The sequence below is a fragment of the Strix uralensis genome, chromosome 13 (genome assembly GCF_047716275.1).
Source record: "Strix uralensis isolate ZFMK-TIS-50842 chromosome 13, bStrUra1, whole genome shotgun sequence".
NCBI classification, from domain to species: Eukaryota; Metazoa; Chordata; class Aves; order Strigiformes; family Strigidae; genus Strix; species Strix uralensis.
This window is the reverse complement of record NC_133984.1, coordinates 3406562-3508561: the sequence shown is the minus strand read 5'-3', so window position 1 is coordinate 3508561 and position 102000 is coordinate 3406562. Positions and strand designations below refer to the sequence as shown.

At 35.1% G+C, this 102000-nt stretch overlaps 1 protein-coding gene across 4 annotated transcripts; it reads left to right on the top strand.

The window, feature by feature from the left end:
- The first annotated feature begins 17845 nt into the window (after nt 1–17845).
- On the top strand, nt 17846–101462 carry CHM (CHM Rab escort protein). Of its 4 annotated transcripts, none has more exons than XM_074882239.1 (16): nt 17846–17910; nt 30615–30681; nt 39575–39647; nt 40814–40935; nt 45197–45572; nt 47398–47514; nt 48161–48281; nt 50744–50969; nt 64630–64707; nt 70427–70531; nt 71418–71481; nt 72419–72515; nt 77045–77137; nt 80504–80670; nt 85952–86206; nt 101364–101462. In XM_074882239.1, exons 1-15 carry the CDS (start codon nt 17862–17864, stop codon nt 86156–86158), a joined length of 1962 nt encoding a protein of 653 aa, XP_074738340.1. In that variant the 5' UTR covers nt 17846–17861; the 3' UTR covers nt 86159–86206; nt 101364–101462. The 4 variants fall into 4 exon arrangements, with proteins under 4 accessions (XP_074738340.1, XP_074738341.1, XP_074738339.1 ...); XM_074882240.1 differs by lacking the exon at nt 101364–101462 and adding an exon at nt 90443–93698; XM_074882238.1 differs by lacking the exon at nt 101364–101462 and having other exon boundaries at nt 85952–88033.
- Nucleotides 101463–102000: the final 538 nt, after the last annotated feature.

Below are 102000 nucleotides of genomic sequence, written 5' to 3'. Positions count from 1 at the left end.
ATAATTGCTATTAGGAGATTTAATAAATCAGATTTAAACACTTCTCATTGACTTTGTCCTTTTTAAGACATTTTTTGCTTTGAGATTAATGTGACAATCAAATTCCACTGTGAGAATTCTTTTTCCTTTTTGACTTTAATGTCTTCCATAAGCTAAACATATTTCTAAATAAAACTGAATTTTTGCAAGGCCAGAGGAAGCCTTGCGCATCAACACCCAGCAAGTTGGAGTGGCATGAAGCAATATAAAATCATAAAGGCTGTAGTAAAAACAGTACCCTTGAGAGGTGACTATCCATGGAGAGAAGACCTGCTCTTAAACTAAGAAAATGCTCAAGGTTTGAGAATTAATACCCAGCAGCTGTCCAGTTCAACTAAGCATATACAAATCAACTATATTGATGAATATTATTATTTCTCTGTAATTTTATTTAAGACAAGGCAAAGTTACTAACGCCTAACAATCATACAGTAATATCTTGTCAGTTATAAAGTATCCAGATGGTTTATTTGAATGGAGTCCAGCAGTATGTAATTTGAATGTGTACAAACTAGTAAGCTTCCCTATAGCTGAAATAAGTATTTTAGAATATTTATTTAAAATTAAAGTTTCAATATTTTTGTTCCTTTTGGACTGGTATGCAAAATACTCTGTTTTCTTAACACTGTCAGCTACAGAAATCCTGGTGTATTGTATATTAGTCCTATAGCTGTGTTTGTGTGGCAAGATGTCAAGCAAAGGTTCTGTTATATTTGTTTGTGTTTGTTTTTATCATCGTTACATATGCCCCATTGGAGTGAAATGTGAAAGAGCTCTTTTCTGACACAGGAGAAGAGAGGAAAGCCCCAGTCATTCCTGATAGGGCCAGTCAATAGCGTTCTAGAAATTACTTATTGCCAGCTGGCATAAATGTGGCTACTGGCTCACAGGGATCCTCTAGAGAAAATGATGGGTGACACAATTGACTAGGAGGAGACAATGATAAAAAATAATGATGGCTTTTTAAGTGAAGCAGTAGGGAATTAATTTAAAATAATAATAATTTTGTTTCTAGAAGACTGGAAGGCTCAATAGTGATGTTTGTGTTTTATCTGTCTACTGTAGCCAAACATAAGGCAGGACAATAAAAAAAGCAATTCTATAGATATTGCAATGTGAAGATTCCCGGTGGGTTTTTTATTACTATTTTTTTAGTATTATGAAATTTTTCTATAGGCTTGATATAGGTATGTCCAATGTGAGTAGATTATAGGAGAAAATGCTAGTTTTTAGTGAAGAACTTGGATTTTCAACTTGGATTTTCACTAAAATAAATGGGAGGGATAAATGTGAACATAGATTTACAAGGGTCAGAGGTAACTGTGGGCCCAAAATGAAGGATGAAAAAATAACTGAAAGATGCATTTACAATGCACCCTAGTCATAACGAAATAAAATACCATTTTTTCTAAGTTCCAGCCTGACTGGAGTCCTAGTGACAACAATACTCTCCTAGTCCTTAACAAAAAAATTACTCAGGGCCCAGTCTAAAGCTCTTAACTTACCCTAGTGATCTTTGAGTTTACATCAGGAGCATGCAAAACACTCATACTGCTAGTTCTGGGTAAAGGCTTCAAAAGGAAGAAAACACATTACTAATTTTTTGCTAGCTTAGTGTTTAATGCCTTTGGTTTACTTGGGAAAGAGTAACCATGATCATATTAACAAATGTAGGCCACTGACGTGAGAAAAAGAAGAGGCTGAAATTAGTATGTCATTCTTATTGCCCACATTCTTCTAGACGCACTAGTACTTGACACTTGTATTCAATTTATTTCTGACATTTCAGTAGAGGGTTTTTTTGAGTTCTGGATTAAAACTTCCCACTTAAACATCAAGAATGTTAAATAAAACTGATGAATCTAAACGTCTGAGTATCAATAGAAAAATGATCCCTTCTCTTATGTAATTAAATGTATTGTATTAATGTGTGCATAATGCAGAATCAATAAATAATGAATTACCACTGATTGTAATTGAATGTTTTCATAATTTTATTGTCAGCCATGATAAATAATCAGTACATTTATACTGCATTAAATTAATTAGTGTGTCATTTCTATTACATACATCAGCAGTGAAGTAATGCAGTGACATCTGTTTCTAATGTTTTAAAGATGTGGTATTCCTTATTAAGTAAAAGGAAGAGTTATTAGAGGTATTTCCTGTGATTGGCAGTTAGACTGGTACAGTCAAAGAGATCAAATAAAGGAACTTGCACTCTTGGCAAATGCTGCATTTCAACCCCTAACGATAGTGAGTTACAATGATTGGAGTGAATTTTGCTGCTTTGGGCATTCAGAAAATCCTACCCACTTTTCTAGAGAAAGTAAGAGCAGATCTTCTCTCCCTCATCCAGTCAGGGAAGATTCTAACATGCAAAATAATTCACGCCGTACAGAAGAACCAAGCATCCACACCCATTTCTATATCCATTCTTCTGCTTCAGTCCTCTGCATATACAAAGGAATTCCCCTGCTAGGGGCTCATTAAAATGTTGCAGATTAAGCCTTTTTTGGCTGTGATGTTCTTAGGTGAAAGTATCTGGACTATTCGGTCTGTAATCTTTGCTTGGAACTCATACTAATTTGATTTATCTCAACACTTTGATGCTACTCAGACTGATGTACATTACTTGCAAAGGAAAGGAGAAATTGAGTAGATGTCGCAAACATGGAAACTGGAAAGTGCAAGAGTAGAACAGGAGGAATAGAGTAAATTGACAGGAATATAGAGCAAACTAACATCAATCAGACTGTGCCAGGAAGGGGGTTATTATTTAAATGACTCTAGGTATTGTAAATTGGGTGATCACCTGGGAGCAGGGTGATGTGAAGTAAAATACACTGAGCAACAATAATTTATGTTTTTTACATTTTGTTGAATTAATTTTTAAAATTTTAATTAATTAATGTAGTCCACTACAATAAAGGTCTGGGATTGTTGATTAATGCTATCTTTTCCAAGACACTTCTGGACATCTTTGACTTCTGTACCTTTACACCATCTTTAAAAAGAACAATTGGAAAGTCTGATGTTAGGGCTTATTGGAGTTCCTCATCCATAAAACAGCTTTTAATTTTAATCTTAAATTTTTCATACTATCAATGTACCTCATAAGATTTAAGCAAAATTAAAACAATTCAGAATGATTTTATTCTTTTCAGTGCAAGTCTCACAAATTGCTTTCAACTGATCACTGACTACCTTTGCTCAAATCTGAGAGCACGGTCTCTGGAGCAACCATGTACATTCTGCAGCTTGCCCACGTGGCTTCCCACACACCTGGGGAACTGCAGACTCACTTCGGACCACCTGGCTGGGCATGACTGATGGCTGGCGAGCTCCCTGGCAAGGGTTATACATTTAATTCTGTGTCTGCTCTAACATCATGTCCCAGCTCTGTGTGAGTCTGCATCTGGAGGATTCCTCCCTGCACAACAGTTGCATGTGATTTGAGCCTGCTCTTGGGACAGTCTTCAACAGACACGGCCTTTGAGACAAGCTCTCCAGTTCACAGCAGCTGTGCTGAACTCAACAGTTCAAGCTATACTTGAGGCATGAAGGATTTGACCATTTACTGTAGGAACCTGAGAAAATTAAAGCACAAAAATCTCTCTCAAAAAAGGTCCCATCTACTTTTACTATTCATTAAAATTTTGCTTGACTGTTAGAACTGAAGAGATGTACCCTTCAATGCTTAGACACTGTCACTTTTTGTCTAAATTATGTGTAAATACCTTACTCCTTATAGCAAGGAGTACGTGTGTTGCATAAAAATGTGAGTAGTACTTTTAAGATCGTTCCAGTGAAATATATGAACACAAGGTGCAGTTGTTGCTAATGATTCGCTACTTTAATATGGATTTTGATTTTGATTGAGGATAGAAGGCAGGAAAATTGCAAAGCCAGGACTTTAACATAATAAGGCTGTATTACATGAGATACAATCATCATTAAGGTTCAATATTGTTTACACCTTCTTTAGGTAGAAAAATTAATACTATTAGATGTGTATTGAAGTTAAAACACACTTGATAGCAAACTACTATGAACACAATACTATGTACTCAAATATATTCAGTAAGTCATTATACCTGAATGCTTGTTAAGATCCCCAGAGGAACAAGATTAACCTCATCTCTCACTCTCTATATTTGCAGGTCAGCTAAAGAAAGCAAAAGTTTTCCTGTACTGTCTGTTTGAGCATCTCGGCCCTAATCTGAAGGCACCACCATCTAGTGGGATAAGAAGGTATTTAATTTTCCTTTACATTTTTTGGTGTTTTTAAACATGGACATTACATTCTATTTCAAGCAACAATAAAAAAGTAATCTTTTTTTGTTTATTTAAACATATAAGGCTCATGTGGACCTCTCATTAATTCTTGTATCTTCTGTTTAACTGCAAAGCATTTTCCAATAAAAATCTTAAAGAGTCCTTTCCATGAAAACAGGTTTTCATAAACAGAATTTTATCAATGAGAAAACAATTTATAGCTATCCAGACTCAGTCAGAAGTGTAATTGATTTATTGAATAATTATTTTTAGTATTTTATTGAAACTACTTTGTGGAAATCCAATTGGCAGAATTATTAATATTGTGAAAGTAATTATCTTGAGCTCATCTGTAAAACCAATATGTCTTCTAGACAGTAAAGATATGTAGTTGCAGTTTTCCATACAGCCATTAAATAGACAGCATTTGGTTGTAAGTATACTCCGACCATTAAGTCCCATCAAAAACAAATTTCAAAACTGAATGCAAAGCATTCATTCTACCTTGGCTCTAAGAGTGACCATTTATTGTACTTTGCCCGTACTGATACATGGACTGCTACCTCTTCCTATTTGTTTTTCTTTTTATGCACTTAACAATTGGAAAGGATAATGGCAGGGAGTTTATATGGGGGAGGGAGAAACATAAGGGTGAGCCGTGTGTATTCATTTGTTTGGTTTTTTTCCCTGAGAATGCATGCATCTGCAGCTGTTATCCTAAGATGCCTCCTTGTGTTCAGGTCTCATTGATCTTGTTACAGCATTTCACACATACGGGGATAATTGATTTACATCATTCAGGAGTACATATCTTTTAGAAATGTGAGAGTAAATATTAAGGAATTACCATATTTTAAAATTCCATAGATATATTTTTATATCTAAACCAGTAATGAAATAATAAAGATTTAAATACTTAATGACACAGATAATATTTTAGTATTTGGAATTTGGTCCTGCTTCTGTTTCCATGGAAGTGAATTGAATGGTATTTTTGCCTCAGATGCTACTAGACATTTCAATGTTTTACTGTCTTCAAATTACAGAAATCTTATTGACAGAAATTGGCATCAATGGGTATTCTTCATTGTACATCAGTTTTAAGATACTGTCTTTTAAAATACTGCATTTCTTCTGAAAACCATACAGTAATATCAGTCTATGCTGCCATTTCTGATTGAAATCAGTCTGGAATTTTGAGTAAAAATCAGTGGAACTGGTCCAAACTGGTTGAGGTAGCACATGCCATTTTGATGCTTTGATCCCTAAACCACAAGCCTGACAAGGTTAGAGACATTTCATTTAGAATATAACTTAACAAATTTGTAAATACTTTCATTTGCAATACTGTTTGCAGTTGATAAAGTCCAAAATGTTCTACCTCCCACTCGCTTAGAAGAACAAAAATCCTAAATAACTTCTTAGAAGACAGTCTAGGATGTATAGGGAAGTTAAGGCTAGTAATCTGTACAACTACCGGCTCTTGATTTCACACACACTTTGCAAAACCCTTTCCCTCAGAATTCTCATCTATTTTTCAACTCCCAAAGGAGTAAGCCTGGTCCTGAAGCCTTACTGCCATTGTTTGCTAGCTCTTGCTCATACTTTTTCACAACTCTGAAGGAGGTTGAAAGAAAACACAATGAACCTAATGCTTTTTTGAATAAAAGTAACTATTTCATGAAACTATCTACAGTATATTCTATAGTTCTTTATAGGAAGCAGAGGAAAAGGCCTCATCAGGGACTCATTCTACTATTTTGCCACTGTTAAAGAAGCATGACCCAGAGGGACTGAATCCATTGTAGAAACGAGTCTCTCTGAATCTCAGTCAAAGGAGTATAGAGCGGGATCAGAATCAAATATTTAAGAGTAGGTTTTGGTTTTAACCTGACCAGTCTTCTGTGCCTCAAAATCATTCTCAGTACATTCTGTGAGTTTTTGGATGAAGTGAGAAACAGTCACATGAAAAATAACAATGTCTGGCTTCATTTTCAGGAGACATTATTGACTTTCTCTACTTTTTTCCCTCTTTTCTTACTTCCACGTCAAGACTGATGTGACATACACTGATAACCTACAAAGAAATATGTGATCTTACATAAAACTGGCTTTATATACTTGAACTTCATTGACTTTCTGATGGAATTACCGATGACTCGTGGAGGCATAAGGATGGTCAGGCCACGAGTTAAAAGTACAGGTTGAAACGCCTGTGATCATTTAACACATAACCCTCCTGTAGCTTGAGTTTTGAAAAATTATCCTTACCCATATTTATAATGCTGAAACCTTTCAGTACTCTATGAGACCACTACTGATATCTTTCATTAGTATTATGGCATGAATTTTAGGGTATTTTGCACTAAGGAAGACTGTAAAGCAAATAATTTTCTTCAGAATTTTTTTCTAGAGGAATGTGTTACCATTTGATTAAATTATACCCATCATTATTTTAAATATACTATGACAAGATCTTCCATATTTTTTTCACAAAGTCTTATGAATATAGAATAGAGCATAGCTTAACATAGACCTTGGAATTTAATTTTTTTTTTCTTAAAATGTAAATGTAGGATATAGTTTTAAGTACAAAAAATATTTCTGGACTGTGAGTTATTTTATATTTAGATATTGTTTAATCTCCAAGTAAGGATATAAGCAAAGGAATGAAAGAAAACTGAGAAACAAAAAAATGTTTTTCCTTAGAAGTGATAGAGCAAGAATGAGCTTCAGAAACCAACATTCTTTGCTATTTTAATAATTAATGTTGACTGAACATATTGTTGTCGCTTCAGTGCATGAAGTTAGCCAGGAATTCTGGGTTTGCTAGATATTTTCCATTAAGAGAAACTTATTTGAATTCAGTATCTTGGAGTTCAGTCCTTTTACATACAAAGTATATGTTAAAAATTCAAATTCCTGGACACAGTAAGGAAACAGAAGGCTCTCAAAACTTCAAAGACTGTCTTTTGGCCAGAGGTGCTCCAACTCATCAATTGTCAGTCTTTCTAACAGCAGGCAGTTCGGGGAGATCCTTAAAACAGGTTATCTCTTACTCAGTCCATATCTTGGACAGTGTCATCTATTCTGTGATTATATACAGCTCAAAGCATGTTTTTTAAAAGTTGCTAGTGCTTTCTGTGTAGTGGCATGAACATACTTCTCTTCATCCTAATAAGAAAAAAGACACCATAATTTAATTTAACAAAGACAAATAAGGCATCTGCTAGAATATATCTTCCTGATTCCTATTTAGGGAATTCCGTGTCATGCAGGAAACCATCTGAAACCATCTGATGTCATATCAGGAAACTGCCATCTGCAAGACTGCAGGGAGCAATTGTTTTCATAAGTCACAGTAACCCTGGTCAGAAATAAGATTTTAACACTTGACTTACTAGTCCTTATAGAAGAGGCTACCCATACTAGCCATTATTTAATTAGAAGACTGAAAAGCATTGTTTTGGAGCTTGGTTTTGCTGACTTAAATCTTTTCTTCTTCCTCTTCCACATAACAGTACTCTCTTGCCTTTAATGTACTCTTTAGCATTATTTAGCATTATTTAATAATGCATCCAATTTCATTGTTTACTTACAGCCTTTTAAGACCACCCGAGAAAGATGTGCACAGTACATAACAATTGTATAACAGAGGCTTAAATTCTTGATAATAAAGATGCATCTGCCACTCTACACTTCGTGCCTCATACCGGACAGCGTAAAGTAAAATGCTGGCTTTCCAGCTTGCACACTTTCACGGGGCTAACATGGCAGCACTGTAAGATCAGGGAGAATCACACTGCTGATTTACTTTTTGCTAGGGAGATTAAGTTTTAGTTCAGAAGAGGTTTCTTCTCTTCATGTTAGGAATAGTTTCCATTAAAAGTTTAGAGGGTAAAGGAACCAAATAAAATGAATAACACTTAAGATGAAGATCTGGGAAGACCAAGTCCTGCTTTTCAAAGATGCCAGGTATCAGGAACTGTAGCTATCAAACCAACTGTGATGATCTCTCTGTTGCAAATGCATGATTTTCATAGTAATTTCAGGGTTCTCAGGGAAATAGGAATTACAAAACTTCCATTAATTTTTCTATGCACAGTATAAGGCTTTTGTAGTCTTGATTGTTCATTCCTGTTTTGATGTGATACTCAGTAAAGAAGAAACTGCTTTCACCAACAGATTTTGTGGATCTGATCTCTTCAGAATTGTCAATACTGAGAAACACACAATATAGATTTACTAGTACAATGCACGCTTTTTACTGTAGCAACAATAACATAGAATACATAATTAAATATCAGCTGTATCAATATACATAGTATTGAAGTATAAACAACTATTAGTAACTTTGAAAATCTTTAGGAGCCCAATGTCTATGTGCAGTTCCAATTTATCATCAGACTTTCTGAATGATATCTTCATATGAATCACAACCACTTAAGTTAGTTCACCTACTACTTTATATGTAACTATCACTGTTTAACATCCCTTACCTGGTCACACAGTTCAGAGCCAGGTAGAACCTTACTATTCAGAATCTCTTTCTTAAGAACATTTTGAAGTGCCATCTCACAGTACCTATGTATCAGTTTTGCTGTACAATTTGATTATATTTATTGAAAAAATAAAATCTACATATGTAATACTTCTAGATTTGACTTCTTTTGAAACATTTTTCCACCTTTTAAAAAGATTACAATAGCTTCCATGAAAAGTTCAGACTGAAAAAAGCAAATGAAAAACCCCAAGCACTAAAGCAGAGAACAGAAAAGAATTGCACTGACATGTGAAATGTGTTAAAATTCTTCTTTGAATCAGTCATTTAGACATACAAAGATAATGATGATGATTATGATGACAATAATTATAATCAACTAAAATTTAAATTCATCCATTTTCTTCTATGCAAATACCAATTATATTTCTTTTCTTTAAAATGAATGTGACCATTTTAAGTAGTTATTCTTGCAAATCTTCCTAATAATCTGCCTCAACATTTACAACAGCATAGCATTCTTCTGAAGTGGGGAAAAAAATCCTGTCTCTTCTGGCTTAACTGAAGGGTCGATACAAGGGTCTATCTAAGCTATATAGATTAATGCTCATATAGCACCCTCAGAATGTGAGGAGCTATAGCCTATTCTTTCCTTTTATTTATTGAATCAAACAGAGGAGGTAGTGCCAGTCATAAGGCCCTAAGTAGATACAAAAAAGGGGAGTGAACATTGTGTTCCCATTAGTTCTGCTTTAGAGTTTCAGAGTCGTTTTAGGCACACAGCAGAAGCAAAGTATAATGGCTCAAAGTCTTCCTTCCTCCCTTAGGGAGTCTGTGATGCAAAACTGCCGAGAGATGGTTATAGTTCTAGGAATAATCAGATGTTGGGGAACAATAAGCAATTCTGCTTTTGGAAAAATTAACTTCTCAAAGAACTGTACTGTATGTATTGCATGGATCTATGATGTAAACATCTGCTAAGACTAACAACCACCAAGCCTAGACCTGACCCTAGAAAGATGATGCTAAGAATAAAACAAACAAACAAAAAGTCTTCTAATTAGTACTATGCATTATGAGTTGTTACAGTCAGACCTAATATTCTCACTTAGACTACAACCAGATTTGACCACCTATTGTCTTCATTTTATACTTTATCACTCTAAGAATGCACAGACTGGAGAACACCCAGTTATCAAGGCAATGGCATTGAAATTCAGGTTTCAGATATGCTAGAATGCTCAATTGCATCATCCCCTGAAAACACATTAAAATGCAAACATCTTATAAAAAACATTAAATACTTTAATATAGCTGACCCACATAGTGTTTACAGTAGGAACATTCTTTTCCTAGACATATACAGTTTAATTAAAGTTTAATAAGTACAATGTGGATGTCTTATTTTCTGCACGAGAAAAGCTAGCATTTAAATGGAGTGTACTATGTTTGGATTAATGAAAAATAGATGTTAAATCATAAGCGTCCTTTCTGAATTCTCAAAAGCATCACTGCATATAGTCTGGCACCGATTTACAACTTTTGAAGGAAAAATTAGACCTGTTCTCATTTCTGTGAGGCAAGCTGAGCATAATTTCTTTTTAAGTTTCTTAAAAATTTCAGTGAACCACTATTGCTAGTCTCTGGCTTTAAAATCCTAAACAGAATATTTTTAATACAAAACTTTATTTAACTGTAATCTTGTGAGGGAAATGCGTAATAAGGAAGTCTTTGCTCTATATGGCTTTAGTAAATTTACCGACTAAAAATAAGAGGTGATACACATATTCCTGTTTCTTACAAACAAGACTGATGGCTGTAGAAGCTGATGGCTTTCTTTTTGGTCACAGCCCTTTTACAACTAAAATTTCTCCCAAAATCACCCTCCTACAAGTGACATATATGCCTTTTCAAAGGGAAATAGAGTAAGAGGGTCTGACAGCTCCTCCACTGGCTGTACATACCCTCAGATAATGTTTTCACCACTGTAGCCTGAACTAAATCTCTGCTCTTAATGCAGAGCTCGAAGTGGAGCACTGACAGACCCAGCGCTTTGGAACTGAGGCAAATTCAACCTCAGACGCAGACTTTCTCAAAGTGAGAATAATGTTTGCTTTATCGTTTTCATTCACCTGCTTACATAATTTCAAATGTAGTTATACTTAATTTAATTTTTTTACCTTACTGTTACCACTGATAGCTTGCTTTACTTGAAAATCAGTCCCTCACTGTTACTCACTCCTAACTTTTAGATGTCTCTTGGATACAGTTTCATGCTTGAGACCTTGGTGATAAGTGTGCCTTCACAAGAATCCGAGCTTGCAGGAACTCATTTCATCTGAGGCCTTTATAGTCTTTTGTTTATGGTTTCTCTGGTGAAGTCTAGGTAAAAATACTGCATATGAGACACATCAATTCACTTAGCTTTATGGACTACTTTAAACCCTTTTAATTATATGATAATATTTATGGTGAGTTTCCTAAGGGAGCTTTATCAGTTTCAGAACTTAAAGTCTTGGTTTATCCTCTCTTTTCTTTTCAGCCATGCGTCATTTATGATTTTCAAGACTGGAGAATACTACTGTTTAAAAAAATACTCAAGAATCTTGCACTTGTCATTCTCCTCAAATAAGAAACTACAGCCTTCCACTCTGTGGTTGGTTGGGTTGGGTTTTTTTCCCTCATATGCTGTATTGTCCTTCTCCCAGACTGATTGCTGTTTTTCAGTATTTGTATGGGCACATTTTTAAATATGCATATACAGTGAAATGAGATAATTACTACTATCTCATGTTTAAAGCAATATATAGTTCACCTTTAACTGTAATTATTGTTTGTTAATCAATCAGAAAAGACCACGATGTAGAGGCTGAATTTTGCGTGGTAAAACTTCTGTTGATGGTAATGCAGTAGGAGTATGCCCTAATGGCTAAAGAATCCATATTCATAAATTGGCAACAAGTCAAAAGAGATGAATAAAAGAAATGCAATATATAAAAGAACGGGAGTATTTCCAGAGAAAAGAGATTAGTTTCTTACATAAGCTACAGTCTCCAGATGTGTTAGAAAAGGTACATTCTTCCTAAACCCTAAGAACACAAGTCTGAAAACCTCTTACTATGCAATAAAAACTGCTTCACGTAATATTGTAAATGAAATAAGGCAGTAACTGAATACCATTAGACACACTTGTCCATATTTACTAAACTTGATTTATTGCACAACTTTATATAGCAGTCCTGTATATCCAGTCAGTTTCTTTTGTCTGGCAATTTCTGAAATGTCGTAATTGACCGAGACTTTTAGATGCTGGAATATACAAATAACGGAATTCCTAGGACACAAAGCATTAAACTCTGCTTTGTAACATCCTGGTTTATAATGGCATAATTTCAGTAATTCTTCCCAATTTATATTGATGTTATCGATACCAAATTTTGTTCTAACAATGTCGTCTTTCAGCAAAAGACAGACATCGGTTATTAAAATAATATTCTTAAAATGCCAAGTTATCACTTAGAACACGTAATCAAGCTATACAAACATACTTTGATACATATACAAAATGCATCTATTCTATGAGAGTTTATATTTTAAATCCTTACTAGCACAGGTAAGGTTCAGCTGTGTATGTCCAAGCACATTTAAGTTCTGTTGCTTGCTTTCTCTTATAACTTACCCTGCATTAGTCCACAGTATTTCTAAATCACATTTTTGGCTTTGATAGCAGCCTCTTCATCGACACTAGGCAGGAACTGACTGCTGCCCTTGCCTATGTATCTGCAGTGTGGATAGTCCACACTTCAAAATTACCTGATGTCACCATAGGAAAGCATTTTCTCAGGTAACTGACTTTGCCATCTTATTAAGCAATCTTGAATTTGGGAGTTCTAATACTTTGAAGAACCATTTAAGTTTTCATTTACAGAATGATGACACAATGGTGATAAGCTGCATATTCTTTTATTCATATGAATAGGAAGAACTGGTAATCTATATACAGTGTAGGGTCTGAAACAGAAGTGTTAAAATGTGATATGCAAACTTCTGCCAGAAATACCACCAAGTGTTCTCAAGGACCTCTTAGATACAGTAAAGTACGCATTTCAATCCACCAGGGAAGTGAAGGAAACTTCTGAAAAGGAACACATTCCTTTCAAAATTTACAGTGTATAAACCCAAAACACAGTCAAAAACTCCTGATTATTTTTTTCTTAACATGTTTTAGTCCTTTGCTTAAGTATATTATTATTTCAGTTTCAAAAACAATTTACACCATTCTGTCTCTATCTCAGTAGTCCTAAAAAGTACACATTTTTATCAAGAAAAATAAGATGCAGAATGAAAATTAGGCAGGTAAACACGGCTGTTTTACAAACATGCCTAAATGCTTAAAAAAAACCACCCACTACAAAAGAAGATACAGCACTAATAATTCACGTGCTATATCAAATTATTTTAGTCACTGTTGCAGAGCATTGAGAGAGGCAATCTAACCAAATAAAAAACTGAACTGACACCATATATTGCATATAATGTACTAATAACATGGGTTTAGGTGAATGAAAATCAAGATTCTACTACCAGTAGTTCTCTGGGTCTCCAATTCCTAAAGTAAGTTTTCCTCCGTGTATCTCTAAGAGACAAGCAATAAAAACTGCTGCGTATTAGTCATCATCCTAGGTTCATCAGCTATTTTAAGCAATAAAGATTAGCCTGTAGTTTAAAAAATAACGGAACTTTTGGGCTACTGCAAAGATCATCTCCTTCATCCTGCACATCTCTAGTTTTAGGAAGCCTGTAAAACTCCCAGACAATCCTTAATGAAGCTGTAGTGGAGCCTTCTTCCCATATTCTGCCAGTTATGCTGGGCAGGGCAGCCTGATCAAAGTTATGAACCTGTTTTTTTCTCCTCTGTGCTCACTTTGTACAAGAAAGTTTTGACTGCAGTGAGAGACCTACAGAATTTTTGCAGAATGTCATTAATTAAAGGTTGGAAAAATAGACTTCTTGCCTTGCATGCTTACAGAAGTAGAGTGAAATGTAATTCTCTTTCCCCATCTTTCTAAACAATCCTATAATTCACTCACATCTTAGTAATCAAAAGGGCAACTTCAAAATTAGTTTCAGTGCTCCTTAGGTAGAGAATGTAGACTTAATTACTCAGGGTTCTTAAAATATGTTTAGTTCACTGATCTACCAAGGACAAGGTTATTGTATCAAAGGAATATTCATAGCATGCATGGGAATTAAGTGTCTACATACAACTGAGAATTTGCAGTTTAGGGTCTAATGCAACTAATAAGACACATGTAATGTGTTTTATGGGCATGATTGGGACTGGCCACTGCAAGCTGTGGCAGCAAGAAAGAAAAATTCAGATAGTCGTAACAAAGAAGTAGTTACCATAAAGGTGTATCAGAGTTTAGAATATATTTGGAAACAAATTATTTTTTCGCAAACATGCTTGAATGTAGAGTGGCTGTTTCTGTAGTTAATGAACAATTTAGTTTGTGCATGCTTGAGTGACTGACAGTTGCGTAACAGCAAACTCTATATGACAACCATGCATAACTTCAGCAACACACAAACATTTTCTTGCTGCCTGAACTAATGAGCCATTTAGTTGGGATAAATCAGGTTATTCAAGAGATGTTTCAAGCAGCTAATAGGCCCGATCCTGCTGCTGATCCTTATTCAAACTGGTACTCAAGTAGAATTAAGTTCTGTATCCATTGAGTGAATAATGGAATGAATAATGAGATTTCACACGTGAAGTCACTGCAGGATAAAGAGACTAAATAACTTAAAAAAATAAAATTAATCATAGTGAATAAGAAGTATTTGCTGTTTGGATTTGGAGGAAGAAATATTTGATCAAATGATCTGAGACTCGATCTTGAGATAACTAGAAACTCCATAATTCTAATGCTGATTCTTCCTGATTTTCTCTTGGACTTCAGTGTTTCTACCTGGGAAAATTAAAACACTTACATAGTTCATGGGGTTTTGCTAAGATTACTGTATTTTCAAAAAGTATTTTGATAAAGTCAGATATTAACTACACAGACTTTAAAGTAACAAAGGTAGTTCTAGGAATATGTGAAAATCCCAAATAAAAGATATAAAGCAAAATCCTATCTTTTTATGAGAGATGTTTTGCTTAAAATCAAAGTAGGAAAAGTTGCTCACAGAAAAAGTGTTTAGAACTGCTAGAAGTGGAATCTTAAAACTGATCTTTGCATGTGTCTTTCTGAACTGTTATTGCTAAAAATGCTCTATAAATCCTCTGCAATATATCGGATTGAGAATTATTTCATAAAACATAGAAAAATAAATGTATTTAATACAAATGTTTAAAAAAATTACCTGTAGTCTTGTCAGTAAGCATTTTTGAATGTGTTTTGGCAATTCTAATTGATGAGACCTAGTTTAACAAAATATAGGGAAATTCTGTAATCAGGCCACAGGATGTGCAGTTTAATTATGTTGGTGTGCATTTCTATTTGTTTCTAATGTAGAGGATCTATTGGTAAAATGAATGCCCATTTTGTGGTCTGTTATGCAGAAAATGTTTAATCCAGTGTTTGATTTACTCTGTTAAATCTTCTTTATTGAATGTGCTTATTCATCCATGCAGAATTGGGTATGCTGCTTTCTGTTACTATGACATTGCAATTAAATAGCTAAAGAGAAAAACATGGTAAGACATTTTCTCAAGGTCCATGAAATTCTCATAAAAATTATTCATACTTACATATTTTACTTCTACATTTGCTGATAATAAAACTGTAAAGTACAGAGAAATATTTTTGTGTTGTATGGGGCTGACCAGTTAAAGATCCTGAATAATCATTTTTGTCAAATAAATAGTACTAGGAAAAATTTCTGGTCCAGTGGATAATGACTGTCATCACGAAATAGGATTGCACTGATTGCATCTTGTGAATGAAGCTAACAGGAACTCACAGAACCAAACAACAGCATTTTGTGGTGCGATAAATACTTAAGCACTTGAGAAACAGTAAGACATTGACAGTGAAATAGCTCTGTTCTAGTGCAGTCCTAGAATTATACTAAACAATAACAAAAGGTTTTCACAATGAAATTATATTTTCATGAGTATGGCCTCCCTCAGCAAGAAAAGGATGTGCAACGAGAATTTGTCTTATCTGCTCTAGCCAATATAGTGATGCTTTGTTCCTCAACTCAAGACATTTAGGTCAGGGTGATCCAACATTGTGAGAATTCAGGAGCTAAATTTCTGTTGTTACATGTTAAAAAGTTGAAACGACAGCTTCATTAACAGAATTGCGCTATGGAAGCTGCAGAATGGATTTTTATTTTTAAATCTCTATGGGACAGTTGAAAGCATAAATATAAGGAACGTAAGATTTGATCTTGCTACTTTTATATCTGAAGCCATAACTACTAATTTTCTCTGTTATATATTTGTTAGCATGGTAATCAAGTACTAATGTTTAAAGCTATGTATTTTTTATTCTTGCGTTGATGTTTCCTGCTAGACTGTTTTCTGTGCTGTACTCTGTTCTAGCGTGTCTGGCAGTACCACAGGGGTAAGGTGGTCTCTGGTTTCCATTAGTCGCTTTATACTATTTTCACTATTCTCTTGCTATGTGAACAAGGAGCTTGTAATAAGGTGTTAACAGGCTGCTAGCTGGTTTATTGTTATTATTGATTTAAGGTGTTAAGACTTTAATATAATCATACACAATGAATAATATTAAGAGATTAGTTTTAAGCCATATAGGCCAATAAATGCTAAATAAAAAGCAAAACTTTCCAGAAATTTCCAGTGTGTTCTGGCACAGGTATTCAGTGCTAGGTTATTTTACCTACACTGCTGTATCTGCCTTTTTCAAATATATCTTTTTATTCTTGCAATTTTTTTTCACTCAGACTGGTAATACAGGGGGGGCTACCTGAAACAGCAGATTCAGTTTTTCACCCCTGATTCCTGTTTCATTTCTTTGTAAGGTGAGGGAAGAGGCAGAGCAAGACTGAAGTGTGACTTAAGGCTTCAGAGGAAAAGAAGGAGTTAATTGATGGGTTGAGAAAAATAGGTTTTTGAATGCAGAGAACAATCCAACATACAATATGGCTGTTAATTAACAAGGAAGGACATGAGATTAATGACTAGAAATAGGTGAACTAATACACTTTCTTTTAAAGTCTGTCTTCAATGTGGTGGATAAAGGAAAGAAATTATCACAATTGGGGAGTAAGGGAACTTTTTTAAAATAGTAGGGGAAATATTTTCTTGGATATATTAATAAAGTGATCAAGGAGATTGAACAAACAATATAAATCATTTTGGGAACACTGCAGCAGGAAATAAAAATGAACTCTATTGTGAGTTACAGAAGAACTGGTCATCCAGGAAACTTCAGTGGAATTGACACATAAATTGTACAAAAAAAATGTGTGTTTGCACTGAAGTATTTAGCATTTTAAGTAAGTAGGTGGAATGCAGCCATAATATTGTATCCTAAAAGTTTACTGATCGCTGTATGCATTCACCGCTGTTTCCCACAGCATTCCTGTATCCCCGGCAAGGGCTGGTTCTTTGGATCAGCAGAAAACTAGACGGGTAAGAAGCTAGACTGCGAGAATAGGGCCGGGGCAGCGGGCCCGCAGGGACCGGAGCGAGGGAAGAGGCCGAGCCTGGCCCCGGGGGTGCAGCAGCCGGGCAGTGCGCGGGGGTGAGACTCGAGGCAGGGGCCACCGTTTGTCACACGAAGAACGTTTTTTGAACGTGTTTTGTGAAGAGCCAGCCAGAACTGAACAGGCTGGGGCTTCCGCATGCTTTACAGAAGGTAGTAAGGAGAGAGCTCGGAGAGCCCGCGGGAAGAACGACCCCGCAGCAGAGCGCTGCCGGGAGACTGCTGGCGGGCCGGGCGGCCACCGGCCCCGCGCACAGAACCACCGCTCCCAGCAGCCCCCGCGCGCGGAGGCCGGAAGTCTCTGCCGGCGTCGCCGCCATTTCCGTCAGCGCCTGCCACGTGACGGTGTCCCTCCCAAGATGGCGGACAACCTCCCCACCGAGTTTGATGTGGTGGTGATAGGGACTGGTAGGAGACGGCGCGGTGGCGGGGGACAGGGGCTGGGCGGATAGTGTCAAGGTGCTGGTTCTCGAGAGGGGGCAACGGGGCAGAGTTGGTGGCTGAGGGCGGTGGGGCGGCAGCGGCGTCTGGGGAGGGCGGGCCGGCCGCGGAGGCCTGGGGCTGCGTGTGGCTGCTGAGGGTACCTGCCTGGACAGCGCTGCGCCAGTGATCCGAGGACTCCCAGGCAGCTCTAGGGTTGTTACTAAGATTTAAGTGTCAAGATTTGCTTAGAAATAGAGGTGGCACGAAGGTACGTGTGGTGCGGGGCTTTTAACTGGGAGGGGGTTCTCCATGAACCCCGTCCTTAGGAGCTGGTCAGGTGCGCCTCCTGCCCCTGTACACCCTGGTCAGCTGCTCCTTTAGTGCTTCAGAAAGCCTTGCCTGCCTCTGCAACTCTTGACAGACCTTATTCCTAAAATACTTTCTTGTTTGTCGAGTTTACTTTTATGCACTGAAAATAGTTCTGAAGAGCTAAATGCCGTGTTGTTGCAGTATATATGGTATATGTTGATAATCTCTCTTGGTTTTTTTGTATCCTATAATACAAGAATTTACAGAACTTTTTTCTAATCTCTATGCCTGTTTACAGATAGCCCCCATTTTTTTTTTTTTTTGAGTCCTCCTCACTAAAGTGTATTTCTCAGTATATGAACAAACATAAAGTTGAATGATTGCACGTATCAGAGACTTAACTCTGAACTTTCTGGAACTGCCTGCACTTTCTGTACAAGTTCATCCTGTTTCTTGTTAAGGTAAATAATGATGGAGGTTTTGAGTGTCTCACTGAAACACACCACAACACTGTAACTACAAGACCAATTCTAAAATATTCCTTCAGGAGTAAGATACTTGATGCTTGTGTATCATAATTATCTGTAAGTACTGCAATCGATTTCTGTTTTGTAGAACCCAGTGAGTAGCCTGGTTTGAACAGGTCTTGATAAACCCCTCACCTTAAATTGAGCTCTAGTTTTAAAATGTTCAAAATACATTACTGTTTATAGGTCCCAGATTTACACTCACACTTTGTTTGCATTTATGAAGAGCTTCAACAGTCAGCTCAGGATGTTGGTTGGAGCACAAAAGGGAAGACACTTCTAAATGTTACTAGTTTATGTGTGAAGTCAGGAAGTATGTTTTCGGAGTTCACTAATCTGTCAAATTTTGTCCTTCAGATTTAAGACTGCTTTTCTAGCAATTTGGAATAGAATGAGTGAGTTTCTCAATGTAATTGCTGGTTTCAATGTTTACCAGAAAAAAGTAATCCCCTTACAGTGTATGTATAATTGCTCAAAGGATTTCTGATGTAGTAGTGGACTTTCAGAGATTATAAATAAAAATGTATTGTCCTCATTGTTGACCATAACTCTACTAAAAATGCAAAATTAAGGTTCTTGAGCAAATTAAGAGATCCCTTCTGTGTTCTTAACCCTGTTGTATGGATTGGAAGCTGCAGTAATGAATCTGACATTTTCATATGTGTTCAGAGTTATGAATATTTTGAGTGTATGATCAGAATGGTAAATAATGAAAGGCTAAAGCACCAAACTAGAAGGGTGAAATATTAAAAATCATGTAACTTCTTTGATTGTTGAGGATGATTAATTTTTTACTGCGATGAGAAAAATAGTATTTATGTAGATGATGCAGTGATGTAGAAAATTAAAGGAAACTCTGAGGTTTATAAAATTAATATTAATGTTAGGCTGTTTAGCTATTCTAGGTACTAAGGAAGCTAGAAGGTGAAAATTGTAGTAGTAAGAGTAGCTATTCTAGCTACTATGGAAGCTAGTGAAGGTGTTACCTCTTTAAAGAGCTGACTATAACTTACATAAATAAGACAATCTTTTCATGATTCCAAAGGTAAAAACCTGCTGCCAAAATTTTCTTTTGGAGCTTTTGTAATTAAGTAATTGTGTTAAGTAATACCAGGCTGCTCACTGCGGAGGAGCGTGGTTGGTGGCAGGGTGACACCAACGGAAGAGGGTGTGCACGCCTAGGCACGCTATTAGAAGAATTCTCCTGAAACTGGCAGTTCACCAGCAAAGGCACTTTTGGCTGAACTGTCTGTGCTAGTGAGAGTTTGAAATGTGACACCCATCAAATACGATCTTCCCTGCTTTGGAATGATTGTGTAATGTTAGAGCTTTGATGTTGGGGGAAGGAAATTCTTTGAGCTAAATTATTGCACTGAAATATTGCTGTATTTTCGTGGTGGTGGTGGTGTGGATTTGTATTAAAGGATGTGTTTTTGCCCACCTGTAGAGAATACTGCTATAACTGATTTAAAGATTTTCAGAATTCCACGTTTTAGGAATTGTCTTTTCTTTGCATTCCTTTTTAATAAGAACATAGGTAAATGGTGACTAACACTGTTGACTGCTTTTTTAATCTGTATTATATTACTCAGTATGGAAGATTATTCAAACTTCATCTGTCTTCTCTTCTGGGAAATGACTCCTGAGGGAATATCTTAGCCTTGTCTTTAACTCTGTTTTCTAATCCTATAAGTGTACCTATGGATATTTAATTGTCGTAATAACTAGAATGTTTGTGTTAATGATCTTTTTAACTGCATAGTAGTAATTGCATTCTTTTCTGCATGTGTGGCCTTTTTCTGGTTTTATAATTTGTACATCTGTTAATTTTAGTAATTAGATTGAGTGGTAACATTAGATTTGAATTTGTTTTTATTTCAGGCTCATTTAACTGTTTCCCTGTAGTAAGCTTAATGAAAATGGAACCTCACACCAAGTTTTAGTCATCAGTGCTCCATTTAATGCTTAGGTTCAATTACTTCCTCAATATTTTTCTGGGAAAAGAAAATTCAGTTATTTAAGAAACTACTTTTCCTTAACCCAGTTTAAACATTTTCTTGCGCGGGCAAGTTTGGAGCAAGATGGATGTGTAGTACAAAAATACTAGTCCTGGTGGATTCAGCAGCAAAAGTTTCACTACTATCATGGAATTTATATCCATAGTTCTAAAGAAAACTAGATTAACGTATGACACAAAATCGGTGGGCATATCTTGAGGTTTTCAATGACAGCACAATATGAGAATTAAAGCTGTTACGATACCATTCTTTTGTTCTACCCCCTTTTTTGTTGCAGTGTTGAAGTCCTCCTTCTACCCCCACTCCAGGCCTCTTGTATCCCTACTTCCCTGGTTTTTGACTGTAGAACTATGGACAAGTTACCCACTAATCAAACAGGAATGGATTTATTGGATGATTCTCTGCCAAAGCAGGGCAGTATTGTCAATCCTCAGAGCAGTTGTATTTTGGAAGGTCTGTTGTTTGGAAAGTGATATTCAGTGATTTTTATTTGTCTAAAGGCCTGTAGGATCTGGGTTTTGGAGGGCCGATGTAAGTGCTTGCTTGAGGAATTCAAGGTGGGCATTAGGCATGTTCATTTAAATGAGTTCATTATTGATAAGCTTTTGTGGGGTCAACTTTTAAATTGGTGCAGACATTAAAATGGTAGTACATTTATAGCGAGAGGGAACATCATGCGTTCTTCATAAATATTTATCTCAAAAAGCAGGCACCTATTTGAGAATGACAGAGCTAGGAGTCAATGGCAGAGCTTTTGTCTTTAGGCAGTTGTCAAATAGGAAAATTCATAGGCAAAACATTCAGCAGTGTTGAATTTATGGCAGAAACTACTGTAAGTGCAAAGATTTGCAACATGGCTGTGCATGTTTCGCAGTGGTGTGGATGAGGATGCAGGATCATCCTTACTTTTGAATTTCTTCAGTTGGTTGGATTATATTCAATCTTAACTTCTTAAACTCGTCTCTCATACTACAGAAGACCTGTATTAACTGCTGGTGAGGTTGTAAAATAAAGGATATGGCTCTTTAAAAGGTGGTTGTATTCACAAGTTTGTCTGCTAGTAATTCTAATTTTTTTCTAAAAAGGAGTTATTCTTTATAAAAGCAGTCACAGTAAATTTCCTAGTTCTATGCAATTTTCTTTCCATTCTGGTTTTCAGTGGTTATAAATAACACATGAAATGACTTTCAAGGTAGAAAGCAGGAATCCATTTTGAAATATTCTATAAAATAAAGAGTGATTTATGGTTTCATATGATTTTGGCTGAAAGCACTCGGGCTTTGCCAGGTCATCAAAGTCCTGTCAAGAGAATCCATTATTTATTGTTCGATATGCTGGGAGTGGTATAAGTACTTTATGTTTATCTTATGTAAGTATAGTGTTAGAGTGTTAGGAAAAATCACTTCCAGATACTAATACAATTTTAAAAATATACCATGAAAAACTGACCTAAATATTATAGATGTGAATTATGAAGTTAAAACTGAAGATTCATTTAAAAAAAAACAAACCCAAAACAAAAAAACCAACTGAAAAATGAATAATTCCTGATGTTTTTATCATTGCAGGATATTTTTAGGATATGCCTAAAATATTTCCTGATACATCTTCTGGGCTGATATTTTGGTTACATTATCTTATATAAGTATACAGTCTTCAGTTTACACCAGCAGTTAGAGTTTTACAACAGAAGCTAGATGGAAAACCAGCTGAAGGTGGATATTTTTTGATGTCATTGGTCATTGTGGACTAATACAGTGGCACTGACTTGTATAATGTTGATGTCTGGAAGGAGGCAATAGACCCATATTATTATCATTTGTAAATAAGTCATTACCTGTCCATGTCAGACAAAATGAACACTGCGTCAGTTTTCTTCCTTCCCCCCCTTTTATTTTTTAGTATTCCCCAAGAGTAAACATACCTTTATCTTCTTACTGACTTTTTTTTAACCTGACTAAAATTGAGGGGTTGTTTTCTGGCATGTCTTCTATTCTGAATTTTTTTGCATAGCAGAGGTGCTGTGATAACCTTCTTGGAGGCTTGGACTCCCACTGGTACCTCAGATAGGATTCTTTCCCAGATACTGTGATATGTCCCTCGCTGCTCTTGTAAGAAAACTCATTATTTTGTGAATCTTTTGTTGTCCTTCTCAGCCTATTAATGTTCTTCAGGTTTTCCAGATTATATTTCTGATTCTAGAAAATAAGAGACTGTAGTACTCCTGTGATCCTACTGTGAAAAATACAGAGTAGGTCATCTGCACATCAAGGTGAAAAATGCCTCTACAAAAATTCTTAGCTAGATACTTTGAAATTCTAGTCTGAATCGAGGGTAGTCAAAAAGACACGTTTGTCTATGCCCAGTAGAAAACATCATTCCACTGTTCGGAGAGTGGTCGTAAAGCTGGTAATTCAGTCCTACAAGAAGTCACCCCTCCTGGTGTGCTGAGGTTGCTCTAGAGCCAACAAAAGCGTTTTGTAAGAGCCTCTGTGAGGACACAGATAACTATATGGAATTACTAATGTAGGAGTAGAAACTTTTTAGTTCTAAAAGCTGTTTTTATGAAATGTTTAAAAATGTGTAAGGAACAAGGAGAGCAAGCTGTCTTCCCGCAGGGAGTCAGAAAAGGAAGTGAAAGTATTAGCAGACTTGGGTAAAAATAAAAGTGTGTCTTACTATACAGATCTCTTAATTTATGTGCTTTGCTTTTTCTTTGTCTGCTGTTTGTTTGCGTTATCTGTAAACCAAAGATTAGACTCATAGCTGTAGTATGTGCTAGAGAAATCCACTTAAAACCTCTTTATTCAATACAATTTTTTTTTTTCAGACACCAAGGCTCTTCTGGATTTTACCTGTCATCTTACTTAATAGATGTGATTTAAGGGGATGTACTTGTAAAGATAATATTTGTTTATATAAAAGTATGCAAATTTGATTATTTCTGCAAAAATTACCCTTCTACAGGAAGGTAGCCCTCTCATTGTGAAAAGTAAAGCTGCTGTTCCTTTCCAGTAAACACAGTTCTTCACCTTGAAGTAATCTGCTTTCACCTATAGTTCAAAAAGTGGTCTGCCAAATTGGGTACTACTTTTTTAATCTGTTACCTTGATTCAGTGTCGTAGACATTCCATGAGTGAACTGTTTAGATGCAGTAGAACTTTACCACACAGAGACATGACTCATCCAGTTATACAATTTTTATATAAGTGTTTAATAAGCTAAAATTGTGTTGCATTCGTGCTGTTGTCTATATCTCATGTATGTTATTTTTTCTGATACCTTTGGTGTTCATTTTTCTGGGCTGTTGTGACTTGGAGCCAAATTCAGAAAGTGCATTCTCTTATTGATTTCTTTATTTAGTGAATTATTTATTTATTTTCCTCTTCAGGGAACACTGCTTGATTTGAGCTTGAATTTTAGTAACAAGTTAAATTTTTATTTGAAGCATAAGTGTCTGCTTGTGTTCCTTTTCTAAGTAACGTTTATTTGCACCGTGAGATTCGGTGTTTTTCGTTGCCATGTTCCTCTGATGTTACGCAGATAACTATATGGAATAACTAATGTAGGAGAAGAAACTTGTTACTTGTGGCTCCTTCCTTGACCAGTTAAGATCTCTTACTTGTCTTAGTGGATTGTCATTTCTATGCCACTACCATATTCTGTAATGCAGAAATATTTTCTGATATTATTCTGCAATATGAGCATATAATAAGATGAATCAAACCTACTATCAATTTTAATTAGCTAGCTTTAACCTAAAATATTATATACAATAAGTATTTCAACTTCATTTGCGATTAAATTATAAAATACCAAAAACACACCATGAAGATTGTGTAGTGAGCTTCTCCAGAGTCAGCTGCTCTTCTCTTTTTAGAAGTTCGGATACAAACAGAATTTATTGCAGCTGGTCAACTATCTGACTCCAGAAGATTGTTTTGAAATTGTCTGTGTTCCAGCATTTTTAATATATTTCCCTTCAACATTTTATATTATGAAAAAGCCACTTGTGATTTATTTAGTAGATACAGTGAAGCAAATTAAACATTTAGACTTTTTCAAGATGAATCTTGTGTAATTCAGTAAAAGCTTATCAGCTGGATGACTGGGAAATAGTTTACAGTGAACAACTCAGGAACCAAGATGCTTCCACACAGACGAAGCTGTTTAGTTTATAAATTGCTTGAGGCACTGAATGTATCCATTTAAAGTCACTTGAAGAGGCAGTGCATCATTATAGCATTATGTATAGCCACTAATCAGAAGACACAGAATGTGTAGGCCTGAAATTAATTTTTGATTACACAGAGATGAATTATAACTTTTCATTATTTTGTAAAGCTTTTAAAATCAGTTGACTTCTAAAGCTGAAGAGTTTTCTAGCTTAGCAGTTATCTCTAATTTTAATTTTGCTGTGTTGGAACTGAAAATAGAATTGGTATCTTGATAACTGTATATAATGTGTATCTAATTCCTCTTTTTTTTGCTTATTTACTTGTAAAACACTTTATTCTTGAAAATGAAAGTATGGCTGATTTTGCTTTGTAGACAAGGTCCAAAAATTCATATAGAGGAAATTATCTTGGTCAGAGGTTGCTGGAAACAACCAGATGTAGACTTCAAGGTCAGCTTGCAGCAGCCACATCTGTAAGATTTATTAAGATAAATCTTCCTCTTACGTGTCCAAGAAGGCTTTAATAGTGCTTAGACAGCTGGCAGTGACAACTACTGCTATCAAAAGTGGGCTGGACTCTTCGTCATAAGATCGTTGTGAACCGAGTGTTTATACTATCTGCTTGCTGGGTTACTGCGTTCTGGTGCTGCAACTGTTTCGGGTGTATTCCTGGAATCTCTTGCAGCAGTTTCCAATGCATTATACAGAAGGCTGGAGAAACAGAAGAGTTTATAGGACTAACTTCAGCTTCTCCATGCTGAAGTGAGCCACGCCACCATGTTTTGTTAGTCTAATCGGAGCCAGCTTGTTACAGTTGAATCTGCTTGCCATTTTTTTTCAGTATCTTTCAAGAGGATGCAAGAAGTCCAAACACAGCAGGGCCAGTGTGTGGTCAGCACTTTTCCTGGACCAATACTAGAAAGACTTAGAAGTTGGTTCACTTTGACTTTGCGCTTGTATTTCAGTGAGGCAGTGTCATGGATTCATGCAAATGCATCACTTTCTGGATAGGTGTCAAGAAGTACCTATGAAATTCTACCTGTTAGAACATGTTGGTGACCCAGAGATCACTAATGAGTAAAATCTCCAATTTTGTACTTATTTTTATATCTGTCTGCAGATGTAATGTCCTACTTCATAGAAATTTTAAATTAATGTTTCCTTGAGAAGGCCGGAGAGGCTAATGTACCTAATACTGCATTTGATAAATGGAGGTTAGTAAGTGGAGAAAGAAGGTAATGGCTTTAAGATCATACAGATTTCAACTGGTACTAATCAGTCCTCCTTCATGAAGGAAAACTCTTTATCTTTGTTTTTCCTGGTAAGAGAAATGAGGTTCAGGACAATTTAACATGATGTAAATATTTCATGTGTAAGCATTCTAAAGTTGGATATGAAAGGGCCAGGAAGCACAGAGAGTGTTTATACTTCTTGATAACAAGCACTGCTATTTCTGAATTGATTCTGCCTCAAATATGAAGAACTTCTGAGTCAGCATATTAAATTGATACAAGAATTGTATGGGCTCCTTATTTCTCTACATAAATCCCTTTTATGCTGCCAGATGTTTATGTATAACATACTGAAGTCTGGATCTGTTGCTGCTTTCTTGTGGTTGGATCATGCAATTACTATTCAGAATTATTTCCTGCTAATACCATTGCAAATCTAAAAATTGTCTGTATTTGAAACTTACTTGAGAAAATGCTCTTTTGCAGTAGCCCTTTTCATTTCAGATACAATAAAATCAGGTATGTACTGTGTTTCACAGTAACTAATAAGCATAAAGCTTAGTAGGAAAATATTTGTTACTATTAATTATTCCAGAGGGCAGATTTCTTGATTCAGTAGTTTGATTACTGATTTTGATAGAGTACAGTCTTCGAATATTTTTTTTTTTATAATCTGAAAGGAAATGTAGATTCTTATTAAGATCTTGCTGTTCTGTGATTCAAATTATTGGATCCACATCACTACTCAACAGCCTGTTCAAAAACATTAAACGTCATGAGTGACACAGGTTCTAGTGCTATATCCTTCATCCCTTAAGCTGGCAAAATCAACAGCTGACTGTTCCCCAAGAGGGATGAGTGGCAGGAAGTGTTAGAATAATCCTTCATGAGAAAACCATTTTGCAGGTACCCAGCTTTATTTACTCATTAGGCATAAGTGAAACTTCAGAATCAATATGGGCGATATAGCCTTTCCCCTGCAATCACCAGAATTCTCTAGTAAATCATAATCTTCAAACCGAACTGTGAGAAGTTTTGGAGTCTGTTCTACCCTGTAGCTAGGGTCTGAATGCATTTCAAAACCTGAATATAATCCAGTTTAGAGTTTTTGACCGATCAAAGTTCAGAATAGGAAACTATTTCCAAATAGGATCAATTAATAAAAATAATGTATTTCTCTGTTATTGAATAATCTGAAGAGGACCTATTTTGCACAGCTGTGTGAGCATACTGTAGGAGATAGTTCAGCTTCACATGCTATCATTAAATAAATCTCTACCATTTCTCTGTGGAGACTTTTCTGAGTTAGTGTGGTGTTTTTTTTTTTTTTTTTTCTTAAGCAGAGAGTGACTATCTATAACTATATTATAATGGTCTGTTTACCAGAGCCTTTCTTGGCAAAGGCTTTTGTAAAGTAACCATTGTGCAGTCCAGATCAAATGGAGGAGTAACTTGCATTTGACAAAGCTACCGCTTTTCTGTGTGCTTTTATTTCTGTTGGAGAAGAGAATTCAGAAACCGTTGCCAAGGCACAGTCTTATTTCTTTGGTTTACCGAGGTTTTGTCACGTAAGAATAAATGGTGTCTTGCTCCATCAAGTTGTTGTAAGAGCCTCTCCAAAAGCTAAAATGCATGGGCCTTCCTTGCCTTTCCTACACTTTCTCATTCTGTTGCCAGTGGGTACTCCGGGGGCCACAGTATCTTACAAGCAAAGGGTTGGTGAAGAAAATTGATGCCAGCTTTCAAGAGTGAGGAAGCTAATTCGGGGAGCAATTTCATCCAAGGTTAATGGAAGAACAGACCTCCAACACAGTATCAATTGGATCAAGCTTAAAGCAATCAGTTATGCCCTAGTAGCTATAACTCCAGTCCTGGTCAGCCGGGCAGCACTGGTCATGTTTTACAACACTTTCTCAGTGGCTTTTATCAATAAGGAAGGAGAAACAAGTTTCTCAATTCCATTTCTAGAGTAATATTCTCTGTGCCCAAATGAAGGAGAGAAAACCTTTTTCAGGAACTAGAAACAAAATACTAGTTGTAGATTCTATTCCAGATAGTTTATAGATGGAGAGAAATGAAACATATATAAACAGTTTCAGAGGACAGCTGAATGTGGAATTGCTTTTACATAATAAAGCTGTGTGCAGCCAGGATCTTGCGACAGTCCTGAAGCGTGTACTGCAGTTACATATTTTCTCCTTGTCTCTTTGTTCAGAATGGTCTGTGTTTTGAGTTCTTCCAAAAATTCAACTCTAGGATATTGGTCTTTAGGCTGTGAAACAAACGTTCCAGGAACTGATACAATTGTTCATCCCTCTTTCTACCCATGGAGATTAATTCCATGATAAGCCTTCATTTGCTGTGGCAGGTCAGCAATGCAAAAAACTATTGTAATTTTTTCTATTTTATCAATGCAGAAAGATATTTTTTTTTAATCCATCAAAATACTAAGTGTTAAAAATGGAGGATTTGTGGGGAAGTTGTAGCTATTTTCCTGCAAAATTTGCCATGCCTGTCTTAAATGTCCTTCGTTACACTGATATAAACATTTGTACTTTTGGACTGTCAGCACCACTGTGGAGCTGGTCTGCCAAAAACTGACCATCAACTTCATGTGGAAGGGGATCAGGAATGGCTGAAGATAAGGGTAGAGAGGTTGAATTTCTATGTTGATGGTTGTATTTGCCTTTGCTGGCTTAAAGAGTTGGTGAAACTATGGTCTGCTGTGTCTTAAGTCCCACTAGGTGTCTTCTAGACTGTATTTCAAGTTCTAGAATTAGTAATAGCTCAACCATTTAAAATTATTTGTTCCTGTCACTGGGAGTACTAAATTGTACTTAATATCCCATTAAAGGCTAACAGCTTCTTACTCTAGGTAAGTGAAGACTGGTATCTTACAAGTAGTAAATATTTGTCCAGTAACCTTTAACATATTGCATTCTGTGTTTTAAATGAATCATCAGCATGGCAACAGGCACTGACCTTTTATTCATTTATGAAGGCAGTATTCTCCCTGAAGAAACAGACAACTGCAGGCCTGAAATTCTCATGAAGGTGATGCTTGGTGCGAAGCTAGCCAATGAAGTTTGTGCCCTACCACCTGCTTTTTCCACTTGTGGTTCTGTCTCTCTTCAGTTGTTACTAGTACAGCTGCTTCTGCCACTGCCCTATAAATCAGATCAGTGAAACACTCCTTTCACTATGTTTAATCTCATCCCTTAATTGAATACGTAGCATAAGTGTCTCCTAATACCAGTCCCTTAGAATTTTAATCGCTTTTACTGAGTTACCTGCTTAAACAGCCAATCAATCACTTAAAAAGAGATTTCACCAAAGCTAGTGCCATACAGCTTTTTAGATAGTGAGTTATGCTGCTTTTCTGAATCTAGTCAGTGGGCATGTAAAAATCTGGTGAGTGGGAGTAGAAGTTAGAGAACAGCCTCATTTATTTATTAAACTTCCAGTTGGGATCATGTGCCATTCCAAGCAGGTACTGCTGGTAGAGAAGTATCACTAGCCTTTTGGTGTTGTTTTTTTTTTACTACATATCTTTTCTAAATATAGTGAAAGCATACTGATTTGACAGAGCACAACTGCATGATGTGGGAGATTTTGATAGGGATACCACTTTAAGGGCAACCATCTCGCATTCATTATGTCCTTAATGCGCTGGCAGTTCAGCTTTACACTCAGGTCTTGGTCTGCGTGCTCCTGGGCACTCTTTGGGAGCAAACCAGTTCAACTGGAAGCAAAGTCCAAATACAGTTCCAAGACCTGTTCACACTAGAGATGTTTGCTAACAGGTGATACAGAGGAGTGAGCACCATTCAGGACCCTGCCTGCCGTACATAATTGTTTAATGCCATCCTAACAGGCTTTTACCCTCACGCTTTCCAATCATCCTTGGACAATATGCCAGGGCAGGCAGCCTTTACCACAAATTTCTTAATTTTAAAACACCATTTTAATGGGTTGTTAAAGCAGTCTTCACCTTACGTCAGACACTTTGAAGTGAACAAAAATGCCCTCAGGTAATACCTGTTTGTATCAGGAAAGGTACAGTTACACAGCATCCCATTACAATTTGGGTATCGTTGTGCTGCAAGTGCTCAATCTGTTTATGGTAACAAGGTGTTTAGAGAAGACACTGCTGACAAGCTTTAATTCAGAGGTAGTAGTGTTCGCAGGTGACATGTGCCATGCAATTATTAAAGAAAAAAGCGTTGCATTCAAGAGGGTCGTAGCAAAATCTTAACACAAAATAGTGTTCATTATTTTAGTAGCATGAGAGTATTAAAATTCAGTGACTCACATTGTAAACTTTTATTTTGTTTGAATTGCCTGTTTCTGACCAAGTTGTAACTTTATTTCATTTTTTAATATATCTTAACATACTAAGTTCTAAAAGTTGTATGTGTCCTTTCAGGTTTGCCGGAATCTATTATTGCAGCAGCATGTGCCAGAAGTGGCCAGAGAGTTCTTCACGTTGATTCGTAAGTTACTTCAATAATTTTCCTTTTTGAGAGTTAAACTGGCTAGAAGTATGTCTGTGTCTGTCAGTGTGCCCTTCAGGATTTGTGTTCATCTGGTGTCAAGTAATCTTACACTTCTGTCTCTACCTTATTTTTGGGGTGTTATTTCCATCAGTAGAACAGGCAGTTTTTCCATGCTAGCTCAGTAATTTCAAACGTAAGTGATGTGGTCAAGGACGCTGTTGACGGCTCCTTTTGTACAGTCAGGAATGGTTACAGGTTTAGTGCCCTTCATTATCATTCCTGACAATAATTATCCCATTCTGGTTTTGTGAGAATTTTTACCTGAGCCATTATCATTTCATGACAAAATGTTTTACTAGTGTATCATGTATATCAGTTCTCAATGCCTAGAGAAGTTAATACAAGTATTTTTGCATTTTAATTATCAGAGTGAAGATGAGTGAAATCTGGCTGCTAAGGCAGGAGATGAACACAGCAGTACTTTCTGTTTGCTGTCTTCTCTCTATCCCATGCTAAATCAGTCTGTAAGAAGAGTGCAGAGTACCACTGAAATCAGTTGATTCAAAAAGTACTTCTGTTGCACTTAAAAATGGAAGGATTTGCTGAAGCGCTTGGAGTAGTGTATTTCATTACATCCTTTGAAGAGATTAACTTCATTTTGCTTCTCTTTACCAACTAGCCAAAGTTAAATTTTTTTTATGAACTGTGTCACTATAGATTATGATGCACACTGTTTTTTTTTTAAAAAAATAGGATATTTGCACCTTGGCTTATTTTTACACCTGCTCAGCAAAATTTAGTAGCATGACTCAAATCTAGAGCTTTGGTTTCTGAGGCAAGCTTGAGATCAAATGCTGGGGCCTCAGCTGACCAAGGTAAGCTTAAAATACTCCTCTCTCCCATCTAGCACTTTAAAACTCTAATTTTCTCATAACTCTTTTGAGATGGTCGATCATTACTAGGCAGCTTTTGAGGCTGCTTTACTGTCTGTGTTTTTCTGGAAGATAACAAATGCAGTGTATTTTGTGAGATTTCTGTGCTAGACACCTACACTGTGCCTGCTGTAGTTTATGTGAGCTCAGGGGATGATTATACAGTTGTTTGGGGTTTTTTTTTTCATTTTGTGGCAGCATTGCCACTGATCTTGATTATAGCTGGCTCCTGTCCCCTTGCTACTTTTTCAGTCCCATTGTTAGTGCAGTTATGCAATTTGCTGGGCTAATACGGTTTTGGGAGAGAGTCATAAGCAGGAAGCAAGCACTACTGCTGCTGCTATATGTTGTCATAGCCTAAAATGCATAATAATTTTCTAAGGTTAAACAAATTTCTGTATTTCAGCTGTGGTAAATAAATGGGCATGCAACCAAAGTGGATAATTCAGTAAAATTTGATCTGAAGTTGGGGGAAAAGAAAATATCTTACATGTTTAAAATCATAACTCTGCTAATAACAAGTAAAAGTCTGTGTGGAAACTAGTTTCAGGCAACCTGTTACCTCTTTTCTAGCTGATACACTTCTCTGCCGAAATCCAGCAGGTGACAGGTGGTTTTGAGGTGGTGGTAGCAGCAAGAGTGCTGGGAGCTTAGATGCTTTGACTGTTGGTACTTGTTCACCAAAAATTACAATGTTGGCATAGTGTTTTATTTTTACATCATATTTTTGAGCTGTGAAAATTTTTGTGATATGCACTTGTGTGGCCAGCACCTAGGTTTAGAGACTCTTTCCAGAGAGAGTATACATGTTTTGGGTTTTTCCTGTGTCTTGCCCCAAGAGCTTAAAAAGGATATGCTTTCTGTTGTTCCTTTTCTCTGAACATCATCAGTTCAAGATTAAACTTCTGTAACCTCTTTTGCCTACAGCCCTTCAAAGGACCCATTCATTTTTCATACATTTATTTCTAATTTGAAATCATTCACAATTGCAGAATTTTCAAGACTAGCTCACTAACCTGGTTACATGAAATACGATTTGCGATTGCTCAGTTTGCTGTTTAGTGCCCACAAAGTCTCTGGCTTCCTCTCTTGGACTGGAGTGAGGACAGGTGATGCACTTCAGTGAGTAGTTTTTATCAACAGGAGGGTATTTGGTTTAAGAACTCATCTTAATGAAGCTTCAGGCACTATGGACTACTCTCAAAACCTATAGAAAACTAGAAACCATAAGGAAAAAAGTCCTTAAATGGGCTAATGTTCTAGTATTTTACATCGCAGGGGGGTAGTACACAGCAAGACAGTACCTGGTGCTCCATATTTAATGTAACTAATTCAGTTGAAACAAAGACAGCTCTTAAGATTGTAATAATTTTAAAGAAATACGTAACCACGTAGTAGTGATGCTGAAGTTACTATAAAGGCATCATGCATAATGTATAAGGGTATGTTAATTTCAAGCATTTTGGTATAGTAATTATTAAATTAGCTATTAGATTGCTAACCAAAATATTAAAAACCTTATTTTAGAATAAGCAGATATAGAATGAATAAAATAGTTACATTTGGATTTGAAGCTTAATGCATATATTACCGGTAGCCTACTTAGATTTTGTTAAATGAACCACTTCTGTTATTTCCATTTTTCTTGTTCATCGACTATCAAAGTCTGTAATAATAGTTATAGCCACTGGAACTTTGATTTCTTTTATCCATGCCTATTTTTAGCTATGATGAAGAGCCTTTCAGAAAACTCACAGAAGCAGGCAATTAGAACTGTGCAATACAGATTTTGTTTATTTCTGTTTTCACTTAAATATGCTCATTTACATTCACACATGCTTTTGTTTTTATGATGAAAACGAAGGCTTCTACATTAGATTCCTTTCTCTTGTGGAGTTATTTTCCAACTCTAGTGCAGGCTAAGGTCAGGGGAAGGTGTTCTTAACCAACGTGTTCTTCACTCATTTTAATAGTTGTCATTTTAATTGGTGTATGTGCTCACTGAGTCATGGTCTAGAATTCTTATCTTGGCAAAAAAAGTTAAATGTTTATACTGTACAGCCCCTTCCCCATAAATAGGGAGGCATTTCAAGCCATCTGCTTTTTGTGTTTTAAGTTAGTACACTTGCAAAAAAAGCCTACCAAAACAACGGAAAACCCCCACCCTGATGCCATTTGAATTTTAAGTGAAAAGTTAAGTCTTAGAAAGCTTGCCAGAGATTCATCTGAATTAAAACATCTTTTCTATTGTATGACTAGTTTAATATGCTCATATCTGGATGGGTTTTCAAGTTACAGTTTACTGAGGTAGCAGTATAATGGAAAATTTGTCAACAGAAAAATCTGTTTATGTTTACAATATTGCTTTTTAACAATACATGTTGTTCTCGTCTTGAAAGATCATGAGTTTAAATTTTTTTCAGAATAGCAGAAAATAAGATCTGGTGTTAGGTGTGCTACTTTGATTAATCTTTTGTTCTCTACAAAGGTCTGAGTTAAGTTAGGCACCAGGTATAGAAAACATATGTGGTCAAAGTCTTTGTTTATAGTTTGCTTGCACTCATTACCTTGTGTACATCATTTTATTACTTTTAATCTCCAGCCATGTTTGCATTTATCATAATATACTGCATAGGTGATTATGGAAGATAGTTTTGAAGTGGCCTATTATAAAATACTAAGTTCTAAGTTTGATTTATAAACACTGTCCAAGCATCGCCATCAACAGTAGCTAATCTTATTCAAAATAGTCACTTCACTGCAGTGTTGCCATAAATTCCTGTAGACTGATTTTAAACTAAAGTTAGCTTCTGCCAAATAGTAATTGAAGGAGCTCTATTTCTCTGTGCCAGCTATCTGTCTCAATAAACGTAAAATCTGTGGTTCTTTTCAGAGAGCTACATTTACTGTAGGTATTAATGAGCTGTTGACATGTGAAATTTCAAGGATATTTGTTAAGTCATTTAGAAAAGTAATTTGCAATTTAAAATGTGGAGATTGGCACTTAGTTTAAGCTTGAAGTTGCTGAAGAAAGGTAGATCAAGACTAAAAGTTGATCACTTGAATATACTTCCCATTCTGATTGTTCGTATGCATAGGACCTTCTCCTGATGGCTTGCTATGTTTTCTACTTTTGGTCCTTTGCTTATTTGCTTCTTATATATCTATATAGTTGCATACTAGTTTGGTTACTGAGGATGGAGGTGAGGTATGTTTTCCTACATTTTGGTTTTGATTTTCAGCATCTAGAATATAGCATTTGTGGACTGTAGTTTTATTGTCTGTCCTTCCTTGTTGACTTATTCAAAGGCAAAGGAGTGTCAAGATGCAGGATTTTAGCTCCTCTTTTGTGCCCTTTTTGCTCTACTTCTCATGTCTTGCTTCTTGATGCCTGTCTCTTTTATTTTTTGACCATAGCTTTGCCTGTAGAGTACTTGAGTCTAAAATTGTTTTATCTGAGCGTCCAAAAGCATGGTGGGCACCCTCCCAGTACCTCCCCACTCCAAGATACCTGCTTTTGTAGTTTGTTCCACTTCTTGCTAGACAATCTGTTTCACTTTTTTCAGAACTTGTAAAATTTATGATGTAATATAACCTGTGTCTTCACATAGCCTTCTCTTTGATCTTTTAACTTCTGTGAAGTGGGGTAGCTGTGTAAGTACAGCACCCAGAAAAAGATAAGGTTGCTTCTTAACTTCTTCTAAGAAAAATAAAGGAATTATTTAACTTTCAGTAAGAAAACCTAGGCAAAAAAAATCTTATTTCTGATATCTTTTGACCTTTTTGAAAAAGTTGGGTTTATTTTTATTTTGTTTTAGGATATGATCTCATAGTGAAGGTATTAGAATAAAATATGTCTCAACCTGTCCATGATAATTACCTTTGGTCATGTTCATATCCCAGGGTACAACATAATGTAGTGCAAGTGACTGCCACCATCACCCTTTTATTGAGCTGAAGGATCTCGAGAGCTGTTTGGGTTAAACCCTTCCTCTTGGAAGGCAAGGAAGCGTAGTCCAATTCTCATGCTCCTAAGCATGATTACTGTGCCAGAATGGGAATTCTTAATACATGTGACAGTGTACTTAATAGGTAGCACATGAAACTTTATGAGTTTGAAACAGAAGTCATTTTGTGTTCAGATCCTTAAAATTGATGTGGCAGTAACTTCCTTCACAAAAGACAGCTACTCTGATGGTTCGAGACTTCTTTCTCAAAGATCAAATGCAGGACAGACACATACAGGCAGCTCTTGGGAGCAATCGTGAGGCATCAGCATCTTTTCTTCAGACATCACCAGCTTTGACTGTTGCACCATGGCTGTTGTGACATGGCACTGAGAAGGACAGTCTTCTTAGCAGGCATAGTCCATGAAATACTTTCTCTGTTCTTACTTATGTTTTATTTGTGTATCTCGTGCTTTCCAAAGTGTTCAATTTCTCAAATTGCAGTCTGTCTTCGAAAGGACGTGTTAGATATTCTCTTGGTTCAGATTCCAAGAATGTTAATCAGTCGGAAACAGTTTGCAGTTTCAGTGTTCTGAGCTGGAATTTGCTAATTCTTTTGAAGTATTTGAAGAAAAACTGGTGTTAGTAACTGGGAAAAGAACCCCCAAACCAATGTAGGAGAAGAGAGAAATAAGCTTTTTGCAGAGTTAAAACTGTACTTGGGCTACATTTCCAAAACTTTACAAAAATGACTTCAGCAGTTCTTCCATTGGCTCTGAACTACAGATTTAAGATTTGAAAAATGTGAACTAAAAGCAACAGTATTTTAATTCATATGAAAATCCAGGTAATACAGGAGAAGTTTTGAACAATATCATCTAGGAAATAATGTATGATAGAAAAGGAAAACGTCTGTGCTCTAACTTGTTAGAAAAATTAATTTCTAATTCTGCTGTTACACCTTCAGAATGTTTCATATTTTTAGAGGATAATTGAATTATAACCCTAAAAAAGGAAGAGAATATCCTTCTTTGTAGTTTGCTAATATAGCAAGAGAAGAGAGGAGCTTAGTTCTTAAGATTTTGAGAGAATATTTTAGCTTTAATTAGGCTTTGATCTTGACCATTACTTTAAGGAGTTCCTCGGTTCATCTTCAGGGCAACTGTAACAAAAATATTTGGTTACAAAGGACTCCTAATTGTAAAACCATTAGTGAGCTCTTTTCAGAATTCCTCTTCAAGATTTTTACAAAAACTTTGCTCATTATATCAGTAATCATGTCTGGTGTACCTTCTTTCTGTAGTGTTTTCGGATGAGAAAATTAAGCAATCCTGATTCATCGTGTAATGCAGGGTAAACTAATTAAAATTCCAGGAAAAAAAAAAATCTGGAAGTTGGCGCTTCAATAGAAGATTAATATTTGTGGTGGTACAGCATAACTTGGGAAAGGTGTTCAGATGCCAGAGGAAAGGAAGGACAGCTGCGATTCATTTTCCATTTGAGAAAGGCCATACCGTCTTCTCAAAACTGATTGAGCGTCAGAACAGCCTTACAGAGTGCTTTGTTGAAAAGATTGATTCGCATCAACAGTGGTTAAAAGAAAAGTAGTTTCAAAGGAAAATCCACCTGATGAACGGAGGAATGTTTATATCGGAGATGTCTGACAGCTCCCAGATAAACTTTTGTAACTTTCTGTGAAAATAACATATTCATTTCTCTTACTGAAAGTTTTAATTTTAAATATTCTAAATATGCATGAATTTATATTGGTGTAGATTCAAAAAACCTAGTTCTAATTTTAGGCAGGTGTTTTCTGCGATTTCTGTGATCAATGGCCTTGCTTGCTCTGACAGCCAGATTGTATTCCATATTCAAGGAAACTTGCAACTAAAGCAGCAGATTCCCTTAAAAATAAATCTTCATGACTGTGTTTTTTGGAAATCCCAGAAGTGGCAGATAATATATGGATATTGAACTTCTTATTCAGTGGAATCTTAAGAAGAAGCAAGAAATTAACCTGCACCATTGACAGCTAAAACAAAGCTGGGGGTTATCATTGCACACAACTATCAGTTTCTGTTTTACAGAGTGAATCTGACAGAATCAGGCATTTAATATGTTTAATCCTCATTGGTTTGTAATCTCTATGATACCAAATAGCAGTACTTTTTAAGCCTCACCCATGGCATTCACAGAACAAGATAAGTATGGACTCCTTTTTACAGATGACTGGACTTTCTGGTTGGTAGCAGATCTGTTAGATGGAGCAGATGGAGCTCTTCTGCTTAGAGTAACCAAATTGCAGGGTAGATTATGTGTTCTCTTAAAGTGTAGACCCAGTCCTCCCAGTTCATGGCCTTAAACACCATGTTCTGTTGTTGAGGCCACCTTTATTCAGTGAAGGCTGGATTTTGTTGTCTTTGCAAGAGATGTCCTATTTATGTTCTTCACTATCTCCTTGCAGTAGCTGAAAGACTTTTTTAGGTCAGTTTGTAGTCAGGAGCAATTAGGCATTGTCTGGCAGACATCTGTCCTTCATATGCTAAGTAAGCAACCTGGTACAGAGCATCACCCCCGGTACTGTAAAGGGGCTGACACTCTGAATGAAGTCTTTGTCAGGGCAGATAAGCCTTGTCAAAAACAACCCATCTTAAACAGTAGAATCAAACCTGAATTTAATTTTTCACTTTTATCACACTTACCGCTACAATTTAAAAGTGGAGGAGGTTATGATAAGATTCTAAGTCCATTTGATTTAACAGTCTTTGCATTATTCTGTAGAATGCAAAACTCGCTTTCCTCTCTAAATGTTTGTTTGGTTTGGTTTTTGTGTCTGCAATAACATTAGATATCCATTCAGGAGGGTATTTTTGGTATCTTTCACTCTTCTGAAGTGCCAGCATACAGTGCCAGAAAATAGAATTAAATCCTGAAATAACTTTTATTTTGCATGAACTAGTGATTTTTAAAACTCTAATTGTTCTATTATTTTTCCTATCAATAGTGGTTAAATAATTAAGATGTGGTATGCATGATAACAAAAGCTAATTAATCCAACTGATATTTAGAGAAATATTGATAGAAAAATTTTAAAAAGGGAGAGCAGAGACTTTCTTTGAACTCAAGAACTCAATCTTCTGTGATTTACAAGAAGTAAACTCATTTTTCAAGAAAGAACGTGGTAAATGTAAACTGCGAAGTGCTCAGGGAGGTACGATCCTTTTGTACAAATCAGTTCCTGTGGCTCCACCTACAGTATATGCAGTTCAATAAGAATTGCCAGAGCATCTTAACAGTCTATAATAAGCATAATCTGTTCTGTAAGTGGTAGATAAATAATAGAGTGAACTTTCCTTTATTTGACATAATGGATAAGAGAGATGTGGTTTCTACTGTCTGGACCTAGTTTCAGTTTACTTAACCCTCCTGTGTGTAGCCACCGCATGAGGCACTGTTAGTTTAGAAGCGGCATGCGATGCCCTTGTGTTAACTTCGCGCTCAGGTTGGGTCAGAAGCAGTGTAGCTGTGCTCATGTGACAAACCAGTTGCGTCCTGCCAGAACCTGGAACAGTGGAGTGTGGTATGGGTACAAAGAAACTCAACTGGCATTTCTGAGAACTGGCAGGCTTGTTGGCTTGGCGACTAAGTAGAGATGTCTGTAGTGATGTACATGTTTGAGGTAAAGTCTTGGCCAAGTAACAGTATTCTCTGTATTTGCCTTTTACTCGGAGTATCCCATGTGCTTTTCTCAGCATTACTCATTTTACCCTCCAAACACTTTGATTTTAGACTATAGTCTGTTTGATCAGGGATGCATAGAAATGAGTGAAAATGGAAATTTTGCATCTCATTAAGAACTGTGAAATATTATACCTATGTTTATATTCTGCAGCTGTGAAATCTCTCATGAAAAATATTTTGAATGTCTCAAACTTGATTGTTTTTTCTTTAAACCTAAAAAAGCTATATTTTATTTGTCCATCAAGATTCACTGTTGTTTTTTCTTTACAGAAAAAATTACTATGGTGGAAACTGGGCCAGCTTTAGTTTTTCAGGATTATTGTCCTGGATTAAAGAAAATCAGGTAAAAATTTCCCAAATGACTTCTTTTAACATTCCTTAACGTTAAATCTTGGTTTGTCGCATAATTTACTACAGGACAAATTACCACAGTGTTCTTTCTCTTTGGTAATTCGACAGATGAAAGAGGTTTCTAGTTTCCAACTTTACTGGTTAAGACTTAACCATCTGGCCTAGCATTCAAAGACTGATATGCCTGGTTTATTAATAGTATTATCTGAGACCAAAGTCTAGTGCTCAGTCATACTTTTTGGGTTCTTGAATTTAGAAGCAACTACACTGTTGTTTAGATTCCTTTCCCAGCACTTTCTGTACATGATAATCTGGTCTTTTCCAGTTTGATTATTTTCCACTCTTGGGTGTTTCAGGCCCTTTTGTTTTTCTTGTGTGCTTTCAGCTGATTCTTCTTAACTGGGAGAAAGGTAGTTAGTGGATCCTTCTATTGAAACGTCCTGTAACCAGGACAAAAAGATGAATGTTGATAGTGTATTTTTCAATGACCAAAGTTTATCTAATTCATGACAGTCCACTAGAAATCTTCTGAAGAGGATATTTATTTTGGAGATTGAGCACTTGGACTATATTAGCAAATGGATGTTCATATTATTTACTGAAGCGTTATGAGCCTGTTGGTCCGTAGAAGATGGAACTTTTTCAGTTCAGGCTCATGCCTATTTATTACTTAGTGCTACCTTCTGGCATAATCAGTTGAGTTGCTCAATGTCAGAACTTAATATTTTCAGGCTTCTGTTATATGATTTAGATATTCCTGTGTGGACAGATTAATACCCAAATCACTGTATTTTTTTCATATGGTCTCCGTTCAAAGGGTTTTGTCATGAAATTTGGAACTAACCTGTGGCAAACCTGTCTTTTAGTAGATTGTGTTCAAAGTTATATTCAACTCTCTACTAAAACTTGTTTCATTTAACACTGTATTTTCAGATTATTAGAGCTAGTAATGTAGTACAAATGTTCACATGTTATAATAAAGTAATCAACTGTAACTGTTTTAACTCAAAAAATCTGAATAGAAAAAACCTTAAGACAGTTAAGATGATTCTCTTTTTAAATATAAGATGGTACAACAAATTCTTAGGGACTACAGAGATTTATAGTTCAATAGCAGCTAACAGTACAAAATGTAATTCTATAACTGTTCTTTGTAAGCAAAAGACAGATATCGATGAATGTGAAGACTGGAAAAAACTGATCCTGGAGACTGAAGAAGTTATTTCTCTTAGCAAGAAGGATAAAACTATTGAACATGTGGAAGATTTCTGTTTTGGCGAGTAAGTATAAATGTAGAAATACACAAATAATTTTATATGCCCAGAGGCAACTAATCAGATTGTGCTTTTGGCTTCAAACATTTCACCACACTACCATATTGCATGATGTCTCAAAAAGTAACCATGACCTAAAATGTTCTTAATGTCCTTGTGCTTTTGTTGAAATCCCTTGCACTTCACTGAAGTTAACTGATCTTTTAGATGACTTATCTGCATGCACTATAATCTGTTGACCAACTTTGTGAGTGGGTAATTTACTTGTGAGTAGAAAACAGAAGTGTTGTAGTTGTACATATTAGATGGCAGTGCATAACTACCTTCTATTAATTCTTTCCATTAATAATTTGGCTAAAAGCTGCTATTCTCATAGTAAAAAATTAAACTCATAAGTACATGTAAAATGAAATAAGTACACGAGAATAGGAACACAAATGGACAGTAGTACTGTAACTATAAAATATTTAATTGTGCTAAAATGATTTTTATACTCAGTGGATTTAACTTACTCATTAAGCAGTGCTTACCCATGATGCTTTAGAAGGAATTGCATGCTCAAAGGCTCCTGGTAATCTAATAACAGCCTTTTTGGGCCGTCACCTTTTTTCTGTTTTTGAAGTAAGGTGACTCAGCTTTTACTTTACATACAACCTGCAAAAAATGCATGCTTAGTTTGAAGTAGACACTTCTACTTTTGTGGCTGTTTGTTGCATAAGCACATGAAGAATAGTTTACCGTCTTGGGACTTGGTATGTGGTAAATATCTTTTAGTTAGGTATTTGTAGAGGTATGTCTACATTAGCGGAAGTTAAGAATACAAATTCCTTTTTTTGTTTAGATTTTTAAAGGGAAGTATGATACTTTGTTATATATAAGTCATGCAGAAGTAAGCTTTTCAGTGTCATATTGAAAAGCAAGGAACGTCTAAAAGTAACGTTGTGTAGCAGTAATGCCGAACAGCATGTAAGCATAGTAATAATGGAGATTGTATGGGCCTCAACTGAAAACTGAACTATTTCTTTGTGTTTATTTATCTTTTTTATCTTTTGGATTTTGCACTCAACTGAATGCTGTTCTGAATTCCTGAAAGGTTCTTTGGGATAGTTATGTAAGTTTAACCTTGAATCCCTTAGATAGTATCATAGGTAGCTAAACAAAACGTTGACAGATACTCACATAGAAACTTTTTTTTTTCCTCTATCTATGATGTTTACAGAATGAAATACAAGTGTGAATTATACAATCTGAAGGTCACAGGCTCAGAACATTCCAAAGTTCTATATTGCACAGTAATGTCTGCCTGACTGTATTGCAGATAAAATGTTATGCTTGTTTTAAAGTTATATCACTTGAATATTGTAATTGCAATCCTGTTGCCATATTAAATATTGTTCAGAACCAGTATTAAATCAGATGAAAGGTTTCATAGTCTCTTAACTTCGCATATGATTTTGCTAAGAAGATGTGATACTGGGTGATGGCTGGCTCAGAAATGAGTCCCCTAGTGCTAAGATTTCACACTTCATAGAAGTGAGCATTATACTTGAGTCAGGACAAAGTAGAAGATTCTACTTTTAAGCATTTAACTTAGCCTGGCAGTACAATGCTGTCTCTCTTGATTATCACCCAAAAACCCACAAGGAAGAATGGTAAGATTAATAAACCTAGCAAAGAAAAAGTTTTCCAAAATAACGTAAAACTTTCTGAGAGAGTCAATTATTGTTTCTGACAATTTACACGTTCTGGCTAGATTCTGTTGTTTTTGCTTAACTTTTATAACTCCTATGAAGTAACCATTAAACATTTATTTTGAAAGAATAAACAGCTGGGTAGCAGTATAATATACACAGTGCAAATCTGAAATGAATGGCCTTAGAACAAAGTGCATCCATCAAAGGAAAAGAATACTGTGTCTACAACAAGCTGTATTGAAAAAAGGCAAATGGCTGAAAAATAAATAGTGAACACCTGTGCTGAATAAATTAACCAGCTGGTTGGCAATTTTTCATTTGACCTATCTGAAGGGGTTGCTGTTACAAGGCATTAATAAGACACATTCATTTTAAGATATTCCTTTGTTAGTACCATTAATTGATGAATGGTGGAAGATAATATTCTAAATTTACACAACAATTTGTCTGCAGATGTATTATTTTTTTCTGAATTAGGAAAAGAATTGTCTGTATGGAAGTTCAATTTGAGTCATTTTTATAGACAGTTCTTACATTATTCAGGGATATTTGTTCCTATAGGAAGGATGTCATGAATTCAGATTATATACAGTTTTTAGGCTTTCATTATAAAACGTGTAGTGCTGCAAATCATGCAGATTTACGTATTCATTAATGGGAATTGAATAGAGATTTGAAATATAAATAATATAACATTTCTGTTATACTGCTTTTCAGAGTGATACAGAAAAACCACAGTGTATTGTGAATCCAAATTTTACTTTGATTTAAAAAGAAATAATCATGTATGTTTAAAATGAGATTGAACTGCACATTTATTTTGGGAGAAGGTAGAAAGAAAACTTGTCTCTGAATTCAGTTATGTTATAAAAATCTTTAGCATGGGTTAAATAAAAGCTTCATTCTTAGTTATAGCATTAATGGCCACAACTGTAGCAGTTTTCACAAACACCATGTTCCAATTTCTAAAGAAAACCCCAAAATCCAAACAGAACCCCGACATTTAATTGACTTTCATTTGTATTTTTAGTAGAGATTACTTTTTAAAAAAACATTTGATGAAGTACTTATCTTTCTGTGATATTTTATAGTTAATTAATGCTTGCAATATGAAGCAGAAAGACATAATTAATGTACAGAAACAGACTTCTTTCATTAGTGCTTCCTTATAGCAGTTCCTGTGTTTCCCAGGGCAATATTTTACCCCATTCATGAGTAAGTGCTTCCTGGTGGCTGTGAACAAGCCAAGAGACTTACTCCAAACTCTATTTTCATGAGCCCCTGTGAGCTTCCTGAGTTCATAAGTGAGGAGCAACTTTTAAAGGATACAGGGTTTTTGTTCCCTCTTTTAACAGAAATCCTGCCCCCTGCTTCCGTCTGTAAGGCTACAGATGTGTGAGGGATCATCTTTAGATGTATACTGAATAATTCCTTGCTGTTCAGTGAATTTTAACCATCCTGTTACTTACTGAAATTTTATTCTGTCCATTTGCAGGTCACTTTTAAAATCATAGTTCATTAGTTTTCAGCCAAGATTAAATTGTTTATTCAGTGCATTAATGGCTTGTGGTACGAAGATAAAAAGATAGTGTGAAATTATTGCTGAACTCCTTTCACTTAAAATGACATTGATTTGATTCATCTCAGCTGGTAGTATAAACTAAAATTCGAAGTTCAAAAGTACTAGTTTCTAAGGTAATGTCATTGAAGTTCAAGATAAAAAGAGGAGATGAGATTAAAAGTGGAGGTATGCTTTATAAGAGGAATTTTAAAGAATTGTGTAGTGAAACGGACTACATAGAGTAAATGTTGTGTAGTAATATCCCTCCTTTGGACTGGCTGCCTTCATCTTCTATGCACAAATTTGTAACACTTGCATAAAAATAACATTGCTACATGAGAGGACTTTATTCTGTATGGCTGTTACTTGAACAGCTAATTAGAATGCAAGGTCAGAGTTGAAAAAGTAATCTGAAAGTTTTACTTAAACTTTAGGTCAAAATTACATGCTTCTCTTGTGGGCTTGCTGTGATGATAGATGTGAAGTAGTCTCAGTCATATAAAGCACTTCTGTTTTCTTCAGTGAGTTTGAATTTTAAAATATCTAAGCTTAATGACTTTAATGCATTTTTGCATTTCAATTTCAAAGGGTTTTTTTTTAATTCATAGGAAAAACCTAATCAAATTGCTTTACTGTTTCTTTTTTAAAATATTAAATTTCCTTTGTTTATGTAGCTGTGTATTTTGTTTCACCATGAGAGGTTTGATTTTCATTTTAAGCTCATTCTATCTTTTGAGTCTGTGTAAAATAAGAAGACCATGTTTTTGTGGTTGGTTATTTTGCAGTTTTTTTCTCCTCAGTAAATAATACTCCTCTTGAATTATAACTTTGCAGTTAAAGAACCAGAATTCCTTAGTGGGTGGTACACCTGATTTGGCCGGGATAAAGAAATTCTAATGCTTTTCATGGAAATGCTTGAGGTTCCCATTCTGACATTAACTCAAAAGTTTAAACAAGTTTTTAAGACTCTTTAATTCCCACCCCCACCTTCTTCCCCTTGTGTTTTTATCAGTCAGGATTCAGCTGAAGATGTTGAAGAAGCTGGAGCATTGCCAAAGCTGCCTGTCTTTGGAGCCCCTGGTGCTGAGGGGGTTGCTCAGGAATCGGAGAAGGAGTGCCCACCAGTGGAGAGCGCCTTGCCGGAGGCTGAGAGCCGGGAGCCAGGCAAGGCTACAGGCACAGAGCCAGCAAGTGCGACAGAAGGACATGATGCAGAAATAATCTCTGAGAATGAAAGTTCTCCTAGTACAGCTTTAGACAAGCCCACTCTGGAATTGGGAAAAACTGAAGCTGCACCCTCAGAAATTTCTGCCCAAGAACCAAAGAAAATCACGTATTCCCAAATTGTTAGAGAAGGCAGAAGGTTTAATATTGATTTAGTTTCCAAGGTAGGAACTGAATGACTCTCTTCATATCGGTACATTTACTTTGCTTAAAATGCTGAAATTTAAAAAAAAAATCTTTTAATGTTGAGGAGGGCTGACACAGTACCTTTAAGGCAAAAAAACCCACTCTTGAGAAGTAAACATGAATTAGTACCCTTACAAGAGCTATTTCATATGTGCTCTTTAGTGTTTGTTTATAACCAAAGAGACCATAAAACATAGCTCAGAAATATGTCCATAAAAGTAAATTTCCTGAAATTTAGCAGTTAATACCTGCAAAATTGCTCTTTTTAAATAGTACCATTAAAAGTTTTTTTTTTTTAAACACAGAAAATCAGTCTACATGCAGATCTTTGATGTTTTTAAAATGAAAAATAATTTTCCTATTGGAGTGCTTCCTGGGTTTTAGATCTTCCTGTGAAACTTGCGTTGTCTCTCTATACTCAGACTAAAGCCCTGAATTGTAATAAATTTTACTGGAAATAAAAAATAATTACAGTTAATCTGTAACACAAAAGCTGACTAAAATTTGTTATTATTGTGTTGAATTCCTACTAGTGCGCATTCTATTTGGAGGAAAAGCTATTAGTCTGACATATTTGTCATGCTGTTTAAAATCTCCCTTTTACATACTTCACAGTATATGGATATGGCCCTGCAAATTCAAGTTAAATGGAAATTTTTAACTTCTGTGCTTTAGACTATATGAATACTCTGCAATGAGAAGTTTTTGCAAAGTTCAATGCTTAATTTTTCATATTCTGCATGAAAAGATTTTTAAAACCTCTGGAAACTGGAAAAAACCCTGTCTTCAATAATTTACTACCTTTTTTGTGTAGACACTACGGAAGGCATTACTTCAAATTTTGTCTCTGTGTTCCAAATGTAGATACCTCTTGACATGGGAACAATAGTCAGAGTATAGTGGTTAAGCAGATAATACTGGTTTGTACCCTTTTTATTCTTTTTCTCTGCCATTCTGTTTCATGGTGTTAATTGCAACGAATTCCAGAAATTCTGAAGAAGAGTAGTCATCAGGGCAGGCTAGCAGTTTGCATTGGTTTCTCTCTGACACTGGGACACGGACTTCTTGTAGTGTCCACATTAGTGTTCCAGTAAACCTTTATCGTGAGAATTCCTGTGTGATCATGCAAATTCTGTTACAACACTTGAAGCATGTTTAAACTAATCTCCAATGCTTTTCAATTCAGGTATCTGTCTTCAGTTAATAGTTACATTTCTGTCCCTTCAGTATTTCATAACATATTTGTGGCTTATAGAAAGAGTAAAGGTAGACAGATAATAAATTAATATAACAGAATATGACTAAACCTTAACAAGGGGTTTAAGGAATTTACCTTTAGAAAATGTGACATTATCGTTTCAGGTAAGTTAAGAAACAAGTAGCAATGATTTAAACAGACAGCATCGTGTACTTTACTGATATGGGGAAATGAAGGTTGTAAAATACAGTGTTCAAGGATATGTAGCATACAGTGCAAAGAAATTATCCAAGATGACAATGCAAAAAATTGTCTCAAGTTATGACTCCCAGACTAATAAAATTAAATGAGCAGTAGGCTGACACCTTCTCCCTTTCTCTCCTGTGGACTGCTTTGTCTCCTCCATTTGTGTGTCGCTTCAGTTCATTTAATATTGTTTTGCACATACTACATCTTGGTATGCTTTTATTCAGATTTTACTTCACTATGTGTACTTGTAAATAGTTACAGAAAATGCCTTACACATGAATACTGTTGGTATCACTGGTTTCTTCTGGTGTAAGCACTTTCTCTTTACTCACTGTTTCTTCTTCTTTACTGTGCAGTTGCTTTACTCCCGAGGTCTGTTAATTGACCTTCTGATCAAATCGAACGTTAGCAGATATGCAGAGTTTAAAAACGCAACACGAATTCTTGCCTTTCGAGAAGGAAAAGTAGAACAGGTATCGTAAAATAACGTATTACATCTCATCTTTTTCAAGTCGAACTTGAAATTGGTTCCTTGAGAGTTTTGTAACAATAAGCTAGTATTTTTCCTTAAGATTCTGATTTTTATTTAATTTCTGGAATGAAAAGGCATCTGTATGTGTTGGCTTTTCTTAAAAAAACCCAAATTTATAAGACAAGAATGTGCAGTGCAGTAAATTATTGACAAAAATCTTTGTCTCATGTCAAATATTTAGACCACAGTTGCCTTGACAGTTAGTTCTTGAAGATTCACAGGTTTCAGGTTTTCAGATTCAGTATTTTCAGTATAGACTTGATTTGTGTCTCTGCTACTTACAGGGAAAGTAGTTGGTGTGATAATGGCAACGGGAGATTTTTGGCACTGTTAATTAATACAAACTGCTTTGATTAATTCTGTAGTCAGAGATGCAAGGGAAATAAAAAGGGGAAGAGGCTGAAAAAATTTTAAAATATTTTTGTGTAGTTATAATAGAAAATAACGGAAAGAAATACGTAAGAAAATAACTATAATAAAAAAAGTAATTTAAAATATTTGTTAGGTAATCAGACTATAGTGTTGCTTTATGCTTTTCACATCCGGAGTATGGAGAGTGTCTGAAACTATTAAAAAATATCTTCTAGGTACCTTGTTCTAGAGCAGATGTCTTCAATAGCAGACAGCTCACTATGGTGGAAAAGAGAATGCTAATGAAATTTCTGACATTTTGTTTGGACTATGAACAACACCCTGATGAATACCAAGGTAGTGTTTCATTGAACAGTGTACACTCTCTTCTTATGAGTTCGTTCAGTTATGCATAATTTTGATAGCTCTCCTGTGTTTTCACGCAATTTATTTTTATAGATTCATTTTCAAAGTATGCTTTGACCTTTTTGTGACCTTTTCACTTCAATGTTAAATTCTTCTGTTTAGGCACTTGCTCTTCTAGTTCCCACATCATTTATTATTTACATTTTTCTTTAATGGCAAAATTATATATTACAGGAAGGTTGCAAAATGTTTTGTATCATTTTTAGGTGTTTCCTCCCCCCTCCCAGGCATTTTTTAGTATTGCATGGTGTATCTGATTTTTCTTCTTTCTTGGATATGTAAATCTTCACAATATGTTGCCACAAAATCAGAAATGGAGAAAATCGTATTTTTTAACTTTTAAATTAAATGTAATTTAATGCCTTTTAACTGTAGAGGGCAAGTTCAAAGTGTCTTTATCAACTGTTGGCTTATTTAGATGAGAGAAAATCTGAATAGATTGGAGCAGTAATGTGTGAAGAATAATGAGCATCAGGTCAAAGAGGAAAATTGGCTAACAGAAGGAAGGTGCTTTGGGTTTATGCACCTCAGGGTACAAAGAATGAAGTGATGTTCCCAGTTTTTGGAGTCTAAAAGTAAGCTAAGACAAAAAAAGAAAACTCTGTCAAGTAGAAATAATGAGGAAAGAGGAATAGTTAAACTATTGACATAAGTTTCAGTATGAAGCATATCAGTGCTTTTGTAGCTCTACAGTAGCCTGGCTAGGCAGTATTTTGAAAGAATCTAGTGTTAAAAAGAAACAATTCTTAAGATACTGGTTTGATTACTTGAACAAGACCCTTAGATTAGGTACAAACGTTTGAAACACTTGAGACACATGCAAAAGACAATTGGTCAATATCGAGAATGATCTGGTAAGATTAGGAGAAACAAGGTCCGTCATGAACTCCAGAAATTCCTGAAGGGGGAAAAACTCATTAGGCTGAAGTGGTTTATAGATTACAGGTAATTCCAGTTTGCTGCTGCTGGGAGAAGTGGAGGTGCTCGGAGTGAGAATATAGGTGGTATTTAGAAAATTTATTAAGTAAAAAAAAGGAGACGCCACATCAATTTTTAAGTGAATCCATTGATACATGTACCTAAATGACATTAGATTTATTTTACTTCTCCAGATAGTTAAACAGATTTTGTTCCTACATTTTAAAATAGCCTAGGAAGTAATTGGGAATATTTTGAGTGAGATTAGTCTAATGTAAAGACTTCAGAAATTTAAAATTGCTCTTGGTGAGATCATTACATTCGTGGGAAGGCAGACTTTTAATAGGGAGAGTTCATGATAGTGAAGAATTTTTTTTTTTTAAAGCTTTTTTCTGTAAAATTTGGAGTTATGTAAGAAGTCTGAAGTGAGGAAAAACTTGAAAATTTTTTTAGAATGATAAAACAAAAAACCCCTGTCATTTTATGACTTGCTGCATGGCTGTACAAAGGGTAGTAAGATTCATTTGTAATAAAACAGTGGTTGAATCTTGAACAGAATTATATAGCTTGATAATACCAGTCTCAGCATTGGTAGAAGTGTTTCTGAATTACCTATGTATTTATCCATGGCTGAAGTAAGCTTAAGAGCAGGTTTCTTAATAGTATGAAAGTATGCTGTTGCTTAAATGCAGTCTTTTCCTGCGAGGAAAAAAAAAAAAAAGAATCCTTTAGTTAAGATACCGCTGAAAAACTTTAGTTATATAGTGACATGCAACACTTGCGTTAAAAATCTCCTGAAAGAGCTGTGTTTCTTTGAATTTCAAAAAGTGTTAGCAATGGTAATAATTTCAAGGGGTAATAATTTCAAATTATCTTCTTTGTGTCTCATCCGTACTTGTTTGCTGTGGGCAAGTCATCAATTTGAAGCTAATACTGTGCCTTCTCATTTTGGGATTAAGACACGAAGTGAATGGCTTCTCTGTGAATAAATATACACTCTAACCATATCAGCACAGATTCAACAGTACTATTCTTGAATGGATGTCATTCAGGTATAATATTTTGGGTAATTTACAGGAACCAGCATCCCGAGGCACTTCAATGGATTTTTGGTGCGCAGTTGTTCACTTTTCTCTTGTGACTGAGAAATGGGTTTAGATCAAGTCTAACTTAATGAATAGATGAAGCAACATTTAAAGGTTGCTTTCTAGATGGTTGGAGGCCCATACGATGGGTTTGCGTTATTTTGAAATATTATAGTGGAGTGATATTTTTGCCTTCTGAGAAGACTCACTCTCTGGGAGTAAAATTTTTAACTTTCATTGAATTGGATTGTCCATTTTCAGCAAGGTGTTTGTTGAAAAACTCGATTGCTTTTGTTTATTTAAGTACAAAAGTACTTGTATTTTCCCACATGCTTCAACTTAAAACAAATGTTGTACTATACCCTTTACCTAAATTTATTTTTTCCTCAGACTACGAGAACAGTACATTTGCTCAGTTCTTAAGAACACGAAAGTTAACACCCAGCTTGCAGCACTTCATTCTTCACTCTATTGCAATGGTTTCAGAGACTGATTGCAGCACTCTTGAAGGTCTTCAGGCAACAAAAAAATTTCTTCAGTGCCTTGGCCGCTATGGCAATACACCATTTTTGTTTCCTCTGTATGGTCAAGGAGAGATCCCACAGTGTTTCTGCAGGTAAGCTTCACTTTTCTAACACGTATCTTCCAAAAACAAAATCCTTGGTAACCTAATGCTAACTGATATTATCCTGTTAACAATTTCATGTTGGTTTTATTTGCTTTACGTTTTTGATGGCTATGAAATTCCTCCCCCCCCCCCCCCCCCCGGGTAAAAAAAAAAAAAAGCTGGAAATTATGCTACTCTAATACTTTAAAACACTTTTCATTATATTACAAGTGCAACTTGTTATAGCTGGCTGTTGTGGGGGCTGCCTATGGTAATAAGTTCCTAGTACTTATATGAGATAATTGAACTCGTACGTAGCTATCCCTTTCTCAAAGTGACAGAGGAGGCTTGGAGTGATGTCTGTCCAAAAGGGTGACTGAGCATTTTGGAAGGCTGAGAAGATTGGTATTTTAGTCTTCCTGAAGTTACAGGAGGAAACATGTTTTCAATTTGTGTTACTAATTAATGCTGGGAGTGCATCTACCACTCATAGATGGATATTTAATAATGAACTGGATTTTTCTGAAAGAAGCAAAATTGTGCCACATGTCCCAATTCATTATTAAATTTTAAAAAATATGTAATTCTTTCACCTTTGTTACATCACAGCCTTATACAAACAGGGTAACTGCCGTGAAATAATGTCCTTATTCTCTTGGCATCATTTTGTAGATCTGTATAGACCCAACAGCTTCCACTTACGACTTAAACAGCAGAAAAGATACCATGAAGCCCTGTTACACCAAGCCGTATACAGGCTGCAGTTTTACATTCTCACATCTTAAACAGCAGCCATATGTTCTCCACTACTAGAGCCCTAGAAAGTAATTAAACCAAAAAAACCCTATTGATTCCACGATAAAACAACATCCACTTCAACCCCTTCAGTTGAACTGTGGGCAATGATAATGTAGTCTTTAGCGTGACTCCTGAGGTGTGCTAGGGATCGTAGCTCTAGCAGAGGAGTTGTTGATGGATGCTTTTGGGGACCATCAAGAATACATGTGCAGAGGGTGGGCGGTTTTAATTTTCAGTTGTTTCCATCAGTTCAACTGGCTTTTAAAAGGCTGAGGGATTTTTTTTTAATCTTTTTCTTTTGCTGGCAAGCAGCCTTTCCATCTGCTCTATGTGGGTTTTTAATGTAGTAACCTGTAGGTCTGAAGTAAACATTAGCTCTATTTAAAAAAAGCAGTATTGCATGGTAAGGCCATTTTGTTGTCTGAGTGATATATTTGTATATTATTTGTTTAAATATCAGTGCAGAGTCTTAGCTGCTTTGTTTTTTGTTGGTGGACAATTTCTGCTTTTTACATGTGCTACTGGTAAGAAATTCTGTTTTGCAGCACGCTGTTGGGCATTATCTTCCTGTCTTGTCTGTATGATAGATTCTGATTTTCTTCTCTCTAACAGTATCTATATTACTGCTAATACTTAAATTACTAGCTTGAGCCTATTTGGCAGTATATAGGATGGATGCAATTATACATTGACAGAAACATTCTGGAATAATTACCATAGTTCATGGAAGGTATCTATAAAGTACCTGGTTGGCACCAGCAGCTGGCCGTGTTGTGGAAAGTCTTATTTGGCCTTAGCAGCTAATGAAGGCCTCATGCAATTGTCTTGTATGATGTATATATGTAGATTACCTAATGTTTCCATTAGTTCATTAGACAGCTAGGCATTGTTCTGTACTACATTGAATAGAAATGTTATTTGGTAACATCTTTTGTTAATAGCCTTTCATCTGTTCCTTAAACTGTACTTGGTTTTTGTGGAGATTTATGGAGATTTTAAATGGAGATTTTTTATGGAGATATGGAGATTTTAAAAAATGTGGACCTACATAATTAGATGCCTGGACAGACAATTTGTGAACAAGAGTTGTTTTTAGGTAAGTACTCTGGACACAGTCCTGCAGTAGAACTTGTGTTTGTAGACTATGGATGTCTTTCTGTTTTTATAGGACTTCATGTGGGACTAGATATCTGTACGTGACCAACAGGTTAATAAATGAAAATATTATCAGAGCCATTATAGTAGCATAATTTTTGCTGTTAGACCTTACTTGGTTTCAAATACCTGGGAAAAAAGTGAATTTAATAATTAAAATTGAAATTAGAATTTTAGTTCCATTTTTCCACTGTAGATCCTTCCCAATATAATTTCTCTTGCATTCTTGAAAGCCCTTTGGCTTTATTTTGTTTAATAGCCAGCACATGAATTTTCTGATCTGTAACAGCAATATGTTTCAAGAGTTAGCAATAGTGGTGTCTAGAAATCTTACAGATATTCTTATCAGAAAAGCATTCCATGATCACAGGAATTCTTAAGATGGCTTGAACTTTCCACTGATGTCCATTTATTGCTGCATTTGAGGGTTTTTTTGCTAAATTGTCAGTCTTATAGTAAGGACAATATTTTAATAGTTGAAGCAAATTACTCTGTCAAACCAAGAAGTAATTATACCTTTTAAAGGTTTGTATTACAAACAATCTAATCCAAATAAAGTCTAAATGTCTTTGTTTTTAAGTGAACAGTTTAGGAGGCAATCACAATTTTTGGTGAGATTAATCACATTTTTTATAGGTGGTCTGCCTTGGGTATTATGTCTTGCTAAAACTGAGCAGTATCTGAAGAATACTGTTCAGACTGTATAGTAAAGTGGTAACGCCACAACCTATACATCATACCCTACAGTTTTTATCACCAGGTTATCAGAGTAAGGTGTCACCTGTTCTGTGATTTCTAACCACCGTTCTGTATTCTGTTTTAATGTAAACCTCTTAAGCGTTTCTTGCAGCCAGTTACACTGTGTGTTCTCATCAAGGCTACTGTTATAAATGGCATGCATGCATATTTATGTGAATGAGTCAAAGACATTTGTAAGTCACATCCTTGCATTCTAAATGAATTCTGCATAAACAGTACAACGTTTTATAACTACTGACGACACTTGAGTGAGTAAAAGCGGTGTTAGTTCTTTATTGGTTTAAACAGGTATGGTTTAGGAGAGAAAATTAAACTTTTATATCACTGTAATGTACCTCCCAATATGTCGAGGTACAGATGTGAGATTTCTATCTCCATAAATTGGATTCGTGGTACAAGGAAGGTCATTGGAAGCCTCATGCTATTCTGAGATGACAAGCAGCAAAACTTTTCCGGCCTGTGTAACAGCTTCCTTGGGTTCAAACTTCTTGGTATGAAACTGTTAAGTCTTCTGCTTTCTAATGAAGTTGTTGTAGTAGTATGCTTAATAAAAATAAATGTAGTAATATTTCATTCTTGAGGAAAATCAAAGTAAGCCTTTACATTTGATATGGTAAACATAAGACACCAAAGCTTTGATATGTAAGGCAGCTAAGGGAATCAATGTATGTTTTGCAGTTTGCTGTTAACATGTTCGTTGCAAATCTTTTTAGTGACATTCTTGAAAAAATGTCACTAAAGAAAACCTATAATTGGGCATCATTATAAACTGTAAAGTCTCGGTGATTACAATATTTAGAATATTTAGTGTGATCTTGATGTCTTTTTCTGTTTTTAGAAAACATTAGGAAATAGCCCAAATATTTTCTGATGTAGGAGGTTAATGTTATTGTCAGCTTGCAAATTTGCCTTTGTAACAGGGGAAAAAAAGATACTTGACTTAAAAGTCTGAAATATGTCAAATATGAGGACATACTTGGTTTTGAATGTTGTACAAAATTCATCTTTTGTAACTTCTTTCCATCTAGTTTTTCAGAAGCAAAAACTTTTTGAGTTTTTAATGATTTTGAGGAGTGTTTGGAAGTGCTATTTTACAAATATTGTTTCATATAGTTCATTTTTTACAGTTCACCTCAATGAAATGTGCCTCTTATTTGCAGTTTTCATTTGAGAGGAAGTCTTTCTGTAAGCTTTCAGTTGTGATTCTCTTCACCCATGACCAGCGTTGTTTAATGACTGACAGATGAGCTGTCAGTTGTAGGTTGTGGCCTCACTTCTGTGATTTTTCTTAGTGCCTCCTTTGTGAACACACTGAATTTTGGGGAAGACTGTGCATAGTTTCTTTTCAGTTTGGTTTCAGATTCTTTTTTCTGGTCTCTTGCAAATACGAACATCCAAATGGTAACAAGACTTTCTGAGAAGTAGTAATGCAGTTTTTTCCCATTTGAAGTTTCAGAGGGAATTGGAGACTACACTGTCTGTCATCTTGTAAAGCTTCTACGGGTGATATATGTCTTTTTTTCTCTTTGTTAAGAGTCATCCAAGAATTGACAGATGTGGTTGTGGTAATAGGTGCTGAGGTGGTGGAGTGTCTTCAACTGCTTTGCCATAGGAATTAGTGATTTACTGATTTTATGGGTAGTCAGTTAATTACTTGCATTTCCTATAAATAGGACTTTTACATTGTGTATGTATTTGGTGGGCAATATAACCTTATTTTAGTAGTTGTTACAGATTCTAGCTGAAATTAGTCATTTTTGTGTCAGTGCCAGTGACAGTAGTAATTTTGTGATGGAGGAAAGATCTGATTAAGACGGTTCATCTCTTTCAGTCCCTATATTTACAAGAAGATTAAGAGTCCAGGCTGAAATATGATGGATTGTGTGATTGATTTGGAAGGTTCCTGTATATATTTCAAAAATGAATAATCAGTTTTTACCCTTACATTTGAGCTATTACCTGCTACAAATGTCAAAGCTTCTGAGGTTGTTTCAGGTACTTGAACATTTCCAATTATGTCCCTGTTACAATCCCTAGGAAGGTTTTAGTGTTAGGAAATCAAGACTGGACTTCAGGAAACCTGACTGTAATAAGCACTTAGAATTGATATATTAAAAATTTAGTGCAACATCTTTTTCATTTGAATCTATACGTGAATATCATGTCTCTAGGCAATATGTGGAACTTCTCTGTATGTTAATTGTGTGATTTGGCATATTAATGAGATATTCAAACAATGTTAATTCCTTGTGATGATCAGATATGACAGATTTGAGTCTTAGCATGTGTGCAATTTGTGCAATTCTGTGCAAGTGTGAAAGAATCACAGGTGATTTAAAAAACATAGGCCGTATCTGAGATACGGGTTCAGTGCTACACTTCAAAATACATATTTTCGTATTTACATATTTCTTATCACTTAGGATTATTCCATTTCTTCAGACCTGAAAATTTATTTTGAAATTACCAACATGTCAGTATGACCTGGTTTCTACTAAAATACTGAATAGTAAGTGTAGCTGCAGTGCTGCTTTCTTTTTAATTGTTTTCACTTGCATTTCGGTGAAATAATAAAACTTTTGATGTAGTTTGGCTTTTAAAGACAAATTTGATATATTTCTCTTCACTTTGTTGGCAGATGAATGTAGAACAGGCAAGTGTAGTTAGCATGATTGTTTGTAGGATCAGTTGTTTGTTTTTCCCTCTAAGGAGAAACTCTTTCTTCGGATAAACATCAGCGAAGTGAGATAATCCATCATTCTGAGACCTGTTCACCAGTGATGGATGGATAGATTGGTAAAGTAACTCAATAATCTTCATTTTTTTCAGGTTATTCACAGATCAGTGAGCATTGTCGTTAATAAAGCTATGGAATGCTTTTGTGTCCTTGCCCACATTATTTCTCAGAATTTGACAGGAAAAGGCTTTTAATTTGGAAATAACCTTTGTTGTGAAATGCATTCTAAAGTGTGTGAAACTTTGAAGATACCTTCCCATTTTAGATTTTAGCTTTCTTCACAGTGAGATGTTTGTCAGTTCTTTTTTTGAAAAAATATTTACAAATATGAGCGCTTTTCTGCTCAGTATTTTACTGACTAGAAATACAGTGTTCTTCAGAAGTTTATACCTCGTGAAGGCCTTCAACCATTAAAATATATCACATGGAATGTTCTGATTCATATGAATGTTGTCAAAGTGTATTGATTTCAGATCCCTAACTAGGCATGGAAAAGTTTTCAGTGAAGAAATTGTATTATAGGGGTTAGAATATACCCTATGGTATAGTAGAAATAAGCGTAACATTACATATTAAAAAAGGCTGAAAATAACTTAATTGTCCTGCTCTCATTCTTGATCATTCTTGCTTCATTTTACAAACATATTTGGAACTTAAAAGCACAAAATATAAATGCTGTAATGAGATGATATTTCAGTAATTATTCACTTTAATAATTAAGACGATAATATGAAGGAAGTATATCTAATACATTATTTGGTATTATCTCTTAACAGTCTCTTAACAAGTGAATTACTCTCTGCTTGGGTGGGGATATGCAGATTCTGGTTTATATGTGCTTCCTGAGAATTATGACTCAGACACATGAATATGTTGCAGCATTATCAGAAGATCTATGGAAATGACAGGAATGTTTATTATTGGAGCAAATCTGGGATGTAAATGCAGATGTAATTTAGCAGAGTCCTTTTTCATTAAACTAGAAGACAGAGGAAGGTAGGTTCCAAAACATTACTGAATTAGTAAAATAGTCCTTGAATTTCATTGAGGGTTAAGATAACTTGAATTTTTATGTCTTTTCTGGAGCAGAGAACACATAAATGGATTTTATAGATGAGCTAATGCTTAGTGACTGGTTTCTAGTCACTCGTTTTTGTGTCTCTGCCCTACGGTCCTGATCTCCCAAGCTCCACTTTGAGGGAAGAAATGTTGTATAATTGCAGCTAAACGACCTTGTGCGAGGAACAGCTTCTTCTCTTACAAGGTCGATAGAACTTGGAGCCAGGCAGGTCTCGTACTTCCATCTTCCATAGAGATTAGTCTTCAGAGTGTGTTTGTAGTTAACTGCCATCACAGTAGTACAGAAACTACTAAACTTTTCTTCTTTTTTCTTACTTTTCTCCTCCTCTGTAGTAATTTCAGTGCTTTAGCCATAATTTCCTGGACACTTGTTACTTATTTAGGTTGAATATGTTGCCTGATGGATCCTCACCTCACTTTCATGTAAATCACCTGTTTCTTGAGTTTAGCATCCCAGAGAATTATTCTTAATCTAAATTCAGTAAAAATCAGTGTTAATTGCAATATCCTTGGAAAATGTTTATATAATTCTTCCATTTAATAAGCCAGTATTAAGCAACATTTCTTTAAAATTCCAGTGAGGTGTTGAACCAAAATTCTTGTATGCACAGTTAGTGCGGCACTTCAGAAGTAGACTTTTCCTTCAGAAATGACTTAAAGCTAAGCAGCTGCTATTCTAGAGCAGATTTTTGTAAAATACTAGGCACATACATGCTAGCACTTTTTCCTGTAGTTATATTTGTGCAACTTCAGTATATCTTAAATGAGGAATTTTTTTCCTGTGGTTATTTTAAATGTGGAAGATGGGAAATTAGTTTCGTAGTTGAACGTTTGTAGAAGAGGATACCTAACAAGTGTGCACAATTACAGAAGATGTTTGTGATGTTAATGACTTTCAAGTGCATGATTAGATAAACTGGTCTCTGGTTTATTTTTTCATTTTAGAAATTTATTAGTGGATACACCTAAGCTACTTTTCTACCACTCTTAGACTCTCTAAACAAGTCTTCTACAAGAGTCATTGGTAACATGGCTCTTGTATTAGTAATTAGCTTGCTAATACTGGAGTTGCTTAAATTACTAACAGTTTGTTAAGTGAAAACAGACATTTAATGTGGTCTTATTTTTGCCAACAGAACTTTCTCAGGTTTTAGAAACAGCTTAATAAATCTACACTTGCATGAGGCGAGATTGGAAGTCTAGTAACAAAAATGTATGATGAACTAAGATTTTTATTGCAATGTCTTCTAGCATTTGAGTTTCAGAAAACAGAATTGGAATCTTGAGCCTATAAAAGGCAGCATTGACTTGCCAAACCCCTAAACTTGCACATCACATAGTAGGAGCTCAAATGTTAAAACTCTTGAAATAGTTGCACTTCAGTGCAAATTTGGCCATTCAGATATCATGAACAATAAATATTAATCTTTGCCAGATTCTGATGAAATAAATGTAAATTATTACTATTTTGTAATCATGGAAAAAAGTGCACAGTGGGTCTAATGCATCTTGGGGTAAGTGATAACTAGATATATTACTCAGATTCTTGAGTTTTGTGCTCTAAACAAAATCAAGTACACCTCTTTGTTATCTTGTTACTTATTTTATTCTCAAATACTATATGCTCTACTAAAATTCCTCACAATATGTGAATATATTTTTATAAATTTAGCAGTCTAAATACTATACAATAAAAAGGAGCAATTTCTTAGTTTTAGAAGGAAATTTGGATTTTAAATCCAATCCCTTGCTCAGCGGTGGCATTTGTTCCCTGATCTGTCACTATTCCTGCCACTTATGTCTTTCTCCATGAAAAGAGTTTGCTGAAACTGAAATGAGCAGAAGTCTTTTTTTCCCCCCAGTGTTTTGATTGGGAGCTTTGCCATTACTGCAATTCTTTCTATAGCATTTCCCAGTCACAGTGCTCGGAATTTCCTTTGGTTTTAGGACAGAAGCAAAGATCTGGTGAAGAAATCATCTTGCTATATGAGTAGAGGCATAACAACTGTGGTTCCTGCAAAATACTCTTCAGAAGTTAACTATCTTCCAGTTGATAACTGTGCAGGAGCTCTGTGACAGTTTTAAAACTGTCATTTTGCTAATTGGATTTATAGACTAGGCTGATTCTGTAATCTTTCGGGACCTTTTTTTACTTTTACAGGAATGCTGAACACAGTCTCCAGGAAAAAGTCAAAATATTTGACTCTTCACTTTCTTGCTCAAGCATTTATTGTCCCATATTATCCTTTCCAATAGCTCTCCAAATGTCAGGACAGTTCTGGTTGACATTGATTATTATCTTTAGTGCTGTGTTGTTGTGTTTTTTTTTTTTTTTGTCTTCATCCGGGTGGATGCACATACTACGATTTGATTTTTTTATGGGAACTCTATATTGTTAACTGTAGCCATTTTATTTATTTGATTTGTCTGTATTCTCCATTTTAATGTTTTTAGAACACACAACAATACTGTAGGAAATGCTGAAGTTCTAGGGACCTTTCAGGAACCACAGAATTTAACATAAGAACCAGGTCACAGCTTTCTCTGTGTGTAAAATAAATTGAAAGAGAACAATTCATTAATTCAGCACCTGGCATGGTTTTTTTGATCTTTCTCCAAAGCTTGCTGTGCTGTACATGGCAGTATTCATCTTTAAGGAGGGAAGCAGATAGTGTTTGCAATATGGGACTGTACAGTTGGGGAGAGAAATACTCAATTTTTTAATTAATCGCTCCATGCATTTTAGAAAGTAGAAGACAATCTATATGCTAGAAATAAAACCTACTTTTTTTGGTGTAAAACTATGTGGTATGGCTTTCCCTTTCTTTTATGTAGTTTCAGAATGAACTAAGGATAACTCTGCAATTTAAGGGTGTTCATTGTATCTCTGTGTTGAAAATCAAAATGTCAGATGGAGAGACATTCTATTTTTGTTCAATTAATATCGGGGAGCATTACATCAAAGCAGTAAACTCCTCTTGTAGCAACAGATGCAGCAACCCTGAAGCCTATTTTCTCTCTTGTTGCATTAGTGTTTAATTAAAGAAAACAACTAGTTGGAGGCAGTTACTTTCTGTGAAATGTAATGAAGATTTATTTTGTAAGTGACCTTCACTGTATTAGCTGAATCAGTAATCAGTAAAATTAATAGAATAATCAAATTATATACAATCATAAATCATCACGAATATGCTGTCAAAAATTCAGCTTTTAATATGTCCTATTGTTTCACAGCTGTATTAAAAATTACAGCTGCTGATTCCTGCCTTGATGAGAACTGAAATGGCATTTAAAGGCTGTGTATGATGGAGGACTACCAGGCCAAAAATTTTCACAACTGTTAATTTAGCTGTAATAGGATTTGATGTCACCAGGGCAGAGTTGAAGTTGAGTACAGTGTTGTTGCTATCTTTCAGCGAAACTTGAATTATTGGTGTAGGCAGTCGCCAGTTAATTAGAGTAATATCAGTTTAAATGTCTGTCATTTAGGGTTAATAGTATCAAAGAGTTGCCTTGTACTTGAAGTACAGTCAAATCATCTTGAATAGACTATTGTATAAAAGTAACATTAGCACAGTGATTTTACTTTGTCATAAATTATTGGGATGCTGTTTAGTTTAATATTTCAATTTCCATATTTAAATAATTTTGGCAAGTTCTTCCTAATCATGTCATTTTTCATGCTAGGCTGTTTTAATAGGTATTTTGGCTCTTTGTAATTGTTTAGCACAACACAATTAAAATTCCTTTCCATTTTCATTTAAAAAGAGAAGTTTTCCGCTGGGCTACTATGAAAACAGGTCATGCCCTCCTCCACTGGATAGCAGGCTACTCTTGAAAATAAGTAATTCACATTTTTGCGCAGCCAAGCAGCAAAGTTCTTTCAAAGCATGCTAGAAAAATAAAGCGCATATATCAAAAAGCCCTTGACTGTGGTTGAAGTCAAAGGAAAAATACAATTCACAGTTTTTAACAAAGGAATCTTAGTTCTAGTTAGGTTAATAGTGCTACTCTTTTATACAACATATGAAATAAATTCATCTAAGTTGGTTTGAAAGATCCTAATACATGGTTTGTCAGGCCAGAAGCCATTGATTGCAGCATTAGAGATAATAAGCCTGTAGCTCAAGTCTCTATAATAATTCCTCAGTGGATGTTTAACCTTTGTGTCATCTTCAACAATCCAGACAACCAAGGCTGGGACTTAACGTGTGTATTATCCCTGCTTTTGTATGGGTAGAAGAGGTATTTCTAGGGAACTGGATCTTCTGATTCAGCCTGTAGTAAGCGATATTGCTGACATTTCCTTACACTGCTACCTTTTGGAGTACTACTCAGATGCAAGTTGGTAACACGCTTCAGCCGTTTCCTGTGATGCATCATTCATGCAGTTTAAAAAAGGTATTGCAGTACTAACTGCCTTTCAACTATCTAATAGGACTTTTGAATGCCCATATGGATTCATTCCATTTTAGGAAGTCAGGTTTGCAGCCATCTAGAACAGATATCTAAAGCTCTTTTAACTTCAGAATAAAATTAAAACAAACAAACAAAAACCACAAAAAAACCCCACCAAGAAAACCACCTGTTAGTAAACCAGGAAGATCCTGGTATCATCCCAGAAGTCTGGGAGAACTGTGTTCTGCCAAACCAGCCTGCCTTTCGGATCTGGTTTGTTTGCTTTGGCTAGTCGGATGCCTAGCTAATACTAGGCAGGTATTAGAAATATAGTCACACTCACCTGTTAAATTACAGTGTAAACCCTACCAAAAGATAAATAGAATTGCACATTTCTATTTTAAACACAATACCTAGGCAGACTCTGTTAATGAGATGGCAGGTGTAATTTCTGATTTTTATGCCCTGCCAGTTTCAGCTCTGTCCTTATATCTGTGAGCTGAACATCAAATGGCTGGGCCACACCAAAGCTCTGCTGAATAACAGGAACACCAAAAAACTCCCAGTTTCCTTCTCTGGCGTTATAAAATGGAACAGTGTGTCACTGCATTGAATGTGCTACAGACTGTTTTGTGATTTACTCATAAGAGGCTATTTACTTTTGAATAATAGGGATCACAAGAAGAACACAGGTGTATTTAACTTGTGGGACAAATGTAGAGTTGTCAAATGTCACTTGATAGCATTTGGCAGTTGTCTCTGATAGAGCGGTTCTCTCTGAGGAAAGGATATGCAGTTTATGTCAGTATGCAGATTATTTGTTCATTCTTTTTCTTCAGCATACATGAGAAGAGGTCAGTGATAGCTGATTGATCTGAATGAACCACTGGAGATTCTTAAATAAGTAAATAAATTAAAAAAAATACATTAAAGATTCCTAAGATACATCAGACACTGCAAACAGTCCAAACCTGAAATTGTATTGTAGGGGATCAGACACATCTCCCCCATCTTTTTTCTTTATTTTTTTCCACTAAGTAATTTCCATGCTGACTAGAAATTTTTAAGAGAAAGGTTATTTCTTTTTTAAGGTAATTTGAAAAATATTTTAAAAAATGTTCTTACTGGTTTACTTTTTGTCACACCAAGTTTTAGAGAACTTCATCCTCTGCATTTTGTATTATTCTTATAGTAAGAATGCCCCTGGAATAATGCACTGTAAACAAAAAACTGACTGAAGTTTATCTTAATTCACAGCTAATCTTGAAGCTTTGTCCTTGAGAATCTCTAACATATATTCTGTTTCTGTAAGATCGTTAATTTCTTTGCATTACAGTGCTCTCACAGAAAGTTTAAAGAGGTTTTAAAAAATACATAGCAAAAAGAATACTGTAGTTGTATATACTTGCTCGACAGCATTTTGAAGAATGTGAGTTTATAGTAAAATCTGTCAGGAGCCAGAATTAAAAAAAAAAAATGTTAAAACTAGTGATATCACAGTCATTTCAGTGTTAATGTGGGTCCAGTAAAAATTTTAGGCATCACTTGCAGAAAAGGAAAAGGAAACTTCCGGTTTTTGTGAATTAATTTACCTTGTGTTGCATCGAATCAACAGAATAGTAATCCCCAGAGATTAAGCTGGTTTTTTGGCAGATAGAGGAAGTTAGGATGTGGGGATTCACCTGACATCGTGTTTATCACCAGACCAACTGAACTTTTACTGTGTAGCTTTATGGGAGAGCAGTTTCAGACTTTGTGCGTAGGACAGATTCATCTGGTGAAGGGTGTGTCAGAGATACTGACAAGGGAGTGATAAAACTGCCTGACTAGTGATGAAATTTTGCAGTGGGCTGACTTCATATGGAGTCCCTCATACTTAAATTTCATAATCTAGTTTCTTTAAAAACTGAGTTTCCTTAGAGTTTAAAAACCATGTGAGTTGTGATACTGGCTTAATGTTTGGGCAGCATAATTTTCTTTGGTTTGGGTATTGGCTTTTGTTTGTAAGTGGAAAACTGCTAAATATCGTACTATACTTTAGCTTCTGAAAAAGCTGAGCTGTGAAGCTGGTTCCTTTTTTTATTTAGGAATTTTTTTTATTACCAGTCCATGCACAGAGTATCTCAAGCATCTATATCATAACATAGGCAGAACCTAGAGGAATCACTGTTCGTAAGAGGTCATCTTTACACTGTAAGAAATCTTCATTCTGTTGGAGCACTTCTCAATGAGCTCAAAATCTGAGCTGCTTGTAGTCAATGAAGTTCCCACGGTGTGTTTTCTAAGAGTAGAGAAATTACTTCTGAATCACACTTAGAATTCTGGTAGGAGGTTGGTATGGTCATCGTGTGTCTTACATTCTTAGTCTACACCACGTGCAATGTAGTGTGGTCAGAATATCAGTAGATATTCTATGCACCTTCAGTAAATAGGTGCTTTTCCATCCTGAATGACTGCAGCTGGTAACAGAGAATGAGTGCTGAAGCTAACATAACAATTTAGAGGATGAAGATAAACGCTAATACAAAAAAAGTTATCAACGTATCCTTTACAAAAACTATAGAACATGCTTTATTTTGATTGGTTTTTGATTGTCTGATTCAGAGATTAAGACGTGTCATTGAAAATGTACTACAGCACGCACAGTACTTTGCCTTGCTTAATGACACACACTCACATTGATTACAATTAGTTGTGATAGGAGTAACCTTTATTTTTTTTTTTTACCTAATATGTTTCTAGGATGTGTGCTGTATTTGGTGGTATCTATTGTCTTCGCCATTCTGTGCAGTGCCTTGTAGTGGACAAAGAATCTGGACGGTAAGGGTAATATAAGTAACCTTCTGTTTATATACAAAATACAGATGAAAAATGTGTTAAGTCAATTTAAAAAAAAATGATTCTTCAAAGATCCTCCTTGGTATTAATAACACATCAACCTTGATTAAAAGTAATTTGTGTATAGGTCCTCCAGAACAAGGAAAGTGGGTCTAGAATATAGAAACTAAATTAATTTCCCTGTGATATTACTACAGCTCCTGATCACCCAAGCTTGGAAGACAAATCATTTCAGCTGCCGGGGGGCTGGTGATGAGTGATGTTAGTTTTCCTTGTGGCCTTACCTACTCTAATTGATTTTCATCAGATGACAACAAAGCCCTCTGTTATTGCATTTTTAAAAATGGAGCTCACCTAAAGACTCATCAGATTAATCTTTGCTGATAATGCATGTCACTCCAAGAGAAAAGACTTTAATGAGTTTTTAGGTAGATTGTTGTCATAAACTATGCTGCCCTCTTATCCTAGGATAAATTCTTTTACAACAATATCAGGCCTGTAGGCAGGTTTAAAGTTGAGCTAAGAAAAATCAACCCATAGTTTTTTCCATAGTGGCATTTTTCACACCTCTGTCAATTGTCATGGTTTCTGTTACATACATTTTATCAGTTACTGGTTTTAATTGCGGGCTTCGGTTCTCTTAAGAGTCTGTTTTCAGCTTAGTTTCTGTAATTGAAAAGTTCAAAATGTTCTATAGAAAATGTTGAAAACATAGTAAGATTTAGGAAAATTAGTAGTTAAATGATCGGTGTAATGTGTTTACTTTCCAGTTGCATTGCAAATGCGATTCTTTCAGCATAGTACTTGTAGTTAGATTTGTCATGACATGGTCAAGTAGTGTCTGTTTCCCCTGAAATTCTATAAACAACAGATTTTATCTTTCTGTCAGTTCCTTAAGGTTCTGAAGTTCCTTGCACAGTTTTAAGACTTTGAGATGCAAATGTGATAGTATTTCATCATGTGTGGTGTTCTAAGTGCATAATTCACATGCAAATGAAATTATGCCCCTTTCATAAACTCTGTAGTTTATTTTCACAGTAATATTTGAACTTTTAGTGTAGGCAGCTTTATTTTCCAATAATGTCTAAATAGCTAACTTGCTCTTTCAGAAAGACAAAGCTTTCAGTTAGCAACTTCCAAACACCACTCTAGAGATCTTGACTTGTCAGTGGTGCTGGTTGCCCCAGTTTTCAGCTTTCTTTGCACGTTTGGAAGACCTTTGAAATGGACTTTTTCTTTGTTAAGGTTATATGTATTCCAAAAAAGGTGGAGTGCTGCTTTGCAAGACTTTACCAGGCTTTCATTATTCCGAAATCATTGGTCTTTTAATAATGCCATTATCTGATACTGAATATGAAGCAGCACAACAGATCCAGCTTCCCAACTCTGGTCACCTGCCTTCTCCTTGGAGCTGCCCGCCTGCTTCTGTGGTCTCTTTTTAGGTCTCCCGTAGTTTCAAAGCAGGTATTTTACAAGTAGCATTTCTACATCAAAGTAAAAGTAAACAAAAAAAAATGTATAGAAGTGTCAGACTTCTTTGAGATGAGGAAAATAATGCAGCCTAGGTCTTTCATTGCTAAAGATATGTTTAAAAGTGTATTTTTAGCAATGAAAGAAGGATCATATAACATTCTCTTTTTTTCCTAATAATTTTACAAAGTCTCAGTCATCTTCACCATAGCAAAAATGTCACTCAAAAATCTGTTTCTTTCACCCAGTTCTATGTTTTTATTCAGTTATATTATTTTCTCTTGATTTTTCTTTTCTCTGACCTGAATGCAATAGTGCTTTTATTTGCTAAGTCTTTTCCTTAGTTACTTAGAAGCTATCCAGTTTGTTGCTAAGATCATCACTATTTCCTTTCCCTTCTTTTTCTTTCTTCATGTTTTCTCTTTCTTTACTGTGTATTCATTACCTCCCTGCACCAGCTCTAGTTTCCTCTTGACTTTGGGCTTCACTGTGTTGCCTAATAAAAATCAGCTATCAAATTGTTAATGAGGGTATTTATGAGTTACTGAGCTTTTGAGTCAACAGGACATTAATAGTAATTGGTAACAGACAAATTCATATCTCGTTGTCAGTGCAGCTGTCTGTAGTTTCAGAGGCAGCTTGCCTTGGTTACAAATAGGTTAAACTCCTAACAGTAGAAATTGAATCAAATTGTGCAGCATTCATTACTATTTCATAAGCATCTTCCTTAGTGCAGTTATTTTTTCACTCTTTTTAATATTCTTGCTGTAGTACATGGAAGGAAAATTATATTTACAGCTACAGCCTTGATTTTCTTCTCAAACTTTTTATTGATAATTTACAGTTTAATTTGAAGTCCCTAAATAGCACCAAAGCTTATTCCAACTCCTTTCTAGACATGGCTAACATTCTTTCCAGTACAAGAAAAATAAAACACCATTCAATATCTAGTTGAATTGCTTTATCACTTTTTTGCTACCCGTAACTGTATATACAGAGAACAGTAGATTTCATCCCCAACTATACAATTATTTTTATCATTTTACTATAGCCCTTTTTATAGACATTAAAGTTTCTGGTAATTTGGTAATCCACTTCAAATTTCTATTTTTTACGTATTGTATCAGATTAGGTCTGCTGTTTTAATACATATGCAGAACATCCAGCATTCTTGATAGAACTCTGATGCTGTTAGAAAATAAAAACCACATCATATTCCTTAGGTTGAGGGAAAAGCACAATGAGTGTACACATGAAAATTATTTTTTTTCTTGTTTATTTTCTCTATGTTTATTATAGATCACGTTGGGTACATATGATAAAATTTAAAGTATTTTAAATTACATGGATTGAATTAATAATAGTGGTAGGCATTTTATGTTGATCACACTTTACATATGTTTCCAATTACATAATTCTGTCTCAAAAATGGAAAAGATATGATAAATGGAAATTTATACATCTGTAATAAAAAGATATAGCAAACACATAGTAATTTACATATCTTTCTTGAAATATTGCATACTGGCTTTGTCAGTGCTGGTAAGTCCATTTCAAGGATGTCGCCCTTAGTCCATTAGTTTGGATAATGAGCCCTATAAAGTACATTTATAACTCGTGGCACTGCAAGGAGATGGATTCTAATTTTCATCCTTTTATCTAGACACATTGAAAGAAGGTCAATGGAGGGTTCTGTATGATTCATTGTCGCAACACATATCAGATGACAGAGACCTGATAATGTCAGTGCATAAGTGTTTTCCATATTTGGAAGCAGTACTTGAAAGAAAATTTCTCAGCATCATCCTTTGAAGTAAAGTGGAGACTGAAATTAAAAGTGCTATCTCTTCTTCTGTTTAAAATCTTATCAAACATATGACCTGATAGCTATTCCTGAACAAAGGAGAGGAAACAACACTTAGCAGGAAAATAAAAAGTGTGTAGTTGCTTTCGCTGGCTTTGAGTGATGCAACATGACATTTAATCAACCTTTCCTCTTCAGTAATGTTTAGGGGGTGGCAGGGGAAATTGTTTCATAAACAATAAGAAAGGTTATAATTAGAAATGAACTGTAGCAGCTTGACTTCCTTGTTTATTTGCAGTATTCAAATGCGTGCTTGAGAGTTAAATTAGTTAGGTTAACATTGAGAAAAAACTTCTTAAAGTTCCAAGTGTAACACATGTTGAATAGAATGTGATTGAAACTGTATGAAGAATACTACATGTTTAAAGTTAAACAGTGCTTGTACCATTAAACTTCTTTTAATTACTGTTTTCACGTGACCTGTTGAATTTGAATATAGGTGTGTATGTAGTACCCAGATTCCTGTGAAATCAACATGAGCAGTTAGTGTTATAAAAATGTGCTTAATTGTCATAAACCTCTTAACATTTGCAAATAAGCATTGTGTGCACCCTTTTTCAATTTTCATATCAGATTACAGAGGCAACTGGTTTACTAAAGCTAGTGCCAGCTGATTGCTATTACTTATCTACGTTTGGTTCTCATCTCTAGTTTCATAGACTGTTTGGATCACAGAAGCCAGTGAATAACTTGAAGTTACAGAAATGCTGTTTATTCATAAGGCATAACTTGTGTGTCAGATACTGATACAGGAATAATGTTGTGCTGTGATACAACACAATTAAATCTGTAAGGGATCTCTATCTTAGGCATCCTTTTGTTTCTTTTGATGTTTGCCCATGCGTGTGTGTGTGTAAATGTGTGTGAGAGGATTTGCTGGTTTGAACCCTGTATATTACATCAACTGAAACATTGAGATACCGATTCAGAATAGTTTAATTTTTAAAAAGCGGTAACTTTCATACACCAAGCAAAAGTTAAGTAAAGCTAATTTGCTTTATTTATTTGTACAGTAAATGTTCTGATATTGTAGAAAACCTTAAAATCTTGTTTTAGAAATTGATACCAAGCCTTAAAGATTTTTAGGATATGGAAGCAAACTATAGGGAAAGAAATTGTAGTGCATGTATTTTCCTTGCACTTTAAACAGAAAAAGCATTCATTAAGATAGGTGCTCTTTAAACCTGTAGGGGTTTCTAAAAATGTTTGCCATGTCTCATTTTGAGGAAAATGTGTACAATTAAACTGAACACAAATCATGGCATATAGGAATCAGCAGTAGAGGTTGTTTCTAGTTAGTATCTGTATGCAGCCTTCTTTTTATTTGTCTCATATATATAATTTAGTTTCATATATGTTATATATAAGTCTGAAGTTTGTTCTTTGATAGAGATATTTTTTCCCCCCATTAAAATCTGAAATTTGTATCCTGTTCTCATTTAAGCTCTCTGAATTGCTTTTTTCCTGTGGTTTGCATTTCTGTCCCATTTATAAGTTTTTTAGTCTGTTTTGTTACACTTGACTCTGAAAAATTTTGTAGTAGTGTCTCAGCTGTTAATTATTCTCATTTTGTTTTGACGGTGGGGGTGTCTTGGGTTGGGTTTTGGTTTTGTTGTAGTTTTGTTGTTGGTTTTTTTAACTTTTTCAAGTATTGCCTGAGGTACACATGTTTGGGTTACAATTTGTATATATTCAAAGACAAACTGGTTCTATCAGGAACGTTTCTGTTACTCTTACAGCAGTGTGACTTAGTTAATCCTTCTCGTGTGTAACTTAGAGATAAATAGTATATTTAGTCACAAATGTAGAAGCTCAGAAAAACTCTTTTGGAACAGTCTGATGCACACATTTCTCAGGGATTATTCCTTACATCTTTTCAGTTAGTTTGCCATTTAATTTGTCAAATATTACTGTAAAAATAAACTTGTCTTTGGTAAAGGTTGCTGACTGGGGAAAAATGACACTGCATTAGGGTAGCATCCACAAAATAATTCCCGGTATTACTTTTCCATGTATCATGAGGTAAGAAACGTGTGCTGTTTTCATGTGCAATCAAATGCCGGTGTTATTAGCTTATATTTAGTTTTCCTTATAAAGTGACCAATTTAATAATGTTCTGATATCATTATCTATAATGACATTGCATGTAAGAATTAGTATATACCAGGTAGAATGTATAAGTCTAGGATATAGTTGTCAGTTTCAGTTGAGTTGGTTTAAGGGTTGACATCTTAAGGAAATGTGTAGCTAACTTACTTGAAAGATATAAATGATGTGCTGTATAACTCAATTTCAGAAATTTACGCGTGTGTTTGTTGCCTTATATCTAAATTTCTTATTTTGGTTTGATTTTTTTTTTTAAAATAGTTGCAAAGCTATTGTGGATCATTTTGGCCAAAGAATAAGTGCTAACTATTTTATTGTGGAAGATAGTTACCTTTCAGAGAGCGTATGCACAAAAGTGTGTTACAGGTATGTAGTAAAACAGTAAACATAGAGATTTATTTAAATAATAATGTATAGAGTACCCTGCAAGTTAAGCTTAAGAGATTATTGTCTCCTGCTTTATCTTTGCAGTACAGTTTAGTTCTGTGAATAATTTTTCTCTTCTATATACTTGAGGGCATACCGTATACTTTCTATCTTCAGGTTTTCTCAAATTGTCCTCTAAATCATATTCCCCTTTTCCATATTTAAAAAAAAAAGCATTATCTCTTAAGTGTGTTAGAGATTTCATATGTGTTAAAAAGTGTTTGGAAGGTGGAGGTGCCTATTGCTGTTCTTGCTTTTAAATTTGCTCAGGTTTAGAAAAGTATTACAAGTCATTGGTTTCTGTGATTTTGCTTATTCGTGCCAAAAACATTGGACATATACTGCCTTTGTCTTCAAAACACTGCAGAGAAGATAGTAGCAAAACTGTAGTAGTAGGTGCAGTGCAGAAATAATCACAGGCAGTGGAGGATTAGAACCTTCAATTCATGAACTCCACCTTAGTGTATTTCCCATTAATCCAAAGTGTTCTGTGCTGTTTGGAACATAAAAAGTCCTGTAACATGCTGCTACTAATCTTGATCAAATAAACAAAAGAATTTTTTAAAAATCAGAAGGGTATTTAAGCTGTTTTATATAACTGCACTGGCTTATTTATTTGTCACCTATTTTGGTCATTGAAAATACTACATTAATGTTCCTACTTCAGCAACACTCAAAATATCCCGCTAACAGTCATATTAACAATTATATGGTTAAATATCCTTCCCACAGTATTATGTCTAGATTGGTATTGCCAAAACTGCGAATCCAAATTGCTATTTTTAATGTTTTTGTGAAATGCCATAATTGTTTTATTTAATTGTAGGCAGATCTCCAGAGCAGTGCTCATTACAGATCAGTCTCTACTAAACACAGATTCAGAGCAACAGGTATATATCAATTTTGTATCACCTCCTTATGAACTGTGAATTGTATGTATTAATATTTAGTTGTTGGTAGGAATTAATTGATGCTTTTGTTTCTGATTGAATCCAGCTTTTTAGTCAGTTCTCTCAACTGATAATTGTTTAATCCATTAGTCTCTATAAAACTGTTAGGAATTTTATTTTAGTTAAAGGACTTGGGTTTCCCTGGTTGGTTTGCACTATATTAATTAATCTAAGCTGCTGTCTTTAAGGCAGTTCATTTTGCTTGCTTTTTCGTAAACTGTTACCCTTAGTATTAACTGTTAATTTTTCTTATCTACACTTTGTTCAAAGTTATTTTGGTTTTTTTGACATTCGCTTTTACTGTTCGAAGTTTTTATTGTATGCGTTCAGATCCTTCTTTAAACGTTTCTGCTTTGTCAGTCTTTGCAGGCCTTAATTTTAGAGGATATTAATCTGTGTTAAGTGTTTCTTCTGGACACTTCCTGTATTCTTGTAGGTTAAATAGGATCTACAAAATAAGAACATATATGACAGAGAAATCTGTTCTTCCTAAGTCTTGCTACTAGCAGTCCTACATAAAAGTGCCTCAGTCATTCTCGCCTAGCAGTGCTCTGCCCCGTGTTCAAAAACAATTTTGCAGTCTCTTGCTAACAGAGTTTCTACACTGTCATCCTTTTGGAAAGGGCTGTGACAGGAGGTTTTCTTTCTGTTCTACTGCTGCAGACATTCCTAACTAAGGTGGCCTTGCTGAGTTAGGTAGAAATTCTTGAATGCTCAAATTCTGCAGGATTGATTGCACACATTGTTACTAATAAACCAGAAAATGAAATTGTATTGACTATCTGCAATTATTTTTCACCTTTACTCAGAATTGTGTTGGTTTCCTCAGCCTCCGTATTACTCTGCTTTAACATAAGTTGTTCTTTCTGCTTGATAGGTTTCCATTTTGACAGTGCCTCCAGTGGATCCAGGAAAACCAGCAGTTTGTGTCATTGAGTTGTGTTCCTCCACCATGACGTGCATGAAGGACACTTGTAAGTACAGTGTATATGCAATCTTAACTATATTTTTCTCTTTGTCAACTCTGAAACAAAATATAAAGTATTTGTGTATCATTCATCTGCTGCACAATGATCAGGCTATTACGTGAGAAAACAGTGTGTGCTAGGCGACTGTTATCAGCAGATGAGAGAAATAGTCCGTTGTCTTCAATCTATACCAGTTGTGTACTGTTTCACATGGCTTAGGAATCATACTACAAGATTCATGTTGCATTTGATTTTTTAAAAATTTACATGTGATAATTATTTAAGTCTTACTGTGATTTTCATGGTAATAAAGTATATTGTTCTTTACTTCCAAATGGATCAACCATCAAATGTTTCTTTTAACACTGATGTGGCTAATAAGCTTGATAGTTGTAGTCTTATTAGTACTGGGACAATATTCTGTTGACTGTACAGTAATTATAAAATAGCACCAACAAAGAGCTTTTTGTTATGACTGCCGTATTTGTTTTTCAATTTAAAAAAAGTATTAGAATTTCACATTTTGTTTATTCTGCAACATTTAAGACAACTGAAGGTTTAGTAGAATGGCAGGTAAGTTTAGAGGTGAGCTCTAGCAGACTGTTTCCTTTCCACTGTAACTAGCTAAAATTGTGCAGTCTTCAAGTCAAATTATTAAGATTTTTTTTAGCTTAGAAATGTTTTCTTTGTAAAATTTTCTGCCAAGAATTTAGTTTACCATGACAATTAAAGGGCCAAAACCCACCCGAAGTATTTTCTTAAATCATTTCTGAAAAAACCTGTAAGCAAAAAGGTGGGATCTTAGTTAACATAGCTGCATGTTTGGGTTTTTTTTCCTTTCAAACTACCTTTGAAATTTAAGACACTCATTATGCCGTAGGACTCTGTGGCCTCATAAAAAATGCTACAAATTTTTGTTTTCATAAGGATAGGTTCTCAGTACAAGCATCAAGTATATTTCAGTATTATTTGTAGCAGAATATTTTGGAGCATATGTTCTTGTTTCTCCTGTTTTCTTAATTGGCATATACTGAACAATTAATAAGTAGGTTAATAGACCTAACACAATATTTTCACTGACACAATAATAAATCTTTCCTTCAGTATAAAAAAAAAAATACTGTAAAGCACATGAATCTTACTGGTAGTTTGTTGTTAGTTTGTTTTATGAAAATGAACTACCTTAGCTGAACTGTTATGTTGAAGTACACTGTCTGGGGGCTTTTTATCTTCTGAAAGTTTTGGTGGAGGTGGGATTATGTCCCATTACGAGATTTGGAGGGAAGGATTGCATCATGAAATTGTGAGCTAAAGTTATAAAAATTATTTTAAGAACTTTGTTATTGTTGTCTACTGCATTAGATTCTTTAATTCTAAAAATATCTGAGAGATCACATTTCTAGAAGGGACATCCTATTATTTCCATTAATGGTTTTCTATGTACAGAGCTTTATGACTCTGTTGTTGGTATTTTATGTGAACTTGAAATAGATGAGCAACAAAATGTTCTTATTGGGTATTTATTTTTCTTTCCAAATTCTGCTTCTGAGTTCTGTTAAATAGATTACCAATTTGGGACACTATGGAAGATAAATAGAATTAGAGGTTACCTGACCTAATGCTTTTTAACAAAAAATAAGTAACTGTAATAATAACCTATTTATTTCACTGTTACCTGGGCTTGAACTCGGTTCTTTGCATAAGAAGAGTGAACTAAACTATCAAGTCACTTAAAGTTATATTTCCTACTTAAATAATAAAAAAAAGATAATCCTGTAATTAAGAATTTAGTGCTATAAAGCATATTGTTAATATTTATCCTTTAAATAACTGATTTACTTTATTTAAGTGTTCACAAAATAGGTATATATCAGGAAGTGAAACTAAAGGATTGATGTTCAAGTAGATATAAATTATTAGTTTCATGAGAATTTCTGTGGTGCTGAAACATTAAGGTTTCTGTTATTTATTTTCTCCATAAATTCTTCTCATTTCAGAAGAGAAGGTACTATATTCTGTAATGAAATTTGTCTTTGTGTATTAAAGTAATGTAGTTCTACTTTAGGTATAGTTGAGTTCTAGTTATGGGACATATTTCATAATTTTTTTAAAAACTTTTACATCATTATCTGTAAATGGGTTTTAACCTGACTGATTTCTCCTTCAAACAATTATTTAAGATAAGTATACAAATACATCTACTCTTTGATCACACTGCATAAATGACAGGCACATAATCTGTATTGCCAGTTGAGTGGAACCAAACTCCTTCACTTGCCCTAAAAATTGAGACTGTAATGATGAAATCATGAACTAAACTCATCGTTCTTCTTGCTAGAAGAATTACTTGAAGACAAATGTTGGCAACCACTGTAACTAATGCAGTTATACCTGAGTAAATCAAATATAATCAAAATATATACTGATGACTGTGACTCATAGCCATAACCTTAAAGATAATAAAAAAGATTTTATAGAAAGTAAATGATGTGAACTTCAGTGATTTATAGCTTTTTTTTTTGAGGAAAGAATCACAGAATCACAGAATAGATTGTATTACAATGTTTGGGATTGTAAACATTTAGTTAAGATTACAGGGAGACTTTCATTATCACCACCTGTTTTCTTTTACTTAGTACGTATTCCTTTTAGACAGAAGGTTTGCTTTTGGTTCAGTAAAAAAAGAATATTAATGTTTGAATATAATCATAGAATCATTCAGGTTGGAAAAGACCCTTGGGATCATGGAGTCCAACCATCAGCCCTACTCTACCTGTGTGTGTGTAGTCCGAAAGCAGAGGAGCATGAAGGGTTAAATTTCTGGTCCTCTTGGAGTCAGTGTCAAACTTTCTGTGGCATAACTGCAGCCAGGAACAAGATACGTGTGACATAGTTGTAAATAATGACACAAATATAGCCAGACTTCAGATTGAAAAGAAATAAATGTTATATGGATTTAAAATAATGCTGTAGGTGTACATTGCTGTTAAATTGATCAGAAATGTACAGTAATGAAGAAAAAAAGAATCAGTTTAAACTTTGTACAAAGATACATTCAGCTTCATGATTCTCTGACAGATACTTCTCTGCTGCTAAGTTTGCAGACAACTGTTCAGTAACAAATGAGTCAGTTAAGGTGGTTTTATAAAAAACTTAAAGATGAAGCTTTTAAATATCTGAGTGAATGGATGTAAAATTGGGGGATAAAGCAGCAGAGTACCTGGTTCTGTATCTGAATAGAGACCAATGGAACAGAAAAGAGGTCAAGCGCTGCATCAAGTGATTATCTTTTCCAAGGAGTCAGCAACTTCACTAGCTTGCAAAACAGAACAAATAAAGGAACAGTATGTTCTGTGAGGAATCCGTTTAGCAACTTTTTTTTCATGAAAACAAGTGCATTAACAAGAAATCTAAATATCAAATCTGCATTATTCAAGCAAAACTGTGAATTTTCACAAATTCAAAATTGGATTTAGTGACATTGATTTGCTTATGCTGTAAGGTGAATTTTGATTAATTATACAGTTCCAAAAATACGTTCTTGTGGTCTATAATCTTTTCATGCCATCTTTTTCCTGCATGGGTTTGCTGTACTCTGTGATTTGTTTCTGATGTGTACAGAGCACCTCTTGAAATGAAGTACTTGAAATCAGTTTTGCAAATCCTAGAAATCCTTGCTGGCCCACCTAACCTAATTTCACCCTTACCCAAACACAAAACTGTTGTTTCTCCCATTGTTTAAGAAGGTGAATGAATGAAGTGTTGTAGAACAGTTCTCTGATATTCAGCAGTGCTTATCTTTAAATTCTCTCTAGTTTGTCAAAACATAACAGTGTTCTCAGTGTTCTTCATTCTCTGTGTGGCTGGAGAGAAACTGAGCTGCCAGCCCACTTGAGCTGTAACTTAAAACGTGTGTCTATTCACTTCATCTCCTATTTACTGTTTAGTACAATAAATGAAATGGAAGTCTTGCTCAAACTTTTTACTTCAGTGGAGAAAAATAGCTTCCTACTTACACCAGTACAGCCAGACTTAAACTGTGAGTAGCCGAATTTCCAAATTCCCACTCAGTCCCAATTTAGCTCTTAAAGGAGAGTGCTGATGAAAGTAGTGGTATTTCTGGGTTTAGAACGTTGTTGAACTACTAGACTGTCAACACCGATAAGAATGTTCTTGGGGTTTCTGGAGGTCATTAATGATAAATACGATGTGTCATCCAGAATCTTGGTGCTGCTTTTCCTGGTATCAATAGACACCGTTTCATAGAACGGCTTTCTCTGTGTCTGCACTGCCAACATTAAGTTATACTTCCATCTTACCAACATGTACGGAAGAGGGAGATATTTACAAGATGTATTAAGAAAATTTCTGTGTGGTGTATATACACTGTATTTCCATAATACAGTACTTCTCTGGATTCAGTGAAGTGATTATATGAAGAGCAGTGATTTCTAAAGCCTGATGTGCCTTTTAAAATTGTAAATTATATATCTGTGTATTGGTGATTGTAATTAGTGTGTCTTCTCTTTTAACAGATTTAGTCCATTTAACCTGTCCATCAACTAAAACTGCTAGAGAAGATTTAGAGCCTGTTGTACAGAAGTTATTCAATCTAAATCCAGAAAAAGGTAAAAATAAATAAAAGAAGTATTAAGAGATTATTTTGCAAAAATATAGTTTACCCTTGTAACTAAAGTATCTGTTACTGAACATCTGAATCTGTCATCAGAGTCAACATATGGTGAGCTGCAATTTAGATACCAGCATTTCAAAATAAAGGAATCTATTTTGAGAGTGAGATTGATTAGACAGATGTCAGGTTTTTTGTATTTCATGATCTAATGTTCCAAGTCTTCTTCAGCTGTGGTTTAACTTCAGTATACTGTAAGTGTCTAGGACCTTTTTAATTTTTCACACTTTCTTTTTCATGGAAACATATTTGCTTCTCAGCATGTCTTTCAAAGGTGCAGTAGTGAAATGAAATATTTGTGAATCTGTTTTTTTACACTATCCTGTTTTTTAGTGATTTCTATCACTTGGGTATCCCTAACAAAAGTTTTCAAACCCCTGAAAGTTAATGCTTTTCTCCTCCAGCTGCCAGATGTGCTCAGTGCTATAAGATTTTAGTTTTCTTTTGCCTTCTCTTATTCTAAGACTGTTGCTCATCTTTTTGTTCTCTTCTTCAGTTGCTTCCTTGTTGCTGTTTTTAGTTGAAATTCTCTGGATTCTCCTTTAAGCGGTGGAAGCATAAAATCGTTACATGCTGCAGTGTTATCAGGAAGATAGATTTCCAGCCATTATCAATAATTAACTATTTGGCCCTAAATTCAAGGAGACCTTACCAACTACTATCATGAACTGTGACCTTGAGATGGACAATTTCAGTCCCAGAGGAAAGTAGCTGTTGACAAAGCAGTTGTTGCCTAGAAAGAAATTGTCGCTGAGATACTTCGAGCTAGTGCCACAGAAGTCTGTGAAATTTATCCCGAGATCTTGAATTTAATCATATTTTTGGTAGATGCTCATAGAATAGGTAGTGTGCACATAGAAGGTGTTGCTGTGTTCTAACCTTGGCAAAGCATTTTTAAATATGGTGTGCTCATACTTAAATACAGTAAATCATAGTTCTTGTATAAGAAAACAATACTTAACTGTCAGTGAAGTGTTTATGTTCATATATATGCCACTTAGTAAGATGTGGAAGTGTTTTATAATATTTATAATTGGTTTGCTTATAATATTTGCTACTGTGCCTCATTAGGGAAGCATAACAGGAATTTAGGTAGAATTTTCTGCTGTTTGAAGGAAAAAAAGCAGTCTTTTATGTGGCCAGCCTTTTTTTCCTCTCAGGGCTCTGTAACCAAGAACAGTGTTTCATAAAGGTTGCGTTCAGCTTTTCACAAGTTTGTTTTTCAGTGTTCTTTTCCAGTTTTACATTTGTTTTCTTCTGCCTTTTAATGAAAAAGCAAATATCGTATTGTTTTTGTTAGACAACGAAATACTTTTAATAGGGAGTATTACATAATAGGCATTTTCCTTCTTTTTGCTTACAGGAAAGGCATCTTTGATGTCCCAAAGACGTAAATTTTTTACTAGGTTTGTAGTACAAGAGCCTTTGCAAAACAAATACGTATAATACAACTAGGGTTTGTAAATAGAGAGCTGTATTAGGTTGGAGAGCTGCAAACACTTTTCATGTTGATATTTGTTAATTTAAAGCCTGCTAATTTCCAACTTTTAATATTTAACATATATCTTAAATTTTCAAGACAGCACCATGTGTTTCAAAGACTCAATTGGTGAAGAGAAGATTAGCTTGCAGTTTAGAGTCTTCTAATCATTTGGGGGGGTTAGCATTAATCTTAATGTTTAAAGTGATCCAGTTTTGAAATGATATATTGTTTAGAACCTGACTGAAATTCTTCTGTAGAAACTCTGTGATCATAGGGGTCCTCAGGTGCACTGAGGCACTGAAAAGCTAGTTTTCACTGACACATAGGCCTTTTTATCATCAGGATGAGGTAGTGGTCGTATTTTAATTAAAATGTCAGAACAAATACTGTTGGAGTTATTGAAAATGAATCACCAGATAAAGTGAGCACTGGGCCATGGCAGGTCAAAGAGGCAAAGTCACCTGGAGAAGAGGACTCCATTCATTTTCCTGCCGAAATGAGGAAGAAGTAACTTTTATGAGCAATGTGAACTTTTAAATATATTAAAGAGCATCTTGCCCTGTATTAAGGCTCAGACTTTCACAGGCTGATGAATTTAATTTATATTTCAAACTGTTCAGTATGGTTAGCACCTATTTTTTTTTTAATATTTGACAGTTATAAAAAGATACTAAAGGAATAGCATAGATTTATCTCTTTTTTTTTCCTAATTCAACTGCTTTAAAATACTGGTTTGAATGCTGCTGTTATCTAGAATTTTCTTCCTTGGAAAGAAGTAAATCTCACAAGGTCTTTTACAAGCTTCATTTACTTTTAGAGGAGGTGAAATACCAAACAGGGGACAGCAAATATGCCAAACAAATAGTATCTATTAAGCTAAGAATCTATGTTGTGTATTCCTCCATTGCATTCTGCACTGTTAAAAAGTGACCTTCATCTTCCCAGAGGTTTTTCTGCCAGTATGCAGAGGGGTTATATGAATGTGCAAAGTAACTGCAAGAAGGTACAGGTGATGAACAAGCAAGATGTAGTTCATGATCACTTTGTATTCATAATGAGTATTGTAGCACAGTACAAGTCCTCAATAAGCATAGATAAATATAAATGAATCATTTATTTTCATTTAGCAGTATTTCCACAGTTTAGAGATTCTACGTACTGTGTATCACACATCTTAAATAGAGTACTTCTGGGTTTTGGTAATTCTTTATCTGCAGTTAATTTGGGGGGCAGCTATTCTTTGTGGATCTTTTCTTTAACATTTCTTTTATTTGAACCATGAGCATTAGTTAGTCTCCTTCGATTGACTTGAAGATGCTCAATCTTAAAGCACATAAAGGTCTTATGAGAAGAGTTCCCATACAAAGATAAACTATTAAATGAGGGGGGGGAAGTATACATCAAAAATATTTTTGCATATGGAGTGCAATAGCTTCAAGTTGGCACAGCCCAGGAGGACGTGTTCAGACTGTCATATGCTCATGGAATTTATCCAGAGTAAACTAGATAACATGTAGTGGAAAGACATTAAATTTAGACCAAACTTCTTGGTAGTATGCTTTTAGGTGATAATTGGTTCTTATGTGACATAGTGTGTACAGAATAAGTAGAGTTTACATACCTATGCTTGTAAAGGAAAAGCAAAATGTGATGAGAGAGTACCTCAGAAAAGAACGAAAACTAAAATTAATTAGCTCTTAATAGAAAAAAAATTATTACAGTAATTGTGTGTTAATAAATTGACTTTTAGTATTCTAGATTATGTGTTTCTCTTATTATACGTGAACATTGGTTACTGGAAACACTTTTTTTTCTTTTCAGAGGCTGAAAATGAAGAACTGGAAAAACCTAGAGTCCTCTGGGCAGTCTACTTCAACATGAGAGATTCCTCAGGAGTTGAGAAAAGTTCATATGATGGCTTACCCTCAAATGTTTATGTCTGTTCTGGACCAGACTCTGCTTTAGGAAATGACTGTGCTGTCAAACAGGTTGGGCAGATTTGATTTTTTTTTTTTGGTTGCAGAAGTGTAATTTTCAAGACCAAGGAAGTCCAGTACAGTCTACTTTTGTTCTGGGTTATTCTACTTTATGCTGAGTAATTAGTACTAATACAGCTATAAAACTTCACAGCTTGACATACAAAAAAATCTAACTTAATGAGCAAAATGTATCTCAGTGAGATTGAGAATGGAGGAAACTGGAGAAAAGGTCAGTTGAGACAGTAACATTAGGAGTAACAGGTAGTTAATCTGAACAGGTAAAGGGAACCCGGAAGGCAGCAGTACCTGAAGATGATGATCTTGGTAGAATGGTTACTTGCTCTAATACTGTGGAAAGGAAAAACTGGCAAATATTTCAGAAATGTAAATGATAACTCCCCAAAATATGTAGCCTTTTGCTTGTAAGGTTAAAGAGAAGGTGCAGTAGTAGAGAAGCAGTAGAAATCAAAGGTCAGAAAAGCCTATCTACAGTTCAAGTAGGAAGGATCATCAAAGTAGTTGCAGAACATAGTCGTAAACCTAAAATCTATTGGGGAAAAAACTCCAGCATAAGTACTAATCCAGTATTTTAAACTATCTGTCTGTTTACCTTGTCTTTGCCTTAGTATCACTGTATTAAAAAATTATGGTGTAATTGAGTCTGAAGGAATTGAAGGGAATGTCATTCTATTCATGACCTTAAGATAGTATTTGGCATCAAGTCACACTCAGTTCTGATTTTTGATTCTCAGTATTTGGTTGTCTACATACCTCATTCCTGCTAACTACAATCCTGAACTGAGAACCACTTGCAGCTTTCCTAGTAGTGGCATATCATACCACTACTCAATTTAAGACAAACTACTAGGGCTTTGAAATTGGAGGTGAAGAGTGAAAGCTCCCTAAACAAAACTAGGTAGATGGAGAGACTGAAATAGCCACCTTCTGTGTTCCAGTAGGCAGGATATGCAGGGACACCTTATCTTCAGGGGTAGGTACACAGAGATTCACAAAGGACTTTGTGGGTACCACTCATTGTGCCTTCCCCACTACTGTTGAGCAGTATCATGCTCAACAAGATCATGCAAATATGTAGATTATACTTGAGCAGCAAAAGACAACTACAGGAATGCTTCTGTTTTGCTCTTGCATTCAGAGATCCACCTTGATAAGGAAGGTATAAATCCTTAGGCAAATCTGCCACAGCATCACTGTGATGTCAGGGTGCTTTCAGAACTAATGTGAGAACACTTTTACATCTTTGTAGGATTAACTGGCACTAGTCATTTTTAAAGCTGTTTTTTTAATGACCACGTTCAGAGAATGTGCATGCCATCTTCTAACCAGTTGCAGGAATTTTTTATGACTTAAGTCATAAACCTCTTAAAAATAAGATTTTTAAAGTAGAAAGGCTGACATAGCCTGAACTGTAGTGTCAGAACAGTATAATTAAGGGCTAATAGTACCCTTCATTTTGCTTTACTAGGCAATAATTTGCCTCTCAAGAGGATAGAGAACCGTAAAGACAAAAAATAATGCAAGACAATTATTATGGTAGCAGTTTTAAGTGGTAAATGAGTTCTTTTCTAAATCAGAGTTTTTTAACTGTTATTTAAAACAGTGGAGGTCAAAAGCAGTTTAAATACATTTAAAAAACAGTCTGTTTCTAATTCTAGATAGCCACCTTTTCTAGCATTCAGATTTGTCTTTTTCTTACCAGTGAGTAATGGTATTATAGATCAAGCTGCATTTAAATATTCTAGTAAGGTTTTGTGTTAAATCTGTTGACCATCGGTGAGATAGATGTCAAACAAGCAGATCTCAGAGGAGAAACAATCAAGAGCCTAAAACACTGCCTTTCAGAAAGAGTAGATAGAAGCTACATTTTTTTGAACCTGTTTTAAATTTTGAAACAAATGGTCACTAGTTAGACTGAAAAATATCTTAGTGCAAACATGTTTATAATTAAAAGTTGTAAGGGAAAATAAAAGTGAGGAGTGTATGTGAGAACGAAGTGAAGAACAGTCTGAAGATAAAGCAGAACTCACAGTTAGAATACACCCTCCCCATTGAGCATGCAGGTACCTTCTAGACAAGTGGAGGAGGGAAATACATATAAATTGGTGTGACTTCTATCCCCAGATCACTTTCATCTTTGTAGCAATGGGATGGAAATCTCCAAACATGAAATATTTACAGACTTATGGATGAGAACACTTTAAAAAACAAACAAAAAACCCACTATGTGTATTAGTCTTGGAGATAGCTTGGAAAATTGAATCTAATTTCTCTAATCAATTCTGTGTTAACTGTTTTAATGATACTTCCCATGATTTATGTTTTCATTACCGTTAGTATTACTAACTTCTATATGTCATGCTGTTTGATAATATGTTATTTAGAAGGCAAGACACCACAACTTTTACAGGCAATTATCCATCTACAGCTCAGTATAAAAATGACTTCATACTTATTTTAATTTAGTAAAATTTAATTTAGTAAAATTAATTTAGTTGAATTCCTAGTATAATATTGAATTAATTTTGATGTCTTCCTTGAGGATAGGCTAAATAAAATGTAAAGTGCCGTTTATGATTGCTTCAAATTCTGTATGTATGGATCAAGTAAAGCATCTGGCTTTCCGTTTTCTCTTTTTTCGCTGCTACAACCTGACATGAATTATTATCTTCTAAAGTAGTATGTTCCCTGAAGTATTTCAGATTTCTGAGGCATCTTCATGTTCATAAGAGGAAGCACTAAAATTGTTATGCCAGTATTTGTCCTTTAACCTGATTACGTGTTTTTCTGTATCTGGAAGGATTTCAGAGTTATTCAAGTGTGTCCTATTTCAAACTACTGTTAGTTTGGTGGTGCTCTCTGTAAAAGTTGCTATGAAAGCCCATACAACTTGTTTACATGCCATCAAGGTGTATAGCTGGGATACAATAAAACAGTAACAAAACATCGTTCTATTCAACTTCTAACAGTTATTAAATTAGAGTATCTATGCAAATGCTTTACATGCTTATGTCTTAATGCTTAATTCGAACATACACACTTGAAAGCTGTTACACTTAACTACTAAATATTGAAGGAACTATTTACTAAATTAGTTCCAATAAGTATCAAAAGTGTTATAATGAAGGAGCTGATAATTTATTATTGGTTATTCTGCATTACTTGAGCTGGATGAGGTTAACTTAAAAAATTGTTAGACCTGAAAGCACTCTATACCATTAAATTGTTCAGTTATAATCGATGTCATGATGTCCTACTTAACATACTGAGAGTTTCTTTCCACGTTCAACCTCATCATTATTTGGCCATTTTTGGAGTTGATATTCAGTCTCCAACTAGTCAGCAAATAATTGTTGAGAACTGCATAGGAAATGTTTGTCTGCTCTAGTTTGTCATATATTCAGTGCAAAATATGGTACCTTTCTTCAGTATTAAATATAATAATAGTTGAAGTATATTTTTAGAGTTTCAAGGACAAGTGCAGACTCTTGCCTTCAAAAAGTTAGTTCTGTAAACTTTTTGTAGGATATTTGTATCCCCTTGCCCCCTAGACTTACTAGGCAAGGTTATCAAATTACAAAACACTGGTTTTGAAGCAGAGAATAAAATCTTTTTGTATATTTTTTAATATACTAATATAAATAGTTTTAAATGAGTATGAAAGAGTGAAATTTAGGAAGCAGAATGAAAAATGAAATTGAACTGAGAGTAGACAGGGTCATTTAAGCAGTTAATAGTGGAGTCCTGCATCCACGTGCTGGTGATACAAATCCAGTGCTGGTGGGCAGTGAAGTTTATCACAGAAAGCTGTTTGGTACATGCTCAATGATGTATTAATCTGAAAACAATTCCCTCTTGTCCAGGAATCCGCATCATGTAATCAGCCTTTGCAGTTGGTGTTAACTGACCCTACTGTCAGCTTCTTCAGTGCAGTGTCTGGTAGCAGTATGAATATAAAGATTAAATGCATTCTTGCCTATGTGGGAGCTCTCATCACAGGTCGTCTTTAGGGCATAGTTTACCGAATAGACTAAATCAAGAGACAGTGTTCCTTTGCCTTTTTAGAAACCCAGAATGTAACTGGGATCTGCATCAGTTGTTTCCATTTGCCTTAGAAGCTTAAGGGGTTGGAAAAGAAAATCTTTATGGAAGTGGGAAGTGGATGTTGATTCAGTAAATAAACTCCTGAGTGTCTGTAGCTTTTTTTTTTTTAAGATAAGCTTATAGATAGGTTATTTGCACAAGAACATGTAAAACTATTTAACACTAGGTAACAAAGCTCCTTGCATTCTTGTGTTTTTTAAAGGATTTTTGGCCTCCTTTGTTTTTAGAAAATGTCTGATTCTCAAGAATTCTAAGATCGTATTATTTTGGTTTTTTCTATCCCAGATTTTGTAGTTGTATTCTGTATGTTGTAATAATAACTAAAACCACATTTCTTTTTAACATCTTTCATTGCAGTGGTCAAAAACCTTAACTTTTTGTGTATACTTAATTTCTAAATTTTGATGGCATGAAGAATAAGTGCATTGTAAATTAAATCCTTGAGCTATATCTTAAGAGTAACTGTCTTTTTATCTAAATAAAAGTTGCTTATATAGTTCTTTTCAGAAAGACACAATTTGTGCACATAGGTGTATGCACATAATACATTGAAATGATAGACATGGTTTTTGAATAAATTATACATGTATTGTATACAAATATGCGTATATTTTCAATGATAATATTCCACTGGATGAGAATAGTTCTCAGTTGAGCTACATATGAGCTGTTCAGAAAAACAGAAATGCAAACTTTTTTGTAATTTTTAAATTTTAAGAAGGAAAGCTATATAGATATGATGTAGGTTGTACATATTAACAATTCCCTGGTTTTGCTTGTTATGTGAAATTGATTCTTCTCTCCGGAAAGAGGCAAGGTCTTTCCCTTGCTTTGGATTTGACTGCAGCTAGGGATATTTGTATATTGGAAAACATAATTTTGCTTGCAAAAAGTCATCATCATTGTTCTCCATACGGTGTAGAATGACCAGCATTTTTTAAAAAGCCTTGTGCTTTGACTTTCCTAGTAGAACAATGTAAAAAGATAGATTGCTTTTTCTTTTTCGAGGACTGCAAGAAGGAATGGATTACCTGTGTTTACAATACTGTCAAAGTATTAAATCCTGTTGATTTGAAAGAACAGAGGTTAATCTTAAATATCTGTAAAATATTGCTGCAATGTATTACATTTCAAGGTAAAGTTTATTTTATGCTTTTTTTCTGAATAGGCTGAGACCATTTTCCAAGAAATGTTTCCTGCAGAGGAATTTTGCCCAGCACCACCGAATCCAGAAGATATTATTTACGATGAAGATGAGATTGTGCCAGAAGAGTCTGGATTCAGTAATTCACCAGAGACAAAACCTGAATCCGCAACTGAGGAAAGCAGTAGCGGAGATAGTGCTGCTGTTAAGAAGGAGGATAATGAAGAATGAATTAGCACTGTTCTCTTAGTAGAAGAGGAGGTTGACCCAAACTAAAATGTAAGGGAGGAAGGGTAAGAAAAAGAGGTTTAAAAACCATATAGCCGTATTATTTGCAATTGCCTTACTTTCCTTAGCTTGAATAATCTTTCTTCATCAAATAGTTTCATTGATAGCTGGGACATTTCTAAATAGTCATAAGTCCACCAGATCCAGGGGTATGTGTAGCTGAATAAAAAATGTAGAACAAAGCATTTGAATTCAAAATGCTGAAACAGCATTAATGATTTGTTAAGAGAATTTGGTTTTGTTTTATATCTTGGAAGGAATCCTCCATCTTTTAGTCAAAAGAAAAAATCTTCAAGTTTGTTTACCCATCAGAAGATGATTTTCTGATACAACGTATTGAAGTTCTACTAAAAATCATTGGATCTGTGCTAATTAAACAGTTGAAGGTGAGCTTCACAATCTGTCCATCAAAGTGGTTTTATAAATGGAACTTAAAGGCAATAAATTGAGAATTCTGGAGTGGCTTTAGAATATGTTATAGTTTGTATAATGAAAAATTTCTGGTATGGTTTTGAAATTCATGCAGTAATTTAGAAAAAAATATAATCCAGTATGAAACTATTTTATATTCAGGTTTTTTTTAATAAGATCTAATAGATCACATATTTTCACTAGCGACTTAATTTACTGTAGTCAGCAAAATAGCACAATTTAAACTTAATGATAGCTTTCCCAACAGAATTTAAAATCATGAGTGAAGCGTACCTGTTGTTAGTTTCCCTGGATTTGTTGCAGTGTTCGGGCCTTTAATAAGCCAGTAGTTAATTTTGCGAAGTATGGTGTCTGAGAGGTTTAGATGATCATTAATTGAGGGTTTTTGTGGTGGGGAGAAGGCTCAACTGATAATTCCAAAGGTTTGTATTGATCGCAGTCAGTAGGATTAAAATTAGTGCGATAGCTGTAAATTATGCATTTTGTAATGATAAATCATAAAGCATTTATACAATAAAATTTATTGAAGTATTTATAAGCCTAGTTTGTACGAAAAATTACAAAATGAGAAAGCTGTTGTAAATGACCATGATAAACTTGCACTTCTTCTGAACAATGCTTGAAATTAAATATTCAGATGATGAAAAATATTTAGCATTTACTTAAAGATTTACCTTAAAATGTACACCAAATAGATTAGTAGTATATCTAGATATAGAGATTGGTAAATTTTGATGAGTCAGGGTTTAAACTTCTACATAAACTTAGATATAGTTCTCGCAGTGCTTAAATACTGTACGTAAATTAAATATGCCATTGAATAGTGAATATTCAGCACTGCCTGAACTTGATACATCCAGGCTGTTGTACAGTTTTGCGGTGCACGTGCCTGCCTTTAAAATGGCTTCATGCCATAAAGGTTAATTTATTTATTTTTTTACAGCATAACTGATACTGCTAACTTCACTTTGTCTTGCATCATAATACATTGTCCGATTTGCATTTCAAAAACTGGTTTATTAGTGTTTACATTCTTTGTTTGTTGGATAGGTACCGTTGTGTGTATATTCCTAAAGTCCTCGGAAAAATATGTGGTTGAAATGTTTCCAGTGTTAAACAACAGTTATCTTTGGATGCTTGTGGTTGAGCAGTTATTTATATATAGTAATAAGCAGACTGGCTCTTCATTTAGCTGTAATTTTTATGTGTATTGGAAAGCATGAGTATATGGTAATTGTATTTAACATCTACAGATCTGTAAAAGAACTGAGTGGAGGACCTAGTCCCTATTTGTCTTTCAGTAATAGGGATCACAGTGTAATTTTTCATCTTCTATGTTTACAAGGAAATCGGTTGATGAAAATTAAAGGTTTGCTTGCAAGTGCATTTTTCTGTGTTTTCTTTCAATTACACAAGAAAAGCAGTTCATTTGTTAGCGGAGATTTCCTGATAATTCTGCTGTCTACTTTCATCATGTTGACATTTGTAATAAGATTGAAGTTTACATATGTAGTGGTACGTTTATATAAAGTAATATCTTAGTGCTCCGTGTCCATGTGAAGCAAAGTTTTAAAATACTGCAGATTTTATTTTAGATAAAACGGAATAATCTACAAGTTGTAGGCTATGACTTTACACTACATTGATTGCTTAAAAACTGTTTTCATGTCTCGTTCCTGTGGTGAATGGAAACATAAAATGTTTTTCCTATGGTACTTGAGTACCCAATAGCTCGCTTGCAATAGCAGTAGATAAGACTGTTGATCTTTTATTTTGCAGAAATCATGCACTGAACTGCATTTTGTTCTTGCTTTAAATGATTTAAGCATACAAAGTGAGGGTTAGGATTATTTGAAGTAGTTTTTAAGGCTTGTCATACAGGATGTATTCAAAAGATAACATGACTTTTTAAAAACTGGCAATTTATCTGTAGGATTATTAATAAATCAAGTTAAAGAAAGATAAGGTTAATTGAATTTTTAAACAAGTAGCTGTATTATCCTTCAAGCACCTTGGAGCTCATACAATATTCACACTTTTTTTTTTTTTTCCTAAGGAGTGCTTTGATATGTTTGAATTCCTTTTTTAATGAGTACTTTCTTTTTAAGTTGGTTAATTGGATTAACCCTTAATATTCAAACAGTCAATTTTATGCCATTTTCCCTTCTGCTGTTATATTGCCTTATCTGTTTGACTGCAATTAGTTACTGTTCCTTTGGAAGTATTTCCAGCCTTGAAGCTGCTACGTCTGCTTTTTCTGGCAATGATGATGCTTAGGGCCATTTGACAGGTAATCATTAGAACTTGGATCCTTGCGGACTATGGGGTCTTTTCTCCTATCATTGCAGGGGGATTTATGTAGGTAACTCCTATTAATGTTAATGGGACTTGCATGTGTAAATCCTCCTTGCATCAATGGGAAAATTGACCCCTGAAAAAAAAAATCTTCATGTTAGACTTGCTGATTCAGAAATGTCCAGGCACTGTCAGCTCCTGTGTGGAAATGTGATGGAGCACGTGCTTTATTCCGTTTCACTGAAATGCTCTGAAGAGGACTTAAGGAATTTTCAGGGGTTTAATCTTTTATATTGTATTTTATATTTTCCATGCACTTCCCAATCTTGTCAGAGTTCCTCTAACGATTCCTTTTAGGTAGCTAGTATCAATTTCATTTCTGTACTCAGGAGGTTGCATGGCTCCTTTTGTTCTGGATCTCATTGTATTTTAGGTCCCCCTCTCTCTCCCCTCCAAATCTTCCTACATCAGCAATGTGAGTTGCAACAGCTTAATTTCAAGTACAATTTGCTAGTACTGTATTGATTAATGACAAGTCAGGAGTATTAAAATACTGTTTTCACACAGTAAGAGACTAGATCACTTACAATCCATAATCTCATCTGTTGAAAGGATAAAATTAATTTCTTCAACACTTTTCCAGCCTGGGAGTGGGAAAACATGTGAACTACGCACTTTCCTTGGGTGGTGCAAAGAAGAAAGGAGAGACAGACAAACAAATGGAAATAGCTAAAACAGGATTCTTGTAGTGGGAGGGGGAGGATAAAATGGGGGCTATTTGTTGTAACCTTCATGCTCCGAGATCACCTGAGTCTTGCACTTCTATTTTCACTTTTGCGAAGTGAGATTTCTACACAATTTCTAACAGTTTATGCACTTTGGAGAAAAAAAAAATACGTGTGTGCTTTTCAGAATGAGGCACAATTAACCAAGAATGGAGTAACATTAAAATGGTGTCATACCCAGCACATGCACTGAGGGCTTTACAGTACACATAAGAGTATTATTTTTTGTTTATCTGTGGATATGTTTATCCATGCTTTACTGTGTATTTTGGTGCTCAGTCAGTTAATACTGTAGATCTTTTATATAATCCTCTGCAGTACATTTTAGATTTCTACTTATCTCACAATTTTATATCAGTTGCAAGTCATCCCCTTCTAAACTGCCCTAGAGATCTCTCCTAGCTTTTCTGCCACAATGAATGTCCTTTTCACCCATTAATTATCAATAAGCTCTGCAGATTCTGGTCGGTTGTCTGCTGTTGATGCCTTTTTTTATGTTTTTATTAGGATTCTGTGACTGCAATTAATGCAATTGCTAATTTTCCAATTAAGGAAGCAAGTTACTGAGATCACATCATGAAATTTAATTGATTTTTGTGTGTGTGTATACAACTCATAACAATTTTTTTCAAATAGTATTAATTAACTGTGTGTGTATATATATCTTATGACAAAATTATTAACTCATAAAAGTTTATCGTTTAAACTTTTGCAGAAATCAACCACTATAAAATGTCCAAAAGTTAGAACTACCAGTTATTACCAAAACTGTCAAAAATATGTGAGAGAGTTGTGGTGGCAGGGCATTTGCTTGCATGTCTTGGGTAAGTAGTAATGCAGAGTATCTCTGGTAGGATGTAGAAGTATTTGTGACACTGGAAGTTAAATGTTCATTTATTGCAACCCAATTTAATAGTAAGATTGCTTCAATAATGAGATGGAAATCTTAATTTAGGTGTCTATGATTTCAAGAATAACTTTTTTAATGTGATAAAAAGTTACCATAGAAGGATACTTTCAGCTGTAGAGATAAGTAGTAGGAAATGGTCAGCCATGTAGAATTCATGTTGTCAATCTCACATCTAGCAAAAAAATTACTTTTGGTGGAAATAGAGCTTATTAGCAATTCCACCATTATGTTTATTTACACGCTGCCAGTTCATGTTTGTAAGAGTGAATGGTTCTTCAAAATCTGGCTGGGGAGCCAGGCAGGAATGTTGTAAATCTCAATGACATTTGAGATTTAGAAAGTTGACAGTGAAGTATCAGGAAGATGCAGTTGTTGACTGCATGGGAGTTCTGATCAGAGAAGACTTTAATAGAAAATGCTCTTCCTGTCACAATTCTAAGAGACAATATATTTTACACTACTTGCATACATTGACAAAAAGATGGAAGGTATCAACCTGAGTGTATATTGACCCAGATGTATTTGACTAAACAATGGTTGCGTAGACAGTGGCTGACTCGCAGTGTGTATAATGCCACTCAAGTGGCAGTTTTACGTAGGTGTCTTCTCAATCCTGGGGAAAAGCTTCTTTGAGAGTGGTGCAAGTTTTATAACTGGCCAGTATATCACTTCACCTGATTTTACTTTTTCCTATTGCCTGTCAGATTATTTTTTTTTACTCAGAAAGATATGACATCAAGTAGAACTGAAATACTTTTTTAGTGACAGTCTAATCTTTTGATTACCATAAGAGGCATGGTGCAAGGAAACTGTGCTCTTAATACCGATAATGCTGAATTTTACGAAATCTCAGAACACCCACATTTTTAGATACAGATTTTCAGGATTTCATACTTCCTTCTCAAGTGCCACCCCATAGTTCATAATATATTTGGGTCTCTGGAGAAGGATTTAGTGCTGTTCTTCCATTCTGTATGGTTAAGACTACAGTAAGTGAGGCATGCCAAAGGCTCTGGACGCTCCATCTGCTCTCCCAAACAGAGGAGGCTTCCCTTCTGAGGTGTTACTGCATGATGGCAATCACCAGTGGTGGCTAACAAATGTGGCTTTGGCTTTTATAACTGCTTTTTTGCTGCTTCAACTTCAGGAAGCTTATTCTCTAGTTGAGTAGCTTTATCTCATTCCTTTTCTTTTGCTCTGACCATGGAGCTGAACTAAGAAATGCTTCGCTGTTGGAAGTGATTCTTGTCTCAATCCTGAAGTTGTTAAGTTAGTCATATTAGCGCAATGATAAAACATCTGGATAACATCGTGCTAGACTGCACTTCATTGATACCTCGAGGCCTAGTTCACAAGCCATAAAACCAGTGTGGTATTTGTTGGTAAGCTGGTAACCTGAGTTGAATGTCCAGACTGAGGAACAAGTTTTTTAATTACTGGCTGACATCATACTGGAAGCTTGAGTCTAGAAAAGGATAGCTTACAAGAGTCTTCTCTCTTAAAAAAAAAAAAAAAATTCAATCACAAATCCAAACACTCCTGTGCAATGTTTTAGACTCTGCATACATAAGTAACTTTGTAATGGCCAGTGTGGAATTCTGAATCTGTTCTGTTTCAAACCTGAGCATGTTTCTGGAGCTCACCCAAGGGAAAGCCATTTAATCATGATGAGAGACCAGCTGTCAGACCAATGTAACAAAACATTTCTTTGCTCTGGGAACTTTTCAATAGTGTGAAAGTTCAGTCCTTTGTTGTGAATATTCAGTGAATTTAACCTTTTTTCCTGGCCAAAAATTTTGTGTAAGCCCTAGCTAAGTACCTTCAGTGAATAATTTTTAGACTATAGATTATTTGGAGAGAATCCACTATATGACTCTTACAGGAACTTACTAGCTAAGTCATGTGGTACTTTCCTGCTCCCTGTTTGGATGCTGAAATAGTTTTAAAATGGTGTAGTCATCATTACGTCATACATTTTTAAGACAGAAAAATAATATGCTTTTATGAAAAACAGCAAAAATGCTATCTACTATTAAGGAAGCCATCGTAAAATAACTTATTTTGATGACACTTGTACATGATGCTTGAATTTTCTTTCCATGGAAGTTTTAAGCCAGGAAACCTTAGATGACTTTCCAGGCTCTCAGTCTGAATCTAAAATGAAAATGTGAGCCTGGTAAAAGCTAATAGCCCTCACAGTTACATTTTAAGGACATATTCATCTCTGCTAAGATACCGCTTGAAGTGCACACTGCATAGAGTATACATTTAAAAATTTGGTTTGCATCAAATCTCTTTAAATGGCCTATTCCAGTGTCATCTCTGATGCAATGTCTGAAAATGTATGCATGTGCACAAGTGTAATAAAGGGAGGAAGAAGCAGTACTCAAATGACGAGTAACAACAAGCAGTGAATAATGTATCAACTTGAGATTCAAGAGAAATGGATATATTTTTTGGCTCTGGCACTGGTTTCCTCAGTGAACTCGGTTGAGTCATTTCCCTTTAATGTCACATTAAAAAGATGTAAAATGGTGACAGATATTTTCTAAAGACTTTTGAGAGGTCAATAAAATATAAAAGTAATAGATGTATTTGAGAAAGAAAATGAACAGTGTTAATGATAACTGTAAAAATGGATAGCAGTAATACTTGAGTAAAGGTGCAAATGATTTTCTGAGAAAAAAATCAAATATAACTATTATAATGTGGTTGGGATAGCAGATGTTTTGTTAGGCAAGTCCCTTTTTCCATTATGACATTTTCTTTGTTTTACAAGTAAAGTTTCACCCATCAGCACAAACTCGTTGTTTACTGCTTAATAAAAATAACATAAAATTATACTTTTTAAAAAAATCTTTTTCTGATTATGCATATTTTACTGGCAGATTGTAATGCGTATTGCTTTATTGTTTAATTAGGTCTTAATGCTAATGTCATTAACATTCTGTGTGACAATTCAGTAGGTTGCCTATTTATAGACATAATGAAAGTCATAATTTTTTTGTAGTAAAGTGCTTTTGACTGTGCTGTTAAATTAAAAATAAAGTTACTCTAACCTGACATTAGCTTTCAGTTTCATTGTCCATGGTCCAGTGAATCTGAAAAATACTGCTACATGCACTAAACGTGGAGTTTTTTAATTATTGATTATTATTTTCTTAATAGAGCCTAACATCCTTTCCTTTGAGAAAGAAAAAAATAAACAGACTGAATTAAGCAGGAATCTCAGAAAACTGAGATCTGAAGTTTGAAATATTGTCCGCCTTGAAGACTGTTTGGAGTTATAACACTGAATTTAAGTAATCAGAATCGTATCCAAATTTTATTCTGTGGAACTGTTTATAAATAAGGTAATTAGGCAGCACTTCACCTTTCAGTTTATTACCACAACTGTGGATATGCACTCTATTTGTGGTTATAAAGTGCAAAATAACTGCTGAATTTTGTACTCCATGTCATCTCTTTAGTGTGGACCATGAATTTTATGGATTTCTTTATACACAGCCTTTTTCTAAACATTTGTAATATCTTATTTGCATAAATGATCTTGTTTTCTAAGAAGGTTTTTAAATAAAAGCAGTGGGATATCTGTAAGAAAAATCAATAAACACAGAAATGTGAATGAAGTATGCTTGAAGGAACTCCTAAAATAGTGTTATGGCCATGTTTTGGATAGTATTTCACCTGCTGTCCTTTTGTATTCAATTTATAAATACAGTATGTATACCATGAACATACAGTTCATGGTCTTATTTTAATTCACTTTTTTACAGCTTGAATTATGCGTACTTGTAGGGTTCTGTTTCTACACTTGTAACATGTCCCAGTTAAATTAAACAGGTCTTTTGATTGTGTGCTCTACACTCTAATCTTTGAGTCAAACATGATCAAGGAGGTTTAATAGTGCCAGGCCAATGGATAATACTTGAATAATAAATGGGAAGTAATAGAAGGTAAAGAAAATCAAGGTAAGTGCTGCTGGTTCCCTACCTCCATTGCATACACGTGGGATGTACTTGGTGGCGGGAGTAAAATTTGATGAGAGGTGATAAAATAGTTTGTAACTTCATGGGCTCGGAAAAGTTGCAGGGAGGGTCTGGTGAATGCTCATCACAGGGCTGAAGGCCAACCCTGCCGATGGTGCGGCCTGTCTCCTCTCTGGCCTGGACGGTGGCACCAGCAGCAGGAGGCCTGGGCTGACACGCCGTGGGGACGGGTACGTCCCCAGGCAGCGCTGAGGAAGGGGGGATCTGCACGTCTCTGCTCCGCGCTCTTCTCAGCTGCCGTGCTGAAGGACTTGGCGCTTTTCTGCCTTGCATTCGTGATGCCTCTTCAGTACATACTCAATTACTCCAGAAGGAGAAATAACCCCCCGTCTTCCTAGGTGGTTACATTTGACTTTGTCACTTCATTCTTCAGAAAATACAAACAAGTAAACCAAATCTGTGATGCAGTTCAATGCAGGATGACACAAGTGAAGGCCTGGTTTTTTGGGTGGCTCCTCTGAATTTTTTGAAGCTTTGCAGTCGATAAATAATGGCTTCTCTGACCAGGGATGGTCACTGCCAAGTGGAAAGTGCTGTTGTGGCACCTCAACGTTGAGCCTGTACCTGCTTTTCAGCTCCGCAGGGCTAAAGTGATGAACCAGCGTTCACCAGCTCATCCTGCACAGGGAAAACAAAATGCAACTCTGGATGTAAATTTTGGAATTTTGTGGATTTTTAGAGGAATATGAGGTAAGTTTTGAGTTCTTTCCAGGCACTCTGTGGCTGTCATCCTTGGTGATTTCACAAAGAGTAAGAGCTAAGCAAGCTGAGAAAATTGTTCTCTGAACATGACCAGTGCTGGGCTGAGACACGTTTCCTCCAGGAAATCTTGTACTGTGCTGCTCTCTGAAGGAGCTTGCTTTATGGAGTTGAGTCTGGTTGGGGTTATGGATGCTAGGGTAGCTTCACACTGCAGGGCTTAAGCCGTGTTGAAATCAATAGATATTTTTCTTACAAAGCCACTTGGAAAGGTTTTTAAAGAATTTTTGGATTACCACAGATGAAGTCATTCTGTTTCACTGAATTGAATTACAGCATCGTATCTGCTGCTAGTATATTAATAAAATGTATGAAGCCAGCCCTAAAACATAGTTCCTTTTTGAAGAGACCTTTTTTAAAGAATAAGCAGGAAGGATTTTTCAAAGATGCGTATTTTTCTCAGAGTAATGTTGCATACAGACTGGAGATTGCTTCTTCTATTGAATTGCATAATGAAAAATCAATCAGTTTAATGGTTGACAAACTTTGACATTCAAATAAAAATGTTGCTGGTATTTTCATAAAGACCTGTAGGCAAAACTAGATTCAGTGACTTTAATTTATGCAATAGTAAATGTCTGACAAAACATAGTACAAACGACTGTATAATGAGGCAATAATAACAATGAGGAACGGAAGGAAAGCAAACAGAGGCCAAATTTTTTGGTTTTTACAGATTATATAATTTCACAAAACCTTTCAATGTGAAATATGTTTCTACAGCATCCTTTTCAACAACACATTCTGTTTTGAAGGCAGTTGCTCAAAATCATCAAAACACATTTATCTGAAACTGTTGCATAGTATCAGACTACAATGTTTAGTTTTTCTACTTGTCCAGTCTTCTACCCAGGCTGCATTTACTTTTTGACCACTTCTCATTTTACTGTATATTCTGCAAAAAACAGCTAAATAAAAAAGCCTTGTTCATAGCGGTTCTATGTTATTTTTCATGTGCCTGTGAGCAAAGAGGAGGATAAGAGAAGTCCTTCTGTGAAGAAGAAAAAGAAAACAACAAAAAGCTTGACAAACTGCTGGGTTTGCATATGTGTTGGTTGTTCTGACTGTTGGGTTTTTCCCTTTTTTTGATTCAGAGGGGAAAGAAATCCCAATAAGGGGAGAGGACACCTTAGTTTCTCATTAATTTCTGCTTTTAACGTATGTTTGAACACAGCACTGGGAGGAAGAGCAAAGGGAGTGCTGAGCCATACTACCCCTTTCAGCCTTTAGGCACTGCCATCCTAGAGACAGCAGACAGGCTTAATAAATCCCATTAACCTCGGTCCCTGCTCCAGCGTTGTGTAGCTATAAGCTTTTCAGTATCACTTAGTCCAATGTATTCATTCTTCCTCCAGTCACCTTTACTTTGCTCTTTACTTGCCCTATTCCTACATGCTTCTTGGAAATTTCCCCTCCCAGTCCTAGGACAGGCTTCAGGGACCAACTAGATGAATGTTAGTTGTATGAAGAGGTCTCAGACTGGGAGATTGAGGGGCTCAAAAGATTGAATTCTAGAATTGGTGTCTTGGAGGTCCTGCTATTGACTGAAATTTAATACAACTGAAATAAAATTCCTTTTAACAAAAAATGTTGCTTTCCACCCATACCATTTGGTTTCAGAGCATGGCTAGCTGTTACTCAGGCTCATACAGATGACAGTGAGTTTTGGCTGTGACCACGTGTGTCAGCTTGTTGGGCTCTTTGGACGCAGGGTCTTGGAGTGCTTCATGAACGTCAGCAGCAGTGATGGGAGTTTTGCCTTGCTTTCTTCCTCTTAGCACTGTTGGCTACTTAAATCTTCTAAGCTTTGGGCTACTTCCAACTCCCTTCCATTCCGATATGCTTTGGGTGTTTTTGTTAATTCTTGTTACCGTAATTACACCAAGTTGATTCAATTTGTCCTTTTTTTTTCTTTTCATTTTCCCTTCATGCATTATCCCAAGCTTTGAATGCCCTTTGAAGACTGACTTTATAAGATTACTACATTTTTTAATATAATTATGTGTCTGAATTCAAGATATTAACTAAACTAGATGTAACTTTTACTGCATTTTCTAACAGGGAAAAAGTAAAATTACTCTTCCTGTGCTGCATTCCAGCCCTTTACAGCCACCTGCCCTTGCTACTTCGGTTGTCGCCTGCCTCTTGTTTGTTTGATTTATTGTTATGTTGAGTTCTTCAAGGTAGTGACTGTGTCTCTTTATTTCAGTTATGTCTAATAAACTTTGTGTTGCTATATTAAATAATGTGCCAGGTGACCCACACATTATCACCAGTTAATTGTGTGTTTTGCAATTTATTTTCCCAAAGGAAATCATCCTTTTCATTTTTGTTTTAGGAAGTTCAGGAGAGTATTCCCTTTTCATTCTACGGGATTAATGATAATTCTGCTTCTTTTCTACCTTTATCATTTGTCTGATTTTCATCTAGATATAATGACTGATTTTTAGTATCTCTGTTTTATAACTGGCAAATAGAAAAATTAAAGAAGTTAATTGATTTCCCTATGGTCATAGAAGAAACAAATGGTAGAGCCCAGATTAAATCATTGTTCCCTTTTTTGCCTTCTAACTAAAATTAGAGCTAAGCTACTCTATACCTTTTATTCCTATAGTAATTTGTGTGGTGAACTATTAGCATTTCTCTATCAAGGAGGAGTCTGTAGTGTGTTTTATTCAAGAGCTTTCTGTTACTACTGATGTTAATGCCTAGATGGAAGCTAGTATGGTAAATGTCTATTCCCAAGTGTAAAAAGTTTTTGATTTGTTTGTTTAAATATAACCAACTCTAATATTTATTTGTACTGATATATCTCACAAATACTTAATTATTTTTAGGGGGAAAGTGTTATGGCATGTTTACATTTTGGAAAAGCTGTGGCAAGGACAGAGATAGACCATGGCTCAAAGTGTGCAAACAGGGACTCTATTTTTTTTGCAGTAGGGTTCTGGGGCTTTTCAGCTCTGTATTTTAAGCAGCTTGTGGTAGGATTGTGAGCTCCTGAAAGCAAGGTAAAGCCTGTTAGCTGTCCTAGTATCCATCATAAGCAAGGGAGCGTGTATATACTCAGGTATTTCTTTCCCTGACATAGACGTGAATGAACTCCTAAGGCATAGGGGTTTTGGTACTTAAAAGCTTAAACACTTATTCATAAGGACACAAGTTTTTTCCTCAGTGTTTGGTAGATTTATGTTTCCTGTTGACACTTTGCAGCATGAAAGGAGCATGCATGTTGCATCTAAAGAGCAACTGTAAGATGAAAATGTGCATTAAAAACTCTAAAAGAAAATACAAACTTGAGGAGGCAGTAACTGATGGGTATCTGTGGACGTCATTTTTCTTTTGTGATTCTGGCATTTCATGCATTGCTAAATGTCATCCCCAGCTCTCTGTTGTGGGTGTCAGTAAGCGATAACAGTATGACAGCTGTTCTTCACCATTCCATAGCACCAGTTCATTCAGTAATAAGCTTCCACGTGTTTTTATCCTTGTTGTCTCTTTCCTAACAGTTCACAATAAAAATAGATAGTGATTACAGTATATACTGAGTTCTCCCCAGTGCCAAGGTCTTCAGTAAGCAGCCCTATGCACTAAATGAGTTATTAACAATAGGTTTTCTCTTCCTTCTTGGTGTGGTGCTATTACATACATGAAGTTCCTACAAGGACATTCTGCATTCTTAACACTATCACATTCAGAACGTTACCTATTCTTCTAGCCAACATTAACAATAATTTAAAAAATGTTTTTATTGTTAATAGGTAATATTATGTTCTGTCCATAATATCTTTAGAATGGATGTAAGGGTAGAAATGCTGGTTTCATATTCTGAAGCTTACCTTTTTTACTGGTGGTATATAGTTTGGAGCATATATAACAAGCACAGGTGGAATTGAGTTTTTAGCTAAGGCCTCTTCTTGTATATGATCATTGTTACATGACTAGTTTTAGGAAAATAACATATTTATTCATTTTATGCCAAGAAATATGGCAAAATCTTGCACTCCTTACTGAAATCTTTTTAGAAATCATTGCTATAACAGTGTATTTTTAAAATGATCATATACATTCTGAAACTTTTATGATTCTACTACTGTTTTAAGTTTAAAAAAACATCTTTAAAAGTTATTACTGATTTTACTTAGTAATGCATAGGCTTAGCTTTCATGTATTTGGTTATCTTACTAACCTTGTTAAGCAACAATTGTCAGTAATTGGCTTTATTATTTTTTTATTATTAATATAGCTATAGTAAGTGCAGTAATCTAATATCTAAAAAAACGTAAAATACAAGATTTTTTCCAAAGTTCTAATTTAGAATTAGATGCCTGACTTCAGTCAGAGAAGAGGCTGGTATCAAATGCTTGCTCCTGCCTTTGAAAACTTAACCCTAAACTGTTCTGGCAAATAAAGTGATACTCATAATATATATTCTTGCCTTTTTTTTTTAATTGATTCAGAGCTGCTCAGTTGCAGCAGATGTGCTGTTGCAGACAGTTGTTGGAAAAAATCTTTTAGATCTAATGGTAGATGCCTGTGATTTTTGAGCCAGAAGGACTGAATTCTGTCACTTTGCAGCTCTGAGGTTCCGAGTACCTTAATTTTCAGACTCCTACATCTTTGAAATTGTAGGTGATACAGATTTGGTTTGGGTCATTCTTTAAAAAATGTCTTTTATCCTAAACTATAAGGGAACCAATATCCACAGAATATGAAAATGTCAATCAAAAAGGCTTAACTTCTTAAACATGTTGATTTCCATGGTTATATAATTCACAATATCAAGCACCGTATAGGATCCTTAATAAACTAAGAAATAAGATTGATACTGCTGATCTATAAAATGAGTCTGTTTCATGAAAGTTATGCAGAAGATTACAGAACTGAGTGGATATTTCAGGTGTTAGATGAGTCATTAACATTTATTTCTCCTTACGGTGATGTAGTTCTAGGTGTACTCAGTAAGATTTCTGTAATGTCAATGATTATTTATGTGAAAAATTAGTTGTAGTGGGTTTTTTTGCACAGTGCCATCTTTTTTGTTCATTGCCAAAACATAAATTTACCATTTAAAAACCATCTCGCAGAGTAATTATAGTGAAAAAGAAGAGCAGGAAACATGGAGTTACATGATGACAAAGAAAGTGCTTTTTAGAGTCGGTTTATCTCCTGCTGAAATAGAATAGGAGTTGCATCAAGTAGAGTTCTTTGGTTTCTAAACCAGTTGTTCATTAGATATTGTACCATTTGATTTTCATATGAAAAAAACAGATCCTAATTACATTTTCAGTCTAGGGGGCTCTTAGGTGAAGCTTGCCTGTAAAAAATACATTATTTAAACATACTTTAACACCAGAAAATTCAGACACTTGTTAAGGAAGAAATCTAGCTTAAACATACGTCTGAAACCGTAGGCAAAAAGATTTATTTAACCCTTTGTGCCTGAGATAAAGTGAACAGGTTGAGAACTGTTACATTTTTCTAAACTCAGCTTCAATTTTGGCAAGCCATCTTAGGTTGCTCTGGAGGTAGTGTTGAAGTTGGCACTTCATAGCTAAATAACCGTCAGCACACTAGCATGTAGATACATCGCAAGTAATTAAAAATGAAGCAACAAAACTTTCTCACTTCTTCCTGACTAAAGCATGCTTTCTCAGCAATAGAACTAAAACAGTTTGCTAACCTCCACCACTTGTGTCAGCAGCAAAATTGAAAGTATTTTTTGTCACCTGCACTGCTGTCAGCAGAAAAAAATATAAGAAAGTAGAGGAACATAATTTCAGCACTAACATAAGTATCAGAATGATTTACCTGTCTGTTCTGCTTCACTTTCATCTCAGCTTTCAGGGCTTCATTCATCAATCTTTTATTTACACACGCATATCTCATTTTTACACAATTTCTTTCTCCCTGACCAGATGGCTGCGTTGTCTGCTCGGTGTTCATCAAAGAGAATGAGAAAATACACGGATGTGTAGTGTCATCTGGGTAGGATTTGGCTAACTCTATTTTTCAGCAGCAATTTTGTAAGTATTCAGATAATGAAAAAGAACACTTAAACATTTCAGAAAAATACCACAAAATTCTCAAACTTAAATGTATTACTTATTTTTATCTATATGAAAATATTATCTCAGTCTGTGCACCAGGTTTGTTTCATCACTGCCATTTAAGTGGCAGTAGTTTAGTAGGATTAATATATAAAATTGAAAACTGGTCAAAAAAAAAAAAGTACATCTTCAATAAAATGAAGAATTCTTTTAATTTTTTTTAAAAAAGGCTAATATTAATTTGAATAGTATATACTAAGTGCTGTAGTAGCTCAATTTATATTTCATCTATAGTACCCATTTTGTCTGTATATGATTCTGGTTTTAGAACAATCTTAGTGAGTTTGCTCCAAATGAGCTTTTCTTGAAATGTGTAGAACTTTTTAGGAAGAATCTTGTTCTATTCTTAAAATGCTCTCAAGTCTTACTCTAACTTTTAGCAAAATGATTCTTCCCTAATTTCACATAACCTGTCTTGTCTGTGGTATTTCTAACAGTTTTTTGT

Coding starts and splice junctions, on each gene's coding strand:
- CHM (XM_074882239.1), top strand. CDS start 17,862: ATGGCGGACAACCTCCCCACCGAGTTTGATGTGGTGGTGATAGGGACT. Junction 40,936..45,196: donor GAAGATTTCTGTTTTGGCGA/GTAAGTATAAAT, acceptor TGTTTTTATCAG/TCAGGATTCAGCTGAAGATG. Junction 77,138..80,503: donor CAATCTAAATCCAGAAAAAG/GTAAAAATAAAT, acceptor TTTTCTTTTCAG/AGGCTGAAAATGAAGAACTG.